Source organism: Musca autumnalis, unplaced genomic scaffold, assembly GCF_047663935.1.
Source record: "Musca autumnalis isolate F117 unplaced genomic scaffold, ASM4766393v1 scaffold_4, whole genome shotgun sequence".
NCBI lineage: Eukaryota > Metazoa > Arthropoda > Insecta > Diptera > Muscidae > Musca > Musca autumnalis.
The window spans coordinates 1,223,492-1,367,670 of NW_027411977.1; the positions used below are offsets into that span (position 1 = coordinate 1,223,492).

Consider the following 144,179-nt stretch of genomic DNA (forward strand, 5'->3'; position numbering starts at 1 on the left):
GACACTTGAATCCAAAGCTACTGCATTTCCACAAAAATCAGTTCTCAATTTAATTTTAAGATCAAAATCGAATTTACAAGTGTGACCAACATGCAGTCAGACATGCCTCAATCTTCAGCTTCTCTTTAACAAATAAATCTGTAAAATCCACAGACGACAGACATTCAACGACATTTGCGATGGCCAAGTGTAAATGACAGCAAACCTGTGCCTCACACGAAGCCACTGCTGCCACTTGCACCAACCGACTGCAGTTGACACTTGTCACATACACACATACCTGTGTGCGTTTATTAATTTAAAATGCAACAGTAATATTTCTGAATAAATTTATCAGATGGAGTACCCAATGATTAATTACAGATCGAAGGCATGACATTTTCTTGTCCTCCCCTAAAATAAACTGATTGACTTTGATTGTATTGTGGTTTATTTGTGATTGTTATTTTTTTTTTTTGTTCAGTACATTAAAAAGCATCGGTATTATATTCTGGATTGGTTTTAGATTTTTTAACTCTTTTCTGTAATCGTTACTTATATGACAATACCAACAAATGTTGTAATTGTGGATGTTGCATCTGTTTGAATACACTACAGAAAAATCTCAAGACATAGGCTGACTTCCGAAACGTCAGATGCTTTGCAAATGTCCGAAAATGTCTTAAGTATTGTGTTTCATAACACCATAATACTTAACAAATGTGAAGCGCTGTATTTCAAAACGTCACAATTGCGCATATTCAACGCAGTAAAAAAGTAAGCATGTATGCAAAACAACTGACGTTTCGAAAGTCAGCCGTATTGATTAAATACATAGCATACAAATATTATACAACAACTTTAAAGTCATTGCCTGGCGAAATTCAAAAAATTTTTCTCAGTGTATCAATAAATCTGTATTTATCCCTTAATGATTCTTCAATATTTCATCCATGGAGGCACTTTGTGTCTGCTTTGGCCCTTGTTTGATTGATTTCTTTGAGTATCAGTAATCATCTCTATTGGTTTCTTTTGTTACGAATGACATGCTCGCTGTCCATTGCTCCGACGTGCGAGCGAATGTGTGTAATGTCTTTGGACTTATTTATTGCTTGTGGGAAATTGTTGTGATGGAAATGACACAACAGTGTTGTGATTTGTCACCTTCGCCCATCTCTAAGTGGTGTCAACTCACACTTGGAGCAATACTCCTTTGGAAGATTACATGGCAATTTGTTTTGTTAAAATCATAATTTCTTGGGAATTAAAAATATGATAATTACAAACAAAAGAAATATTTCATGCTTAACCGAGATACTCCAAACCATTCATTATTTTAATCCCCTCGGAGTTACGTAGGCAATCTTTTAGATCTTCAGATTGATTTTCGATTTGTTTCAAGCGAATATTACCACACGCATAGTTCGGGCAAATCACAAAAAATATGTAAGTGATTTTGAAAAGACATTATAAAATGAATTCAATTTACAATATAATCCAATAATATTGGTAGAAACCCTGTAAATTCAATATGAAGCTTGTTGTTTTAAAATAAACAAAAAGAAAACAGCAAAACTGATTTAGTTTACAATAAAAACAAAACACATATAAAAATACTGTCAAAGTGAAACTAAAACAATGATGCAAATACCACACAAAACCGTTAAGTTGTATTTTTGGGTGTGAAGTTTTTTGGCCCATTTTTTGATCCCAAATGCCAAATTACAACTAATTCGGTCAGAAAATGAAGTTAAACTCTTCCAAATATTCTACAAGTAAAATATAACTGATAAAATTTGAACTTTCGTTGTAGATGGAAAGCCTATAGCTTTTTCCACTTCCAATTACTCCGAAATAATGAACTTCTCTATGAAAACGTTAACAAGGACCGGTTTTAAAAATTTCAAATTAATATGGATTTTTGTGGGCGTTGCAACTGAAGTAGAGCATCGGTACAGTTTTAGCTATTTCATAACATGAACATACGTAAACATTTTATAAGGAAACAAGCTGATCCGGTCGCGCGTAGCTTCTAATGGCAATATTAAAAAAATGTCTTCATTATTTCTATTATCAATATTACGATTACTATTAACACTTGAGAAAAATTGGACCAAGAAAATCATTAACACTTATGTTAAGAAGCTTGTCATTAATCTAGAAAGTAAAAAATGAATATGGCTGGTTAAAAAAACATTCATAATAGCATCCTCAATTTATACCAGTATTTCTGGTTTTTGTCTTAAAAAGTAATCATGGGGAATAAAATTCTTAGGCTTGCTCACCAATTGGGGAAAGCAGCTTCGGGGAAGCCCTTAGTAATGTATCTATCTATCTATCTATCTATCTATCTATCTATCTATCTATCTATCTATCTATCTATCTATCTATCTAGTATCTATCTATAGGTAGATCATATAAATACTATAGTATTTACATCTCCAGATTTTGGCCATAATTATGCTTTCCTGTAGAAACTTAATAATATAAATCGATGTTTTGGCATAACCATTATGTGATTTAAGATAGAAAGTCTCTTTAATTGATATTATCTTTAATTATACTTTACTTCCGAGGCGACCATTCAGGGCCATAGCATTGCAAACATTGCTTTGGAAGTCACGCTTACTTACATTAAGGATATTATCTGTAATTATACATTTTTCAAAAAAAAAAAGCTAATGGGGACCTCAATATTTTACTTCCGCGCAACCTTTTAATTTAATTTCAAGAAATTAGGTCCAGCCGTTTTGGAAGAGTTTAAAATCGAATACTGTGACAGGAGAATTTTATATATACTAGCTGACCCGGTCCGCGTTGCTGGCCCGTTGTTTTCGTTCTCCGTGTAAACCTTAATAATATATATATTTATGTATCTAATATTGATACCTCTAGAAACTTCATAATATAAATCACTGTTTTGGCATAAACCTCACGTAATGGTATCTCCAAATTTAAGACTGAACATCTCTTTAATTATATATAAGCTTTGTTCCAGAACTAAAAAGTTTTTAAAATTTTTACGATTTTTACACATTTTACCCGAAAAACCGTTCCCGTACACAAAAAAGTTGTAAAATGTTCACTTCTCTTTAAACAAAAATGGCGCTGAATGACGCTCTCTTTAAAAACTTGTTACTCCACAAATTTGAGCGTGTAAAAAATAGTAACATGGATGCCGGCTGGTACGCCGACTTTGACATTTGTTCCAGCTTTTTTGACGTTTTTTCCATTTTTCTCGAACTTTTTGAAAAAAACTTTTGTGTGACAACGATTTTTCTCTCATTCTCTCTTTTACGAGTTTTACTATTAAAAAGTACGGGAACAAAGCTATAATTAACTTTGTGACCCACATAGTATGGTCGGTACACGTCCAGTAACAAATTCTAACAAATTTTTTGAGTTACCGACAAAAATCTTTAAAATTAATAAGCAAAATTTTGAATGGAAATTTCAAGTAAAAGTTGACAACACTCTTGCTATCGCTAGATCTTTACGACAAATTTTTATTCGTCGCTAACTTACCGACAAATATCGTTTATTACCGAAATTATAAGCATTTTAATGTTACCAATTTTTGTCGGTAACTCAAAAAATGAGTTAGAGAATCCCAATACAGGTTTTGATATAGCCTCCATAGAACGGGGCTTCCGGATTGTTTGTATTTTGAAGGTTTTAGCCATATTATTCAATTCAAATGACCATAATTTAGTTTGTTGGTCTCGGTTGGGGGTCGTAAAGAATCCTGCAAAGATTTGTCGTTATACGTTCACGTTTTGATATAGCTTACATAAAACGGTACCTACCGATTTTCGATAGTTTGGGGGTTAGCCTAATTATCCCACCGAAATGGCTACGATTTAGTAGTTGGTGTCCCTCGGGGTCGTAAACATTTCAGCAGAGAATTGTCAGTATAGATCCACGTTTTGATATAGCTTTCATAGAACGGTTCCGGCTGATTTTCATTTTGGAGAATTTAACCTCATTATCCCATCGAAATGGCTAAAAATTGGTTTTAATATACAGTCGGACCTCGATTATCCGTGATGGTCCGGACCAGAGGCATTACGGATAATCGATTTTCCCGGATAATGGAGGCAATGCTTTTTTGCAGTTTTTGAACATATTTTTAGGTAAAAATGGCATAATATTGTACAATAATATGAAAATCTGCAAATTTTAATAAATTTGTTACGGTAATCGACCATATTTTACAAGGATACATAATATTATCGTCATCAGATTCATCTGAATTGAGTTTGTCCCATGGTTTTTGTGATATCGTAAATACACAAATTGTGTAATACGGGAGAATTTCCAGTTTTCGTTTGCTTACCTTTTGTTTGCTTAATGAAATAAATTTGTGAATGAGTTTTTACTCCCTGGTAACGAAGTTTATAACGAAGAAATGCAAAAAAGTCAAACATTTCTTTTCTATCACGGATAATGGAGGTTCCCGGATAATCGATTCACGGATAATCGAGGTTCAACTGTAATTTAAAGCGGAGAGAGCTCTGTATACAACAGTGGCAAAATACCCCCAGCGTAATGTAGGCGACATTTGATGATTGATCACTGATATGAGAGGTGTCTACCGTTTTCCTTCGGGGATATGTATTCTTCTTCTTCCGGATATTAGCGATCATACAACAACTTAAAAATGTATTGAGGTATTGTATGATTTTCATGGGTTATTACTTCAGTGGTTTCCCGTTCCTTATAAAGGGTTTAGAGTTTTCTATCTCCGTATTCACTCGCTCCACTGGAGTACAGATGCTGCTTGCAATCTCGCAATATGGGAACAGACACTGTCATTTCACTTCACTTCTATACTTCTCACTTATATAAATAATAGATGGAGTTATCGAGATTTTGCTGTATTCAAAATGTTATCTTTATTTAGCTATTTAAAGGATTGAAATCAATGTTTATGGCATTCATGAAGTCTCACTTTCTACTTTTTGAGACGTTATGCGTAATTATAATGTTTCCAAAAATCGGACACGATCGCGGTATTCTGATTTCAATGATGATGTAACCCAAAATTACCATTGTCAATATGTCTAGGCTGCTAGTTTAGACATTTTGAATAACCTTGTCTGATTTCGCAATCGATTTTTCTGAAATTTGGATCTAGTGACTTCTCAAGTTATCGAGATTTGACTGTAATCCAAATTGTGGAGTTGATCGCGTTATCCCACTTATTGAAACCAGTGTTTTGAGCGTTTTTGTAGTCACATTTACTAAAATTAGGTATATTATCTGAAGTAATACATACAATACGGTCAAAAATATCTTGGATTTCACGTTTTGTTAACAAATTTTGTGGGGGAGGACCACCTCTCGCTACACTTAGTCATATAAAACCTCCACATACAAAATTTAATTAAATTCGATACAGCCGTTTCGGAGTTTCATGTCAAACACCGTGATAGGAGAATTAATATATAGATTAGATTAATGTCAAGTTTTTTTTTTCAAGCAAACAGTGAAGAGCCTTATATTACGTGCAAGGAAGAGTGAAAATATCATAATGCGTGAAACGAAACCGAAAATATATAAGCAATACACTGTACAGTATTTTCATTGAAGTCAACAATAAAATGAACTGTGAAGATAAATCTAAAGTAATACATATGTCCCATTAATTGTGAGGATATATATGATGACACTACTAAATCCAAGTTAAGCACTTATCGGCACAGAAATGTGACACTGTCAAATTTCAGAGAACACCTACAACAACCCAGTAAAATAAATTGGAAGTACTGCAATGTAGACTAGTCCTTTCACGACATGTTTTGACGCAGTTCAAACGTAGTCGTGAAAAATGCACTCCGTTCTCCACATTTTAACATCATCCGGATGCAGTCCAAATGAACTTGTAAAAAGGCATTCCGTTCATTACAGTTTATAAGCAGTTGTTAGAGGTCCCTACAAGTACATAAGTCAATTTGTACATCCCTACAAGCAGCGGCATTAATTCTTCCAAACACAGAAAATGTTTTCTTCTTCGTATTTGGGTAAAACTTGTACGTCAGTACAATGGACCGCATATTGCTGTATTTTTGTACGCACGCAATTCAATTTAGGTAATGTCTCAAAAACCAAAATTTAATACTCAAAAAATTCATAACTCCTCTATTTCCTAAACGATTTTATTGGTTATTCTAAAGCTAACGTAATATCCGTTTTTTAGAAATAAATAACACTGTGCTACAAAAGTTGACAATTTTTTTTTTGCAGGGGTTCTAATGCATATATTCAGTTTTGTGGGAGTCCATGGAAGACGAAAATACCTTTGGTTTCTTTGGGTCACTTCGTTTTTTGTTTTTTTAACGGTAAATGTTGTGAAAAACTTGGTTTCTTCTATTTTCAATTTAAAACGGACACAACTTCTTTTTCCACTACGGATGTTTACATATTATTTATTGAAATGCTGAAAATCATGTCTTTCGAACAAGCCATAATTTTTAAAAATCGGGTAACAAATGGTTAAGTTATAGTGATTTAAGTGTTACAAAAACACTTTAAAAACAGGAAAATGATTTTCCTCGTGCTCTAGGCGGCGTAGAAAACACCAAACTGCATAACAATTTACTTTTATCAAGTTAGCTTTAGAAAATGGGGAAACCCAATGAAATCGGTTGAAAAATGAGTGGGTTATGCCATCTTTAGTGTTTTAACTTTTTGGTTTTTCCTTTATAAAAGATCCTTGTGCGTAATTATTAAGTAGACAAAATCAAATTACAATCATACGCCGAAAGGTACCAACTTTTATGAAGGAAAAACTAAAAAGTTAAAATACAAAAATTGACATAACTCATCTATTTTTCAACCGATTTCTTCTACGCAGCCTAGAGCACGAGGAAAGGCATTTTCCTGTTTTTAATGCGTTTTTGTCACACTTAAATCACTATAACTTAACCATTTATTACCCGATTTTTAAAATTATGGCTTGTTTGAAAGACACGATTTTAAATAAAAGATAAGTTTTAAAAGTCCGTTGTGGACAAAAAGAAGTTATGTCCGTTTTAAGTTGAAAATCCAAGAAACCCCGTTTTCACTACATTTACCGTTATAAAATCAAATAACGAAGTGACCCAAAGAAACCAAAGGTATTTTCGCCTTCCATGGACTCCCACAATACCGAATTTATGCATCAGAACCCCTGCAAATTTTCACTGTAGCACAATGTAACAAGTGAGCAAAGGCTATAGTCGGGACGGGGCCGACCATGCGATACCCTACACCACTACCCCTGTGCATAAGCTTTTCACTGGTAAATATTTCTTTTAGGGAATATAATCCGACTACCACCAAAAATAATATGCCTTTTTCTCTCTGGGACCCCCATAAGCAACTAAAATTTCGTGACCATCCGATCAAAGTGAGCTTGTAGCTTGATTGCAAAAAATGGAAGAATTGGATGCATTACCGACTATTGTGGTATCTCCCTTGTTTGACCACCTTCGCCAACCTGCTTTACACCAATGTAAAGGTAATATTTTCTTCTTCCATTGACAAGCTTTGTCGTTGGAATACCCCTACTAGAAGCCAATATATTCACAAAGAATAAAACTTTGAATTTGTCTCCAAATGAGTTTTTCCCCATTCCGACCCCTAAATATTACCCGGCTATCACCAAAATCAATAGGCTTCTTTCTATGTGGGACCCGCATCAACTCCCAAAAAATTTGTGACGATCCGATTAAAATTGTGACCTGTAGCGTAATTACAAACAAATCGGAAAATGGGATGCATTACCGACTATTGCGATATCTCTACTAATTGACCACCTATGACAACCTAATTTACATCGTTGTAAAGGTGATATTTTTTACTTTCCTTACCAGCTTTTGCTTTTGATATACCTCTTGAAGAAACAGAGATATTGGCTTTGAAATAAAACGTTGACCTTTCTCCAAATAAGTGTTTGCCCATTCCGACCCCTGAATATTATCCGACCGTCACCAAAATCAATATGCTTCTTCATCTGTGAGACCCCCATTAACCCTGAAGTGTTTGTGACGATCCGATCAATATTGCGACCTGTAGCGTAATTTCCAAAAAAAATAGAAAAATGGGATGTATTACCGACTATTGCGATATCTTTTTTTGTTACCTACGCCGACCTAGTTTGCATCATTGTAAAGACGGGATCTTCTACTTTCATAGTCAATCTTTGCTTTTGGAAAATTTTCAACCAAAGCTGTGATATTTGTCAATATAATTAAAATCGCAAACATGAAAATTGGGGTTTTATTTGCTACTATTGCGATATCTTCGTTGTTTGATCACGTACGAGCACCTACTTTACATCATTAGAAAGGTGATGTTTTCTGCTTTCATTGTCAGGTTTTGCTTTTGGTATACCCCATATAGAAGCTGAGATATTGGCTTTGGAAAAAAACGTTGTCATTTTATCCACCTAAGTTTTTTGCCCTTTCCGACCCCTAAATATTATCCGACCATCACCAAAATCAATAGGCTTCTTCCCCTCCGGGACCCCCATCAACATCCAAAATTTCGTGACGATCCGATCAAAATTGCGGCCTGTAGCGTGGTTACAAGGTTAAGATGGACAGACGGACAGACGGACGGACTGACGGATGGACACACATAGCCAGATCGACTCAGCTCGTCGAGACATTCATTTTGATATATATATAAGTATGGGTCTACGATCATTATTTCGATGCGTTACAAACTTTTTGGCCAAAACCAACTTATAATACCCTCCCCACATAGTGGTGTAGGATATAATTATATTGTTTCGTATCTTCTAAGTAGCTTAGAGTCCGATCAAAAACCAATATAATTTATTCATTGGTTAACCGATATAAAATAATATATATTCTCCCCGTTAAAAAAATAATAATAGAAATTCGAAACTATGCCCCTTTAAAGTTGAAAAATCCAAGTTTTTCACTATATTTACCGTTATAAAACCAAAACACGAAGTGACCCAAAGAAATCAGAGATATTTCGTCTTCCATGGACTTGAACAAAACCGAGTTAATTCATCAGAACCCCTGCAATTTTTTCAACGCATTGTATCACAGTGTTGCTATTTCCACAACATCTGGATATACCCAGAAAAATTTGAAGGAAGAGGATCTATGCGACGACGTGATTTCATGGCATCTTTTGCATTGGTTCAAAGGAAGTTGTGAAAGATCCGATGTTTTTATTAGCATTTTAACCCATGCAAAGGAAGTCGTGAAAGATCCGATTTTTTCATCATCATTTGATCCCATCCCATCCACCCAATAGAGATGAATTTTGTGTTTTTATTTATATACATTTTTCTAAATATGTAAGATTAGTTAATTACAACAGGCTTGATGTTGTCGGAGACTCGAAATCGCAACGAACGTTGTTAAAACTTTCGTCGTAATCATAATGTCATTGCAAAGGATTGGTGAAAATGACATGCCAATGCATTGGTGTAAATGACATGCTTTGGATCCAAAAATGAATAGCATCTTTTGGGGTCCACGCTCATAAAAAATTCATCGATGAAATCGGACGATTACTATTTTTTCTTAATTTTTTAAAATTTGTCAATTCAATTTTACCTTTATACCTTTGTGCAAAATGTATTATTTTATTAAAAGAAATAAAAGTTCCATTTATAAATATTTGTTTTGATTTTATATTTATGAATTTATCTCAAACATCTTAAAAACTGCGTCATTTTGCGATTGTGCATTTTTTTTTTCTTTTTTTTATGATAAATATATAATATACTAGCAAATGCCCGCTACTTCGTATGCGGAAAGGAAAAAATATATATAAACAATATTTAATACGGGAATGGTGAATATTGGAGATGGTGTTGTACTAAGACCCATTTTATTACCAATATTTTTTCGATTGTAGTCAGAATTTACAAAAAAAAAAAAAAAAAAAATGCCGTATCGCATCCCTACATAACTACCATATTTTTTATATCGAATTTCCAAAACTAAGTATCATATTGCAAATTTTAGATTTGACTCCTGGCTTTAACCCTTCACTAACACAGCATTCCCTTCCAGTACGAATTTCCAAACACTAAACTTTATTTCACCCCTTCACAACAACAATCCCGCACATTTACAATGCAAGGTTCTAGCTTTAGCGGTTTCGCCAAAATGGTCATGAAAGTCCACGTTTTTTTATATCCCCATATAACGGTACCTCTCGACTTAGTGTATTTTAAAAGAAGAAAAAATCTACATTGTCCAATTTTCTTTAAATTTGGACCTTGAATACTCAGAAGATATAAAAGTTTAATTTAAAAAATGTCCACTTCTATCCACGTTTATTAGAAGAGATATTTTGAAGATTTAGAGTATTTTTAAGATCTTCGGCACATTTTCCAACTGAAATTCGGAATTTGTGGCATGAAAGGTTTGAAAAACATTTCAATTTAGGTTTTTTTATTATCAGGGGGTAAATAACTTCTAGTTAACAAAATTGTCGCATTGGATCACGTTTTCAAGTTAACATACCAAAGCGGTCAGAACAAAAACATTTTTGAAAAGATACTTCACGTTTGACTACTTAATTTCAGTACACTATGTAGAAACGCCTTGGCGTTAACATCAAATCAATGGAACAATATTCAGTACAATTTTTCAAACTCAGAACTTTGTCTCTAATTTTAGAGTGATCTTCATAACAAATATTTTTCCATTTCGTATTTTTTGTACAAATAGCATATTTCCAAATTATATAATCCCAGCTTTGTTCCTACACCCAACACCAAATTTAGTACCTTAACTGTTTACACAATGTCAAAATGGTTTTGGTACCAACATGTTACCCAACTTTTCGTACACATTCAACTTATATCCTAACCCCAATTCACTTTTCCAGCTTTATCCGTTCCTCCGAAACCCATTATAGTACTATTTAGTACTTTTTGTATAAATAAGTACGAATTTTCAAAACCTCCTCTCTACCTCCACTCTAAACACCTATTGCTAATCTAATACCGAATTTCAAAATTCCAGTTCTACCCTTTACAAAATCACAAATTGTGCAAAATTCTATACCATATAGCAAATACCAAAAGATACCAAATTTTGTACCATTTAGCACTTTTCGTACACGAATTTCCAAAATGTATTTTCATATCTCAGCTCTATCCGTTCACCTAAACCCAATTTATAGCCAATGTAGTTCCATTTAGCACTTTTCTATAAGTACGAATTTCCAAAACTACCTCAATCCTGCACTCCAACAGTAAACTGTTTACGCAAATACAAATTAGTACGATTTTCTAAAGCTACCTCCATATCTCAATTTTATATTCCAACAACAATCTTAATTCCAAATTTCAGGATTCCAGCTCTTCAAATCCAAATCCAAATCATACTAAACTCACTACCATTTAGGACTTTTCGACCTTTGGTACTTCTTTCTTACTCTTCATCAGTGACCCCCATTCCAAATTTCAGGATTCCGGCCCTATTCGTTAACCCATATCCAAATTGTACTATATTTAGTACTATTTAGTACTTTTCGTATACTTTTAATTCGAATTTCCAAAAACCTTTCTTTTTACTCTCCATCAGTGACCTTAATTCCAAATTTCAGGATTCCAGCAGTGACCCTCATTCCAAATATCTGTATTCCAGCTCAATCCGTTCACCCAAATCAAAATTTAGTACCATTTAGTACTTTTGGTACCCTTATAATTCGAATTTCCAAAAACCTTTCATTGTTACTTTTCATCAGTGACCCTCATTCCAGATGTTTGTATTCCAGTTCTATCCGTTCACCCAAATCCAAATTGTACTAAATTTTGTACCATTTAGAACTATACGTGCACTTATAGTTCGAATTTCCAAAAACCTTTCCTTAATTCCAAATTTCAGGATTCCAGCTCTATTCGTTTACCCAAACCCAAATTGTACTAAATTTAGTACCATTTATTACTTTTCGTACACTTATAGTTCGAATTCCAAAAACTTTCATTTTTACTCTTCATTAGTGATCCTCATTCCAAATTTCAGGATTCCAGCTCTATCCGTTCACCCACATCCAAATTGTACTAAATTAAGTACCATTTAGTACTTTTCGTGCACTTTTAGTTCGAATTTCTAGAAACCTTTCTTTGTTACTCTATATCAGTGACCCTCATTACAAATTTCAGGATTCCAGCTAAATCCGTTCACCCAAATTTAAATTGTACTAAATTTAGTACCAGTTAGAACTTTTCGTGCACTTATAGTTCGAATTTCCAAAACCTTTCATTGTTACTCTTCATCAGTGACCCTCATTCCAAATGTCTGTATTCGAGCTCAATCCGTTCACCCAAATCAAAATTGTACTAAATTTAGTACCATTTAGTACTTTTCGTACCCTTATAGTTCGAATTTCCAAAAACCTTTCATTGTTACTCTTCATCAGTGACCCTCATTCCAAATGTTTGTACTCCAGCTCTATCCATTCACCCAAATCCAAATTGTACTACATTTAGTACAATTCGTGCACTTATAGTTCGGATTTCCAAAAACCTTTCTTTGTTACTCTCCACAATTGACCCTAGTTTCAAATTTCAGGATTCCAGCTCTATCCGTTCACACAAATCCAAATTGTACTAAATTTAGCACTTTTCGTACACATAAGTACGAATTTTCAAAATCACCCTCATGCCTCAATCCTACACTTCAACAGTAATCTTAATTCCAAATTTCAGGATTCCAGCTCTATCCGTTCACCCAAAATCCAAATTGTACTAAATTTAGTACCATTTAGTAATTGTCGTACACAAAAGTACGATTTTCCAAAACCACCCTCATTTCTCAATCCTACACTTTAAAAGTAATCTTAATTCCAAATTTCAGGATTCCGGCTCTATCCGTTCACCCAAATCCAAATTGTACTAAATTTAGTACCATTTAGTAATATTCGTACACATAAGTACGAATTTCCAAAATCACCCTCATGTCTAACTCCTACACTTCAACAGTAATCTTAATTCCAATTTTCAGAATTCCAGCTCTATCCGTTCACCCAAATATAATTTGTACTAAATTTAGTATCATTTAGTACTTTTCGTACACATTAGTACGATTTTCCAAAACCATTTAATTACATCAACTCCACTTCCCAACCTTTATTTCCATACCAAATTCCATGATTCTAGCTATATCCGTTCAAAATATACAATTGGTACTAAATTTTTTTAAGTTTTAGTACTTTTCGTACACTTAGAGGTCGAATTTCCAAAAACCCTTTGGTACATCTTTCTAGATCTCCATCAGTTACACTCGTTCAAAATTTCAGAATTCTAGCTCTCACCGTTTGCCTAATACAAAGGGTAACATATTTAGTACCTTTTAGTACTTTTCGTACACTTCTGGGTCCAATTTCCAAAAACCCAGCCTTATCTCACCCCTACACACTAACAGCAACCTACACCCAAAATTTCAACTTTCTAGCTTCAGCGGTTTCGTCTGGGCGCTGATGAATCAGTCAGTCAGTCAGTCAGTGAATACCTCACCTCACTGCTCTTTTATATATATAGATAATGATAAATATGTACTCTTAGCTTCAGAAATACAGAAAATACAAATTTTGTACAAAGGTATTAAGGAAAAATTGTATTGACAAATTTTTAAAAAATCAGAAAAAATAGTAATCATCCGAATCTCATTACCACATAGGACTTAAAATTTTTGTAATTGAACGTAGTTTAATACAAAAAAATTTAAAGAAAATCGAAGGGGTCGAACATCTTTAAAAATTTATTTTAAACATTAAATCGCGAAAAATCGCGCCAAGCCCACTGTGCAAATTTGTTTGCTATTTTTTATTTAATAGCTGATAAAACAACAAAACACACGAAAAACGATTTTTTATATTTGACCAATAGTAAAGAAGTTATGAGTATTTCTTTGCATGTAGTTTTTACAGAATTTGACGTTTTCAAGGCGCGATATCTCTGGAACCGTTAGTCAAAAAAAATCTGAAAATATACTAAAACGTTTTGCTAATGAGCAGCATCGCCCCAGCAAAAAATAAAGGAAATCAAAAACCTCATCTTGAAAAAGTGTCCGATTTCACTAAGAAATCCGCATATATAGAAAAATGTGTATAAATAAAAACACAAAATTCATCTGTATTGGATCGATGGAATGGGTTCAAATGCTGATGAAAAGATCCGATCTTTCACGACTTCGTTTGAACCAATGCAAAAAATGCCGTGAAATCACGCCACCGCATGGAACCCCTCCCTTTAAATTTTGCTGGGATTTTCTTTAGATCGCTAGGACTATACTTTTAGATAAGGATACATATTTCAGGATTTATACTCGTCGATACCTCTAAAATCAATAAAATGACCTATAGCCATTATCGACATAAATGTTGTCCAACACGTGATTCAAAACTGTTATTATTGGCTTGGTCAATTCATTGGGTTCTTAATATTTTACGTTTTTGAATAGAAATTCTTTCTACTTTTAACTACACAAGACTTAATAGTATACATAACGTCATAAATTATACGCTATGTACACTATACTGAGAAACTTTAGATGTATGTACGGCACGCAAACTTACCGTTTGTTCGTTATTCACAAATGGAGACAAATAATTTGGAACGAGTGTGAGTTAATAATTTGCTTGGTTACCTTTATTTTATGAAAAAAAAAACAACTTTAATTCTACTTTGTTCGTCTTCAGTTTTGCCAATGCTTCGTAATGGTCCCATAGACATTGTTTCATTACACATCTAATAGGTACATATGTATGTATGTATGTACATGCATTTTATACTATGTATGTACACTGTTGCCGTAGAAAGAAGTGCGGTGCGGTGTGATTAGTTAGTTCGACGCTATAACAGGTCTCTTTTTCACTTGTGCGTTCGTTGTTTTTGTGGTTTTTCTGCACCAGTGGCCAACGTAGTCGAGTTTAGTTGTATGTTCGTGGGATATGCTTGCGTGGTTGTATTTGGCATGTCTGCTCGCTTTGTAGATACTTTTTGTGTGTTTTTCACTTTGTCTCTCTTCGTTGGTTGTATTTGTTTGGTAACGGCAGTGAACTCAGTTGGCTGTGATTGGTTGTTTGTTGCTTGGCCACTCCTATATTGACTGAAGTGTAGATGTTATTTCTTTTAGTGTGTCGTATTTATAGCACACACACATATACATGTTTACATTTAGTTATGAATTACTTTGCTATATTTTTAAACTGAAAAAAACGAACTTAAATTTTATTACATTTGTTAGAAAACTTTGTTTTAAAATTGAATTGAATAAATTTCCCAAGACTTGTGATATAGATTTACGTATACATTAGCCTGGTTTTAATAAAACGATGTCGGATTTTTTTAGCCGGCACCACACCTAAAATAGGTATTTAGTTTTGTTAAATTTTAAGATTGCCAAAGTTTGAGCACAACACATGTCACTGGGGCCTAAAAGTTTCCATAGTAATTTGCATGGGGCCGTAGGTGAATTTTCACGAAATTGCTTAAAGCTCACATTTATTTTCGAATCGATCGAACTGGTAAAATTTTATCATCGTTTGGATAATAATTGTGTCCTGTAGAATGATTTTCTGAAAATTCGCCTTTGGGCCCATACAAAGTACTATGGAAATAAAAATCGGTCAGGGGCAATAAAAATTCACCGATCGTCATACATTTTTGTAGAATTCGATTTTTAGCCACAATAATGAACTGGTAAAGTTTTGTCATCGATTGGGCCATAGACGCTGCTTTTAGAAAATTTTCGTGAAATGCGCCTTTGGTCCCATACAAATTATGTACTATGGAAACTTAGAGTCCCCAGTGGCAAGTGTTAACATATTCCAATTGAGCTCAAACTTTGGCAATTTTAAAATCTTACAATACTAAACATTTTATGGGGTACCGCCTAAAAAAATCGGACATCGATTTTTTCCTTTTATTAAAACCAGAAAATTCGTTATAGGGAGATTATTTTGTGTGAAAATTTTCACTTGTTCTTTAAAAACAACTTCGTTATAGGGAAGTACACGTTACATTGAAGTTCGTAATAGAGAAGTTCGACTGCATTATTACAAATGCGATATAAAACTGGCAAATGCTTCGTATAGAACCATTATTGTTCATTACGATCAAAGATATTACAAACCCTTTCCGAATGTGGTATCCCCGCGAAGCCCCTTCGGCTTTGTAAGATGACTCTAAATGATACCTGGTCCTCAGTTAAAATAGGAAATAACGTCTCTGAACAATTCACTACCAATAGAGCTTTCAGACAAGGAGACAGTCTTTCGGTTGATCTCTTCAACATCCTGCTGGTAAAAGTTACACGAGATGAAAACGTCAAAAGAAATTGCACAATTGCCAATAGTCGCACGTTACTTGCGTATGCTGATGGTGCACAGAGAGAAACTTTCCGATTTTATTTATCAAAATTTGTATATTATAACTAACTAAAATGTAACTAATTTTTTTTATATACGATGAATTGAGAGTATTATATTGTCAATAAATAACTACGTGAACAAAAAAAAAACACGTAAAAAACTGAAAATGTTTGGGGAAATGTTTAATAAACACATTTGTAAATATAACAATTCGTTTATCGGCAAAAAATCAATCAAAATTTAATTGAATATTTTAATTTGTTTATCAAATCGTTATCAATTTGTTTCTGTGTATGTATAGACATCATGGGTCGATCAGTAAAGGAAGTAACTGAAACATTTAAGAAGGTCGGAGGATCATCTGCTAAAGTGGGAACATTGGGATTTATGTGCGGAACATCAATTAATATTCACGTTTATTTAAAATGCTCCAGAAATACAGAACACTGAATTATAATCCGAATACAACATCAAGAAATATATTATTTTTGACGATCGATCTTTGTTGGACTTTATAAGAAAATTTCGTATCAATGAAAAATTGGAAAGTTTTCCTTTGTTTGTTATATATCAATCCAGATTGTCCTCATTCATTACACCATGCAACACTGAAAATGCAAACAACTTCTAGTATGCATTTTTTGAAAGTAAATATTTAGACTACAAAAACCCTAGTTGGGGTTTGTCCTCTCAGATTCAGTTCGGGTTTTATGGCCTCATCTAAACCGGGCTAAATCTACACTTTTGTGCATTTATCAGGCCTTTATCTCAGAAACGAATAGGAATTTTGCCTTGCTGTCCTTAGCAATATTGTAACCCTAAACTAGTAGAACTTTTGAAAAACCACATAAGAAAAACTCCATCTGGGGCATTAAATAGAAAATATTGCTGAATTTCTGGTCAATATCGGCTAAACTATTGGGAGTTGAACCAAGTAACCTATTGCAAAAATCTTCCAAATAAAGTTCTCAACAATTCTTTACAACATTCTGAAACTCTAAAATGCTTTCTTCGTGTTGTTTCGGCGTTATTTTGCATCATATCTTTTACAACACGTATTTCAAACAAAGTTCACACTAACTGTTTATTCTCGCATTTCGGATTTCACTACATTATTGACATTTTTATTAAATCGTCGTTGAAAAATGTACTGAAAGAACTTGAAATTTGAGGCAATAATGTAGTGTTTCGAGTTCATTATTTCTCCAAGTATTTTATTCTTGTCCTTATCTACAAATTTGCTTCAGAGGTCAGAAGAAGATTCGCATTGGTTTCAGATATATAGCCCCGAATTTCTTTAAAAACTCAATATTTAACCATGTTTAGATAGGGCCATAAAATCCAAGCTGGATCTGACACAACAAAATCAACTAGGGTTTCTTGTCGTTTGGGTCTGTACTTTGAAAAAATCCTCAGTTGGAATTGTTTGCACAAGATCACCTTAAAAATGTTGTACAGTGTTATCAAACTTAGCTCTGGTTCCAAAATTAATTATTTTTCGACTTGTTCTAAAAATATTCTTGACCAGCATAACATTGTAGGTCGATGTGTTAAATGAAGATAGTGCTTTATAATTTGGTAGGTAAGTTTATATTATTGCTAGGATGTTTGGTATTGAAAATAGACTATATCGGTCCACTATTTAATACAGTATCCTAGAACGGTAACTCTCGGTAATTTGAAGTTTTTAGCCACATCATCTTACCGAAATGGCTGAAATTTGGTATTAAGTCTTCTTTGGGCCTAAACAAGTTTTTCCAATATTTTTTCAGTAAAGCTCCACGTTTACATATAGCCGGCAGACTTTCGGTAGTTTCAAAGTTTAAGCCGCATTATCCTACATAAATGGGGAAAATTCGGTATATGGTCTTGGTTGGAGATATACAACATTCCTGGAGAGATTTGTTGAAATTTGGTATTTTGTATTCGATATTGATGTAACACATTCTATAGGTGCAAGCGTTTATATATTCCCTATATATTAGGTACACCCGATATTCGGCATTTCGAAGTCAGTTTAACTATGCTATTTTTGTTTAAATGAAGCTGGAAGTCACAAGATAAGTAAATGGCATTGTCGTAGTCATTTGTTCTAGTCTTTAGATGATTGGTATTGGTCCTAAAAGATTAATATTTCCAGTGGTCAGAAAACTCCGCGAAAAATTGTTTACATAGGTCCACATTTTGGTATAGCTACCATCTATTTTGAGGATGTTTATAATGACGTATTTCGGATTCACTATGGGTAGAAAACCTCGACGAAGAATATGATAAATATAGGTACATATTGATATGTACATCACATTTTACATATTTTGAAGTTTGTAAACGCATCGTCCTAATGGAATGACCCTAACATGGTATTTCGGAATCTGAATGGGTAGAAAGAAAACATCGATGCCCCACTGGTATTATACCTTGTTTAAAATAAAGCGATATTCTTGAGTTAGCATATTCCACTTCTTCTAGGAATAAGCCTTAACGTAGCGGAAGAACTTAGTATTTGTATAAACGAATCATGTTACTTCAATACAACTCGTGGTGGAGGGTATAAGAAGTTCGAAACGTCGAACTTAACGACGTTCTTACTTATTTGTCTGTTCTATTCCAATTATCATTCCAACATATCAAAACTATATAAGAACTGTATTATTATAATCTTATGCTTGAAATAACTTTTGGAATATTTTGCACAATGATTGTACAGAAAATAGTCGAAACGGGACTTTTATTTTTGTTATGTCAACATTTTCACTACTATTTTTTCATTGTTTTGAGCTTCCTCAAACCTTATACAAAATTACACCTACATCTGAAAAGGAATACATTTAATATACATACATTTTTTAAAAATTCATAATTTATAATTATTATTCTCAATATTTTGTAAATGTTTTTTTTTTAATTGAATGGACTTTCGTCTTACTGATACTCTGCCAATTAAAATTCATGTTGGCACAAGTCCTCAGGCAGGGTTAATAATGATGAAATTGAATGTTCGAATTTGACATTCTTTTCAAAAATAACAAAACATTTAAAAATTAATCAGCGATATAACTCGATGGAGCAACATTTGTAGATCATAAATGAATCTTAAGTTCAATTAGTTTTTATTTTTATTTGGTATGTTCGGAATGCAATAATTTCTAAAAATAGAATTTGCAATATCGTTAACGCAACAAAATTGCGAGAAGAAGCATGATTACAAGGTCCTATGAATCATTGTTGACTTAGATTAAGATTTTTGTATGTGAAAAATTGGTAGTCAATATAAAATATCCTTGCAATTGCTACAATAATTTGTCTGAAATAAAATGAATAGACAAATTTATATATACAAACAAAATGTGTTTGTTGTAATGATTAGGCTCAGTTATTGCAGCATGTCGCGTGTCTAGTTTTCGTATCAAAGATGATTTTCCTACATACCAAACTTTTCATTCATAACTATGATTATTATATGGACGTTGTTGGTTGTTTACCAATTTCTTGGCGGTAATGTTAAACAACGATCGTCGTCTGACTGGCAATATGAAAACAAAACATCAACACACACACAACTGCAATCCATGCGACTCTTATACAATTTATAACGTGAATGAGAATAAGAGCTGGAGAGACGACGCAAACCGAAATCATATCAGTTGAAATCAAAAATAATAAAACATCGTTCAGTTCCTATAGTTACCACCTTTAACAATTGGTGATCATATGTATAAGAGAGTTAACAAAATATCGTTCGCTCTTTGCATGAATCTACATACATATGTATGTACTTACAGACATTCGGGGAGAACACAATAGTACGTATGATTAACATTATTGTGGTTCTCCCCATCACCTGTGTTCGTTTTGGTAACTCAAACATACACCTACACATACTCACACCAATGCCTGTTTGCTATGGATATCTTTCATTAAGGCAAGGAGTACGGCTGAGGGAGCAAAATACCAACTATGGAATAGTGGTAAACTAACAGAAGAGCCTCAAACAAAACAAACCATCCATTCAGCCATCGGGCCGACCAGACCATCCACACTGGAATCAACAACGTGCCCAGAGACTCTTTTAACACAAGACGACAACAAAGAGCAGCAACAAACATCGTTAGTGGTAGTGGTGGCGATGGTATGTTTGGTACAATATACCTCTAAGCTGAACCTTGCTTATCCAGCCATTCAGTCTGAACTCGGTTACCGTCAATGAAAGAAAGAAACACGGTGTTTGCGCGCACTCATACGAATACGAATCCAACAGAACACTCAGCTAGCACAAATGGTAAACATTGTCAAAGCAAAGTCAAAAGATATGTACGTAAATGCCAAATACAACAACACAAGCACAAACTGGGAGTAGTGCGTAAGTGTTTCAGCTCCGGCAAATGGTCTAACAAACAAAAATAACAGACGGTTCGCGGAATGTGCGGAATCTAGCAGATTGTGAATTTCTTAATCATTGTGTTTGATTTTGTAAAAATTCAGTGATAATGAGAATCCTAAATAAAATCAATACAGTGTGTGTTAATCTTGGTTTTTGAGATTGATTAATTACTTCAGCGAACGAAGAACTGTCACTTGGAGAAAATGTCAATAAAGAAAACTCGAAAACTTGATGTGAACGAAAAGTGGAATTAAAATACATTGCAAATTTAAAAGTGCCGTCGCTAAAACAAGCCAATGCGGAGCATATTGTTGCAGTAAGAGCGAAGAAAAAAATAGGCAAAATAACAGAAGCAATGTAATGTTACAATTTAAAAAATACAAGAAAGTGCCTTAATATTTTGATACCATAACATTTTGATAAGAGAAATATCCATTCACAAAGCTGTTAACAATTTCCATACGAAGTGCCCTTTTATCCTCATTCAATTGAAATAAAACAACTAAACGCATTGATTTTAATGTAAATTCAATTTTCCTCGCAAGTGCCATTATTGAATTATTTAGATTTTTTGTAACATAAAAAGAAAGAAAAAAAATATATATATATATTTTTTTGAAAATAAAGTGAAACAAGTGATTTGTCCAGCATAGAGTCGAGGAAGAGAGTTAATGCTTACAATAATAAACAAAACTTCTTATTTTTGAATAAGATTCACCAATTCCTCAAAATCGTCATCCGAGTGAGAAATATTCGCTTAAATGCATACGGATATCTTGATTGGCGATCAATTTGCAGCTTCAACAAATTACTGGGTAATGCAGGTGAGTTTCGTGATATCCATTTTTTGAAGGTCCTTTGATGATATTCCAGGAATGTGAAGAAACGTGGAAGTGTACAATGTGTTTATATGGAGTAATGGTTATTCACGGTCTACCTTTTAGTGTGATTCTGTAATGTTTGCTGTTGCTGGTGTAGATAATTGGCGATATTTATCTCGTTGGCTAATTACAGAATCGCCCTAAAGAACATTTGTTGTTATTTTTTTCATGTTTTATTTTGTATTTATGGAATGCTTTGTCATTAATTATTGATTATTTTTATTTAAAACATATTGTACCGACGGATTATGGGTATATGCGAAAAAATCGGAAAATATAACATAGTCGAAGGTCACACTTGAGTGGTTTCATTGAAACTTTTAGGGATTCTTAAATCGAGTTCCCCACTACAGCAACTTCATGATTTTACTCTGGTATGGAAATCGACCTAGGAACCCTGGATTTCATGAAATTGTTTCAATGAAACCATCTAGTGTGACCAAGGACATACAATATACCAAACAAATTTTGGAAATTTTGTGTATATCGTCCTGTACCTTTAATACCCGAAGACGTAACTCCAAAAAATCTAAATTCGTTTCTTGATTGAATCTGATACATAAAACTAAAATACATGCTTTTGCAAATGTTCAAGCTTCCAAGCTTAGAAATAATGATCCTAAAGTTAAATACTCGCCCATTATAATATTGATATTCTATAAAACAGTTTTTCATTTCTCCTGTAAACTTATGGTTTTGTTAGTTGTGTCTTTGGGCATTTATGGTGATTGAAAAAAGTTTGCCTTGGCTAGTTGATCAGACCTTCTTGTTTACCAGAGCTTGGAATGGAAGAGTAAATGATGAGAATCGATACTCCAGCAAACGACCAATGATTGTGTGTGGACTGTAATGATTTTTTATGCTAGTAATTATTTCTCATAGCAAATGAGAAATAATTCAAAATAAAGAGAGAAGGGAGGTAAACCAAAAGTTAGAATTTTTTCTAATAACGTTACAAAACGTAAAGGTTTATTTGCATATGATGACAAGAAATGAGGAGAGATCCTTACCGGCCAATATGTTTTAACCAAGTGAATTCATTTATAACATGTTGATCTTACAAATCTAAGAAAAATTACTTTCGTTGAGTGGCCGAATTTTAACGAGAGTAATCAATGACAAGTTATTTCATTTCAGGTACTTAATCTAGATACATTAGCATACAATTCACAATAGTTAAAGTTGGCAATTCAATTGTTAATTCATGAATTCTTTTAGTTATATTTAAAATTAGCGATTATACATTTAATAAATGGCAAATTCTTAGAGAATTTGGCCAGTGATGATAATTTTTTTGTCCAATCATTCCAATTAGAATTTATAATAATTCATTTAATTGTACCCTATACACTTTGGTATGATCGAAAATGTTTGAACCAAATACATCATAGGCAATTTGGAGCCTATTGAGCCATATATGTACGTCCGTCGCACAGAGGTGAAACATAGGTCAAAAGTTGCTCATAACTCATAATCCGAAAATTGCATTTTTTTGCAAAATGTATCGATAGTCTGCAACCTGACTCTTTTCTCCATTCGCTATTACCATCCGCAACTTTCTAAGGTTAAACAATCCAACGCAGTAGTCGATTGAACTCGGCCATAATGAAAGCAAAAAAGTACATATTCTAATACTAAGAAGTTAGGTGAACATTAAATTACAACATCTCCTTAATATATCAGTGTCGACATACCCAAAAAAAATATTTGTTTGTATCCGGAAATAACGAAATTCTGGGCAAAACTCGTAAAAGCCGATTTTGAGCTATATCTCAAGAACAAGAGCTGATGGAGAAAAACCGCGACCGGATTTGAAAATAACTCGCCGATTTCATTTGGAAACAACAACAACTTCGGTTGAAACATTCAACTTTTTCAATTTTGTTGAGCAATGTTATTATCAGCGTTATGATGAGTTAACTATGAAATGGGCTTAAACATATATGTACGCATATTGGAATATCTTCACAAAAAGGGTTTGAACAAACCTTGACTTAGGAAAAAACATTGGGATAAAATCAATATTTTTTGTGTTATTTAAAAAATACGTATATGTATATGTAAGCAATATCTACATCTGAACCGATTTGATCTAAATCCTATCGAAACAAACTTAGCAAAAACGTAGGATACATTTTATCAAATATATTCGTGATCTGAGGTATATTGTGGCTTTTGTGGAACTTTAACAAAATATGGAATTAAAATGTGTATATTGGGACTTAATAAAAATCTGAACTGATTTGGACCAAGTTAGGTATACTTTGACATCGGCTAAGTTTGGACGCATTATTTAACTTTCCGCTTCTTTCAAATGTATATAGCGCTTTTTGTGTATGATTTATCTTAACTCGGATGCCGGTATATATGGGCGCTGATTCTAAATCTGGACCACTATTTTCTGTAGAGTCAGTCTTTAGACCGAAAATATGATTTGTGCCAATTTTTACGTCAATCGGACTACAAATGAGTTCGTTAGGAGTTTTAATCAACTTTTAACATACATTTCCCCTCTGTGCGTCGGTCTGACTGTTTAGTTAAGTTTTTATATTGCTTAAGGGTTATGAGAATTAGAAATTAGCTGAGATATGGGGTTAGAAAGAAAAAATTTAGTATGATTTGTACATAACATCGGAGTTTTAAACATGGTTTTCTCGAAATGACATTTTTGATAGTGTTGCACACTGTAGCTTGAAAACTCATGACCCGATCTGTTTATGGGATTATTATATACATAAAAGGCTAGTCCTTAGGCGAGAGACTTTTTCAATAAAAAACATTTGTCGGGTTTATGGCGGAAAAACTACACATTTGCTGATCGGTTTATTCGTTTTCGAGATACAGAGAGCACCGTAAACTCCTTTTTTAAAAAAAGTGTTTCGTTGGCAGCCCATTTTCAGAACAATTTTCAATATTTTAAAAAAAAATCCGAAAGTAGCCCAAGGAGTGACCTTTTAAAAAATCTTTCAAATAAGTTTTGTAGAATTCTTGTAAGAAATTCATGAAAAATGCCTTTTTGTGTTCTATAAGTAGACATAACCCCTTAATATGTTTCTAAAGGTATGCCAATATCGAAGATAGCCCAGTCAAAATAGACATTGAAATAGCAAAAATTCCCACAAAGCTGAATTTTAGTGGAGAGCTAGGGTTTGCCATTAGAAGCAACGTCCTAAAAGTCCCCATCGATCCCATGTGTGCAAAAAAGTTATTCGGGGTCAAAGGTTTTCGGGGTTTTTTAGGTTTTCGAATTTACAGCCTGTTTCTGTATGTCGAAAGAAGAATGTGTGCGAATGAAACACGCCCAATCTTTAGTTTTCGAAATAATTTTACCTTTGCCTTGGCTTCAACACAAAAAAAAATTGAAAAACACACAAGAGTTTGGACGTGTTTCATTCGCACACATTCTTCTTTCGACATACAGAAACTGGCTGTTATTTTTTTGAAAAAGGTTAAAAATTTACTAAAGTAGATATTGTAGACAAATGTGGTCTTTATAATTTTTTACTAGAACGGACCATTCTGGAGATATAGCTATTCTAAAACACACATAATTTTTATGCACATATAAGGGAATATTCACATATTCAGACGAACCGGCTAAAATAACCGAAGCCTGTCCCCCAAAAAATATATGTTTCCTTGAAGAGCGAAATAATACCTACCGTAAAAAATCCATATTAGAGTCATTTTATGCAAAAATAACCCATTTACCCCACATGAGTAATCGAAAGCCCAACGGAAACGGCCCCAAACGAAAACACTCCGAGTTTTTTGAATTTTTGTTGCACAGATTAGGGACCCGGTTCTGCTGAACCGTTTGCTGCAGAGTGGATATCGTTTGAAAGCTTATGGAATTACCTAACACACAGTGTGGTTATTTTAACCGGTTCGCCTCATAATGTACTTACGCGGCTAATTTTTAATGGTGGCTAATGGTAAGTCTTCTTTAAAAAGTCCTCTTTTTGAGAAAAATAAAAACGCTGAATAAAGCTTCCAAAAATGACCTTTGACCCCGAATAACTTTTTTACACACATGGGATCGATTGGGACTTTTAGGACGTTGATTCTAATGGTAAACACTAGCTCTCCACCAAAATTCATCTTTGTGGGAATTTTAGCTGTTTCCCCCTTATATGCATGTCTTTTTTGGCTGGGCTACAAAAGGCCTTTCGGGGAACGTTTTCAAATTTGTACCCTAGGTAGTACAGTGTCGTGACAACGATAACAGTGATATCTTTCTTTTCGAGGGAAATAAGAATTTCTGTACAACTCAAAATAAATACAAAAATGTACATATTTATATGAAAAAAATTAGTCCCCAGTTGTTTTGTATTCAAAAAACACTGATATGCATTAATACTTCAAAATATATTATATAAATGAAGTACGCCAAGTTATTCTAGAAGAATTAACAAAGTCTATTTTAATTTCATAAATATAATCTGATTTTTTATTTTTTGTCATTCCCGTGCGCCAATGTGTTTATTAATTCTAAGTCATTTTGAAGTCTGTAGTAAATTATTTTATATTTTATAAAAAATTTTAAGATTTGCACATTTTAATCCAAGAATAGTCTAGATGGAAACTTGACTTGGATTTAAATGTGCAAGTCTTAACATTTTTTTATAAAATATAAAATAATTTAATACAGACTTAAAAAATTAACCTAACTATACCATCAATTTGGAAATTATAATATAAACAACTGAAAAAATACTCACCGCGGGAATGAAGAAATTTCAGGAACTTGCACAAAAAACGCTAAACACTGCAACAGTTCTCAAACAACTGACTACATTTTTCACTTCTGTCGATTATCTTTAAAACTAACGGAAATTGTAGTTATATTGACAGATTACATGTAAAAAAAACCGGTTAAAGAATTTTTTAATAAAAGAAAGAAAAAAAGAATTGGCAAAAAAAGGGTATTTTCTAACCACGGTATTGACAAAAGGAACACGGGAATGACATTTTCAATATAAACTTGTGATTATTAAAATTATTAAACATACCAGCAAATATAACATGGCACTCTCAAAAAATTGTTAGAAATACAGAGGAAAACATCATCATCAGATATCATGCCCGTGGTTTTTAAAAAAATCTTTAAAAACCGTAAATATACAGGGCCCACTGCTAATTAATGCATAAAATAGTCTTATACGACAGTATAAGCCGAAAAATGTTTTTTTAAAGCCATTTTCGCACTTTGCCGTTTTAGACCAAAACAAGTCATTTCACAATATTCACCCATATACGAGGGTTGAACGATAACTATCTGGCCTAACACCGCCAATATTTATTATCAAAAACGATTTTATTGTTTTCTGAAGTAGTCTCCAGCATGATTTATAAACTTTTTCGTGCGCTCAAACCTATTGGCGAAGCACTTTTTCCACTTCGATTGAGACACCTCCAAAACATGGTTTTTGAACGCTTTTACAGCATCTTCAGGCAACAAAAATCGTTGATCACGCCTTTTTGGATGTGCTGGAATCAAATGAAGTCGTTGGATCCCCAGTCAGGTTTGAATCGATGTGTGAGAGCCCACATTGTCATGATGTAGAAGTCAGGCAAACAAATTATAGTGCACCACTCAGAATTAATTGGCAAAAAAAGGGTATTTTCTAACCACGGTATTGACAAAAGGAACACGGGAATGACATTTTCAATATAAACTTGTGATTATTAAAATTATTAAACATACCAGCAAATATAACATGGCACTCTCAAAAAATTGTTAGAAATACAGAGGAAAACATCATCATCAGATATCATGCCCGTGGTTTTTAAAAAAATCTTTAAAAACCGTAAATATACAGGGCCCACTGCTAATTAATGCATAAAATAGTCTTATACGACAGTATAAGCCGAAAAATGTTTTTTTAAAGCCATTTTCGCACTTTGCCGTTTTAGACCAAAACAAGTCATTTCACAATATTCACCCATATACGAGGGTTGAACGATAACTATCTGGCCTAACACCGCCAATATTTATTATCAAAAACGATTTTATTGTTTTCTGAAGTAGTCTCCAGCATGATTTATAAACTTTTTCGTGCGCTCAAACCTATTGGCGAAGCACTTTTTCCACTTCGATTGAGACACCTCCAAAACATGGTTTTTGAACGCTTTTACAGCATCTTCAGGCAACAAAAATCGTTGATCACGCCTTTTTGGATGTGCTGGAATCAAATGAAGTCGTTGGATCCCCAGTCAGGTTTGAATCGATGTGTGAGAGCCCACATTGTCATGATGTAGAAGTCAGGCAAACAAATTATAGTGCACCACTCAGAATTAACCGTCCTATATGTCCCAATACGTATAGTCGCCACACGGTCACTTCTTCTGAAGAAACAGGCAACCTTTTGCTTCGAAATACGTCTTAGATGACCAACTTTCGTCTGATTTGGCTCGCTTTCGAAGACCCAAACGGCCGATTCCTACTTTGTTTCAGGCCCCTAAGCATAGATCCTAGTTTCGTTGTGTGTGACGATCTTATAAACGTCGTTTGAAGCACCGCGGTCGATTTTATGCTCAATTTCTGTGAATCATTTCACAGGAGCCTTTTTTTAAGCGATTGTCTAATTTTGCTGGATCTAACGAAAAAAATCCTTTTTCGCGCCAGGTGTTTATGCAATATCAGATGTTAGTTGGTGGAAGAAATCTCACGGTATTTAACATGGCGACCGATTTGGACGACCCTCACGACCTTCGTGTTTTGGCGAGTGCCGACCACGGTTGAATTCATTAAACCAGTTTTTCATAATGCTACAGTATGGTCCTATATCGACATACAACGATTTGTTTTGACCGATACACTCTTGCGATGATTATCAACGTCAAAAGTTGTGAAAAATTATTGGACGAAAATGTTCACAAGTAAATTCCATTTTTTTGCAAATTGACTTTTTCATGTCACTGTAAACAACACACAACATGGTCGTACGACAAACTGTCCTGAGTAAGGCTAGGCAAAAACCGTCAAACTATTCAAAAATGTTTCAAATGGCGCCTGGCAATACGCGGTGTAGCCTAGGCCAGGTAGTTTACGTGCCGCCCTCGTATGTTTTTGTTATTGGTCACAATTTAAAGCGCAATATACACACATTTAGGAGGTTTTGATATTTAATTATCACTATAAACCTCAATCGGAAGACTAGAAATATATATGAAAAATCAAACTTATAACAAAATATTACATGTAATAACAGGCGTATGAGTTTTAAGTATAAACGAGAATTATTTAAAGGTGGAACAAAATCTTCGTTTTACAACCGGGGGTACATGGCACATTTGCCAATATACTCGTCGATAATTTCAATACGAAGATAATGAAATCGCCAAACAATAAACAGAATATGAATATAACATTAATAAGGAGATTATAAACCATGTTTTTTATGACAGTGTGCAAACAAGCGAAACATAAAATCGATAAAAGCTAAAAAATTCCACAATTCTTGAGTGTGTGATTCACGGGCAAATTCTTTCTGATAACCATAACAAAGAATAGGTTTTTAATTTTAATTGTTATTGTATTTTAATAAAAACAAAACAAAACAAAAGAATACCGCCAATATCAGCCATGAAATGCGAAGAAAATAATCACTCGTTTTCGTGCTATTAAAAATACTTTAAGTCGAGCATACAAAATCGAAAGTTGAACATTTTCATCTGTAACAGCACTATTTTTCACTTTTGTGTTTTTTGAAAAAATCAAAAAAATGTGTTTTTTTAGGAAAAAGAAGTAAGTGTTTCTACCTAGAAAAAAGTCATTACAAATTGTCCTACTAACCCATTATTTTAACAACGGCTGATGAGGGTGTTTTTTGGTGCCCGATAAATGAAAAAACTGTAGTTTTAGCCCGGTTTAGATGAGGCCATAAAATCCGAACTGGACCTGACAGGACAAAACCCTACTAGGGTTTTTGTATATTAAGAGGGGAACTAAAAAATGGCCTAATAAAGAAAACGGGAATATTTACAATCAAAAAGTAGTTTTATTGTATTCCTAAGTAATCTCCAGCATGATTTATACACTTTTTCATGCGCTCAAACCAATTGTTGAAACACTTTTTCCACTCCGATTGAGACACATCAAAAACATTTTTCAACGCTTCTGGCGATTGCTACTATTTTCCGGGCTCGAACGCATAGTTCCATGATTTTTCACCTGGACCCATCTTATGAACGTCTTTCGAAGCACCGCGATCGTATTATGTATTTCGAAATTTCTTGCACCGATCAACACGGGATCCAATGAGAAAAACCCCTTTTTGCCGCCAGGTGTTCATGGGAATAAATAAATAAAATGGCGATCTTGCATTATCCGTTCACGTACGGCTTAATTTTGTCTGACACAACGGCTGTTTTTGGACGACCCTTACGTGTGTCGGCGAGCGAGTGTCGGCCACGATTGAATTCTCTAAACCAGCTATTGGATGATCCTTTATCGACATCCAAATATTTTATTTAATCGATGCACTCTTGCCGTGATTATACACGAAGAAAATTGTGAAAAATTATCGGACGACATTTTTCACAAGTAAATTCCGTTTTTAGCAAAGTTAATTTTTTAAGTCCCTGTAAACAACACAAGACATGGTCGTCAAACTGTCCTGAGCCCTGTGTGTTGCCTAGGCCAGAAACCTTTTTAGTTTCCCTCGTGTAGGACCTATAGTAAATTTTTGTGGCGAACAAATTTGCAAGAGTTTTTGATCTGATACGATCGCATTTTATAGAAAATTTTAATGATTTTTGGAAAAGGGACCAAAAAGACCCTGCCAGCACAAGTGTTACGTTACATAACATGAAATCAGCGACACAAAAAACATAAGCATTCAAAGTTTGGTCAAAATCCATTCATTTTTAGATTTTTGGTCAATGTAAACTTAATATTAGCTGGATTAAACATTTAACTGTAATGCTTGGTTTACAATCGACATAGCTTCGTGATTTCGCCCGAAATCAAGCATAATTTACCATGATTTTACATACAAAAATGAAATCATCTCATTTCGTGATTTCAGCGAAATCAACATCGAAATCACAGTACTCATGATGTACAACCCTGTTTTTGCCTAAAAAAGTGCTAAAAGTTGCAACTCTTTTCAAAAAAAAAAATATAATTTTTCATTGTGTTCCTGTACTTTTTCGTGGTAAAATTAGCAAATGAGCGAAATGTTAAAAAATACAAAATCAATGTACAAGGCAATCAGATCAAGGCAAATATGCTGCTAGTTTCTACTCGGCCAAATTTGTATAGCAGAAAATTGTATTCTGCTCCAGTACGGGAACGCGTTTCTGGCACAAAACGGGACAAAAATTGTCCAAGTAGTACTAGTTTGCAGGTTCTGGAACACAATTTTATGCCTGTTCCAGAACCTGAAAGAATCTACAAAATATCACTGTGACACAAAATGAAACTCAAAGTTTGGGGGGTGGAAAATTTCTTTTGGATATGAAAGTCCATGATGAGTATACTAAGAACCCAAAAGTAAATTTTCGCCATAGGTCAAGTTTCTGAGATATTGCGCGATGAAGTTTTTGATTTTTCCCTATAATACTTGTTAAAATAGATCCATATCTCTGTTTGGCGTTGTTGTAGCTTCGTATTGAGGTGACATGTCTTCAGTGAAATCGATTGGCGAATCTCTTTGTAGAACATTTCATTCATCTAACTCAATGCCTTTCATGTCCTTTTCGTCCTTTATTTCTTGAACCGTAGTGAAAGTACCACAAGATGAGATTCTTCAGTACCCAAATATTCTACAAAAAAGATTTTAGGTACGTTTCTCTTTGACAACTAAACGATTTTGTCCCGTTTTCATTGTCATTTTTGACATTTATTCGGACTTCGTTCAAAATTAAACCATGTTTGGTTTTTCTGTATATTCGATATTGATTATTTATTGGTATGTAGACATAACAATTGGTTATTGCTTATGTAAACATCTGGGGTGCTTCTGATATATTTACCACAAAAAGCTCTTGTAATGATGAACACGTTAATAACAAATTTTCTTGGAGGATAGATCCGGTTATCACAATTTTTGAATCGGATATTCCGACATTAAAACGGATTTTTGAACCGGTTTTAAGTAACCGATTAAACTTATATGTATACCGTTAAAAAGCTTATTGAGTTGTCATTAAAATTAAATTAATTCGTTTCTGAAAACTTTGTTAGTTTAAGTTCTAGAACAAAACTTGACTTATGGCGAAAATTTCCTTTTGGGTTTTTAGTATACTCATCAAGGGCTTTCATATCCAAAAGCAATTTTCCACCCTCCCAAAAATGCTGTTACACCGTGTATACTACGACAACATATGTACACAATTTTACGACGAATTTCGAAATAAAGCAGTAAAATTCTATATTGTATATATGGTAACATGGGGCGCCTTCGCCACGTTTTTGTTCAAAATGTTCTCATACCGACACCGTTAAAGTTTTTTCAAATATTATTTTTGGTACAAATATTAGCATATCTTGACTACAAGTTTTGATATATAAATGATTATAATATTGTTTTTAAAATATTATTTTTGAGAATTTACAAATTGTGTAAAAAGTGGCGAAGCCTCCCCACCCACGGGGCAGCTTCGCCATCGATATTGAACATTCTCCAACGGACTCTAAAACTGTAATTTACCATACTTCTTCCTTAAATATCAACATTATGCAAAAAAGGAACACGTTTTCTATTGAATAATCAAAAATGATTTTAAAATTCACAAAAATTAACCGATTCTAGTGGTTAATTGAAGTAGGTGCCTTGAATTTAGGTAACAAAATCATAATATAACTAAAACAAGATACGTTTAGGATAATATTTGATTTTAACTTCATATTATTGTGTGGTATATCTATGGTATAACGTATTTAAGTTAAACATGACAAATTTCTAACATTAACCCACCGCGCCACTATCATGGCGTAGGCGCCCCACCCCTTACATATTTCATAATATTAATATATTGACATTTGCAAATGCTTTTTGCATGCGAATTATTGGGATTTATATTCTTCAGTAGTTGTCTTCTAACGGTATAAAATGTGTTTTTGATATCACAAAAGGTAAAGAAGATATCACAAAAAATACCTACCATAATTATTTTTCCCAATACCCTGAAAACACAAAACCGCGTGGGTCCGCTATCATACCTATGACACAACTGCCAACTTTTGGGAGATGATAGATCTTCATTAAACTCACAATTTTGCTTTTAACGGATTTTTTCTAGCACTTGTATTTTGCGAGGAAATCGGCGATGGCGTAGCCGCCCCAGTGGCGAAGGCGCCCCATGTTACCATATTAATCGACAAATTAAATTCGCAAAAACTTGTTTTGAAAATTCATGTTCGATCAGCTGCAAATATACATCTACCTTGATTATTGTGATATGTTTGAGATCAACAAAAAAGTGTAAACAACGGGGTGTATTTCAGGATGCCGTGAAATCATGTGGGTTTCGGAGAATAAGTATAAATCAGCTATAAAATATTGAACCAATTTCGGTAGTTAAAATTAAAAAAATCAAAGCTGACAGAACTTCCATCGAGTACTCTTAGCTTTTAGAATTATATTTATTAGCAATGATATCTTCTCTTCCGGTATAATACATGTAACGTTTTCCAACGAGCGATTCATGTGAAAAAGGCACAAGGTAAACCTTTTTATGACCTACTAATTGAGTTATAATCATATCGTAGCTATTAACAGCATTTCCAAGAAGTTCTTCTAATAAAACACATGTACCGGAATTCTTTTTACATCAAACAGGGCAGAGAGATAGAAGGCGTGGGAACTACATGTTCTCTATCAATTATGAAGAAAGTATTTGCCATTCGAGTACACTGGAAAAAGCTTATCTATTTCACCAAAACAACGACAACAACAACATACTGCTTTCAAAAGTGTCCATTTGTTCGACATCATAATTTGGAAAACTTGGGTTTCGTTGAGAGACGTCAATAGTCATATTGCGGTTGTTGTTGTTGTGGTACATGTAATTGTTATTTGTCGAACATTGTTGACATATCATTAACTTCCTTTTTGTGGCAGAATTACGGCAATATGTCCGTTCGTCTGTCCATGCGGCGAACCGAATAAACATCTTCTCCAATGAATGAATGAATCGGTTGTCAAGGTGCAAATACGGTGCGAGCCGAAAAGACCGCAAGTAGTTCCTAGTATCATTGGCACATTTGTCTACCTAGAAGTGCCCCATCGTCATGTGTCATGACAAACGGACACATAGACTTGAAGTCTACCAATGTTATTTTGTGAACCAGTTGAGGCAGAAGAGTTCTTTCGTTAAATGACATCGACGACGAGTGTGAATGGTGATATTTTTGAAGTTAAGCGACACTTGTCAAATATTTACACAATTTAGGCTTAATTAGTCCATAAACAATATTGAAATAAGTTTATGTGGAATACAATGTTTGCTCTATCACGTAGTGGGCTAACTAAGGCACTTCATACAGAATTCTACGACTTATCATTCCGGGAAACCCCAGCCAAGAATTTGTTTAACAAAAAAAATTGATTTGTCAAGAGTATGGGCAAATTTCCAAATGTTTTAGTAATGTCCTAGGTGTCGATTTTTTGGCCAATATTTAGTTATTAATATTTTCTGTATGATAACCTCAATTACGGTTGGGCTCTCTTCATTTTAATACACTTATTTCTAAGGAAGAAGTTGTAAATGTTTTTATGACAACTTGTTTTCATTTTCAAAAGATAACAGTAACAGGAAGTGATTTATTGGTACTGGGTCGCACAAAAGCGTGTATGCATTTAAAATGTGTTAATAGGTTGAGTACCCAGATATGTGTGTAACTACATACATATGTACGTATGTAAACAAAATAACCGATTTAAATTTAAACAAATGTCGGCTGTATTTCAGTAAAGGATTACCGATGACGATGATTTCAATTATAAAGTGTATTATTAATAATAAATGCAAATAAACATCATTATCGTAGAATACGACAAGTGTGAATTGAAACAACACCAAACAATAACATTTGTTGTTGGCCCACACTGAGATTGTTGCTGGAAACTGATTAAAAAAAAACGAAAAATAAATGTGAATATCAACAGAATTTTAACATTTATTTAAAAACTTCACAAGCACACGTCAATCTCAAACAGAGAGTGAGATTCAATTGCACATCGATTCTGATACCAAAACATACAAACACGCACGCAGCAATTGTTGTTGTAAAAAAATCAGCCTCAATTGGAAGTGAGAGTTTTTTACTTAGACGGGCAAGGTGTTTTAGGGTAATGCCAGAACAGCGAAAGCGAAAATCCCCAAAGTCTCAACAAAGAAAAAAAAAACAACAACAAGATGTTGGCAAGAGAACCATGGCGTTGAAAACCCTTTTCATAAATACCGCATTTATCGAAGAAAATAAAAGAACAATAAAAAAGTAAAAAAGAAGCAAATAAAAATCTAAAAGAAGATTGGTATAATCAGTTGGGAAATTTATTAACAGAGTTAAATTATTCAACGGATTTACACATTTTCAGTTTTTAGAGTCTTCAGCATTAGAGGACTAATTGCAAGTTGTTCAATATGTAATTTCAGTTTCAATTAGAGTATAACGAATCGTGTTGTAAAATAAAAATCCATTTCTTTAAACAAAGTTTTCTCTTTCGTCCCCAGCAGCTACGTTTTAGCAGTTCGGTTGTATGCTTTATCCGAATAGTCCTTTCCAAACCTCACCAACCAACCCCCTATTTCACAATGAATATTTATTTGATCATGGTGAATATCACCGTTGTTGCCCATCAAAAAGTGCAAAGTGATAACAGCATTTACAAGTCGTTTGCAACAATTTGTTCCCTTGCCATCCTCCTTAGTCTTCTGAGGCTATTTCAGGTTTTAAGTTTTTTTTTTTGGATCGTTTGATATTGATTCACTTGATAATTTTTTTCTGCTGCCTTTATGAGAGTCCGTACCACACACACTCCATGATTTGTTTGTTAATGATGCCCTTGTTGTTGCTCGTGGTACTTTTGATTTAATACCTTGATTTATTATGATGTTGAATTTGTTGTTGTATGTGTAGATTCTCATTGCAATCACTTCAACATCATCGTCTTCAACTGACATCAATTAATTTATGATTTCTGTTTAAAATGTGTTAATTCTACAATTTAAGACATTAATAAGAGACAATGTCTGAACGACATAAAGACCCTTCAGCAGTACATATCAGTCTGAAATATAAATTCCCGTTGCCATATCGATAATAAGATCAAATCAAAATTTCATTACCATTTTATAAATATGAAAACGGTATTTCTTTTGTCGCAGTACTGTAGTGTTATTAAAGATAATTAGTCACTAATAGACGGTTGTTAATAACACTGAACCATAATAAATAGATTATTTATTGACTGATTGACTTATTGGAATGGCGCTTGTTTTGCTACAGACAACATTTCATATACATACATTATGTATGTATGTTTGTATGTACATATGTTTGTGTGACATTTCTTGTTTCAATTAATTTAAAATTATTTTTTAGAGTGTCCCTAAGCAAAAACTTCTCGGTAGCTGTATCCATTTGATTGTTCTTTGCTATAAAAGTGCGAGATATCATATGATATTGTTCTCGACTTAGTAATAATATATGGGTGTGTAAGATGTGATTTTCTGTTTTACGCCATTGTCAGTGACTGACAATAATCGCCTCAGTCAATTAATTGTAGGGCTTACATTATCTACGTCATTTGCATCTTATTTTACTAGACTTAAAATAAAATGGGCCGTTGGTGAGTCATTTTGTATCGGGGAGTATAAATAGCAAAGACATATTATAACGATTCTCGCTTCTGAATCGTCCTTAGAGCCCAAAGGAAGAGCGAATGGTAAATTTCTGTTACTTCCATTAGACTGGCTAAAACTCTTAAAAAAAGAAAAATCGGAAGTTATCGTACAATTGCGGATTGGCAAAATTTCCAGTTGAGCTATTATTACGTTGTGGAATTATTGAAAGATGAATGCTAGAACCGTTTCGTTATGGTGGTTATTCAGCTCACTGGGTTTATCAGTTACATTAAAACATACATTATAATGAAATTATATATAGCATATACTATAGGAAGTTGGAGAGAAAGCACATGTTTCAAAATGTTGTGCTTTGCAATTGATTAAATTAGTGAAAAAAAATTTATTAACTTGGACTACAAATTAGAATTTAGTAGATGAAATAGAGAATAAAGTTTGGGTGAAAATTATACTCGTTCTTACATTGATATCCTAGTTTTTGGAACACAAATTCCTGAAACTTTTTATGAAATAAGATCAATTTATCTTTCATTGATGGCAACATACAAGACTACAACAAAAAAACATTGTTCCACAACATCCCATACGGGACAAGGGAGACTTCTCTCATATTAATGAGTGCACCCCGATTCATATTAGCTCAATGATATGGGACCTACTGTTTATCGCCGAGTCCGAACGGCGTGCCTTAAAACACCACTTGTAGAGAAGTTTTTCAAGGCTGATATACTCAGGAAATGTCGCCAACATTACTGAGGGGTATTTTGCCACCGTTGAAAAATGTTTGATGTTCCCTGGCCGGGGAATCGAACCACTGACCTTCTGCGTGCAAGGCGGGTGTGCATACCATTGCACCACGGTGGCACCCAACATACAAGACTACCACAACTAAAATTGTTTGCAGTGTACCATAACCACACCAATTCCACGATATTTAGAAGATGGACATTATACAGCACATAAAATGAAACTATTTGTCTGTGTGAATGTCTACTTTTTACATTCAATGACTTGCTGAACTTTTTGGCAACAGATGAGAAGAAGAAGACTTATTTTTCGAATATTGAGAGACAAATTGGGATGAAAAAAATTTAACAAATTAATTATTCGACGTTGTTTACTCCAACAAATTAACACGACAAATGCGGAAACTTAATCGCCATATTTTGCTGTTTAGCTATAGGTATGTAAAGATACAGTTCAAGGTTTGTTCGACGTTCGGTACTGTTCATAACAAGCGTTTCTCCCAAAAACTTCCCATTTTGAAAGACCTTTGACCTCAGCTCCATATAGAATTATTTCCATTGAGAAACATATTTATAAATGATTTCCTAAGTACTCGTACAAAACTATTTTAATTGATGATGAATATAAATCGCAATTCTGTCAACATCCAGGTTATAGTTCTCTAAGTATAGAAATGGACTATTATATTAAAATGCGCACACTGTTAATTTCCATCCATGTAGACTTAATCTTTCTACTTTTTTTTGTTATGCTAAACATCGTTTTTATTTAGATTTTCTTTATGCTATTCTTGTTTTTATAAATGAATGGCGCGGACAACATTTAAACGTTTTTGTGTGTTTAATAGCCACTGTATTTAGACACAAAAGAGTATTCGGTTCGCATGATATGACATGGAGGCATTTGGAAACGATTCATTGACTTTTATACATGTTTCACTAATTTGCCTAATTAACATTAATGAAAATTACAAATAAAAAATCTTTACGTAAAAAATCACAAAGCGAAACCTAAAACACACACGTGCATATGTATGCATGTGTCCACTTTATCTATTCATTGAAAACTATTAACTTAAAATTTCTATTAAGATTAAATTGATGTTAATAGTTTGCAAGCTCAGTTTTTCATTATAGTTAAATTACAACTTTCCAATATGTTGGAGAAGAATGAAAATATTGGCATACATGTATGAGCATGATTGATGGCTGACCACCGAATGCCAACTCTTTCACTTACACATTAACCTGAAAGGATCATTTGTTGGGGTCAACGTCAATAATGGTGAACGGTACTCAGCGGTAGCTATTGCTTCCAGTGTCGTTTTTCCCCAGTCCTTTCGAAAGAGTATGACTCACAGTAGTGACCGGCTTTTTCTATTTTAAATCCACAATTTTGGGCTACTTTTTTGTCCATCATTAAAATGGAACAAACGAGTTTCCATTAAAGTTTCACTTGAACACATGCTGTAGAGTCCCAACAAATAAATGATTAATACTTTGGCGTGTCCAAGAATATGAAACAACATTTTTGTACAGTTTGGTCGTGTGTCGGTTGATATACTGGTTTTTTGCTAGTTTCATTTTTGGCACTGTGAGGTCAGAGTTCAAAAAGCGTATGCAATGAAAAATATTACTAAAAAAACAACGTTGTATGTACAAATATTTAATTGTAGCTTTCGTTTTTTCTAATATTGCAAATGTAATATTCTTTAGCTGTGAAAAAAACATATCACCCCAGTAAATATTATTGCCAGCTTTTGAAACTCTTATGGGAAAATCAAACAACAACAAAATACTTCTTTTTATCCATATCCTTTTGCCTGGGAAACTTATGACACCAAACGCACCCTCGCTATATCAAATAAATACCGTGTTTATTCAACCTCGTAAATATGTCCAACAACCCAAAGGGCTTCGTCTTCTTCTAATTCTTCGTTCACCACAAATATGATGTTTCCCCATCCATATATCGTTTCTGTCAATATCTATAAACGGAAGTAGGGTAAATTTATTGCTTGAGTGCTGTTTATTTCTTTTTCCCATTTCGCCAAACGATTTCCGATTAGAACATTAAATGCGGCTAAATGTTACACTCCATCTAGCTATCGGTGATCATTGTTCGTTTTAGTCGGGGGTATCTCTAGCCATGCATTGATGTCTAGCTGATCACTGAACCTTGAAATTATGCCATACGCACATGTTGAATTCGAATACATTCGAATACCCAACATTTACTCAATCGATAGTAGTGGAATCAGTTTATGTCGAAGGGTTTTAAGTTCAACACCCGTGTTACAGCAATTAACTTGGCCATTTCTCCCCCTCAGTGGAAGGCTATTACAGTTGTTTGTGTGCTCAACTTGAATTACACACCAATAACGTTGTCGTCTACCTTTCTGGTATTCGATAGAATGCAAATCAATTATAGTTGTTATTGTTGCAACTGAACAATTTATAGATTTTCCCGTTTTCCGTTTTGTATTTAGTGGACGACAGGATTTGCGGGCAATTAATTTGTTGCATTCATTGTTGTTCCAATGAAGTTGAATTCGAAGAGCAACAGTTTGTTTATAATGGGAAAGGGCGGGGGATTGCTTTACCAATAGATCGATTGTCATTATATTTATAAGAAATGAGGGAGAGTTAATATTGTAGGCAACTTGTCTGTTAATGATTTTTGTGTGCGGGTGTTTGTTTCAGTTTATGGACAACATCAATGTATTATTTATTGAAACAATTTTTAACACGAATGTTCGATAAACATTGAATATTGTACAATTAATGTCACTGACAAGTACAGTATGTATGGGAACTAAAGAAGAAAAATACAAACAAAACTATGTCTTATTTAATAAAATTTTTTTTTTTACAAAATTTAAATATTTCACTGAAACATTTCTCATTGGCTTATTAATCGCCTTAGGATGATCAAAAGAGCTCCATCGTAAAAGTAGGTCACTTCAGGAATACTAATCTTCAATTTGAAATCTTGTCAATAGGCATGATTTTTGGCGCCCCCAAACAAAACAACCTACTTTTCCTTCTTCAATTTGATATGGGTCGTTCCTAAAATGAAAACCATCAAGCTAATCAACTCAAGCCATATTTCCAAATTGTTTCACAGAAAAACATTGAGTAGCAGAATTAGGCATTCGTGATGAAGATTTCATCACCTACAAGAAGTCGTACCGACCATCAACTCCACCCGCCCTCCATCTGTGAACTAATGTACCAATTATAGCAACTCTGCTTTGATAACTACGTCATATCAAATTTAAAGAAAATGCCTCAATTATGAGGCAGCCTGACACACAATCACGTTTTGCTCTTTGACAAATTCTATGAAATCATATTCATATTGATTTTAATGATCGGAATTGAAGATAACCATCAACACACATCATCGTGTGTTTGTGTGAATGCAAGCGAGTTGGTCTAATTTCAATGGAAACCACTGAAACAACAAAAACAAAACGATGATCACGTGCTGTAGTTTTGATATTTTGATTTCAAAGAGCAAACGGATTTTGTTTAAAAAATTAAAAAAATTATTTTACCGCTACATACGACGTACCTAGCTGCGTACTTATCGGACGGACATGCCACCCAATGGATGGACATTGACTACATTGTTATTTCTGATGCCATAGAAGGCAAGCGGGCAGGCGGGCAGGCGAATACCTTGGTTGCTGTAGATGTGCATGATTTGGCCATTGTTTGTGTCATTGTTGCTTACCTGTCAATAATCCTAAGCTTTGGTAACCGCAACGAAAGTGTGAGTGATTGAATTTTATATAATTTGTGGCAGTTGCTCAAAAAAAGTCACTGTTCATTAATCTTTTTTTCTTCAGACTTTGATTCAGATTCTGTTGTTTCGCTCGTCTTTTGTTTGAAGTTTCCTCCACTTTTGATATTTGAATATTTTGACCTCCAACATTTCGTAGGGTACGTGCCAATATCGTATCGTTCAAGACGAAAGCAACAAAAACAACAAAACAAATTCAATCTTCATTTGGTATTGTGGCAGATCAAGTCAACGCCAATGCAAGCGTTTCATTTGCGCCAACATCGTAATTGAAGGATACCATATTCGATGATTTCTATTTTGAGGTTATTCAGGTTGATTAGTAGCTCAGCTGGCCCTGCCATCATTGTTATAATTCTATTCAACATTTTTGTGCAAATCATATGAAAAATTGGCATTTAATTGATTTGTATCCCACTGTGTTAAGGCACGCTAATTTCCTCATTCATATCGGTATCTGGTTTTTGTAGGGGGTAGTCTCCTATTTTTCTAAACTGTATTCAGTTCAAAGCGCCGTGTGTTCCAACAGTAACAACCAACTTTAAGCAAATTATGATCATTTTATTTCGATTATGCAATCAATTTCGCGGTTTGTGTCTTTTTGTCAAACATCAAAGATCGAATTCATCAGCATTCATGATGATTGGATCTCCCAGCTGACCTGATTTCTTTTTGTTTTACTAACGAATGAATCATTTTCCACACTTTGCTTAGCTTTGATAAAATTAAAAGTGTTTGAAGTGATTTTTACGCAAAACTAGCAAAAATGGAAGACAATAGTGGCAGAAATACATACATACATAACTTCTAAATTAAACAATATCGGTAAACGATTTTTTAGTAGTAATAAAGTTGCAAATTACAAATTTCATGGTTAATGTCAAAGATAACAAACGTTTGATTGGATTACAGAGTGTGTTGAATGTGATGCAATTTTATTTTCGGAGTTTTATAACCCCTGACATCTACAATAACAAAACTTGTATATACATCTTTGACATGGACATATAGTTGTTCCGTCCACACATTTCTTTTATTTAAGGGATCCGTTTTAAGATAAACTTTTGTTAAGGGGTCCGACTGAAAGTATTACGACCAATGAAACGTTTGTTCTAAGCCAACAAACATCTAAATATTTTGTTGAAGTGTATGTATGTATTTATGTACTAGGTATATGGTATGCGTTTGTGTGGGAATCAAAGATTTCCTTTGACAACAAAAAGCGGACTTACGTTGATACATTTCTGCAATGTTTCTGTACACAGCGGAATCGAAATATCCAATTCCTGCCATTTTGAGTGAATAAAAACTAAAACCAATAAAAACATTGGTTAGTATTGTGATATGGAAGCTTTAATTTGCTGTAATTGAATAGGTATTACTTTATACACAGTAACATACAGTTATGGATTTACTGGTGTTTTAAATTTATTGTCCCCCATTTGTCAGTGCTTAACGTTTTTTCGAACACTCATGCTGCAACGAAAGGACCAAATAGACGTACTTGTGGAACCCCAGTAGTAACGTACGGATGTTATTTTTATTGGGTCAAGGAGTCCCACCTCCCCCCAGAATTACAATTTTTCATATACTTTTTGAACAGTTTCCTTCAAAAAGTCATATTTGGTTTTATTGCACGAAATTAATTTCTGTGCACATTGTTTGTTTATGCAGTGATTGAAAATATTCGTAATATGATCCCAGGCGTAAACGTCGGTCCTCCCAAACACGATGCCAAGAATTGTATCAGGTCCTTTGAGCCTTTTCCCTGCCGTGTAGAACTTTCTGTTTCATATTAAGTTTTCAGTAGTTGAAGTTTAGGTCTACGTTTCGTTTGGCCGCCCCACCTTAGGCGCTCTGTAATCTGAATTGCAATCCACGTTTTCAATGTCCCCATTATCGTCTAAACTCACCAGTAATCAATTGAATCGTAGCAATTATATTTTTCGACACAACCGATTATTGGCACAATTGAGAACGAAGCGGAGTATTTGTTTATTTAATTTGTTAAAATGTTGTTTGCCCTTATTCCGCTATGTTTAAAATATTTATCACATTTCTGTATACTATTGCAGGAGGGGCTTCCCAAGAACTGTTGATAATATTTTGTTTTTGCAATTTTATCGCTGTTATTGCATTGGCCTGCTCGTCGTCTATTTCTAATACAACAGCTTGTTTGTTCGTATGTCGTTTTTGTTGTCATTATTCCATCTAGTCGCTGTTGGTGTTTCATGTATTCAAAAAGCTTTTTAGTTTTTATTTGTTGTTTTGTTTTACCACGGTTTGCTGTCTACTGTGTTTTGACGCTCTCATTACTTTAGCGTGTTGAATGTATGTGTGGGAAACTATACAATCACAACGTATGAACGCTTGAGTTCACATTGTCGTATGAATTGCTCCCCAATCAGACAACAGCGCCACTTCCACCCTCCGTGCGGCGCTATATCAACTCAAACGAAAAGTTTTGTTGTCGTTGTTCTGTGACGTGTTCTCTTATTAATGAAATTTTGATTTGCTGGTTTCATTTCAGTTAAGTTCTATTGTCTTTACTATCGGGTTTTAGTTGTACTCTCATCGAAAATAACACAAATGGCAATTGAGAGAGGGGGTGTACATGTACATATGTACTTACATACTTATGGAGTATATAGAAATTATAACGCGTGCGCATTTAAAGAAAGCTACGTATTTTGTACGATACAATTACGTACATACATACATATATATGTATGTATCAAGAAGTTTTAGAAAAAATACAATTAACATTGTTCAACTTAATTTGTTATTGGGTTGGTGGGGTGGAGTGGGATTAATGGCGGCACCGACTTGTGTAAAATGTTCTGAAGCTTGTGCGCATGTACTGTTTAATATGTAGTATACATGTGTATATTGTATTGGGAAATTCTGTTTAATGTTTCAATTGGTGTCCAATACAACTACATTCGCCATTTCACTTGTATGTATGTGTTGTTACAAATTGCATGCTGTTGTATTGACGCCATTTTTAATTAGAAATATTTGTAGTGTTTTCTTTGAATATCTATATTAAACTTTGATGTTTTTATTGTTGTTATGTCGTAGTATGAAGTGGAAAAAAAGCAAAAAACTAATAAAAAATGTTGTAGTATATTGATGTGTTTTAATATATTTTGTTGTTGTTGTTGGTATAATAAAATAATTTTTATTATTCACAAATACTAGTTATATTTTCTGAAGATCTGCCTATTATTATTATTAATATTATTATTATTATTATTATTATTATTATATTATTATTATATATTATTATATTATTATTATTTTTATTATTATTACTAGGTGACCCGGCGAACTTCGTCTCGCAGTCATTAAAGGTACATTGAACTTGATTATTTGCCTTGCAATTCATTTACTGTCATGGCTATTGCGACGAATATAGACGAATTTGAAACGAAATTACTTAAATTCGAATACATTTTATATTTGTTGTTATATATAAAGTATTTTTTATATCTTCAGGCACTATGGAGGGTATAATTAAAGTTGTATTCCGTTTGCAACACTTCGAAATATTCTTCAGAGACCGTATAAAGTATATATTATTGATCAGCATAAAATTCTTAGTCGATATAGCCTGTTGAAATCAAGACACAGCTCGCAAAGCTTTTATTTTGGTACAGAAGATTATATCCTAGGATGTTGATATAACCCATTTGCAAGGCTATATCGATCCATGTTTTGATATAGCCCTCATAGAACATCACCTCTCGATTTTAAATGTTTTTAAAGGTTTTAGTCACATTTTCTCAACGAACTGGCTCAAAAATTCCATATTAAGTCTTCTTGGAGCTACATAATGTTTCCCCATAAATTTTTTAGTATAGATCCACGTTTTGATATAGCCCCCATAGAAGATACCCCCGATTTTCAGTATTTTGAAGATTTTAGCCACATTATCCTGCCGAAATGACTGAAGTTTGGTATTTAGTATTCTATATGGGTAATAACTCATACCGAGAATTGTAGGTATAGGTAGTGTACTCTTTAATATAGGCCCCATAGAAGAGGTACATTCGATTTTGAAGCTTTTGGCAAACATTATTAATTTTTATACCCTCCACCATAAGATGTTTGCCATTCCGTTCATTCATTCATTACAAAACTACTTTTTGTCTGAGAATATAGTATATACATATGTATGTATATTATTGATCAGCATACACTTCTAATTAGCTTTAATCTCACATTTAAAGTTTCCAGTGGTCAGAAAACTCCACGAAAAATGTTTGGCATACATCGGTATACCCCAAAAATAACAGTACATCCTAATCCTAAATTTGTCGGCAAAAATTTTAGACATTGGTCCCTTTTTTGTTCTGACTTTTTGTGCAGTAATTTGGTATTGTGGGTTGTCAGATTGGAAGGTACAACCATGCCGGTCGATGTGAAATTTTTTAAAAGATTTTTCTCCTGTAGTGACTGTAACTTGGTATTTCGGATTCTCAATGGGTAGAAAACCTCGACACAGAAAACGATCAATATAGGTTCATATTTTTGTGTATATGCCAATTGAAGGAACCTCCAGTTTTTATGACCTTTGAAGGTTGTACGCGCATCGTCCAAATGGAATGAACGTAACATGGTATTTCGGATTCAGAATGCGTAGAAAATATCGATGTCTCATTCGTATTAAACCTGGTTTAATAGAAAGTTAGCAGTTAGCATATTCCACGGCTCTTGGGAATAAGCCGTAGAGTTTAGTATTTTCAGAATTGAACAGAAACTAATAGTTCCGTTTTACTAAGGTACAACTCGTGGTGGTGGGTATAAAATATTCGGCCCAGCCGAACATGCTTCTTTTGGTTTAAAGTTCACAATGAAGAGAATTTGAGGCAAGCATTGATCTAATCAAAAGATTTGGAAACTGATGTACATTGGACGGTTTTCTCAAAAACATACGATCACAGAATCGGTATACCTTCAGCCAACCTTTTGCATTTATTATCTGTCTTCATAACCCCTCGGTTTCGCATCTCGTTATTCATATTAAATATTTTTCGCCAAAAAACTGTAAAAAAGTGACACGATATACTCCGAACGCAAAAGCTTTAGAGAAATGTGTGGAAAAATTGACATTCTTCAAAAAATATTTTTGCAAATTTTTCGCAGATTTTCGCGATTTTTTTAGGTTTTATCCTTTTCTGCCATTAGACCATTCAGAATTGGTGCGAATTGTCAAAATCTGTTCAGCCGTTCTTAAGTTATAAGCGTAGTAACTAACATCATTTATTTTTTATATATATAAGATTATTATTATTATTATTATTATTATTATTAGTATTATTATTATTATTATTATTATTATTATTACTACTATTATTATTATTATTATTATTATTATTATTATTATTTATAAAAATGATTAACAAATAAAGGGATACAAATAAAATCGAAGTGAGTGCCTTTTTATTATTGTTTCCATTACCAAAACATTATTAACCGTTGTAGAAATTTTTAAATGCTTCATTTTTTTCTTCGAATGTTCCTATTGCAGTTTATTGAAATCATACGATATATTGGTCGAAAGTTTGGTGGCATTAAAGGAGAAACTTAGAAAAAATTGAAATTGTATGAACAATTCTACATTTTGTGGATATTAAAAATATAACAATATGAGGGCAGCATTTTAAACCATGATAACTGTCGAGGGCTAGTCTAATACGTGCCACCTTGTCCTGATTTCCATGGGACACCCAAATATATTTATACGTGTTTTGTAAATGTTTTTTTTCATTTAATTTGAATCTTAAAAAAACACTAAGTTAAGATCAAATCCAGTTGCGGCAAACAGAGAGTTGTTAAAATCAACCACATAACGTCATGACTCTCTTTTTATGATGGCTTTGATGGGGTATCTTCTGTTTATCTTAACGTTTAGCTTGTTTTAATTTTATTACCAATCTGTGCTTAAAAAGCATTCATAAGCACACGCTTGAGACTATAGAGTTGGAAGAGAAATAAATAAACATACCGACGCACAGTGGATGTGCCCAACGACAAAAATCAAAAAAATCATGTCATCATTATAAGAATTTAAAGATGCTAATCGCTTCTAACCATTCCAAATTTTTAAAAACTCAACATTGTTTTTCCATTTTTCGCGGTTCTTAAGGAGAAAAAGCCTTACAAATCTGACCAATTTTGGAGAAAAAACTGTATTTAAAAATCACAAAAGATAGTTATTTTAAAAGCGAGTCGTCCCTGGTACCAAATTGAAGCTAAGGGTGGGTAGATTTCAAAACTGTTTAGATATTTTGCGGAAATTTGCAGATATGGCCAAAAGTTTAACTCGCTTTTTAGATGATGAATTCATATTTGTTGGAATATTTTAAACTATTTTTTAACCTTTGATAATATATAAATTTGATGCCGCAGCATCCAACAGACAGCCGCAGCTCGTCTGTAAAAAAATAAGGGTAGACCCGCGAGTCTTAACACAAAGAGTGGTTGTAAGTCACTTTTTAACTTCTTCTCGAGGACACTATGGTTGTGGGAAAATTCCTCCCAGTATTCGGCCAAGTTTTTCTTCCAGGACTCCTTTTGGTCGCTGCTAACTGACGCGTTTTCACTGCTCCTAAACAGCTCCCCAATTTGAGTTCCCAAGATTTCTTGCCGTCCCAACAGTATTTCGGCCATTTCTTCTTTTTAATAAGCTGAATTTTCACTTTTCTAGTTTCTTATATTTTTTCACTATGTCGTTGTTTCAGCCACGACATACGCTTTCCACAGGTTTTTTCACTGATTCTACTAAGTTGTTTCTTTCCACGACCGGACAACTTAGTTTTTCGAAGGACCAATGAATAAATATAAATTTGATGCCGCAGCATCCAACAGACAGCCGCAGCTCGTCTTGGGTTTCTTTTGGTCATCTTATTATATTTGGATTTCTCCACTGCCTTTTTCTTGGATTTTTCGTACTGTATTTTGTGCTGTACCTCTTTGTTGCATATATATTCTCTCTCTTTCAGTGGACTGTATTGCTTGTTTAAGTTAAAGTCATCTTGCTTTACCCTCAGACAGTTGTAAGTCAGCCAAGCTCTGACGTTCTACCTCAGTTTCTTCTTCAACTTCACTATTTCTGGAGTAACCACAATTCTCTTCTATATTGACAGTGGCGTAGCTTCATCTTTGTTTTGCTCAGCTAAACCATCGTCTTCTCCAGAAAGCTGTTTTTCCCTTTCGATGATATAGTTTGCTTTGCCTATGTCACCATTTTCCAGCGAACTGTCCATCGAGGAATTCTCTCCGCAGTGAGAGCTTGCCGGGGCCAACAAAATATAGAGGACGATGTAAGCATATCGAATACGCTCATCAGTGTTTTCTTATACACCGCCTCAACACGGTTCATTTTGAAAGCCAAATCTTCCGCCTCGTGGATATCAGCTTTTTCTGGGAGCCACTGTGTAAGCTTTTCATACATCTCCCTCACTGTTTTCATCCACGTATGTTCAAATTTTTTAATGTTTTTTAGTGGTTATATTTTGTAATGTGACTATTTTTGATGTTATTAGCGATTTCGTTTGTCATGGTAACTAGGCCAATCTGCAAATTATAAATATTCACTTTAATAAATAGTAGTTTTTAGGGCACCCTAATGTTAGACCTCGCTGAAACGTTGATCTGTATTGAACAATTCAACATATTACAGACGATTCTGCTGAAAGGTTGATTAAATCCTTTAAAGTACAGAAAGTGGATGGGAATCCTATATGAAGGCTGTAGCAAAAGTGGACCGATATCACATTTCTTATAAGGTGAGCTTTAAACTCTGAGTTCACTATTAAAAACTTCTCCGTTTGAAAATTTGGTTAATATCTGCAAAATAGCTCTACTTTGTGTCCAGGTCCTAATACAAAAATGCCGAGATGTTCACAAGGACATTTTCTTGTGCTTCATAGATTATGAGAAAGCGTTTGACACAGTGCAACACGATAAGTTAATGGAAATACTTGTGTCTATCGGAATTGATGATAAAGAAATCCGGTGCATTAGAAACTTATACTGGCAGCAAACTGCACAGATAAATGTCAATGGAAGTCTGACAGATGAGATATCAATATCGAGAGGAGTCAGACAAGGATGTATTTTATCTCCACTCCTATTTAATATATACTCAGAGAGAATTTTCCAAGAATCCACTACAAATATCCGGGAAGGAATACACATAAACGGCACCTTTATAAACAACATTAGATATGCAGATGATACTACTATAATCGCTGATAGTATATCAGGACTCCAAAAATTAGTACCCAATTCACCTTATGTAGCGAATCATATGGACTAAAAATTAATACTAACAAAACAAAGCTAATGATTGTTAGTAAGAAAAAATCAACATAATGAAGCTAAATTAAAAATAAATAATGCATATGTCGAGAGAGTACATACCTTCAAATACCTGGGTGTACTTATTAATGACCAATGGGATTGCTCGAAGGAAATACGATGTCGGATAGAGATGGCAAGAGATGCATTTTTTAAATATAAGAAAATCCTTGTCAATCATGATATAAACATCGAAACAAAAGCAAGCTTTATAAAATGCTACATCTGGTCAGTTCTACTGTATGCCGTGGAGACGTGGACTATTAAAGCTGCTGATATACGACGATTGGAAGCCTTCGAAATGTGGGTCTACCGCAGAGTTTTAAATACCATGGACTGCGCACGTGACAAATGCCGAAGTATTGACAAGAATGAATCAAAGAAGAGAACTCATAGCTACAATCAAAAAACGAAAAACCTCATATCTGGGACACATCATGAGAAATGTAAAATATAGATTATTACAAAAAATCCTGAAAGCAACAGTTGAAGGTCGGCGTACCAGAGGCCGAAAAGAGATGACCTGGCTAAAGAACATAGAAGAATGGACAAAATATAATAATTCGGCAAACCTTCTAAATGCGGCAAGAAATAGAAACACTTTTGAGATAATTGTTAATAATTTATAAATATATAGTACTAAATAATATCAAATTTAATATGTATATAAATAAGTAAATGAAATGTACCTCGATATGTATTGTATTGTATGGTCGCTTACATTCGAAAATCGAATTAGCAAATAAAGAAGAAGATCTGCAAAATAATTTAAATGGAGATAGAAATCATGTATGGAGTATACCAAATCATGGACCAATATTGAAAATTGTTCGCGTGGAGGTTAACTATTCAATAAAAACTCCTAGTACCGGATTAAAGCAAATTCGGTTGAACAATATGTATGTTGGTAACAGTAAAATATCACAATTCAGGATGATTCGTTATATAGGATCCAAGCGAAAACTTGGACCTATAAACGCAATATTTTTGTTAGAGTATTTTCAGGTCACTAGGAGCCATTGGTAAAAATTTCAATTCGATATAATATCTAGAAGTATTTTTGTCATACCTTCCCTTGTAAGTGCCACCACTGTGCGACAGTTAGTGAATTAGCTGTTGATATTATACTTTTCACCAACCAGTAGACAATACGCTAAGATGGTAAAAGAATATTTGAAGATACTGAAAATAGCTTAATTTGAGAGTGGGATTTCTTATGTACATTAGGTATTGGTATGTAATAAAACAGTTGTGATATTTAATATAACCCTAATCACGTATACACGTGACATCAGGGACGTAGTCAGAAATTCATCCCGAGACCATTTCGGGGGAGTTGACCAATGGACAAACTTTGAACGTTTGCAAGTAAAATATATAAAAAAATACCACTTCGGGGAAGGGCTGTGCCCCCGGGTTGCATTCCTGTCTACGTCGGTGCGCGGCTTAAGTGCTTATGGCGGTAATATATTTTTATCTCATAAAATATTTAAATTATTTAAAATACAAATTGTCTATCATTCGCGATTGCTTATAAACAATTATTGGAAATAAGTTTTTATATAGGACAGTTCAAAATTTGTTATTACTTTTGAAATGTGTTTTTAAAATCTTTTATGACCGATACTGGAATACAAGCAATGTACGCAACAGTTCTTAAATTACTAAAATTAAGCGTAACCAAGGTTCAAGATTCTAACGACCGACGATATAACTAATATTGAACAGGATCATGATGGTAGTGGATATTGAACCAAATAACCTGCTCTAAGAAAGTGGTTTCGAATTTCTTTATTACGGAAAAATATTATTTGTTTCTATAAAACCAAACTTAATGTGAGGGATGTAAAACATTTTAAAGAAATGGCGTGTTATCAATTGTAAAACAACAAAGCTGGGATTTAGCTGGTTTATTTTATGATTAACGTTAAATTAAAATATTAAGAAAAAGCAAATAAGTAAAGCAGAATTCCATCGTTGTGTGATTTTCAACTTGTCTCTCTGTAAAGTTCTTACAACAACCTTGAATGTTGGAAAAATATATTGCCGACATAACGTCAAACATTTCGCAAATGAATTTTTGCTAAAATGTTACATTTGTATTGTGAGTGCTGTTGCTGCCAATGACTTCCGCAAGCGTTAATATCATTTCAGTTCATTAATTAACAATTTGTGTTTTGTTTTTGCTGTGTTTAACATCCGTTGAAACTAACGAAAATAGGAAAACAACAACAATCTGCGTAGAATACGCATGCAGGTATTGAAATCAAAACGTTTTGCAAATCGAATTTTTTTTTTTGCAATGTCAGTGTCTTAACACGCAGAGAATAGCAATGCGACAGTCTCGACAACAGCAATGGCAGACATACTGAGATACCGACCGAAGCCAACAAACGTTTGGCAATTAATCAATGTTTTAATTTAATTTGAATGTACATTTTTTGTTGTCTGGAGGTAAAACATGTAACTGGCCAAGGGTGTTTTCAAAATATAATCTCTGATGTTTGGAAGCTGTATATTTTATTATGAGGCTGCCATAGGATACCTTACCATAAAATTTAGTTTTTCTCCGTTTTATGTTTGTTTTTTTTTTCTTGCTGTTGTATGTATGTATGTATGTACATGCAGCTTCATCAGTGGGGGAACACTCATTCATTTCCCTCCAATAATAAGCCATGGAGGGAAGTAATATCGTTTTTTTTTTGTGTTGTAATTTGAATGTCTAATGTCTTTAGGAAATTACCAAACATCCTCTGCCACAAACCTGGATATAGAGGCGACACACTATTTGGCAACAGCATGTGTTTTCTTTCTCGGCCAAAAAAGTATTTACCATCGCCATGTTGAGAAGTGCCAATTATTTAAAAAAATATTGGACAAATGTTTTAGTCATTTAGCATGGTTTTACAAGCCGTTTAAAAAGCCATTAATGCAACGCCCACACACATTGAGTCGGACACTCACGTTCGAGCTTCATACATTGTAAGTGTGACTTACAAGAGACAATTTCGCATAAAAACCAGAATATCAAAAACGACGCAAAGTGTGCCGGTGGTCGTCGAATGGCTTATCGATGTAGGGGAACACAAATATGAATGCCACATGGGGAGACCAAACAGCTTCTGAGGCATTTAAAATGTATGCGAAGGAAAAGTGACAGATGATGACATTTAATGGTCTGTTTCTCTTAAAATAAAAAATTGGATGCATCCAAAGGATAAATGACACACAATGTCAAAAACATATTATTAAATAATTAAATTAGAAACATTTATGCATAGTGAGTTATGAATCCAAATAAAAATGGAGATCTAAATGTCAGTTATTGTTAGGTAATTTTGCATGTAGGGATAGGAAAAAATGTGTACCAAATACTGGGCTCACTGTGTGCTTGTGATTAGGTTAACTAGCTCCAAAAATCAAAAAGGCCAAACTTTTTCTTACAAAGTAATTTTCGCTGCCATTAGCTTTTCAGTCAACAAACTACAAACCAAATATGTACTCATATATGAATATAAATGTTTAACTATGCCAACATACCGGAAATATTTAATATATTCAATCAAATGTATAATAATTTCTCTCTAGAGTGTGATTTAAAGTGATGTGCATTTCAATATCTCTCACCTCTGTTAGCCTTTTCATTATAGTGGTTTATCTACGCTGAATAAATTTCTTATCAATATAAAATGGAATTCAATTTTATTAGTAACTGAGAACAAAAGACAAACTAATAGCTCGGCAGTGGCACAAGTCTGCTGGTGGTATTGTGGGGAGAAATGCTAGCATCAATGAAAACGAAAATTTATGGGCTTCCACACTCGACTTCAATCCACATAACTTGGACGTTAATTTATGCGAATAGACATTTGTATCTATCGACTGACCAACATCAATGCGTAATGGTCTTCTTCACTGTTGCCGTCTACTCTAGAGAATCTCCAATTTCTCAAGGTGGCATTGCGAAAACAAAGCAAGGTGCACCGAAGAGATGAAAGAACTTTGAGTGCTGGTTAATACCTCCATGCTACTATTTGGTCGGATGATAAAGCCAAACCAAAGCCTAGTGTGGTACTAAGCATTCGCCACGCACAACAACACAAATCACCACATGAAACATGGCTAAACACACAGCGTGTCGTCCGTCTGTCGAAGCCACTTTTAAGCAACAACATGGATCGGTATATTAGCCTCACTCTGAATTGTATGTCCGCCTGTTTGTCTGTTTGAATATCTTTAGTCCATTGATCATTTAAATATTGTTTTTTTTTTATTTTTTGAAAAGAGGCACACGTAACTTAAACATCCACACACACACGCAGGCCTTTAAATTGATGTGTACGCTTTACACCCCTTTCTCATTGAAATCCCCCTGCTAAACAGATTCTCGGGAGAAATCCAAAGATTTTTGTGAATGAATATTGTGATGAGTGCTGACTAACTGACCCGTTCGACCATCCGACTAGCTATTCAAGTGATTTGTTTTGTTTTATTTAAGTCTTACGGTACAACTTGTATTGCGTATGCCGAAGAGACGTGATGTGATCTCCAAACTTTTGAATGAAAACCATTTAATTTACATAATTTTATTAATTTTCAATAAATAAAGTAGAGAAGTAGAAACCTCTCAGGAAAAGCAATAAAGCAACAACTTAAGAGCAAACAAAATTATAAACAGAAAATGATAAGGCCATGTTAACAGTAATAGGTAAGCTCAACGGTTGTTTTTGTTGTCAGCATGGACTCGAATATTCATTGATCAAAATTCGAAATTCAAATTTCATCTTATAAATAAATTATGTTAAGAAGTGTCAAAAGAGACACATTAACGACTGTCAGTCGGCGAGTGAGGATTTTAATTCCGTCTTGACATGCTGTTGTTTTTTTTAAGTCGATCTTAAACTAGTTATTCAATATTTTTATGAAAACAAAAACATGTATACGAATTATTCGTACATACATATAATATTTTATTTTCACAAATTTTGAATTTGAAATAGGATAGCAGTCTTTATGTCTGTATGAAGAAAAAAAACAAATAGTTAAAAATTCACATAAATATACATACATACAAATTCTCATAAACGTATTATTAGAATTGTAAAAATGTCTATCAAATCGTATTTAGAAGTGTATATCGGCCCATACATCGCAATAGTCATCCGAAATAAAAATAATTTATTTCTTTCCCAAAGAACGTGTCTGAGTGTGTGTGCTTGGAATGCTGTTTCGAGTGGTTCTCAATAAGATTCAAGAGTTGCTAGAGTTCAGAGTTCATAATTTGTTAAAAACAAATGTTGATAGTATTGGTGTTGTAGTGACTTGGCAACAATGTCACCCACAATATAATAACTGGTTTTTGCATGAAATACCCTACTTTTGGTGGAGTCTGCATTTGAGAAGGGAATACAAATGTGCATGGCAAATTGTCGTTTACCTTAAACAATTTACTACAATTGAAGTGCAATTGAAAGGCGTCGTCTATGCATTCGGTTGCTGGTTTTCTCAATGTGAAGTCTTTCGTTTGGAATTTAGTTTCTTACTTTGTTTTTGGTTTACGGGTAGTTTTGTTAATCAAATTGCTAAATTTTAGCTTAAGGCTGTCATGAACATAAACAAATCAGTTGGGTTGTGTTGATTGCAAATGTATCTATGCACATGCTTGAGAAAATACTTACATGCAAATACTTATGTATGTATGTGTATATATTACCAATACATGTGAATTTCATGCTGACATGTGGATGTGAAAACGTTAGCTGTAGAAGAACATACATATAAAAGCTTCAAATATAGATATTCTGTTGATTAGGCAAAGGTAACAAAAAAATTATTCTGTTTTAAAAAAATATTGTTAAAGCGACTCGACCCCATTCACTTTCTTAGCCTCCTGCTAAAGTTTTTGATTAGAGGCATTACAGGATGATATGACCAATATAGTCAATGAAATAACCAAAATTCCCACAAAGCTAAATTTTGGTGGATATATAGGGGTTTCCATTATAAATAATGTCGTAAAAATCCCGATCGATCGCATGTGCGCAATATAGTTCAAATTTTTAGAAATTTTTAGGTTTTTGGAATTTTTATAGAAAGTGGTTTAGTATGGTTATTTGTATATCTAAAACTTTTTCTGTAAGCGGTTCATCATAAGTCTTAATGTATTTGAAAGAAATGAACAAAAAACTGAATAAGCCCACCAAAAAATTGCGTTTGTTCCCGAGTAAATTCTTTTACACACACGGGATCGATGGGGACTTTTAGAACATTACTTCTTATGCCAAACCCTAGCCCTCCATCAAAATTCAGCTTTGTAGAATTTTTGCTGTTTGAAGAGATGGGTCGATGTATTGGTTAACATGAAAGCGGTTGTATTTGGTATATCGGGTCTATTCGAAAAATTAGTGGTAGTATTTTTTTAACGACAATAACTAATGAAATTTCTGATCATTTATAGACCATACACAGCCAATTTCTAAATTAAAAAGTTTTAACCGAAATATGTGATGTCATGTCCATCGTAGTAGTAGTTAAACTTCTAAAAATATCAAATCTGAATGAATATTAGTGTATTAGTATTAACGCAACCCCAGATTATCAAAATTTAAAACTTTTGCGAGTGGAAGAAAACAAGTGTGACACATACAGTGGTGGCCAATACATTTGCAACAAAATTACACGTTTTATAAAATTTTCTTTAAAATATTTTTTGAAAGACAATTTATGTATTTCTTTGCAATTATTTATAGTTCAATGCTTCAACTATAAGAAAATAAAAAGTTTTGACATGAAATCTCACAACGATTACGAAACAATTTTAAAATACATAAAACACCTTAAAATGTAATGGCCAAAACATATGTAACTGAGAAAATCGCATGCAAAAATCTTCAATATTTTGTAAAATATAATTTTTGATATGATTCAAATTATTTATTTTTTTGTTTTGGGAAGTGTAAAAGTGAGTAAAATTTTAAAACTGGTATCAGTCATACGTACTTCATTGGGTGAGTGGCGGGGGCATGAGCATGTGTGCAAGAGTCAGAAACTTAGGAAATAATGGAAATTTCTTGACATTTCAGTTTTGGATTTAATAAAATTCAGAGTCTACACTGCAGTTATATCGTTTATTAGCAAAAGTCAGAAGTCTGGGTCTCGAAAAACATATGAGCGTAAGTATCGGACCCGTATCAGAGTGAGTACTACTGATCTATTGACGTTATAACGGGCGATATCATTGGAAATTCGGGATTCTATAAAGGCAAAAAGTTTTAGAAAGCCCGTCATATAATAATTTACCGCACACATTTTGTGTATAGACATTTCCGGGAAGAGCACAGGCTTCCCAAAAAAGAAAAGGTTTCAACATATTTATTGTGGGATTTCGTCAAAAATTTGTATTTTCTTATATTGAAGCATTGAATTAAAAATAATTGCAAAAAACCTAAATTATCTTTAAAAATATTTTACAGAAAATTTTATAAAACGTGAAATTTTGTTGGAAATGTATTGGCCACCACTGTACATATTTCGCCTACCATTGGTATTATTCCTTAGCCCATTTGTGCAAGCGATTTGATGAAAGGTCACGGTTCTGAACAGCATACATATTCTTTCCGGTTTTACGCATGTTTATGGGCTTAATTTCCAACTGATCTGTCAAATGGGAATTTCATACCACCGTGCACCGTCTTGCATACTGAATCGCCGGGTTCGATTCCCAGGCCAGGCAACATCTAATTTTTAACGGTGGCAAAATACTGCTCCGTGTAATGTTGGTGAGATTTCCTGAGTATTTCAGCCATGTAAAACTTCTCTACAGTATGATTGAGCTAATATGAATCGGGGTGAACCCATTGGTGTGGGAGAAGTCTCCCTTGTCCCTTGTGGGATGTATGTGGATCAATTACTATAAATCATTTTATTTTTTTTGCTGTTGCAACCCATTTTGTATATTAATTTTTAAACCTTTACGACCGCTTGTATCTAAAAATTATGTAATCTTATATAATAATAATAATTGATCCACAAACATCCCAGATGGGACAATGTAATCTTATATCCCTGAAAATAAGAGGAAAATAAGTTCAGTAAGTTAGGAGTTTATATTGAATATATGTATATATTGAATATGCATAAAAATTGATTTATTGATATATACATATAAATTAACTTTAAGTGAATTCATGCGAATCTTTGCAAATTGACATTTATCATTTTTGTCTCTACCTTAGAACCGGGTCAATATTGTTTCCGCTCGCATGCCTTAAATTACTATTTGTTCAACTTTCAAATATTTTGCTTTTTGGCGTTAATTTCGAGTTAATGAGCAGACTGACTGATAAAAATGCTTAAGTTATGTCCCAGCTTAAAACTTGTTTATATGCATTTCGGTTTTTCAATACTAACCCGCTTCTCCTGCCACCTTATTTAATTGGCAACAATTGCTGCAGTAGTAGCAAGACAATTTAAAATCTCTTTAAATTATTTTGTAATTCATTTTATGCATATCGACAACTGCAATGCGGGCTGTAAAATATAGCGACACCTGTTTCTTTGAATTTTTTGTTATTGTTTTTAACGTTGTACAATTTGGAGTGAAAATTTTGTTGCGTATGACAATATTCGCTTTAATAACGAATTCAAAGCGTTTGAAACACGGAAGCTTTTGTTTCAAGAAATTCTTTGTGTGGGAAGAATAAATTGTAAATATTCTTATGCAAAAAAAAAAAAAAAATAATTACATAGATATGTATATTTTACAACGACTAATAAACCCGATTTTGACTGCATGATTTCAATTTATAAGAGAAATTATGCACGTTTAAGTGTTACGAATGAGCCGTTTCTGAATACTCTTATAACATGCATACTTTGCAATTGTATTTGCTTATGATCAAGATTTGTTAAATGAATCAAAACCATTGGCTGAAATGGCTTCCAATCGTCAATCGAATCTGTTCACAGAAAACGGTGACATTATCGAGATCAGACATTCAACGAACACATGTAACACCTATTATATTTCACTTTGTGTGGACTGGTTCCTCTTTTAGTTCGTTTGGCCGGGTATCATTACAAAATGCCTGCGTATTCAACGGCAACAACAGTTTACAAATACATCTACAGTTGTGGATACAAAAATAGTTGAGCAGCTCTATTGACATTTTCGATACGGCTGACAGAATGCAAATCACATTTTTCAGTCATCCATCTCACAAGATATGGAACAAAATAATAAACAGAAATGCTATTATATCGAACGATATATAATGTACAGTGGAACAATTTAAAATAATAAATAATTATACAGTGTTTTTATCTCCTTATATAAATATAACGGTAAAGTAATTTTGTTTCTTCAAAATAGTCTGGCTTAATCCCATTGTTGTTGTTTTATTATTTTAAAATTGTATTAGCTATCCCAATAAAAACGACGCCACCAATGTTCTATAACGGTAAAGTATTGTGTATGTTCCCGTACCGAAAAACTTGTAAAACTTTTCAAATATATAAAGGAAATAGTTTTTTAAAAATTTCAATTATAGTAGACTCTTGCAAGCTCTTGACCAAAATAATTATTGTGCGTGTGTATATATTATGACTAGACAGCGGAATCCTATGCAAGGGCATAAATTGTTAGGATGGTCGTAGAGAAATCTGATTAGACAGGAACTCGTTTTATCACAAAATAAAACGAATTAGGCCCAGAAAATTGTTTCCATATTTTGCATATCGTGCATATTTTGACATCTTTTTACATATTTGCATAAAATGAGTATATGCAAAAACATATGTAAGGATTTGTGGCCTCAATGTCCCACCGCAATGACTGAAATTTGGTATTTTGTCTTCGTTGGGGTATAAAACTTTCCACCTGAAATTTGTCGGTATAGGTCCACGTCTTCATATAGCCCCCATAGAACAGTACCTCCCGATTTTCGTTATTTTGAAGGTTGTGGTCTCAATATCCCTCCGAAATGGCTGGAATTTGGTACTAAGTCTTCCTTGGGCGTAAAAAACTTTCCGCCTAAAATTTGTCGGTTTATTTTATTGACTTTTATTTGCATATGTCATATGTTTCGATTACAATTAAATCACACGCAGAGAAGAGGTATTGTAGGAGCAATCATATTCTAAGAACAAAATAGTGTATTTTAAAAATTTGAAAATAAATATTGTTGTTTCGAGAATATATTTTATGTCAGGAAACATAATTGGACAAAATATATTGTTGCGCCAACAATATTCATTTTCAGATTTTTAAAATACACTCTTTTGTTCTTAGAATATGATTGCTCCTACAATATCTCTACTCTGCGTGCGGAAGCAAAAAATATGCCCAGATCCAAAATTTGAAATAAATCGGACCAAAAATGGGGGTTGAATATAATTCCGCTGTCTACTTACGACTGATACTCTGTTCCAAAACCTGCAAAATCGAATTTTCTTGATAAATTTATAAAGGAAAATATTCAACAAGCTGGAACAGAGCTATGTTAAAATGGAATTGATGGTGCTATTTTAGGCAAAAAAAAAAAAAAAAAAAAAAAAAAAATTAAATTGCACTAATAAATTGTCAATATTTTTCAAACCCTATCCACCCACTTGCGGGAACCTATTGAAGCCGTTAATTGCGAAAATTTTCGCCTGCACTCTAAAAGAATTTGTCTTAAGATTGCGAGTTTGTTTATATTTTGGTATCCTATAGGGGTTCAGGTAATATGTTTCTTATAATTCAACTTGCCTATCACATGTATGTACATTGTGCCTATATATTTTTACCACAAATGTAATTGTCTCTTTTTGTCCCTCAAAATAGTTTGACTGCTTGTCTTGCCCATCGGGTTGGTTATGAGCTCGGTTAAGTTTTGCAGATATCATGTACTGAAATACATATACCAACACATTCAAATCCACACATTTGTGTTTATTCAAAAGATTTACTTAGCATGTTTAGAGATTTATGATCGCAAAGGCCAATAAAATGATTGCGAATGATTTTTTAATGCAAATTGTTATGTTTCTGTTTGGACGATGACGACAGTATGTGATGGTGTTGTGGTGCCATGTATGTTTGTATGTACGTTGGATGTTGTTGTTTTTTTTTTTTTGCAATACTTCGTCCGTCTTTTGTGTTATTTATGAGTCATGATCGACAAGACTGAGCCAGAAATCTATAATCATAATTTTTGGAAGTTATTTGGGTATTTAGGCAAAGGAGAGAATAAAAAATACTTGTATGAATGACAAGATTTGTACGACTTTAAGTAACAAATTTAACATACACACACAGCAAACCAACGTTGTTTGGATGGGGTCTACCTGTAAGACGATAAATCTCAAAGTACACACATTTCATTCGTAATACATTAAAAAAACTGATATTTAAAGCGTAGAAGTTTTATATTTATAATTTAATTGTTATTTAAAGAGATTTCTGAAATTGTTTGCATATTTCAATAGTAGAAGTGATAATCAAGAGTTTTTCGTTTTTATAGTTTTGTTATAAACAATAAACATTATTTTGACAAGGGTCATACATAAAAAAGTAATAAACACAAAAAATATATATACCCACATTCGTATATTGATGATATCTTTTTGAGTTAAGGCCACAAATCTCAAAAAGATTCATATTTTTGAGTCATGTTTATTTTTGCTGTATATTGAAACTCATCCCAGATTCAAACTTTCTCTGGTGAGTTTCTGTTTTGTTTTTTTGCAAGTTGGTAGTACAAGTATTGAAGAAAAAATACCATTAGCAGCCGGTATTGTCCGTTAAAATAGTTATTACCACATAAATACGATTTAGCTTTTGGCTATTAGCAAGCATAGAAACCAAACATATTCTCTATATTCAAATAATTTCGATTCGTAGACGGAACATGATCGTACAATAATGGGTGGCTGGTTGGTAACAAACCAATAATTATTCAAATTTTGATTTTTTGTGAACATCAATTGAGCGGATAAACAATGCGATTGTAACATTTTTTCAATTCGCTTTGGTTAGAAGATACCGATAACCAAGCTATTGTTTGAAATGAAAGCACGTGCCTTGGAGCACCTCAATCAAGGAAGTTTTTTTTCGTATTTCAAAGAGTTTGAATTGGATGGAATCTAAAACAGAAGCATTGTTTCAGTTTGTTATTTTTTCATTTTTTTTTTTTGTTGATAACAAACAGACCTTGGGGAGATAGTATAAAAATGGCATCAGCGTGTTGTCACAAATAAGGAATTAACAAACTTTTCACAAGGATACTTGAAAACAACCTCAAATCTTAAATCTGAGATGTGAGCAAGCAGATAATTGAATTGCTGAGTAAGATGGGTTTATTACTCTAGTGGAAAAGTAATTTGAAATATCCAGTTAAGGGCATGGCATGTAAGTCTTACCCCCTGTTTATGTATTTCGAAACGAAAATGTGTGCGCATGAAACACACCCAAACTTTAGTTTTGGAAATATTTTTGCCTTTGCTTTTGCTTCAAAACAAAAAACAAATTTGAAAAACACACTGAAATTTGGTAGTTTTTCTTGCGCATTCATTTTCTTATCGACATACATGAACAGGCCCTTAAAGTTTAAATTCGAAATAACTGCACAGGATATGAACCTCATATATATGTATAATCATATGCCAAAACCATATGAATAAGTATTATTACGGTATACATACAACAATAAATATAATCGCGACAATACTGTTAATATTCATATTATGAAATAGGTAATATCCTAAATTACTTGAAAAATAAGAAATTAACTGGAGACAGCTGGCCCTAACATTATTTTAAGATAACTTGAACACAGAATTTGGTTATTACTATCTGTTATCTATACCGTTAGCTTAGATTTAATTAAAACATTTGACATGGTGTTCAGAAAAAGCTTAGCCAACAAAATGTAACATGTTTATAGATTTAAACAATTTATTAGAAATCGACGCCTCCAAACAATAGTATGCTAAGTCGACTTAGCATGTTTTCATGTTCTTTACAGTTTTACATTTTACGTCCTTTAACTTAAATGCAGTCAAATTTTGGTAATGATCGGTCAATCCGAACAGAAGTTATAAACAAATGTTTACTCAGAATAGTAGTGAAGGTCAAAGAAAACTGTAAACTTTGAGAGCTTCTCCTGCAAAACTCACTTTTCAGACTTAGCATACTATTATTTGTAAAAGAATTCATATTAGTTGTTCGTTTATGGCAACAAATTATGTAACAAGTAAAAAAGTATCAGTCGGCTTTGCCGACAGAGATATACCCTCAGCATAAGTGAATTGGAACTTATTTTATATTTAGGGCCTTTTCAGAATTTTGAGGCACTTTTTGGACATTTGAACTTGTCGACAAAAATGTGGATTAGGATTAAAGTTCCAAAATTTTGCGAAGGAGGGAATTTACCGACATAGTGCATTACGGAAGTGGATCTTATTTTGAGTGTCATATCTTTTCGATAGATATCGCGCCCACTAGTCATTTCAGTGGGTTATCGTACTCCTGTTGGACCAGTATGCCAGGAAGCATGGACTTGTCCACGAAAAACATATACGGCTGTAAACAGGACCACGAAAAACATCATCGGTATAAATTTGCAAAGCATCTCCGAACATACCCTAAACTGCACTTTGACACAACTGTTGGACTTTTGTGGGGGAAGTATCCTAAATAGAGGACCGATATAGGCTATTTTATAAGTTAAACTAAGTTTTGACGAAATTTGGAGAGAGTTATCGTGCAATCCAGCTACTACATATGTTGCCATAGGGGTTTTTTACAACTTTCGGACTGTTTTCCCAAGAAGTATGGACTTGCCACTGACAAAATTTTTACCGTTGTAATTGAGACAGCAATTGCAATTCGCTTTAACACAAATCAAAATTAGTCAAGAGCAGGTCTTAAAGTGAGCTTATCCGAAATTTTGTGTGGGTCCATATTCAAACCTGATCTATACCTGGTAGATATATTAGCATACGTAAAGTATGGACAAAGTCGGTATTTCCCTTCAAAGATTATCGTGCCCACAATTTTTCCGAACATTTTTGAACTTTCTTGGGGGAGGTACCTGAAGGAGTGAACCGATATGGCTTATCTTCGAACATAAACTAAGTTTGAACAAAATATTATCAAGGCCAAATTTTGGTTCGAATCGGCAGATCCGTTCGAGAGTTATATTGCGCTCCAACCACTACATACGGTGTCATAGGGGGTTTTGAAACTTTCAAGCTATTTTCTCAGGAAGTATGGTTTTGCCCCTGATGAAACTTTTACCGCCGTATGTGGGGCCGTGAATACAAGTTGTTACAACAAAAATCAAAACTATTCGAGAACTGGTCCTAAACTGAACTTTCCCGAAATTTTGTGTGGGAAGTACCCGAAGGCGTGAACCGATTGAGACCATATTGGAAAATCATCTAAGTTTGGTAGAAATTTCACGATGTGCAAAGTATGGACCAAATCGGTTACTCCCTTTAAGAGTTATCGTGTGCACAAACTTTCCGAACATTTTCGAACTTTTGTGGGGGAGGTACCGGAAGGAGTGTACCGATATAGCCCATCTTCGAACTTAAACTAAGTTTGGGCAAAATATTACGAAAGCCAAATTTTGGACCGAATCGGTTGATCCATTCGAGAGTTATCGTGCGCTCCAGCCAGACAGACGGACATTGCTAAATCGACTCCAAATTGTCTGAAACACATTTCGTTCAAACATACTTGGGGTCTAAAACCATTATTTCGATGAGGCACATTTTGCCCGAAAGAAAGTGTATATACCCTCATTAGCACAAATTCTAAAGGTATAAAAACAGTCTAATTTTGACTCATTTCGGAGTACTGCTAAAACTGCCGATCTTAACATGCATTATAAGTCTTACCCACAATTTCATATTTGCATGATTCATTTCAAAAGTCATTAAATTTATGCGTTCACACACTTATTCAGCGTTGCATTGGAAAAAGTCAACAAAAATATTGCGGTCACTGCACACAGTGGGTATTGATATGTGACACTAGATGAAAATGAAATTGTTTGTTTATGTTTACATTGGTAGGCATAAGTGTTGACACTTTGGCATGATAGAAATCTATAAAACAGTTGATTGAAGTAGGAAAATGACCATTTCGAAAATCATTCTAGAATATGCATATCAACAGCACAAACGATTTGATTACATTAGTTGGTGCACTTACTTTTTCACGGTTTTGCAATTTAGTCTTTTCAAAAAACTATATAGGATGGTGAACAAAAATACAAAATTTCGTACTCCACATTTCTCATATTTATTTTACATTTTCTCCTTATGCATAAATAATACATATTTACATTTTCAAGAAATAATTGTTGTTGTTATTATAATAGAGCTCTTCTAAGCGGTACAAATAGATGGCAATTTTTGTCATTTGAATTTTGTGTCGACGATGCGAATAAACTTATGTCAACATCTACCGCGATTCTCTTTAAGAATTTCTACCATTGGACCATCACTAATGTGTTTTACGGTCGTTGCGTATCGGTGATGTGAAGAAATCTTCAGCTATTAATAAGTGGGTAAAATGTTCGCTATTGAGAAATTAAAAAAAATACTATTCAGAGAAAACAATGTGATGTTACACTGGACACTGTCAAAACAAGTCAGACCATATCACACGCATTTCGAGTCATAAATTTTCCGAGACGGAATAACGGCCACGCGTGACACCGAGAGATATATGTGTGATATGATAATGACTTTAACCTAATTGACCTTTGGCCTGACTAACGGCATATGGCGCTAGTTAAAGCCTATGCAGCACTGAACTGCGGATAATAGAAGTCACTGCACAAATTATAAAAGTGGCGTTAGTTGTTGTAATTTTTCTTTTGATGGCTTTACCCATCACACAAGTCGCGTGCTCATCAACAATTTATGCGACGCTTACGGCAGTGTCTTGCTAAAACAACATATTAGCAAGCGACAAACTACATACATATGAAGGTGGGAGGGTAAGCTGTTGTCGCGATGACCACCACATAGTCGTTTTCTTGCAACCATAATTCAATTCCTCTCTGTAATACGAGCTCTAAAAACTCTATAACCTGGCCACGCACACGGCTATTAACAGTGTTTAAACAGCGCATAAAAACTCATTAAGTTGAAGGTGTAGTAAATGGAGTCAACGCTGACAGATAGACAGGCGAACGCTAGTACAGGGGTCATGTTTTGAGGGTAAACACTAAGGGTCCTTTTTGACAGGCAAAGCAAAGGTGCTAAAGACACAAAGTATTTGGCCAGAACAAAAGCGAGCGAGTTTTAATGCAATCACCTCTTTACTCTCCAGAAGTGTGATGTCATTCAAACTGTTCGGCCACACGACAGCATGTTTGTTTTCCTTTACTCCACTTTGGGTTATGTTTCGTCATAAGGACATGTTGGTGTTGTTGTGGCAGTTTGTCTAAAGATGAGTTTTTTGTTATGATTATCCCATCCCCCGGTTTCGTTTTGTGTAGGTGATGAGTTGTCTTGTGTATCTGGGTGGAAAGTGAGGAAAATGAGTGGCGCGTGCGGTTAGAAATTACTTTGTAATCTTTCTTTGTTTTCGTTAACGTTTTTTGTGAGTTTTTAATGTGTGTTAACTTTTGACAGACATGCAATTTCATATATTAACGTTCAAATACCTTTTTAGTGTGTTTGTTGTTTTAGTTTGGATGGTCTGGCATATGGTCGTAGTGGTCATGATTAACATTGATAACTCCCTTCAACGAATTTGGTGGATGAGTTTATGATTTTTTTAATGAAATGTTTCACTTTTTAACGCCCTATTTGCCTTTGTTTTGGCTGCTCCGATAATGAAGTCGACTTCAATGAAAACCCCAGCGAACAGATGTTTTATTTGAGGGATCCCTTTCGTAGACAGGCGAAAGAAGCAACATCTGTTTAATAAATCAATTAATGACTTGAAAATAAATCAAAAGTGTTAAACATGTTTTATCAGCTTGATCTTTTTAATACTAGTTACTAATTATGGTTAACAATTTCGCAGCGTGTTTTCAGAGCTGTGGATAAATTATATGGAACCATTCGACAGTGGCTAATTAATTTAAACAAAATTTTAGAATGTTACATAGCCTGATGGAGGAATTGTGTTCTTGAACGCTAGAGTTACGTTATTTGGATATTATTTTGTCTTCAATGCTAGGAAAATAAAATTACTGGATTTAGTAATGATTTATTTTACATTTAAATTTTCTAAGTCTTTCTTTAGCTGCAACTTTCTACAAAAAAAGTTTTCGAGATATGGGCGTTAGAAAAACGTTTCATATTGACCCAATTATTTTCAATTGATATATAATTCGCACATACAAATGTACATTCAATTCCACGGTAATCATCTGTGCCAATAATACTCCTACAATCTTCAATAAATCTTTTTTTTTCGATAGTCTAAGACATTCGAATATCCTGTTGTCAAACAAACGGAATCGAAAAATAAGAATTATTTTGCATAATCATTTTAAATTGCCATCCAGGAATTGGATTAAAGATGTTGAACATCTGTTCAAATTCATGAAAAATTGACAATTTCTACAAAAGTAAAGGAACAACAAATGCGTAGCGTAGGTTTGCATGCAATGTTTGTGTGATGCTGTGAGAAAATATAGAAGAAGCTTACAACACAGAGGAAAGCGTTATAGTTTTCATCGCCCATGTTCATTTAATAAGTGTTTTTTTTTTTTTTTGTTACCAACAGGAAGACCTCACTGAGTCATGGATAAAATAGTGTAGCTTATTGGTTGCGTTTTGTGTTTTTGTTTCTTTTGTTACAGTGGGGAAATTCACTTTCATTCAATCATTTGATTTGCTGTTCATTACAAAAGAACTTTTCCATATTGCTCTTTGTCCCATTTCCTGTTTGGACACAAGTCACTTTTAGTTTCTAAGGTTCGATTTTTGTGTGGCAAATTCATGTTTGGATGAAAAGTCGTGCCTTAAGCAATTTATGTAACATTTTTGTGTTTTTCCTTTGGGTTTGCACTCAACATTTCTTAATGACATTATCATCAGTCGCACATCATTTACCATCACTACTAACGTCAGCTTCATCGTTAGCAACAGCTGTAACCGTGGCTCTAACAGCTCCAGCCTGAGCATCGACACCAGCCACAGCAACACCACTTGAAGGTGCAATTGCTAGAGTAGCAATAAGAATGTCCGTCGGTCCGTTCCTTTGGCTGATTGGATGCGACGAGTCCCATTGTAAGGCAATTCAAAGAAAATAAGTTGGTTGTTTGCCTTAAATGGTAAACTTAAATGACCCTAAACTAATACCCAACTAACTCCGAACCATCATGGGGTACACATTAAAACAGACAGCATGAAAATGCCGCAAACAGGGTAACAAATTCAATTTCGTTTTCATAAAAGTTCCAGACATGCAATTTATACACCAAAAATGTTCAATGAAATATCATTTCTTGGCCATAGACCCAAATAGAAAACATGAATTGATGTCTGGTGATGGTTGGCTACAACGGCAGTGTCGCTGTTACCTCTGTGCCTGCGATATGTACATAGTACTGCATCCGCCAACAAAACGTGACAATTGTGACCCAATGGACCTCTTCCTTTTTGCAAACATGAACCACCGAAAAGGTACCATGGAACACCACCAAATTATAATGACTGTAAATGCGTTAAAATGAAAGTAATCGACGGCACATCTTGATGGAGAGACAAGAGAGCGGAAAACGTAGCGGAGCGGGGTTTATTCTCACACACATGTACACACTGTAGCGATTTGATTTTTTCTCCAGTAGTCTGAATGACGACTACCACAAACTGATGTTGTCTATAAACGAATGTGAAATTGAATTCTTTTGACTTTAAATGGCTAGAAAAATGTTGGCAATCGAATGCCTGTGTAGTGGCATAAAAATGTGGTCAATAATAAATTGGTGCACTGGGATTACCTTTTACTCAATTGGAATTCGACTATATGTGTAAGAGAGAGGGTGAGAATCACTAGACTGTAAGAATAAATTCAATCACTTTTTTAAGTAGATGTTTATTACAGAAGACTTAAGCAACAAGCGCGATTTAGTTGCAGATAGTTATTTTTTTGAAAGGGTAAACGAAAAAGGTTCAAGTATTGTACCATTGAACATTGATTTTATTGATTCTAACGTCGTGGACATCATGAAAACGTCAGAACATTGCGTTAACATAATTTGTATGCTTAAACATTCCAGGAGGGACAAGATAAACAACTTTCGTTCTTAGAAGTGCAGCTCGATTCTATCCTTATCTCGTCGATTCGAATGAAATGTGAAACATATGACGTTAACCTACCGCTCAAAAAATTGTGATCTTTTATTTCCGAAACTGGCATGGTAACCAGAAACCTTAAAAAATCTTATAATTAAGTTCATTAAAAAATAGTCTCCCAATTTCTTTATTATCCTGTGCATATCTCCACTGTATAAAGTTACTGTAGGGTGTATCCCTCTTGGTTTTCAGTTTTAAATAGTAATCTACTTAATCCAAAAAGTGACTCGAGATCAGAAGCCTGGAGTTTAAAACAGTAGACCCAATGGGTGGCCAGTAGTCACAGACCAATGCTTTCTCAACAATATGCCACAAGAGTTTAAGATTTATGTCTTAAGTATAAGATTTATTTCCTGAACGCATTTTACACTTGCACTTAAAACAGGTGTTTTGGGAATTTACGCCATTTATTTGACAGATATTGTATGGAATTAACAACTTAAATGATACATGTTTTATAAAACATGTTAAATGTAAAATGCCTTTTATGGTTAAACTAAAAAAGCGCATGCCTTACGATTTGTTATATTGATCATTTTGATTTTGAAAACACTTTTGTTTTTTAATTTCATAACTTAAAAAACGAATAGGGAACATTTATTTCAATTTAAGTGAGCACCACATTTATTTCGGTAAACATTAAAAGTTTCACTTTGGGTGTTTTTTGTACCATGGCCGGTTTTGTTTGGTAGCACGCATAGGAAACAAAATTAAAATTTGTGAGGTGTGCTAGTATGGTGCGCAACACTGTAGGGATTATAACAGCATAACAGTTTAATAACACAAGTTTCAAAGGTTGGATTTTAGCAAATATTCCTGTAATATTTTCAATTATATTCCGCTATAACCTTTACGGGTTAAACAGCTTGCAGAAACACTTACGCCTAAAGAAACAAAACTAAATTACACTTTATATCAAATAAATGAGTCTGTAATTAATGTACAAATCATGTTTGTTGTTTAAATCTTTTGTTTGCTATCATGATTGAATACATAATTGCCATAATCGTTCAATGTCTGTTTCTTGAATTACGTTAATTATTTACGCGTTACATGTAATATACATGCATATGTATGTATGCATATACATATGTGCGAATATATATCAGACTTCAGTTTATATGTATTGAGCAGCATTCAGAGTTTTTTTTTTGCATGTCCAATTTGCTAAAATTTGCTGCTTGTTTTACATGCTATTTAATGAATTTAATATATTCTTGAGTCTGTTATTCCCTTTATGGGATTTGTAATAATTATTTCGATGAGAAAAAAGATTTCAACTTTAATATTCACAACCGAAATAGTTGCCAGTGATCGTTTTGTCCACAATACGACACATTTCTTCGTAGGTACCAAAGCGTTTATTGCTATTTAAAATTAATTGTTTGGGCAATTTTCTATTGACACTGTTTCTCATTTGCATAAAAAAATTTCTAATAATCATAAATCTTAACAAGAAAGTGTGTTGTTGTCTTGTAGTTTGACTTTTGGTTAATTTGTTCGTACATTCATATGTACATACATACGTATGAACGTATCTATGAAGTTATATTCAATTGGAGGTTGAATCATAAATTTTGGCTTCAAACACAAAACAACTATATTTTCTATTCATAGATATCTGTGTTCACCGACTGATAGACATACCGATAGACAGACAGGTCGACGGGCAAGAATTGTTAATAAACTGGCATGGCACAATACAACTCTTCTTTGCCTCCACCAAGAACTTCGATTAGGTTTGGGGAACATAGAATAAAAAAAAAACTGCCTATCAAAACATAACTTGCACTTGTTTTGCAAAATCACGCAAATGACCTCATAAGCATGCGTAACACGTGAGATTGTCGTCGAACCGCTAGGGAATTTTAAGTACTTCCATTAAATTTAACTAAACGCATGCTGATGTGCTGCTCATCACGACGTCTGTGATGATGATGATAATAATAATGATGATGATCAATACTACATAATTGTCACCACTAGCACCGGTGTACACATGTATCGCCATATCGGTTGACTGCCTGGCCAACTGACTGTCTTCTTACACATTAACGTTAATGGACGCCTCGGTATAAGCGGACAAGTGTATGAATTGTCGTCAAAGTCACATACAATTTTCTGCTAAAAGGTGTTGGCATAACAATTGTTAGAAAATTATATTTAATTCTAAAATATATTTATATATAGATGTATATAAAAGGAGAATAATGTGTATATCAATCTATGATTGTTGTCATTGTGATTTTAAGGGAAGCAAGATGTGTTTTATATTTTCAGTACAGCATTTCTCAATCCCACAATAGAAAACGGTATAAAATCAATCAAGTAAACATGCCGGTTAACTTTTGAAATGAAAAAGTAAAATTGAACTGAAACCTTTGAAACTTTCGAATAAATAAACGTTTTTAATAACATATTAGGGCAACGACTCTCGTATTAAAACTGGCAATTTTGTTGAAGGGAAAAAGAAGTCGTCATACCAAATAGAAAACGGAAGCCCCCCTAATTGTGAGTAGGGATGTCGAACGGAACCGGTTTTCAAAAATCCCGGGATTCGGGATTTCCAAATTCCTAAACCCGGATTTCGGGACTGCGGGATTTGGCGGGACATGTCATCATAAAAGAATTTTAACTTAAACAAATTACAATTTTGATAGAAAATCTACATAATTAAAACAAGTAACATAAAATAATAGCGTAGAAAATTAAAATATCAAAAATATTCATCCTAAACAATTCACATATTTATGTAGCGAATTGCATGAAACGAATGGCCGCCAAAATGCTTACTTCAAATAATGTTTTAAGTAAAGCCACAAGGGTTTCCGATTTCGAGTGGTATTTTCAATGTACAGAATTAATTGATGCATCGGATCACTATTACGTAACGCTTAATCACACTTGTGTTCTCTTTAATTGATTTTATTTTTTTTTTTTTTTTTGGAAAACAATATTTTTTAATACTCTTCTTGAGTTTCCTGTAAGGAACTTTCTTTGAAACACATAATTTTGTAGAAAAATTTACGAATTCTTAGAATTTGTTTATTAAAATTTATTTAAAATGAAACTCTTTATGGCGTAATTGATAAATTATGTTTCTTCCAATCCAATTTCTTGAGGTTTATTGTACCATATTTGAATGGAAACCCATTTAAAGTAACTTGAAAAAGTCTCGGGACTCCAAAAAAGTCAAACCCGGGATTCGGGATTTGAGAAATCCCGAATTTCGGTATCGCCGTCCCTAATTGTGAGATCAAGCTCCTTGGTAAATAAAGTCAATATTTTCCCAACTAATAAATAAAATCTGTCTAAACAACGACGATAACGCCTGACTATTTTCAAGAATAAAATAATTTCCTCCACATTTAAATTGCCTAATATTCAATTAGCTGTTTGCCTCACTTTTTAAACCACCCCACATGTATGAGCAATACAAACAATACCAACTGTATGTAAGCAATTTTCTATGTTCTTTGTATTTATTAAGCATGCATTGTATCTGTTTTCAAAGGCTTCGTATTATTGTGACCATAAATGAACGGTATTTCGCGTTAAAAATAAATGACGTTTTACAATTTGAATATACAAAGTATGAATTTTAATATTTTTGTGTGGTAAAATGCGCACGCACAAATATTTCTTCTGCCTCCACCACGGAGGTATCAAACCATGGATTTCTTCACTGTGCCACCAGAACCAACAAAACGACCAACATTAACAGGGGGGCGAAAATATTTACTTCGCAGTTATTAGGGTTATTTGTTCTTTTATTCAATTTTTGAATTTTTTATTAAATTTGCCCGCACTAATGTCCGATAGCGCAACATGATTTGTATTCCAAGCATATGTCGGACAAACGATATTAATAAAATTTATTAAAAAGTTGTTTTCTTTCTTATTGTTATTAAAAGCTCTTTAAATTTGATGGGCATGTGACCTGTGTAAAAGAACGAATGGGTTTTTCTTTCGGTTGTACTCGCTCTTCTGCTGTTTCTGAGGAAATAGTGTGTTTGATTGAAGGAGCCAATCTGGATTTTGTAGAATATTTGTATAAAAATAATCAATGAGTAGAATAATTTTTGAATTTTTTACCAATTATAACTTCTACTAATATTATGCATTAATTTGTGAAGGAAAGTGTTGCAAAATCAGTGACGCTTTTGATTTTAGTATGCCAATCAATGCTAAAGCATAAATTCTCCAAACATAAGTGTCTCTTTGCGGTATCATTTGAATTTCCGAATATACTAAAGAGTCTTAGTGCTTTCATCCAAGACAGACAGCTGGTCACACAGCCAGTCGATCTGTCAGTCCATCAGGCAGGCAGGCTAGCAAAACGAGCCATTCAAATGCCTACAAATGAACACAATGTAATTATAATAAAAATCACATAAACATACGATTTGATATGTAAAATGAGTCAAAGGGGGGAAACAAACAAGAAAAAACATTTGAGGGGAGGCTGCGATTATAAACAGCATCGTTTTGAAGCGTAAGTGTTAAAAGTAACACTTAATTTTTTAAGACATGGCTGTTTGTTCATGTTTTGCTGGAGCTTATTAGACAAATGATACCGGTTTGAGTAACTGCCAATTTTGTCTCTAGATACCTGCGGTCTTTTTGGTTAGGTATTTGTGGCCGCACAAAATTTATGGTGATGGAAAGATAATTTAAAAATCAATTAAAAACGTATAGCATTTTAGTGGAAAATCTAGGAAATTATGATAAGTGTCATGTTTGGTCGTCGTGATTTAAACTAACCAGTTTCTGTTTTTTATATGCGATTGTCTTTACAGTCTCCCGAATTGGATTATCGGCATGAGCTGATGGGACGTTTGCACAAAATTGAACCAGATGTGGAATTGGAAGTATTGACAACAACAGCCACACCAACACACCATCATCATCATCACTTGCATCATCACCATCATCATCATAATCAGAATTTGAATCACCTGCCACAACAACAAGAAGAACAACAGCAGCAGCAGCAACAGCCATATCACACGCTGCACACTTACAACAATAGCAACCATCACTTTCAACAACAACAACAACAACAAATATCTAATAGCAATTCCAACGCCAACAATACTAGTAGTAACAGTAGCAGTAATAGTAACGGTGGTGTCAGTAACAATGGCAACAGCGCGACAACAGCGGACAGCAATCAGCTGAACGATCAGTGGAACTCCAGTGGCAACGGCAATCATGATCAGACATCTCCATATTCAGGGACTCCACATTCAACGGTGGGTTCCACAGCCACCACAACAATTTCAGTGCACACACCCACCGGTGTCTTGGAACAGCATCCCAGCAGTTCTCCTCAACATTCAGCCACAGTGACAGCAGCAACTGCTGTCTCGGCAACACCCGCCACAGCATTTAACTATGAAGCCAATAATCCTTACTACAGTACGGCTTCGACAAGCGATAAAGAATATTTATTTGGTAAGTTTTGCTTCTTCATATCTGTCAACGTTTATACCGTGAACTACCATGTGGTTACTTTATTACCCACCAAAATTACAAATACAAAATACAGAAGAATGACTGATTAACCTTAAATTTTAAAGGACAGTGTTGGATTGAGCAAATATGGTGTTAGATTTACAGTCTATGCTTAGAAGGTGACATATTGATCTGCTACTTTCTTGCAAAGGAAACGAATTAAAGGGCACATTATAGAGTAGCAGATAGACGAGTATAATTTTCCATGGCTTGTGTTTGTTCTTTCAAAGTTGAGTTTCTGTTGTAGTCATTTCGAAAGAAATACTCTGCGTAATTTAACGCTAATTTTCAAATTTTATGTTATTGACGTAAAGATGCTGTCAATTGCTTTCATACGAGTATAAATGCGTACATCTGAATATTTATGTGTTGTAAGGCTTAACAAATGTTATTTGTTTCGTTTAATAATGAGCGGTTGAATGTATTTGGCAGATTCAATAAGTGAATTTTGACACAGCAGTGAAATAAAGACATACGATATCCCAAGAACTCGTGAAATGAAATATTGAAATGAATAAATATTGAACTATATAAAAGGCTTACGAAATAAATGATTTGAAAGGGTATAAAGATTTGTAAAATACAATGGTATATTATCGATAATTTGAGTTCCTTGATAGGCAGTCTTCTACATGCTACAAAATAAAGGCCAAAGCAGCAACAGCAGTTAGAAAATCTGGCTATTAGAAATATCTTAAATATGGTAATAACCGGAATCGACATGATACATGTTGGTAATTAAATATGTTGTCCATCCATCTAAACCCGTTTGAATTCAAGATAGATTTAGAACCATTTAGACCAAAAATAATAAATTTCCCAAAAAATAATAATTTTGATGTTTTACAAACGGAATGTCATACGCGATATGTTCTTCACACCAAGAATCAATAAATGGTACATACGAGGATAGTGTTTGACAATTACAGGCGGTTATTTTCTACATATTTCTTTCAGTCAGCATCTAAAGAGTAAGCAACTCTTAAGTAAATTGTCTTTTCTTTCGAATTATTTTTAGATACCAAAACTAAGGAGGCTCCGTGCAATATCTATCCCAACATCGATGATCCATATGGTCGTCCTGCCTTGTGGGAAGAAATAGCTAGCTCAATACAAAATATCGATCCTGATAATGCTCCGATTCTAGGCTCAACTGCGGCAAATGCCCAACAAGCACCAAACCAGCTGACTAGTGTTTCACATGAACGCCACCATAACCATCATCAACATTCCAGTACTCCCACTACACCATCTACCACTATCGGGGGCAATATCCTGTTACCACAAGTTAAAATAGAAGCAATTGATGACACTTTACTCGAAACGTTGTCCACACCAGTGCTCAGTCCTTTGGATATTAAAAAAGAGAATGTTTCACATAGTCTGACAGTTCAACAACAGCATGCGACAACACCCACTCAACACTACTACCAGCAGCACGGGTATGGCAGCACAATGTCATCGGAACATCAACAACCTCTGCAGCATCAACAACAGTTGCACCATTTACAGCAATCACAACATTTATACCAGCATCATCCCAGTCTGGCGGATGATGCACAGCATCACTTAGTCAGCATCTTTCCCAGTACACATCACCAGCCTCAGCAACAACATCAACAACCGCCAACCCAACAGCAAAGTGCTCTGCTCCACAGCAATAGCAATAGTCCAAATCAATCGAATCGATGCAGCAGTACGGCGAGTAGTCACAATGCCGAAATAGGTGTTGGTGGTAACAGTAACAGTGAGCTAAACCCCAATCTCCTCTCGTTGAATGGAAACCCCGATCACATAGCTCCATATCAACCGCAATACGGTCACAGTTACCTAAATGATGGTCTAAGTATATCGGCTCAACATCATCCTCACAGCCATCTGCATCAGCAACAATCCAGTCTCCACCACCAGCACCAACATCCTCATCAAACCCACCATAATTATCCGCCGACTCAGCACCATCATAACCATCAGCAGCAGGGTTCGCACAACGCCCCGACAGCATTGCAAAATATTAAAGGTCTCCATAGCAATAACCACCACAGTAGCAACAACAACAACGGCATTAGTAATAATTATTCCGGCACAAACACGGCATACCCATGGCACAGCAGCCAGGTGAGTTGTAATTGCAATTTACCAATGCGATAAAATTACATTCTACTTGTCATATTTACATGCATAAATATGTATTGGCCCTGATTAAGTGGCTACTTCTCTCTGTAACGGATCTGAATTTCTTTTAATGATTTATTTTACAGCCTTTTCATGGCAAATACCAAATACCAGCTCCTCCACCGCCAACACCTCACAGCGCCATGCAAAATCTTCAGTTATGTCCACCTGCTTCTGTACCTGTAACACAATCACAAACCGGCAACAGCAGTAGCTCCAATAGCAATACTCGGCATATGTTCGTACCACCTCTAACACCTCCTAGTTCTGATCCCGGAAGTCCGGGTAGCTCAATGGCGGCCGCGGCACATGCTGCTGCCAACCAACAACAAGCGCGACGTAGTACACCTCCTCCGCCTTATCAGCAGCTACAGCAGCAGCAACAGCAGGGTCACCCACTTTCCTCCATTTGTCCCCAGATTGTAAATCTACATTCTGGTTCTACGTCGACACCAAATGCAGGTCATCTTTTGAGTCCAGGTCGCACACTAACTGCACTTGGTCAAAGTAATGGCACGACACCATCGTCGGCCAGTGCTAATACGACCAATCACTCAGGTACGACAAATGCGTCTCAGAGTAATACAGCGCCAAGAGGCGGTAATTCATCGTCAACAACACCTGCTCATTTGGCCAATCTGATAGTGCCAACGGTGCGAACGGTGCGCTATAATCGCCGTAACAATCCAGAATTGGAAAAACGGCGAATACATCACTGTGATTATGTGGGTAAGTGTAAAAAAATAAAACAGAAAATATATTTTTTATTTTATGGAACTAGCATGGCAAATGTCTTTAAATAAATAAGTCCTTAGAGGACGAATTTGTTGTCATTGATAATGAAAATATTTAATGTCAGGGAAACATCTTGAAATAAATTATATGAAATCTTGTTTTTGTGGAAGAATTCTCCACAAAAACAAGATTTCATATAATTTCATATGCATAACTATTTAACGTTGCAATTTTTGTTCCATAATTATCAATAATTGACAGGAGCATTCATTTTGCTCCAGTCATGTCAGTCATGACTCCTCTTTTGATGTTCGCTGCTTCACTCAAAAATGTTTATAGAGTGCTCTATATTCAGCTCTTGTCGGCTTAGCGTGGGAAATTACATGTTGTTGTTTATGCCTTAATAGAACCCAGATTGGATTCACTCTTTCGTATTATTGTCAGGTTGAAACTTGGCTTTTATTGCTTGTTTGGTGTGTGTGTGTTTTTTTTTTTCAATTTTCACAGCAAATATTATTTATGTTGAAGCCGTACATAACTCTGACCATAATGCGATACTAATTAATACATTTTTGCCATATTTGTTCGGCATTAAATAATTAATTATTATGTTGTGCAAAGCACGCACTTGGTGGCGTTGGCCATAAAAGGTTGCAGAAACGACAACACTACAAAAGCCGCAAACCAACTACAGCAACAACAACAAAACAAATGTGCCGCTCCGTTAGCCGTTCTGTGTTAAGTAATTACCACTTAAATGATAATTGATTAAATGTTTAGGCGAAAAAATGTCACACGCTAAAGACACAGCCTCCAAAAGTAGAATCGCCGAAATGAATTGGAAAACCCCATTTCAGGCGACAAAACAAAAGAACAACAACAACAAAAACTAAATGCATAAGTTTACAATAAATCTTGAGGTGATCATGCTGGCAAGAGTTATAGTTTTACACCCACCCAGTGCTGCTCTCGTTTAAGTGTTAAGTTTTTCTCCGTTTTGCAACACTTTGAAATGTAGATTGGTGGTGGTGGCTGGTCCCACCGCTCTGCTCCGCCGCCTTGTAACTACTTATTTGCTGGTTTGTTTCATTTGTCACATGTTATGTTTCCAAAATCTGCCTGTCCTGCTGTCTGTTCGTTCTTCATTGTTTTGTGTGTTCGGTGTGGTGTTGTCATTTTTGCTCGTGTTGCATGTTTATGTGTGTCCAATCAGTGCCTTAGATCACCTAGTTTTGGCCGTTTGTTTGTCTCGTTGTTTTGATGTGGCAACAAGTTGAGAGGCAAAAAAGAATACGTACATACATGCATGCTTATGTGCAGCTTACACCTCTGATGTCGACTGTTCACAGGAGAGACAATCGAATGGGGTGACCAGAAAAAGTGGATTTTCTGCATTAATGTCATGTTATACAACTTACGGTCTTACGGTGGGACATCGACTACGTCTAGGAAACGGCGACTACTCGATGAGACTCAACTTAAGAGACATCCATAGTTTTTCAATGGTTTCTTGACAAAATTGTGCATGTTACACATGACAGCAACACAGCATACAATGTCAAAATTGTTTTTGCTCTACGCCAGGATTTTAAAGCCAATGATTGTTGTAATATTGTGTATGTGTGTGTTTGTATATCGTTTTCATTTTTTTAATTCAATTAGATAAGCTAAGCAGGTTCAATGGAAAATTTATTTGAAAGATGCAAATTTAGAAAATTAGTTGTCTCACTTTAAACAAATTTTGTTATTTTAGTTTCGTTTTATTATACCCTCCACCATATGGAGGGTATAATTAAATTTGTCATTCCGTTTGTAACACATCGAAATATTCGTCGGAGACCCTATAAAGTATATATATTATTGATCAGCATAAAATTCTATGTCGATTTGACCATGTCCGTCTGTCCGTCCGTCCGTCAGTCCGTCCGTCTGTCTGTCTGTTGAAATCAAGATACAGCTCGCAATTTTAAAGATAGAGAGTCCATATTTGGTACAAAAGCTTTTATTACTTGCAGGATGGTTGGTATTGAAAATGGGATATATCGGTCCACGTTTTGATATAGCCCCCATAGAACGGTACCTCCGATTTTCGGTATTTTTAGGGTTTTACCTTCATTATCCTATCAAAATGGCTGAAATTTGGTACGTAGTTTTCTTTTGGGGTATAAAACTTTCCCCCAGAATTTTGTCTGTATCGGTCCACACCTTCATATAGCCCCCATAGAACGGTACCTCCCGATTTTCGTTATTTTTAAGGTTTTAGCTTCATTATCCTACCAAAATGGCTGAAATTTGGTTAGTAGTCTTCTTTTGGGGTATAAAACTTTCCCCCAGAATTTTGTCGGTATCGGTCCACACCTTCATATAGCCCCCATAGAACGGTACCTCCCGATTTTCGGTATTTTGAAGGTTTTAGCTTCATTATCCTACCAAAATGGCTGAAATTTTGTACGTAGTCTTCTTTAGGGGTATCAAACTTTGCCCCAGAATTTTGTCGGTATCGGTTCACACCTTCATATAGACCCCATAGAACGGTACCTCCCGATTTTAGGTATTTTTAAGGTTTTAGCTTCATTATCCTACCAAAATGGCTGAAATTTGGTACTTAGTCTACGTTGGTGGTATAAAACTTTCCCCCAGAACTTTGTCGGTATCGGTCCATGCCTTCATATAGCCCCCATAGAACGGTACCTCCCGATTTTCGGTATTTTGAACGTTGTGGCCTCAATATTGCACCGAAATGGCTGAAATTTGGTATTTAGACTTCGTTGGGGGTACTCAAACTTCCCCTTTAAATTTGTCGGTATAGGTCCAGGCCTTCATATAGCCCCCATCGGGAGGTACCTGATTTTTTTGAAGGTTGTGTCTTCAATATTCCACCAAAATGGCTGAAATTTAGTATTTAGTCTTCAATGTGATATAAAACTGTTCGCCAGAAATATGTCTGTACAGGTCCACGCTTTCATATTGCCCCATTTCTGACTAAAATTCATCGGTATAGGTCCACGTTTCGATATAGCCCCCATAGAAAGGTACTTCCCGATTTTCGTGATACTGAAAATTGTGACGTCAATATCCAACCGAAATGGCTGAAATTCGTTATTTCGTCTTCCAAGAGTTATAAAATATTCCGGAAGAGTATTATCTGTATAGGTCCACGTCTTTCTAAATCCCCATAGAAGCGTACTTCTTGATTTTCGGTATTTTTTAAGTTTTAGCCACGTTCTCTTACCGAAATATAGGAAATTTTGTATTTAGTCTTCTTTGAGTCTAAAAACTTTCCGTCAGAAATTTGTCGGTATAGATCGACGTTTTGAAATAGCCCCCATAGAATGGTGCCTCACATTGTTTTACCGAAATTGCTGAAATTTAGTATTAACTCTTCTTCATACACGAAAGGAAACTAATTATTCCATTTCACTTCAATACAACTTGTGGTGGAGGGTATAACAAGTTCGGCCCGGCCGAACTTAACGCCGTTCTTACTTGTTTTTTAATTTTTTTATTGCATTCATTTCTATATTGAATGTTCTTAGTCCGATTTCCATAAAACGTAACATGCAATAGACAACGGATTGACAAGAGAATGTGTATAAAAATGTAATGAATATACTCGTAACGCTTTTCAGTTTCTTTTATATTCGACATTTGTTTTCATTCATTGTGGAGAATATTCTACATGTGTGGGTAGAAATTATTTTTGGCAGCGAAAGTGCCAATGGAATCTTATCCAGAAAAATTCCATTACACGAGTATCCGCGTAATCATTACACTTGCTTTATTCAGTAATGACAACTCTGTATCCTTTTCATTACTAAAAAAATCATATATAATAGTCTATTTATAATGACCTAATATATGTATAGGGACACATATGACCACTTACTATGCTCTTATCTTGTATACACTGTAAAATAATTAGTATTTCTTTTGTGAATTTTTATTATTTGTTTATTATATACTTGCATAAATATTTGACTATGTACATTAGGGTTATAACTTTTCTGCATTTTTTTGCAAATATCAAAAATACTCCCACATATTCGTATAGAGAATGTAAAAATCTTATGAAATGCATTATCACTCTTCCCCTACCGTTAGAAAGGTTTCCGCACCGATTGCATACAAGTTTTTCATTGCAGTTTTTTCTTATATGTTTTCCATTATAATAGTGTAATGTTATTAAATAAGTTATTTATTATTGAAATTGCATTGAATTGAACCATCTAAGATTTCTAAATGCCTTTGGAACACTTTTATAAAGAATAATGTTTGATTTTAGTTTTTTTAACAAACATTTTTTATATACATATGCTTTATTTATGTTAAATAAACGCTTCAAATATCACGATTTGCCCAAATTTATGTATTGGACGTATGTAGAATTTTCCGACATTGAAGATTATCAATGAACCTTTCTTCCATGTTGCCTCTTTTATTTCATTCAAGCTGGGAAGTTTACAGGGTATATTCAACGATTTTACCTTGGACTGCTGTTGTACATTTCGTTGTTTTCGATGGTGTTTCCAGCGTTGCTAATTTCTTCGAAATGTTCTCTCCATCTTTGAATTTGTTCATCATTGTTCGTTAGTAGTCTACCATTGCGATCTTTTACTGCTTGGGTCCTGGTACACCTTCGATTTGTGACACTATCTATCGTCCGGTGTAGCTTTCTCATGTTATTCTGGCTTGCTGCTTCCTCTGCTGTTTTTGCCAGATCTTCTAGGAACTTTCGTTTGTCTGTTCTTGCAGCTTTCTTCACTTGTTTAGCTAGTTGTTTATACTGCTCTCTTGTGATATTGTTGTTATTCAACTGCGTCTTAAGTTCACCTCTTTGAGAAATTAGGTTCCAAGTGTGATTTTGATTTCGCCTATGATAATCTCGTGGTCACTATCAGTGTCTGCGCCTCTTTTATTTCTGACATCTGACAGTGAGCTCCTCCATTTTCTACTCACGCATATGTGATCTATCTGTTTGCGAGTATTGCCACGCGGTGATGTCCATGTGTATTTATAAATCTCCTTGTGCGGGAAAATCGGACCATAATGACAAGTTGAAATGTTTGACACAGTTGTATTAAGCGCTCTCCGTTATTGTTTTTAACTCCACATCCATGCTTTCCCATTGTTGATGGGGCATTGGTGTTGTCGTTTCCTATTTTTGCGTTAAAGTCACCCATAAGAATTATGATGTCTCCTCGGTACTATGGTGACGTGTCTTACATTGCTCTTAAATCGAGCCATTATCGCACGGACAGATATTGGTTTCCACACTGAAAGAAATTTACGTTGTATCAATGAAATTTGTCATTGATTTTGAACCAGCGTAAGACTTTCGTTGTATTAATGAAGAAGTTCATTGAGTTTCATAAAATAACTTTCATTATTGTTTCATGGTATTAATGTGAAATTTTCATAGCAATAATAGAATTGTAACTTCTAACTACTTTATTGAATATAATATTGAAGTATCATTGCATAATTGAAGAAATTTCATTGGAATAACGAATAGTGGAATAGTGAAACTTTTCATTTATTCACTGAAACTCTACGTTGGTTCAAGATCAATGAAACATTTTTCTTTCAGTGCATGTCTGAAGCGACCTCTTAGCGTCCTTCGACAAAATGGGCTGCCATCTTTCGTTTCCTAGGAACAACGCCTCCTTTCATTTGCGCAGTGGTTGGGATCCTTGCTAATTTAGTGTTGCCATTTTTCCTTCTTTATTAAATATTATTAGCACATAAAAAATTCTAGTTAAATTTTTTTCCAAAGGACATTTTTTACTTATTGTAGACATAATCGTTCTCTATGAATTGAAAATAAATATATTATTTGTTATGGAGTACTTTAATTGTGTTGCGAACGATTCTGATCCGAATGATTGAACCAGAATGAACTATGCACTGAATTACTGAACTAGTTTAACTAAAAGAGCTGAACTAGTGCTTTGTTCCCGTACTTTTTAATGGCAGTGCTAGCAAAAGAGCAAACTGTCAAATTTTCTTTACCATAGAAATTTATTTTAAAATGTACGGGAGCGGAAATATTCTGAACTTGCATTGAAAAAAAATTCAGCCAATCTGACGTCATTCAGCGTCATCGTTGTTTTGTTTGTACTAAATAGTACTATATTGCAGGTTCTTGACCAAAACTTATATGGACTAGATCTTTCAAATGAACTAGATTGTACCACTCTATTTATAATTCCAATATATATAATTCAATAACTACTTTAGGCATACTGGAGTCTCATCTTTTATTAGCGTCCCATTGAAGAAAATGTTGCCATAGAAAATATCACATTATAACAACAATTTCCCTCCGCCTTCGTTTTCGTTTGCACAACAAGTTCAACAATAATAAATACATATAAAAACAAACAATAAACGAGGACACAGTCAAAGACCAGTAAAGAAATTGGCTAAATGATTGTCTTAAAAGCATATGTGACACGTTTATATACCAATTTTGGCACATAATGCCGGTAAACTAGAGACAACATATCCAGTCTGTGCCAGTGTCTCTTGTCTGTCTGTCTGGTCGTTTGTTTGTTTATTCGTCTGTAAGCAAGTGTGTCTGTCACTTACTGTGCTTAATGCATACCTCGTCTACTGTGTTACCTGAAGCACAACTTATTCACTCAGCTACCAAATGAAGTTATTATGACATAAATGCACGCATCAGATTGTTAAGATTATAGATTGACATCTGAAATGCATTGTATAAACAAAAACAACAACAATGACTGTATTAAATAAGCTACAGCAACAATTCAAAACAAATACGTTTTGTTTGAAATGTAGAAGTCATAGCAGTCGCGACAACAACATCATACCTCACACAGCAAACCGTAAAGAAAAAATATCAACTTTCATGCGTACCAAAGTGTCCGCATATGTCTGTCCAAGTATACAAAAGTCTGTCCTATGTTTGTCCATTCGCCACTTCGATCGGATAGTTCGCTGATCTAACTTAAAATAGCTTTGTGTGTTTGCTCAGATTCTTACGGTATTATTAACCGGGCATTGTAATGTTAAATATAGAAAGAAAAAAAATGACAACAACGACAACCTAAAGTAGTAGTCAGTCAGAAGAAAAGGAGAACTAATGAAAAAGCAACAACAACATCAGCAGTCAACTGAAGTCGACATTTCAAATATTTTGTACGTGCAATTGCCGTTGTCAGTCTAGCTAAAAAAATGTCCCATCAATAGTGGGTTGCTCGTGGTGGTAGTGAAGAATGCATTTTTCTTGGTTTCGACAAGTCAGGTGACAGACCATATTGACAATAGAGACTACTGACTAAAATCATATATGGTTAAATCTATAAAGCAAACAAGGTATGGCATTGCCGTCGATATTCAGCGATATTCAGTCATAATTGAGTTAATAAATGTTAAGTTTATCAGAAAGGTTTATTTATGTCTGATCAAAATAAACAGACAGATTTTATTCAGAATTTTCAACAGGTTTCGATTGGTCGTTTCAAAGAATTTTATCTCTGAATGCAGTCAATCCTATATGCACAAATAGGAAACATCTTCAGGAAATTTAATTGGGATCTCTATTCAGACTGTTATTAAGTTATACAACTATCTCGACTTCTTTAGCTAATACTTATTATAGTCGGTGGTAAATTGTTTTGTCTGTTCCCTTGCACACAGAACGGCCACATATAAGTCTCTAAAAGTTCGCATTTCGTTTAACTTGGTGATAAGAAAGTGGCCCAATATCATTGACCCATGAATACAGTTAGACTGATCAGATCCTCTCTTGGCCGTTCTGATATGTTGGTCTGTGTAAATAGTTTATACTTTTACTTATTACAAACATGCATATGTATGTATATAATTTTATATTGCGCGTAGCGGTCACATTACTTCGACCAACCACAATCCATTCTCACTGCATCAAATGCCAATTCTGTAAATGTAACGTGCCTATAAAGTATGAACCAAACAAGTGTATTAACAATGGATGTCTTCAAAGAAGTCAAATTAAGAAAAAACGTTTTGTAGACATTAAATAGGGAAGCAGATCATGCATGCGTAGCACGTTCAATGTATTTTAAACATACTGAGAAACACAAATCTTGGTATTTACGGTTGGCTGGTTGGTTCCTTAACGTGTGGTGAGTTGTGTGTCAGTTAGTTGGTGGTTTTTGTTTTCTACTTTGTCGGAGATTAAAACAATGAGGTGCCAAAGTAGGCACAAAGGAATCCAGCATCGTCGACACCACATATGGAAATGATACCAAATCCAATGGATATTGGCGAAAGTCCATTTAAATTGGTTAAAGTATGCATTTACATGTCACTTGGATTTAACATATTTCAATTCAAATATAAAATATAGACATACTTAGGAAAAATACGTCGGATAAAAACTTAAAAAGTTTTAAGTCACCTGTTTGTTATACACAACACGACACAACCGACTAACTAACCACACAATTTGCCTTATTTTGCTGCTGCTGTTGTTGTTGTTGTTGTACATATTTGTCTTAGATTTTCTCAATATCCAATTGACCCAATAAACAACCTTAATTTGTGTTATTTAAACCAAAAAATGTAATGCTTGCATTCAAATAATATTTGTTGTTTCTTTAGTTGAGTGGCTCTGGCTTCGTTGTGCTACCAACCACCACTAACTAATATTTCCAATATTAACCATATCAAGATGCAAACCAGGCAGAAATGTTAAAGGCAAATCAGTACAAGAAAACAAACCAAAATACCTGAACATGTGATCACTGAAAAACAAGCAACAACAACAAATACCCCATTATAATAAGACATACCGCAAATACTATAAATCCATATAGCGATCGAAGGAAACAGACAGTAGAGGTTTATAGTACGACGAATACAATTTGGTGTGTATGACTCTCGATTAGTGTTGGTTTCCCCTTGGTGAACACATAAAACACGACAAGCAACAGGTTGCCAACATTCAAATAACATGCAACACACACACACACACAGTCAGCCACATCACCTACTAAGGCTGAAACTAAATTGTACTTTGCCACAAATAAGGTGGGCAATCCTGAGAGTATTCCGTTTGCCAGTGTAGACTGATTAAAGTTAAAGAAAATTTTCTTTTTTTGCACCTCCGAAAAAATAGAAGAAATACTTAAATTTCCAATTACAATTACGGTTACACTTTTAATGAAATATCCAAGTAGCGGAGAGTATAGATACAGTTTTTAGTGAGTAGCAGTGATGCCACAAGAGTCGTGTTGTTGTGGTTACATACTTGTTGCCATTCATAGGAAATATATGTGTATAATATCAAAAGCAATAACTGCAACAATGGAAAATGTGATTTTTTAATTTATAATTTGGGTTTCCAATTCCATTTGCCATGCCATGTTCATTTTTATGCTCGTTTCAAATTGTTTTGCTTGTTAACCTTTCTAATATTGTTTTCTTGTATTGTTCTCTATCTTTCTTTGTTTCCATGTCTATTTCTGACAGGTTGTACAAAAGTTTATACCAAAAGTTCACATTTAAAAGCACACCAAAGGATACATACAGGTGAGTACAATGTTGGGGTTTTTTGTTTAAAGCTAATTTTAAATTAGGTTTAATACAAGTTTGTGTCTTAAGTCTTTTGTTTTAGAATTGAAAATTTACCGTGGAAAAGTATTATTAAATTCACTTTAGAGAAATTCCGGTATTGTGAAAGTTCTACATTCAAATTGTCCTTTAATGGAATCCTTTCGTTCTAAACAAAGCATCTGATATCTTAACTTAAGAGGTATGACAAGTCCTGCGAATATAATTTTTCATAAGTCAGAATGTTTGACATATGCAACATTCAAAAACGTAAGATGCCTGTCGAATCTATCTATTATTCTAAAAATTCTAACCCAAACTGCATTCACTTCGTAATGCTGTTTTCAATTATCTTCTCATCGAAAATTGCATTTAACATTTTCCAAAATTTTGTCTCTATCAAACAATTTTGACGGCATTTTCGTGCACTTTGTGTCAATATCCATTATTTTATTATACGGGTGACACTGCTTGACACGAGATGATTAAGAAAAATATTCTGACATTTTCACTTATTTGCATAAGCTGCAAGAAGTTTTCGTTGTTTCTTAGATTTTGATAGTTTACACCCAAATATTTTTCACAACATAATTTTTGGAGATACCAAGACATCGTTGCCTTTGCAGTTCAAGTCAACCGCGTAGATATTTTGGCGTGTAAATATACCCAACACATTTTTTATAATCTGTTAAAATATCAAATCGCTGTAGTTGCGCTAAGCTATGTCACACACACATACACATAAAAAAATATGCCACACTAACTCAAATAAACATTTATTTTGAGAAGCTACAAATCTACATATCATTGATGGAAGTAATTGTGATTGCATTTATGCATAAACTATTTAAATGTCAATGGATGGCTAAACTATGTGGCGAATAAAGCAAACCCTCAATACTGTCAGTAAATGCTGTGGCTACTGCAATGACAAATGAAAATGAAATATTTACTGAAAGGAATGGACGAACATAACACATACATATCCAAAAAAAAAATATCGAATTCATTTTTATACCTTGATTAGGGGTGCAGGTATGTTTTTTATTATTTCTCTAGGATTTCTCTGTGGTTGTGGTTTTCTTCTCCCAATGAGTTTTCTCATTCGCATACTGTTTTATTTCCTTTTTACATGTTTCATGTAGTTTATTCGTCAACATGAACGTTAATAAATCAAAACGTATCTAACTATTAATTACAAGCGAAGTTCTACAGGACTCAAACACAAAACGACAACATTTACATGAGCAATAATAGCAATGACAAGGCACGAAACAGCGATTTTATTTAAACAGAAGAGAAAATAAATGCTGCAATTTAATTTTATTAATTTGTGCGCTTGTTTCTGCAATCAAGCATATATGAATAAAATGAAACGATTTCAAATGCACTACGACAATTACAGCCGTCAGATACACAAAATGTGCCTCAAATCCACAGGAGAGCTGTAAGCCACAGCTATACAGAAAATTGCAAAACAAAGTTTTGGAGCATGTAATCTGAGCCACAGTCAAATCATGGAACACCACAAAAAAGAAGGGGCAGCATCGCTACCGTCAATGCCACTGCAGTGTCTCATTTCATCTGTGTCTAATTCTGCAATACCTTCCATTCCTCTCGGGAAGCTGGCTTGAACCTTGCCATCAAGGAATACTTTGGTCTGCAAAATATCTGTTCGTTCGTGTAGCGCCAAAAACAGAATATACACCACCTTACATCCACATTTAACCAGATTTGTTGGTAATGTTGAATTTTCTCTGAGACTCTGGGACCCAGCCTTTGTGAAGATGCAGGTGATGCAATGACGCATAGATAAGCCATGAACGACGTCCAGAAAATCTAAACAATCAACAACGGTTTTTTTTTTTGTTTATATAACTTGACCACAAAATCGAATATCACGTTTGCGCATACTCGCGTAAAACCGAAGGCGGCATAATAGCCCAGAGAATTGAAATTGATAAATTATTTAGTCAAACGGCAGCAAATATAACAGATCACTACTTCATCAAATAGCCTTGGTGAAAAGAGGCTAACAGCAATAAACGAGGTCGGAATGATCGGCTGAAGAGTGGAATTTTTTAAAAAGTTGCCAACATTCATGTGTTTTTACACATAACTTTCAGGTGCTTTTTTAAGTCGTTTGTTTTGGATATTTAATAATAATAATTGTTCCACAAACATCCCAGCAGGGACAAGGGAGACTTGTCTCATATCAATGAGTGCACCCCGATTCATATTAGCTCAATGATATGGGACCTACTGTTTATCGCCGAGTCCGAACGGCGTGTCAAAGACACCACTTGTAAAGAAGTTTTACAAGGCTGAAATACTCAGGAAATGTCGCCAACATTACTGAGAGGTACTTTGCCACCGTTGAAAAGTATTTGATGTTGACTTGCCGGGGAATCGAACCCACGACCTTCAGCGTGCAAGGCGAGTGTGCATTCCATTGCACCACGGTGGCAGTTTTGGATATTTATATTATTAAAACATATTGGGGACTTCCTATTTGCTCGTCTACTCTACGACGATGTCCTGTTTATACCACCCACATCATCATCACCGTCCATAAGTAAGCCACATATGAAGAAATACTGAAGTCGTTGCCATTGCATCGCCCAACAATTTAAATGCAATGATTTCAGCATCTGTTGTCCACTTTCGTGTATCCACACACACACACACACACATACAGTCGTACCTACTAAACAAGCCATCGTCTGTACAAATTCCTCTACGCCCGTCATTACGGTTTTTGCTCCTAGTAAGCTTTTCTTTACTGCTTGTTTGTGTTTTCTTATTGTGGCATCATGCTTGTTTTTTTCTTCTTCTTCTTTTCTGCACAGTTTATAATGAGCCTCTGACCATGTTCTACAAACAAATATTGTATATTGTACACCTTGTATTGCCACGAAGATGAATGGTAACAACGTCTGCGCTTTCAAAGCATCCTTAACCAGTGTTTTGTTTGGCGTGTTTAGTTAACAATTGTTTAGCTTTTCTTTGCTTCTTGATTTGCTTTTGTTTGTGTGCATAAGTAATGCATTTTAGCTGCTGTTTTGGTGGTGCACGCTGGTTCGGTGCTGCTGGTTCCTGACGACGAGTTCTTTTGTGGGTCACTGTGTTAAGTTACATTACGACGTTATTCTTTTGTTGTGCAGCTGGTGGAGGCAGTGGCGAATTTCTTTTGCACAATAACAGAACCTCTTATAAATTAGGTTAAGTGATGAATGCATGAATGAATGAGTGTCCGAACGACTCCTCCAAATTACAAGACGACGACGAGTATGAATGGTCATCAAATTGATGGCAAAAAAAAACTTTTTTTTATTACAGCAAACAGAAAGCTGCAATTTAGCCTTTTATTGTGATTGAAGCAGCAGAAGGCAAAATGTAGGTTGTACCGTTCATGTTTATTTGTTGTTAAAACTTTATGGTGCTGGTAAAATATGAAAATAATTCAAATCAATATCTCTTTGAAGACAGTAGCATGTGTTAAGTGATAATAACCGTAAATGTTTATTTAAAAAAAGCTATCTTATAATGATCCTCCTTAGTTTGTGATTGGATATTAAGTAAAAGTGTCGTTAAAATACAGCCAGTTTGTGGTAAAACAAATAAACATTTATATTAATTTAGAAATCATAATTTAATTATTATGTCTTCACAAACTCTTTGTAGTACATATATAGTAAACTAAGTCTTAAAATAGGCGAGCGTAGTTTTAAGACATGGGAATAAGTAGCCTATTCTTAATACTAAGGCCTGTCAATATTTATTTTAAGCTTTCCATACTGGTTGTTAATTGTTTAATTTTAAATCCCCCCTTTCGCTCCAATTTAACAATCAGACAGACTTTCACTAACCCCGATGACCATACAATGCTGAATATGTTCATAAATAATACGAAATATAATTCACATAGTCTTATTCTTATATAGTGTAATAAAGTTTTGATGGTCCTAAAATTTAAAATATTTCTTACTTTTTATGTTATTTATACTACAAATAAAATGTAAACTCAATGTTGTTGAATAAAGTATTGAAAATAATAGGTTTATAATAACATCAAAATTCCAGCACGATTTTTAAGACAACAAAAAGGTGATCTCGCAAGCTCGCCACATTGCCGCTTTGTTGAAACAATGCTAATGGAAACGCCAAGCGTTTGTTTTGTTTTTTTTGGGAAGTAACCCTCGAAATATCTGCCTATGTTTATGTTTTTATTTGCAACTCCTCGTATGGTTGGACATAAAGTTTTTATGACGCTTTTTATGGCCTGTCATAACAAACTGATCTACGTTGTGTTGATTGTTTGCTGCTGATGATGTTGATTGTTATGAATATGAAGTGCATGCTGCAATCAAAAGCCATTCGTAGAATTTTTTTATTGACAATTGTTATGTTGCGATGATTAAATTCGCTGTCCCAGTGTTTTTTTTTTTCTTTCTCGAATAATGGTGACGTATATTTTCGTGGCGAATGTGACAATATTTACGGGAGAAATCGTCCCCATTTTTTGCAGATTTGCAGATATATTCAACCCCTAAAAATAAAATGTGTTTGTTAAGATACGAGTTTAATTTGAATTTTTGTTTCCTACACGACCATGAGTTACATTCATGTATTTGACAGAGCGAAACATTTTAAGTTCCTACGATCTTTAAAAACTGAAAAACTCTTTCTTACTAATAACAGACCACAAGAAGCCACTTTTCTGCGTAAGGTTTAGTAAAATTCACTGTTTTTTTGATTTGCTAATGCCTTTCCTTTCATTATGTTAACAATTTGAAAAAAATCACTATTCTCAAAAAAGTAGCTAATTAATCTAAAATGCAAATCTATTGTTTTCCTATGGCAGAATATCAAGGCTATTTAGTGTTTACTTCTAATGCCATAGCCAGAGACCAATAATAATTACTTGTAATTCCACATGAAATGTAGCAAATTATGGAAATAAGCATATCGATGTTTAAATTAAATTACAGAATAATATTGAACGACTTTAAGTGGTAAAACAAGGAAGTAATATTTTAAAGCCTACTGTTATTATCCCAATCATATAATCATCGTTACACTAATCAGAATATGTCTAAGAGAAGCATACTTTTTGGCGTTGTAATTAGTGTTACTATATTCGAGTATACGAAAAAATCTCTAATAAAAATTGTATACATATTTTGTTTTCCCACGTTTACCTGCCGGCGGCATTTTAACGATTCTTAATTAAAATAAACACAACATCAGCAACAATTTGTCAGCTGTCTCTGCAATATATATGTATATTTTTTTTTTCAAATCAAATACTAAAACCTTAACCATACTCGTGAATAAAATATTCACATTTAATAACTGGCAAATGCAACACGACTGATCTCTTTGATGGAGAAAACCAGAAAGTCTGAAGTAAATTCTTGTTAATGCGAAATGAAAATGAAATACAAATACAAGCTATTTGCGACAGGTATCAGGTGGAAACGAAAAGAGAACACTGCTGTTACAATAGTCAGAGTTTTATTTTTATTTTTGTGAAATCGAATCTGTATTGAAACAACTGACAAGAACATCGAACTGCAACATGTATTGGATTTTGTATAACCACCGGTTACAGTATGCTTAACAATGAATGCTAATACGTGTCTAACTAATCGCACCAGCAATGGCGCTGAAGATGGAGTGTTCATTGTACATATGTACATATGTATGTTGATACGTTTCTCAAGTACTTCACTAGAGGATAAAAATATAAGAAAAATCGTTTAACTACACAATTTGGCAGTTAACCGAAACCAATGCAGACAGTTATGCCAGGAAAATTTAAGAAAACAATGTCTTAAAATTTGTGCAATTCAGAGGAAAAACGTGGCTTGTTTTAATTGTAATTCTAATAATAATTCTAAACTTCTATGTGTGTATGTGAATATTAAACGAAACAATTTTTCATAAATTGTTATTTATTGTTACATTGACACCTGTCCACTGACAAGAAAGCGAGAAAGTAATACCCAATTTTCATAAATTTTTGGAGGATTTGTTTTTTAGCCACAACATTAAACTGCTAACATTTTCTCATAGATTTTTCAATAAATGTGGCTGCAGAGCAACTTCGGGGAAAATTCGCCTTTGGCCCTTATACAAAGTACTATGGAAATAAAGATCGTTCAGGGGACTCGGGTTAACGTTAACCGATCATTATACAATTTCAAATTTAAGGTTTTTGGATCAAATTGAAAAAAATTAAAAATAAAAAAATGTCATTGGGTTATTTCGCAAAAATTTCAATTCGATCTAAGCACAATTGAGATATAACCTTTCAAAGTGAAGAATCCGTTGTGTTTGTGAGTAGATTGACAGTTTTTTGGTTTATTATGCCACATTCTATTACATTATTTTATTACACCTTACAATGGTTGCCTAATGTGAATTCCCTAACAAATTGTAATATATAAGGTCATCTACAAAATAATATTCACGCAAATTTCTTTATCGTTTGTAAGTTTACCAAAATTATATGGTTTTTCATGTAAACTAAAATAAAACTTAAAACGCGTTTTTTTATATATTTTGGTGAGCTTGTTAAATTCAATAAAATCTTTTCTTGAAGCGAGACAAAATTTTTTTGAGCTGCTTTTGGACAAGAACTGGCCATTTTTTAATTAATTTAATTATTAATCGAGCTGTATGACCTAAGGAGATTATATTGAAATATTGATATCTCGCGAAGACATACACACATCAACTCATATGCGACGATCGTTTCGTAAACTGGATAGGTTAACATCATCAGGCATATTAGATGTTGTTGTTGATAGACAATTTTCGTAATTTGGATCCCCCTATTTATATAAAAATCTTTAATTTAAAATTCACAAATACCAACTTACGCTATTGCAATTTGTTCCCCTTCCTTTTTAGAAGTCAATTTTTCAATCTTACGTCATATTACAATCTATAGCTTTTTTCCATCGTAGATTTTAGTATGTCTTTTATATCGAAAGCTTTTATTTTAAGTGGATTATGGTTCAGAACGCTAAGACGTTAGTGGCATTTCGTTAAAATCGAAATTTTGTCTTTGACAGTTCACTATTTTGTAAGTATATATTTTAAAGTTCTGTTTCGTTTAAAGATAAGATTATTAGGTTATTTTAATACCTACCAACACATATGAAAATAGGTCAATCCTTGAGCTATGTTGGCACCGCACAACACTTGTTTCGCAGACAGCCATTTACCAAAAACTATGCAATATTTTCCAACAACAAAAAACTCCTTGGGTCAAGATCGCTCAATTAATTCAATCAATTAAAAACTTTGATAAATAAAGGTCTTCGTCCTAATAAGACAACAATAAATAAAAATTCCAAAATTAGTTTAAGATGTGCTCTTTCAGATAAAAAATAACGCTTAAAAATATTGGTAGTCTCTTTGAAAAAATCATGAAAATGAGTTTTTTTGGAGGGCACAGCTTTTTTGAGTCACCCTAGTGTTAATGTTCAGATAAAAAATACCGCTTAAAAATATTGGTAGCCTCTTTGAAAAAATCATGAAAATTAGTTTTTTTGGATGGCACAGCTTTTTTGAGTCACCCTAGTGTTAATGTTCAGATAAAAAATACCGCTTAAAAATATTGATAGTCTCTTTGAAAAAATCTTGAAAATCAGTTTTTTGGCCTGCACAGCTTTTTTGAGTCACCCTGGTGTTAATGTTATAATTCTATGTACATATATGTTACAAAAAATCAATATTTCGCAAACAATATCCCTAAATACCCTTTCAACCCCCGTTTTTTCTTTTCTCCAATTCCCGAGACCAGTTTATTTTGTAGTTAGTTTTGCAGCAAAGTGTCTCACACTTACAAACCAAGCCATAACAAAACATTCATGCCATTCATCTAAACGATGTTATGATTCATGCCTTGCACCAATTAAGGGTACATTTTCAACACCTACGCATATTTTATGAATTGACAGCGTAAAAGACATGCGACCAAATCAAGCTAAACACGCCACATCTAGACTGTGTCTCTTGGCTGAGTTTTCAACCAAATAAAATTGGCTTGAGCTGATACAGACGCAATTGCAGCCCACTTAGCCATAATTGTATCCTATCAATAGTCATTTTGTTTAATAACCCAAGCTTGAGCTTTTTTCCTTCTGTTGCTCTACTAAAGCAGACTCAAAATTAGCCCTATTATTTCTAATGGTTTGCAAGAATGGCAGAAATAAGCCCACCATAACAACAATAACATGGGAGTAGTTAACAGTTATCTGCGTTCCGAGTGACTGTGGTAATAATTTTGCAGTCTTACGAAAAACTGCTACCGCGCTTATTGCCCCAACACAGAGAGACTCCATTATATTTTGAAAAAAATAAAATTATGCTTAAGAGTATAGCACTGCAACGGTGTTTGTTGATGCTGTGGATTTTATATTGTGTTGACAATGTTGTTATTATTATTATTTGTTATTCGAATTGCAATTATGTGCCTATTAAAGGACTAAATAAGGCAAACATGCTTATAAATGCTACAATACTGACACCATCAATCGGTTCCATGAACATGATTGTTGAATTTTTTTGCCGCAGTGAGTTGGATTTTTGCTTCGACTATTGCTGCCGAGTTTCCGCACTAACGAGCTGTATTTGTGTTTGGTATCAAAATCTGCCACTGCGACTAATGAATGCTCCACTTGTGCAGACGGAAAAATAATATGAGACATGGGCGTAGGCACCGACGTAGCCAGGGGGGGGGCCCGGGGGGCCCGGGCCCCCCCCGAAATGATTTTCGATCCCATAGGATATTAGCTTATGCTACACATTTTTTTTTTTAATTTTTGAATTAAATTTTAAAATGTTTTTAATTTTTTAAGAAATGTGTAAAGTATTTGGAGGAATTATTACAGAGAATTATTTAACTAGATTGGTATATTTATTGTCCAACATATTTGAAAGTATGAAGACTAATGAACACGTTAGGCTTTTTGGGCAATTTTGCGCATAGTTGTTGTTAAGTTTTAAGGTGTTGTTTAAGCGTTTATTCGTGATTTTAGGCTGACTCCAAGTGTTACTTAGTTCAGAATAAGATGTTTATTTGTATTTATTGAACGTTTGTTGCATATTACGTCCAATAATTTGGCTTATAATCAACATCTAGAAAAAACATTCTTGCGATCTTTTGTTTTTGAAATTTTTGATAAGAGCAATTCAACAATAAAAAATAAAAATTAATGTTGACACGTTTTTGTATTGAACTATTTTGAACATCATAACAATTACAAATTCTTTATTATGTTTGAAAATTGCCAAAAAAAACTATATCAACCATTTTTATACCCTACACCACTATGTGGAAAGGGTATTATAAGTTTGTTTTGGTAAAAATTCATGTAACACCGCGAAATATTCGTCGGAGACCCCCAATGTTATATTCCATTTTTCATATCTCGACGAGATAAAGCGATATAGTGATGTGTGTCCGTCCGTGTGTCCGTCTGTCCATTATAAATTGTAATCAAACTCCAGGCCGCAATTATGGACCGATCGTCACGAAATTTGGTATGGAAGTCGGTTTCACACCAGAATAGATCGCTATTTTAATTGGTGATGATCGTAAAATATTTAGCGGGTGAAATGGACCAAAAACATAATTTTTATCCGATTTTGTAGCTGCTCTGTAGGTCGCAATAATAGTCCGATCGCTTCGAAATTTTAAATAAGGTAATAGTATTTGACAAAGAAAAGACCTGCAATTTGAGATCGCGATCAGATAATGTTTTGATGGTTAAATGGACCACAACTTTGGTGTGAAAAATGTGAAAATTTTTAATATACAGCTTATATCTTTTTTCCTGGAAGAGACATTCCGGGCAAGTAAGCTATACTTGGAAGAGGAACGCTTGACCTCTCTATTGATTTTAATTGTGTTGGTGTACATGATTAAATAACAGAGTTACAGCCTAATATACCCAGTTATTTGTTTGTGGTGTTATCATAATCACGCTAGAGTTCGCAATTATAGCTCAATAATCACGAAATTTTGCACCAGGTAAAAGTTTAGGTAGAAGAAGATGCATACAATTTTCGATGATGATCTGATATTATTTAGCGGGTGAAATGGACCATTACTTTTGTATGAAAAACACAAAAAAATATATTTGGTCTTTTTTATTTCCTGGAGGGCATATGCCGGCAAAGTAGACTACGTATGGAAATAGGACTACTGATCTTCCCCCTGATGCAAATTGCAATCACGAGTCTGCTAGATAACGGGCCTACTGCTTAATATATAATGTGTTTTGCGTAGAGAACCACATTTTCATATTCCCAGTTTTTGCATTATTGCAAATTACATGGATCTTTTTACATACATTGCATCATGGGTCGCTTTGCCACCTTTTTGCCAGGCAAAATCAAATTTTCAACGGTGGCAAAATATCCATCGGTAAGGTTTGCGACATTTTCTGAGTATTTCAGCCATATAAAACTTCTCTACAAGCGGTGTCTTAGGGCACGCCTATCGGACTAGGAGATAAGCTGTGGGTCCCATGTAATTGAGCGAATATGAATCGGGGTACACTCACCCATTGATATGAGAGAAGTCTCCCTTGTCGATACGGTGCCAGAATCCACAAAGTTATTTTTACAATAAGTTTATTTGTTCCATAAAGAAATTTTGATTTGTGAAAAGCTATTTCCCAGTGGTAAAGGTGTAGGGTATCGCATGGTCGGCCCCGTCCGACTATAGCCTTGGCCTACTTGTTTTGATATAATTTTGTTCCACCGCAGTGTCGCCCGTTGAGATTATTTGAAACTGGTCTCTTGCTACAAATTAGTAAATGCCGAATTTTTATGTTTTGTTCGACCTTTCGAATGATAGTAAAATCAAGATTATTGAAGTTAAAGTTTATATTTTATTTATTGCATATTATTTCCAATATTTTGAAATTACATTGAATTTCATCTTCTGGAATTTTTCGATTACACATTGAATTGTATTTTGGGAAGTTCTTTCAATGGATACACATTTCTAGAAATGTTCCTTTTTCCTTCTTCGACAAAGGAATTTGTGACGACAATCGAAATTAAAAAAACTGGTTGGAAACAGATTCTTCTTAGTCAAAATCTCAATAAGAATCAGCCGGCGGACAGGTATATACCCTGAGCCTGTGTGAACTGAAACTTTTATCTATGTAGCCGAACAACGGCTACACAACCAAAATCCCTTAACCCAAAGCTATATATTAGATTTTCAGAATTGTGTAGCCATTTACGGACATATGAACTTGCCAACAAAATATGGATTTTATCATTGATCACAAGTGTTGCGGAGAAGGTACCTGAAGAAATGGACCTGACCAACATAGTTTATTTTGGAAGTAGATATTATTTTGGGGGTCATTCCTTTTAAAAGATATTGCGCCCACCAGTCATTTCAGTTCTTCAACAATGTGGTTCATTTTCGAGCTTAAACTAAGTTTAGACAAAATATTACTAAATCCAAAGTTTGGTCCTAATTTGTTGCTCCATTCAAGAAAAATCGCAAATACTGCAGGTCTTCTTTACAGGTTTCGGGCCATGTTCGCTAGAAGTATGGACTTGCCCCAAAAGAAATTTGACAGTAGTAATAGGGGGCCTAGAACGCTTGTTGCAAAAAAACAAAGCGTTTTCCGAGAGGTCTTTTTGTTTAATTATTTATTAATTTCATATTTTTACTTATAACTAAATTATTAGCATAAAGGAAGGGAAGCCATATTTACTAATTATCCAGAGAGGTCTTAAACTCCACTTTTCTGAAAATTTTAGAAATACTCTGTGGAACGATATCGAAAGAGTGGATCGATATTATTGATATTCGAAGTTGATCAAAATTTGGACAAAATATCACGAAGGCCAAATTTTGGACCGAATCGGATCTGTTTGAGAATTATCGAGTTCTCCAGGCCGCCACCCAGATGGACGAACATAGCTAAGTGGACTCCAAATTTTCTGAAACACATTTCTTCCAAACACTCTTTGCCCTTAAAACCATTATTTCGATGAGGAAAATTTTGATTGGGAAAAATTGTGTTGCTAAAAGAATGTATACATGTATAGACCTTGGACTGGCGCTAGAATTTCATTTTGAAAGAATTCAAGACTGGTTGCCAGAGTTTTCCTAGTTTCTGATCAACTTATAAGAAGATCCAAGATAGGAAACCAGAATTTCTATAAGAGAAGTCCGACAATTGTTCCCCGATTGGGTGCTAGAATTTCATCATGGATAGACTCACTATTGCTCAGCATTAGTTCTGTATCAAGAAAACCACTATCAGCCTTCAGAAATTCTTTGCGATAAGATCTACGATTGCACACCAAAATATACTTAGGGAAAATAACTACAATTGGTTTTTTAAGACAATAACAACGATTGGATTTCCGAAAGTGACCATATTCTGACACGGCAGCGTGATAAAAGACAAAAAAGAAGACACGTGTCTCGGCGTTTTTTCCTTTATTTATATAACTTCTAAATATACCTGTAAATATAAAAAATACTACTGGATACGCCATGATATCCGAATATCCCTCTGCATAAATCAATTCTCTACTAATCCCATTTTCCTTCCATAAATTGCTCAATATAATTGGAGTGGAAAATTGAAGCCGTGATTTTGAACTTTTGTGAAGTAGGAAACAAAGGAAAGGTCCTCAACATTCCATGTAAACAACAAAATTAAATGTTAAGATATTCCTAAGGTTTTCCGATTGCATACTCTTTCTTTTGGTCTTACCGAAGTGATATTACTGAATTACATAACATTCACTGTAGTTGTGAGTTATTTGATAAATGATACACCCTAAAATATATGCGATTATTAATATATCCATTGTTTTAAACATATATTAAATCGATATATTGTCAAAAAAAAAAAAAAAACAAAGGACATTGGCCTAGAAGTCTTACGTCATTTTAATTAAAATATAGAAATGAACATTATTTCATCAGTAATATAAGTCTAAAATAAGGTTTACGTATTTGCTAAATAAGAAATTTTCGCTAACATGAAATTTCAAAATTTTGGTCAGGTGGGCCCCCCCCGAAATGAAATCCTGGCTACGTCCCTGGGCGTAGGGCTAAGAAAAAGTTAGTGCAGTAAAACGTTGATTGGTAGGAAAAGCGAATCCGTCATTATGAAGACAATTGGTAGTATAGATTTCAAAACCCATAAAAATATACATTTTGCACATAAAACGATTGACAAAGTGGAAGATCGATGGCAGACCCGATTATTTGCCAGCCATAATAAAGATGCCTTCTATGTTCGTTTCTTTGTTCTTGTAACTTCCTTTCGGACACTACGTATTTATTATCCCTAATATTAAAACGCCTGCTTACCTTAGACATTTCATTGTTCACCCAATCGACGTTCTGCTTGGCAAAAGAACGACAATGTTCGCCTGTAATATTTAGCTCAAAAGTTGCTTTTCCAACCTAAAAGCCTGTCACACATTAAAAGGTACATTTTAAACTAAACACACAAAGTTTTCAAATTCAACGGTGTGTAGGCGGCATATTAGCTTCAATCAAAAAATATGTTGCCAAATTTAGTTGCTTGCCAATGTTGGTTTCTCCGTTGTTTGGTAGGTTGGTGGGTCGAAGAACTTCTTGTTGGGATTTAATCAGTGCTTCTCATTGTCTTGTTAGGGAAAAATATGGTACGGTTTTCATCTCACCGGAGAGTTGTTACTGCAGCAACAAGTAATACCAAATTCTCTTCAAGACGTCATTTATTTATTTATTTTTGGGAAAATCTACGATTCATAGAAGAGGTATGCAGGGGATACATAACAGGGTCTCACTTATATTTAGTTGTGTTTGTTATATTCTGGTCTCAGATAAGGTTCATTGATTTGATGACTGGCTGTCTGCAATAGTTCGTCTGGTGGCTGTTGATTTGTTGCTCTATGGGTTTATTTCACTTGGTATTTCTCTTGGATATTTTGCTGATGATTGGTTTGGTTATTGTATTATGTTGGCGGCTGAATGGCAGTTGATTTTTGACATTTTCTTGGAAGTTGCGATGATTGGTTTGATTTGTTTTGATTTGCATCGTTAAGTATTATGACAATAGTAATCAAATTCAATTGGTAACAGGGGAAGGCGAAGAACATGAAGCGAGACAAAGTTTTCTTGCAGATCCGTGCATTTTGTTCGATGTTATAGGAAGTTGATCTGTATATTTGATAAAATACAAACCAATTCATAGTAAATTGTGCAATCACAATGAGAAACAAAGCGACGAATTTACACGAAATATTTTAATACATACAATTGTGCATGAATGTTTGATAAAGATAATTTAGGGACCAAAAATAACATTGACCTAATTAAGTATATGTACGTACATACATATATGGTAATCACAAAATAGGCGAAAATATTATTGTAATTCGCAATGCGTGGATTTGAGACACATATTCCAGAAAATATTGAAAGTTTCAATCTGAAATACATATTAATGTTTAATTTATATGTTTTTTCGTTACAGGAGAGAAACCCTATACCTGCCAATGGCCAGAATGTGAATGGCGATTTGCACGTTCCGATGAGTTAACGCGTCACTATCGGAAACATACCGGTGCTAAGCCTTTCAAGTGCATTGTCTGTGAGCGAAGTTTTGCGCGAAGCGATCATTTGGCGCTGCACATGAAACGACATTTGCCAAAAAATAAATAAAAAATTAAGGATCGCAAAGAAGCAGCTTAATGTCATATACATACATATTTATACACTAATGATGTTCACAAATCCTCAAACAATATAATTTACTCTACGTAGGAATCAACAACAGCAACAAACCAACAATCCAAAGGACTTTAGTTAATGTTAAATTATAATTAGATTTAAGAGTTTATTGATTAATAACATAACAAAGAACTATGTTAAGATAGTCCACTTAAATTAAATCAAAACAAAACTAAAGAAATTGTACCGAGGTACTCTTTCATCTGTGAAATACACGTTTGCCATAATACCTTTACATTACATCCTTCTTCTTTGTTTCTAATCAGCCTTTGATTCCTTGACAACAATTGTTTCCTAATTTTTGTATCGTAATCATGATCAGCAATTTATTTTCACATATTGTTACAAAAAAATAAGTTAAATTTTTGATTTGGTTATATTTACAATAATTTGTAACATAAATCTATTTATTTTTTAATTTTAAATTTGTTTTTTTTTTAATTGAAAATAAAACTCAAATCTTTCGATAGTCTAAATTAAGAGACGTATTCTAGGCCTTTTAGTATTTAGTATCGCCGTCTACGCTACTTTAATCACAAAATAAGTGTCTTATTGCAAATCCCAGTGTCTTATTGAAGAATTTAGCTATAGGAATCTTGTAATTTATACATATATATGTACGTGTTTAAATGATACTTAGCGAAGTAATAGAATATTGTAATGCAAATTATACCTATTTAAAAACAAATCATATCATTATAGTACATACTTGTCAAAATCACAAAATGAAAAAAATTAAAATGAATTGTGCTGAAAAGTTAATTGAAAGTAATTATGCAAAATTAAAAAAAAAACGCAACAATCCACCAAAGTGCTGGCACAAAACAAAATAAAAGTATACTTAAAATATATTTGAAAACAAATGTCTTTTACTTAAAACCGTTTTCATTCAGTTTTTGAAGAAAAGTTTTCTCCCAACCAGAACACAATTAGCGAAAATACGCAGCTAGGACTTTTAATAATTCATTAATATGAAGGAACCGCACAGTGGAAAAAAGTACCGATTTAGCTCATCAAAAATAAAAGTCGATGTTTTATTGTATGTTTGTCCACAATTTGGATAAGAACAGCTGTAGATTGACAATTGAACTTCATTCATTATTATATTTAGTAAATTTGTATTTTTACCCATCGGTACCTGCCGATTTTGGTATTTTAAAAATTTCTACCACAGTATACAAACGAAATGCCTTAGATTTGGTATTTAGTCTCCGTTGGGGTTATACATACATTCCTATAATAATTTCCGGTATAAGACCTCGTGTTTATATAGCCCGTGGTGCAGTGGTATGCACGCCCGCCTTGCACGCAGAAGGTCGGGGGTTCGATTCCCCGGCCAAGCAACATCAAACATTTTTCAACGGTGGCAAAATACCCCTCAGTAATGTTGGCGACATTTCCTGAGTATTTCAGCTATGTAAAACTTCTCTACAAGTGGTGTCTTAAGACACGCCGTTCGGACTCGGCGATAAACAGTAGGTCCCATATCATTGAGCTAAATATGAATCGGGGTGCACTCCTTGATATGAGAGAAGTCTCCCTTGTCCCGTATGGGATGTTGTGGAACAATGTTTGTTTTGTTTTGTTTATATAGCCCCCATAGAACGGTATCCCGATTTCGGTTATTTTGAAGGTTATAGCCACGTTGGGAGTATAAAATATTCCGACGGAGAATTGTCGGCACAGGTTCACGTTTTTTTATATATTATGTTGGAGGTTGTTGCAGCTAAAACTTTACAAATTTGTTAAAAACTATATGTACTAAAAGTAACAAAAATTTACGCGCCATCCTGCTACACAAATAGCTTTAACAGAGTACACAAGTTGAAAGAAAATCGGATGCCACATTTTTTAAGTGTAAAAACCGAGTTACAATAAATACAATTTACAATTTTTTTCACTGTGCACCGTCGTTATGTGGGGGCAACACTAAAAAGTGGACCTTAATCGACATATGTTAATATCGTCATTACTCTGACTAAAGAGGATATATATGATCAAAGTGTGTCTCAGCTAAATAATGGCTGTAGGCCCCACACTGAAAGAAAAAGCTACGTAATATGAATGAAATCCTACGTTGTATCAATGAAATTTGTCATTGATTTTGAGCCAACGTATCGCTTCATTGAATAAATGAAAAATGTTTCATTGAGTTTCATTGAAAATTAACGAAATTGTTCATTAATGCAATGAAACTCCTTCATTTATGCAATGAAACTTTTTCGTTAAAGCAATGAAACTTTTTCATTAATGCAATGAAATACTTTCAAACTTTTTTTAAAAGATGTTTGCGTACTAGTGTTTTTAGCCCATTCTATTCAGTTTAGTTTGAATTCAAAACATACATATGTATTTTTCTTAAATTTATAGAAATTAAAAGTTTCATTGCATCAATGAAATCCGTTTCGTTTATACAATGAAACCAAATATCATTGAATTTTAAATAACGTAAAGTTTCATTGCATGAATGAAACATTTCATTATATTAATGGAACGTTTCATAGCATCAATGAAAATAATCAATGAAACCCGTTCGTTGATACAACGAAGCATTTTTCTTTCAGTGCATATATGTTAAGACCACATCTGTTAATTTCTGAGATTTCGAAGAGGGACAAAAGATTCCAATCCAAACTTACACATCGTTATATTTTTTCCGAACTTCAAAGATGTTCGAAACTCGAAGATGGACTATATCGGTTCACTCCTTCCATTACAAAAATTTAAAAAAAAAATAATAATTAAATGCAGTATATGGCCACTTTTGGGATTTATAGAGCGATTTCATTTTTTCTCGAATAATTCTCCTCCATTGCGAAAACTAAACTTCCTGATCAAATGGTTAGTGAGATAATAATTCTAATATTTTTTTCAAACATAGATCATCTTCGACATTTTTGTTCTTTTACTTCCACTTTAAAGCCATATGAATGCATTTAAAGGCTACTTAAATGTAATTTAAATCCAATTCTCTGTTTTTGTTGATTTTTATACCCTCCACCATAGGATGGGGGTATATTAAGTTTGTCACTACGTTTGTAACTACTCGAAATAATCGTTGTAGACCCCACAAAGTATATATATTCTTGATCAGCGTGCAATTCTACATCGATATAGCCATGTCCGTCCGTCTGTCCGTCTGTCCGTCTGTGGAAATCACTCTAGCGTCCGAACGGATTGACGTAGGTTGATGAAATTTTGGGAAAATATGTTATATTTACGTAGGACTTTTGGTATTGAAAGCGGGCTATGTAGGTCCACGCTTTCGTATAGCCCCCATACAAAATGACGCGTGACGCGTCGTCGTTTTAAGGAATTTTTAAGATATTTGGCCCATTTTACCACCGAATTGGTTGTAATTTGGTACTTTGTGTCTCCAGAGACCAAAAAATATGCCTACCAAAGTTGGGTTATATAGGTCCACGTTTTGGTATAGCCCCCATATAAGGCCCCATATAAAGTACGCGTCATTTTAATATATTTTGAATGTATTAGACCCATTTGACAACAGAATTGGTTGTAATTTGGTATTTTGTGTCTTCAGAGGCCAGAAAACATTCCTACCAAAGTTGGGATATATAGGTCCACGTTTTGGTATAGTCCCCACATAAGACCCCTTATAAAGTACGCGTCATTTTAATAGATTTTGAATGTATTAGACCCATTTGACCAAAGAATCGGTTGTAACTTTGTATTTTGTGTTTCCAGAGGCTAAGAAACATTTCTACCATAAAATGTTTATATAGGTCCAAGTGTTGATATAGCCCCCATAATACAATATCTCCCGATTTTCGATATTTTGAACGTTTTACCCTCATTATCACGCCGATATGGCTGAAATTTGGTATTTAGTCTTCTTTAGGCGTATAAAACTTTCCCCCAGAAATTTGTAGGTATAGGTCCACGCCATCATATAGCCCCCATTGAACGGTACCTTCCGAATTTCGGTATTTTGAAGGTTGTGTCCACATCAATCCACCGAAATGGCTGAAATTTGTGGTGGATTGTATAAAAAGTTCGGCCCGACCGAACTTAACGCTTTTCTTACTTGTTTTTCATCAGCTAGTCTTTGTGAAATTTACTATAACGGTGAAATTTCTGTCTTAAGGAACATATATGTGTCCGAAAAGCCCTACAACCCCCAAAAGCAAAATAGTTTATTTTTAAAAAAAGTAAAAACCGAAGATAATTTTGTTATGGGTTTTATGGCGGAATGACATATGTAGTATATCCTCCATCTTATAGTGGTGTATAATTTTTAGGACCACTCCTTCTGACACAGAAAAGTTTAATTTTTTTGTTGGAATGTGTGCAGTTTAAATCCCTGTTAAGTGTTAGTACTTACTATTACAACTGTATGCTTTTATTCTCAGGAAAGTCCCTACATAATAAGCGGATAGCTCCAGTCCAAATATTGTTTTCTAATATGTAAATGGATGATGGAGGAATAAAAATTGAATAAAATGTTCATACTTCCCTTGATAAGAGCCGTGAAAGACTCAATCGTTACCATAGTTATTACTGCGTGGCGATATAACTCAGGTTCAAAATCTTCAATGCTCACGAACGAAAACTTGTGTGGGATGTTACTCTAAGACGATTCGACAACAAAGTTAGAAATTGCTGCTAAAGTCTTAAAATCACATTAAAATCTGTCAATTCGTTTAGAGGATATAGCGATTACAATACAATGACCGATGAACATCCTGAAAAAAAGTTACTAGCTCATTCTTAAGTATGAAATTTTCATAAGCAAATTTTAGTTTACGATTAAAACAAGAAAGGTGATTTCTGTAGAAATTATTGATATTAATAGAAATTTGCGGTTAGATAGTACATTATATAGTGCGGTTACCTGCTTCTACGGGCATAGCGAACAACAATCCAAACTGCACTGCTGCTTGCAACTTGATGCTTACTACAAGAACTCCAACATCAAAAAGGCTTTTAAATTGAACAACAGTCGCTTTGAAGTTTTACACGAATATTCTGTAGTTGGTCTCCTTCACACATAATTAATCATAACTTATTGCCATGTTCACTTTTTTATGTGATATTCACAGCCGCGCATTAGCAAAGGAAACATTATTAAATAAAATAAGCGCCACTGCTCTTTGTTGTTTTTTTCTTTATTTTTCCGAATATGCTACAACTCCTAGACCACCGAGGAGATATATTGGCTAACCTTTTCGAAAAAAAGAACAAAAACATGATTTAGTGGTTGTTTCATGTTTTTCTTCTCCTCGCCACCATAACTAAGTTTTGCTGAAAAAGTCAATAATAAATCTGTAATTGTCCATGAATCCAAGGAAAATAATAAATCATTTATTATGCACCGAAAACACAAATAGAAAACAGCAACAACATTGAAACATGCTGCAAAAATAAGGCCAATATCGTTAAATGGACAACAGAATAAAAGCAAAGAACACGAGACATCGTATCTGACATGAAACATAAAGCACCCGCATTTTAAAATAAAAAACCGAAACAGAGTAAACAAAATAAAACACATACTTCGTACTTAGCAGAATATCATGAAATGAAATCACAAAAATACATACATACATACGTACTTAAAAAATTGCAAAAAGCCACAATGAAATAACAAGACGTTAAAAATGTCAACAGAATTCAAATCCGAATTAGATTAATCACTTGTTCATTTTCAATTTAATATGGCCATGAGGTACACTTCACTCCCCCTCTGGCACAGTCGCAGATCGTATTACAGACATTAATGACTCTTTCAGATTGGTTGTTTGTTATTACTGAAAGCGCCAAAGGATTGAAATCGTATGATAATTAAGAAGCAATTATAAATGATTTCAATTTTATTGAAATGGGCTCGTTAGCCCTCTGACAAATTCAAATATACTATTATGAGATTCTAATTGTTACTTAGTATTACGTGTGATACTCATAAACCGCAAAACAAAAGCTGCTAATCAATGTTTGACTCATTGGTAACTTGTGTTTCGTTTATGCGGACCAAAACAGATTCTCTCCTCATTGACGAGCTTTCGATATACCTATGGATCTTGCTGTATTCTAAAGTTGCTATATTTGACAAAAATAAATTTTTATCATCATAGTTTTGGCCGTCCCCTTCTGCATGAACCAGTTGGTATTTAAATGCATTCCTAACTGAGGCTGCCTCATACATACCCTCAACACGACACAGTCAGGGATGTACGCAGGGGGTGCCATGGGACCCGAAATGAAAAATGTTCATACACTTTTTGAACATTTTGCTTCCAAAAAGTCATATTTGGTCTTGAGGCCTCCCCCACACAGCCCATTTAAATTCAATGTACGGTGGTGGACACAGTATGTAACATTTATAATATGATTGAATTTCAGTTGTTGTTCTCATTTGGGATGAACTGAAAGATCACAAGATTTATGGAAATGAAATATCGAATATCTTTGATTTTTGTTGCATTCGCTGCCTCAATTACGACGGCAAAGTTTTTTTCAGTGGCAAGTTCATACTTCTCGTGAAAACAGCCCGAAAGGTGTAAAAACCCCCTAAGGTACCATATGTAGTGGCTGGAGAGCACGATAACCATCGAACTAATCAACCGATTTGGTTCATAATTTTGCCTTCGGGCAATACCGGTCAACAACTTCCGGTACTTCCCCAATATTTGAAAAATGTACTAAAATGATATTCACGATATAACTTGAATTTGGCAACCAATTTGGTCCAAACTTTTGTCCAAATTTAGTTTAACTTCTAAAATGGCCCATATAGGTCCTTTCCCCCACCCAAAAATTTAACACTTGTGTCTAAGTGCCGTTTAGGGTCTGTTCGAAGATACTTTGGAAATGTATACTGATGTTGTTCGTTGTGGTCCTGTTTACAGCGATATTAACTTATCCGTGGACAAGTCCATGCTTCCTGGCATACTGGTCCAAAAGTTACACGATGACCCACTAAAATGACTCGTGGGCGCGATAGCTATCGGAGAGATATAACTCCCAAAATAAGATCCACTGCCATAATGGACTATGTCGATCCATTCCTTTAAGTACCTCTTCCGCAACATTTTTGAACTTTAATCCTAATCCACATTTTTGTCGGCAAGTTCAAATGTCCAAAAAAGGCCAAAAATTGCGAAAAGACCCTAAAAACATTCGATCTGTCCGTAGATGAAGGTTTAAATTCACATAGGCTGAGGGTATAGCTCTGTCGGCAAAGTCGACTGATACTATTTTACTATTTTAATGTGGTGAACTGCTAAGAAGTATATATGTACGTGTGAACAGTGTTAGAAGTACGTGTTGTAAAAGATATGATATGTTTCAGAATATTCTGAAGAATTGTTGAGAACATTATTTGGGAGAGTTTTGCAACATGTTATTTGGTTCAAGCGGATACTGACCAGAATTCCAAAAAATTGTGTAAAATTTTTATATTTGTTTGATTTTGTTGCGGTAATTGCAGTATTTCCTAGTTGGTCTATTTGATACACCAGTTCCAATACTTGTTGGCTTCAATATTGTTAAAGACTACAAAGCTAAATTCCTACTCGTTTTTAAAACACAGTACCGATAAGTGCAAAAAAGAGTAATTTTAACCCGCTTTAGATGATGCCATAGAATCCGCGCTGGATCTGTCGACGCAAAACCCAACTAGGGTTTTTATAGTCTAAATAAATACTTTCAAAAATTGCCTACTAGATGTTGTTTTGCATTTTCTGTGTTGCACAGTGGTATTCAGCATAACGTGATCAATTAGTGCTAAATATTTCAGATGCACAGATATGCTGAAAGAGTCATAATTTCGACAGTGAAAATGTGATATTATAGTTTTCTTGTGTTTGAATCTTCTTGATTTCGAAATTCATCCTCAAATGGAATTTTCCAACCCCAAAATATTATTCTATATTTTAATTAGTGCTATGCTAAAAATAACATTCGTGCATATTGAAAATCGACCAATTATTCTTATACCCACTATATGGGTAATCGACGTGGGCTCTCTGTTATATACATATATAACAAAAAAGGTACAAAAGTATCAGTCCGTTATGGATTTCGTCCAAACATACTTGGGGACTAAGAACATTTTTTAGAGAAAGTGGATTTTGGTATTTAGCCTATTGGCTGAGGTTATAATGAATGTTTCGAGCTATGTCGATCTGGCTCGTCTAAACCCTGTAATTACGCTGCAGGTCCCAATTTCGTTCGGATTGCAGATGTCGCAATGTTGATGATAAATAGAGGGTATTTCAACAGAAGTAACCAATAATAGAGAATACCATCTGAGTTTTAAATTGGTTACAATTGCATCAATCCCAACAGAAAAGATTTCCGTCTAGAGAAAAACTCCCCAATCTTTAAAATTATAAAATTAATTTTTGGATTTTCTACTCGATAATTCGAACATCACTATTTTTCGGGTTTAACAACTACAATTGAAAAAAATAATATTATACGCCTAGAAAATAATAATAGAAAATAATTCTGTTTTCATTCGATAATTCGGAGACTGCCGAAACATGTGGTGTCCGGATATTGGATATTATACTCTACTATGTATATAAAATGTATATTTCCTTCACAAGGTGTACCTGAGTCGGCAAATACCTACTGTAAGTTGTATTCATTAGCTGGGTCAGTACGAAAAAAAAACAAATTCAATAACTTAAATGTCTGCTAATGTAAAATAATTAATTTATGGCGACAATTAACATGACGTACGCTGATCTAAAGCTAATCACGGACATTACACAAATGTCAATTTATCTATGACTGAAACCCCCATAGCCGCAGTTCCAGCCCCTTGAACCGCATTTCCAGTAACAATGACAAAAGAAAATATTAACTGGTGCAGTGGTATGTTGTGATGGACGTCTATGATTTCAATGTGGAGCTTAAGTTATGGTGTCGATTATGTGTATTTTGTTAGTGTTGCCAATGTGATAGCGCTCTACATACATACATATATATGTACGTGTGTACGTACATACGTATGCATGAGTATATCCAAACAATTTGAGTTGAAAATAATAAATTGCATTTAATTTTATATATTTATAATGAAAACCGTACAAAACAACAACAACAACAAAAGTGCAACACAACATTTGCGCTCTTGTGTGCAAAACAAAAGATTATGGTCAGTGTTTATTAGAGTAAATGGAAATTACTCACTGGGTCTGGGTGATAAATGTCAGACCATTCGATTTTGTCATTCACGTTGAGAGGCAAATATATTTGCGTTTGTTTGATTGCCACAATGTCTTCTAAGAATTCGATAAAAACATGAAGTTTGATGCTAAAAGCTTTTATTTTTAGCGCTCATAGAGGACACTGTTAAATTGACTGGGTATTCATATCATTTCAGAATATGGCGTTTTAATCAATAAATGTTGAAAACGTTCATATGAAAGGGTTGTTTCGTTTGTCGATAAGTTTATTTATAAATAGCTCTGTTTTGGAACTTAAACCACGGGAAAAATAATAATAATAGGTGGTGTCAAAAATGTACTATAATGTTTACAAAATGTACATTACTAACAATCGAATAATGTATAAACGTAAAGAAATTGCTTTGATTGATATATTTATGGCTGAACACAGCAATTTCATTTGTCAGCAATCTTTTTGAAAATAACATTTGCATTGAATTAAGCAATGAGCAAACGATTCATTTTAGCAATTATGCAAACAATTAAGCAATGCCTTAGTTCTTTCTCATCGATTGACAAGCAGATAACATTCAAATGAAAAACACTAAAGTACAAAGCAAACAAATAGCTCAACCAACACACGAAGTGACCGCTACTTATCGGACGGCATGGATGAATGATGAATAATGTATATTTACATTTAATAAAAATTTGGGGGTATAAAACGTGGGAAATTTTTCATTTTGATGAGGGAACTCTATTTGCATCTCTCACTTGAATGGTACAGTGGTACATAGTGATAGAAAACGATTAGAGATATTTCGCCCATGTGAAAAACAGTTTGTAGTATGAATGCAACTAAAAAATAACAAAAAGGAACTTGTAAAATTTGTTCGTTACAAAAGTCGATTAGAATTTGAATAAATTATTATTTTGGTCCCCTAAGTTATTCGATAGTTTTGTCATCAATGTTTACAGATGTAATCATTCCTACTGCTCGCTATTTACACTACTAAATTGTTAGCTTTGAATGTTTGAAATGTCTAGAATTGGTTAGAAGTTATTAAAGTTTACATGTCCTACTTCAGATTGTATCATATTAAGTACCCGACTTTGATATTTCCCCTAAATATCAAAAGACCAGAACAAGACTACTTTTACTTTCTTATATTATTAGTTATTTATTAGTTGGTAGATTGGCTTTTATGCATTACTATGATAAATTGACAATTTATCGTTAAAACCAATTTTGATTGGTAGCTTTACTAAAGTTCACATACAAAAATGTAAATAACCTTAGCAAAGAACAGCTTTTACAACAACTATACATTATTTATTTAATTCTTTTAAAAATATGACTCTTGTGTTACTCTTCTCCCGCGATACACAAGTTTATTTCTATTGGCCCACTGTACTTTGTCACATTTATCGTCATGTAGTAAATGCAGAGAGCATTAGGCATACCGTGATGTTGTTGTTAGCTTTGCTTTTATCAAATGATAAACAATCGAACAATTTATTAACATTTATTTTTCTCCAGTTCCCATTGACTCGCTTCGATTCTGCTAAGCTTTGTTTGAGTTCATATGAAAAATAGCTAAGGTACTGCGTAATATTTAAAGCGATTATCGAGCCACTGTTTGTTTCGTTTTCCATTACTTATTATTCAAATTATTAAAAGTAATCGTCGTAGCTCTTGACTGGCAGACTTTGCGTTGCAATTTGTTGTTTGCAGGCGTCGGCAATCGAATTGACTCAGACATATTGGTCATTGTAAAACAAAATAAAAAACAACAAACAAACAATGGCAGAAGATTGCATGTGTGTCCATATTCATAAATTTGACGATTAATGTGCTCGATATGATATCCCCTTAGAGTAGTGCATTTGTGTGTTCTTTTTTCTATTTTAGAATTGAGTCGATAACATAATGACGATAGCAAATGTTTATTTTATATCACCATTTCAGTGTGTAGTTTGGCTAAACTTTTGCTTTCCTTCCTTATGCTAGTATTTGACTAAAAACATATACATATGCAGGTATGTACATTTAAACAGTTCTTAAAATTTAGTTATATTTGGACAAAATAAAAAAATGAAACCCTTAATACTGACACATATGCAGTTAGACAACTAAATGGTTGCAAACGTATTCAAAAAAGGTTTTTATATGACTTGTCGCCATAAACTAACATTTAATATGATATTTACAATTTTGGTTTTTGCAAACATTTAGGTAACTACATGTACATACATACAGTGGCTGTCACTGAAAATGATGCAACCTAAAATAAAATATATAAACGTTGATAACTTGGAAACGAGTTGAGATTTTTTTAAAATTCCAAAAACAATTTTGTAGGCTGAAAAGATGTCTTTAAGATGGCATACAAAAATATTCCGTTTAAAGTACCGTAATACTAAAATTTTACGGGAAAACAAAAAATTGGCATTTTTAAAGTGAGCATTTTATGCCATTTTAGTAACCAGAATGGTGGAATAATAGATTCCCAATCGTTTTCAGTAGTTTTGCCATTGATTCCGATAGAAAAAATGATGTTCCTGACGTAATTTTGGCATGATTGTAATTAACGTCCCTTTGTAGGCAATTTGGCTAGAAATTCCTAGTTTTTGAAGTTATACACTCAAAATATGCATTACATTTGGACACGATCTTGCTTAGAATTAACAATAATTAAGTGAGGATTTCATATACAGTAGAATAGCGATTCGTACCTCGTATAAATCGAAAATCTCGATAATTCGTACAAGCTGTCGGTCCCTTGAAACCATTTCCTTGCATTTCTATGTAAATATAAAAATAACAAATATGGACGGTGATAAGTTCGGCAGTGTCGAACTTTATATACCCTCCATCACGAACTGAATTGAAGTAAATAGGAACAATTATGTTCCTTTCGTTTATGAATGTACTAAGCGCTTCATTACGTTACGGCTTATTCCTAGGAGGAGTAGAATATCTTACTTGATGAAAATTACTTTTTTCTGTGTGAGGGTTTTCTACCCATTGTTCATTGTCATCATTGTTATTCTTTCCAAAACATGGGCCAATATTTACAATTAACCTAATTGAGTTTTTATATCTTCTGACAACACGCAATACAAAAATACAGCAATCTCGGTTCGAAAATTATAAAAAAAACTCTAGAATTACATAAAATTGGGCAATATCGGTTCATGGGGGCTAGACTTAAACCTTGATATGTATAGATAGTTTTCTGTGAGTAATTTTTTTAACAACAAATCCTGTACAAAAATTGTTGCTCAAATCTTCCAAAAAGCTTAAATCTGGTCCATGTTTTGGTATAGCCCTAATATAAAGGTACCATATGGAGGCTATACCAAACTCTGGACGTATGTTGTCTGCTTTCTTGTTGTCTTGTACCTTTTAGCCCCAGCGAAGACTAAATGCCAAATTTTAGTCATATCGGATGGATAATGTGGCTTAATCTTTCAAAATACCCTAAATCGGAAATACTGTTATATGGGGACTGCATCAAAACGTGGACCCATACCATAAACTTTCTGTAGGAAAGTTTTGTAACTCCAACGAGGGCTAAATACCAAATTTCAGTAATTTCGGGAGAATAATGACGTGAAAACCTACCCAAAATCGGGGGTGCCGATCTATGGGGCTATATGAAGACATAAACTTATACCAAAAAATTTCTGGTGGAAAGTTTTATACACCCAACTATGACTAAATACCAAATTTCAGCCATTTTGGTGGGATATTGAGCCGCAACCTTTAAAATACCGAAAATCGGTTGGTACCCTATGAGGGACATATGCAAATGTAGACCTATACCATCGATACTCTTCTTGAATGTTTTATATCACAATCGATTGATTCGGATTGATAATGATGCTAAAACCTTCAAAATACCGAAAATGGGGGGTACCGTTCTATGGGGGCTATATTAAGATGTGGACCTACACCGACAAGTTACTGGTGGAAAGTTTCATAACCCCCACGAAGACTAAATACCAAAGTTCAGCCATATCGGTTGATAATGTGGCTAAAACCTTTAAAATACCGAAAATCGAGAGATTATCTTCTATGGGGATACTTCAAGGGACCTATACTGACAAATACCGAAAATCGAGAGATTATCTTTTATGGGGATACTTCAAGGGACCTATACTGACAAATTTCTCGGTGAAAGTTTTGTTGCTGAAATTTGTTTGTAGCCTCAAAGAAGGCTAAATATTTCAGCCAATTCGGTAAGATAATGTGGCTAAAACGTTCAAAATACTGAAAATCACAGGCACCATTCTATATCAAACCCTTTAACGATATAGCCCATTTTTAATACCAAACATCCAAGAAGTAATAGAAACTTTTGTGCCAAATTAAAAACCTCTATCTTAAATATTGGGAGCTGTATCTTGATTTCAACAGACGGACATGGTTACATCAACATAGAATTTGATGCGGAGCAATAATATATATACCAAGTGTCGGATGTCCGAGACATATGAACAATTTCGGAGGCAAAATCGTTCAGATTTCGTTCCGATTTCTATACGATTTTTAGTAGGGGAATTCGTTCAGATTTCGTTCCGATTTCGGAGAGAATGTCGGAAATAAATGTCCCTTCGAATTTACCAATGTTTTTCTTCCGATTTCGGTACGACTTCGGATCAATATGTCGGAAACAAATTTCCCTTCGCACAACAACCACCTTTTGTATATATCTAACTCCTTGTTGTTAGATATATACAAAAGGTGGTTGGTTTCATTTTAGTTTGTTGTCGAACAACAAAATGGTTGGTTATAAAATTCGCATATACAATTTTTAAATAAATGAAACGTAAAATAATTCAAGCTTGTGCTGATAGCCTCAAGATATTCGTACACAAAGTTTTCATTGTTCTACTACGAGTATAACTACAAAATGATAACAACAGTGATGAAAATCATTAGAGAAACGTTTTAAAATTACCATCTTCCAATGAAAACAAAACAAGGATTAATTAATAAACAAGTAAGCCAAGGCTATAGTCGGACGGGGCCGACCATGTGATACCCTACACCACTACCCCAGGGAATTAGCTTTCCAGAAATCAAAGTTTCTTTATGGAACAAATAAACTTATTGTAAGAAATAACTTTGTGGATTCTGATACCTTACCACACCAAGCTTAAATAATAATATAATAATTGTTTCACAAACATCTCAGAAGGTACAAGGGAGACTTCTCTCATATCAATGAGTGAGTGTACGCCGATTCATATTCGCTCATTTATATGAGACCCACAGCTTATCTCCGAGTCCGAACGGCGTGCCATAAGACACCACTTGTAGAGAAGTTTTATATGGCTGAAATATTCAGAAAATGTCGCAAACCTTACTGAAGGATATTTTGCCACCGTTGAAAATTTGATTTTGCCTGGCTGGGGAATCGTTTTGCAAAAGGTGGCAAAATCTAATTGGACAATTAAAACGTTAAGTCACCATGTAATATGCAATAATGCAAACACTGGGAATAGGAAAATGTGGTTCTGTACACAAAACACATTATATATTAAGCAGTAGGCCCGTTATCTAGCAGACACGTGATTGCAATTTGCATCAGGGGGAAGATCTTCTTCTTCTTTATTTGCACATCCGGTATTCGGATATAAAGCGATCATACAATATAATAGATATGTTCTTTTTACATTTTATTTTATATACTTCAGTAGTAGAAGATCAGTAGTTCTATTTCTACTTTGCCGGCATATGCCCTCCAGGAAATAAAATATAGACCAAAAATATTTGTTTTCATACAAAAGCAATGGTCCATTTCACCCGCTAAATAATATCAGATCACGATCCAAAATTGTAAGGATCTTCTTCTACCTACCCTTTTACCTCGTGCAAAATTTCGTGATTATTGAGCTATAATTGCGAACTCTCGCGTGTTTATGATAACACTACAAACAAATAACTGGGTATATTAGGCTGTAACTCTGTTATCTTATCATGTACACCAACACAATTAAAATCACTGGAAAGGTCAAGCGTTCATCTTCCAAATATAACTTACTTTCCCGGAATGGCTCTTCCAGGAAAAATAATATAAGCTGTATACTAAAAATTTTTACAATTTTCACACAAAAATTGTGGCCCATTTAACTCTCTTAAAATTATCTGATCGTCATCTCAAATTTCAAGCTTCTTCTTTGTCATATACTCTTCCCTTATTTAAAATTTCGAGGCGATCGGACTATTATTGCGACCTGCAGAGCAGCTACAAAATCGGAAAAAATTATGTTTTTGGTCTATTTCAACCGCTAAATATTTCACGATCATTACCAATTAAAATAGCGATCTATTCTGATGTGAAACCGACCTCCATACCAAATTTCGTGACTATTGGTTCATAATTGCGGCCTGGAGTTTGATTACAATTTATAATGGACAGACGGACACACGGACGGACACACATCTCAAAATCGCTTTATCTCGCCGAAACATGAACATTTGTATACCACATTGGGGGTCTCCGACGAATATTTCGCGGTGTTACATGAATTTTTACAAAAACAAACTTATAATACCCTTTCCACATAGTGGTGTAGGGTATAAAAAGAAGGGTCAGAGAAAAAAAAGTCTTCGATATTTATACGACATTAATCGTTCAGAAATCTGTACAAAAATTCGGAAGAAAAAATGCGCATTCCGAATTTCTCAAGGATTTTCTTCCGATTTCGTTCCAAATTCTGGCCGAAATCTATCCGATTTCGCTCCGACATTTCGTTCCGAAATGATTTCAACCACTTCATACAACTTACGTTAAGATATCCTTACGATTTCGGATCCGACATCGGACGTAGCTTCTGAATTTTGTTCCGATTTCGTTATGATGTCGGTACTATTGGTTTGCGAAAGTTAAACGAAAATGCATGTTAGCACAAGCGTTGCAATTTAGTGAACATATATTTGTTCTATAGTCTCCCATTCTTACCAACAACACCTTTATAAATGTGTAAAGATGTATGTACATATATTCATAATTTGCCATCGATCACTATTCTTGGAATTCCTTTGAAAAGATCGATTGCTTGATGTGTACACAAATTTAAAAAATTGTTTGATTGCTTTTGCTGCCAAAGCTTTGTCAAAGAACCAGAATACATTTCATGGATCTACACTCCTCCTTGGTGTACGCACCTACGCATTTTTCTTCTCCGAGACAATGATCGTTCGCATTTATGTTGAGATTTAAGATTTGATGCTTGTTTTAAAAGTCGGTAGTTTGTTAAAATTCATGTAAATCTTGTCGATAGTCTGTGCGTCTGAATGGTGTCGTGCACTCTCCCAACATGTCATTTTCGATTGCCGTCAGTTTGTATGTTTGCTCTCTAAATGTCCAATTTGTGTTTTATGCTGTTCGGCTGTTGTTGGCAATCAATCTCAATTGACTTGTGATCTTGAAATATCAACAACGAATAAAAAAGAACGGGTGACAAAAATTTTGGCATACATGCATGCAAATGCATTCCTAGCATGTGTGAGTTATGGGGCATTAGTTGTTTGTAGGTATGAGGGGATGCCCGAAAGAGGCCATCAGTGTGTTGCGAAGTACATACCAAACATTTTTGATAATTGCCAACAGCAGGTCTAAATTACAGCAGCCGAAAAAAGAACAATTTAGAACAGTGTGGAATTGACTCGTTGATAGTAGTAAATCAATTAGAAATAATTCGTGTATCCTTAAGACTAATGCATACTTCTTCATAAAAAATAAATAAATAATTTCATTTAAAACAACTATTTTCTCTGAGGTGAGTTGATTAAGATCTTTCCTTCAATCGGAATTTCTCTCAACAGCTAGATATACACTCCGTTTCATGTCAATAGCACATTTCAAATTGCTTTATGTTACTTCATTTTAGTCCAACCTATTTTCTTTCTGTGTATAGGAAGGATCTGATTTTTTCTTTATAGTATATTAGCTCAGACCTAGAGCAATAAAAATCGCCCAATATTTTAACCGTTAAGTTATCTTAAGGCCAACTTTGAACCCTATTATGCAATAGGATTCATAGGAATTTGAAGTTTTAGGGAGAAATGTACCCAAATTTCAGTAGAAGCTGAAGTTTATTTTGCACCATTTGTCTTCTATCATTAATTTTTCATTAAATCTTTATAAATCTGACAAGAAACTGCCAACTTACGCCAAATTTTTAACGTATTATAGACAATTAAGGTCCACAGCTTTCATAAGGTCTTATTTTCGCGGTATTAAAGTCATAGTTCGACCAATTTTAGCGTTTCAAACTTAAAATAGCTTTTATTTGTTCCAATTTTATCGAATCGTAACAGATGCATTCGAAATTTGCATTTTTACCCAAGTTATTAAAGAATGTGCTATTCCGATGAAACGCTTTAAACCGTACAAATCTTGGACTTTTTGAAAGAAAATTAAAAAAATTATAACGGTACGTTATCGAAGCCAAACTTTTTGTTGAAAGATACTTCATAAAGTTACAAACCAAGATATATAAACATTCCCGAGGTTATTTCACGGATATCGAATAAAATGAAGTAACAATAAGCAATTTGAATTGTGCTATTGACATGAAACGGAGTGTATCAACTGATCGAACTGTGGCCGAAGTTCAGTCGATGCAAAAATGATTTTATACATATTCGACAGTCGTTGTCGCGACAAAAGCAAAAATACTTTTACAAGACATTGGCTTTTAACAACGCTGATGGTTAGTCACTTGCTTCAACTTAACTATTTGTTGTTTTGTACGAAAATCATAGTAATTTTTGGAAAACGAGAAATGAAACTAAAAAAATTAGTTGGCGACATGCAATGGAATAAAACAAACAACAACTAATCAATATATAATGTGTTAACTGCGAAATCAATTTCAGCTTTGAGATTTACGTAAAATTCAAATTGATAGAAAAATTGGAAAAGCGACACAAATTCGAAATAAAAATAAAATTAAAGTCACGCTTTTGTGGTGTAGAAGTTGTAAGCTATGCTGGGGACGATCTCGTTGGCTGCTGGTGCAACATTTAACATCAACAACATCTCCTGTGATCACTGGCAACATTAGCAATGATTGTGCACTTGTTATCTGGCCGAAGTCGTGGTGTTGCTGTGGAAAACAATTTAAGTTGGAAAGTTGTAGCAGTACAATGTAAATGTCTAAATGATTTTCATTTGTGCAGGACGTTTCAAGCTGTAACTGCTTAAAAACCGTTGAGGCAACTGGAAACGATACAACTACAATACACTGACTTCATTGAAATCGAACAAATTCATGGATACAAATAAAGGTGGACCGACTATTGAGCAAAAAAAAACTGTTACTGGTTCAGTACATTACCAAGCCGTATTATCATGTAGAACTTTATGTTTACCTCAAAAGTAGTCAATTAGGAGGGAAACATGGAATCAATGACCGCATATAACAACAGCTTGCTTCAATTGTTGCTACTTTGAAGGCGTCTTAATATCTTCTTTCAATTGATTGTACTTGCAAGTAATTGCACGTATATTATTTGTGTCAGAGACATACAAACATATGTATGCACAAATATACATACTATATAAACCATATTTATGCACAGATTTCAAATTAAATGTATAGTTAAAATTCCGGTATTACAAAAACCCGGACAATACATATCACAATATGACACTTTATGTCAATAGCGTGTGTAATATTACAACACTAAACTTCAAAATACTATGGCTCGAAAATCCTCATATATTTACCCATTTACATGTTAAGAAAAAATATTCCAACGAAGGTAGTTAGTTACTTCTCCGAGACATTTCTTTTAAAAAAGCGACAAGCGATACGAAATTTGTAAAGAACAGATCCCAGTTTTAAAAATAAATATAATTTTTGTAGGTGAGAAAAGAAGTTTTAGCCGCAAATTTTAAGTGTTTGTGGGGAAGGTACCTAAATTGGGCGCCTAGTTTTTCTACTGAGACACTTAATCAACAGAGTCTACTCAAAAACAAGTTGTAACTAAAGCTTCTTAAAACTTTTGTATAAGAAATGTATGAAGCAACGTCCCTAAATATGGTATCAATTCTTGGGTCCCATCCAGCGTTGCCGACCGTTTTTGATCGGATATCGTCAAAAAATTAATCAATCCTCAAAACGTCAATAAAATTTGGAAAAATCCTCAACATAGTCCAAAACTAGGTTTTGTTGCTGTTGTAGACAGCGGAATTCTATGCAAATGCATATATGGTTAGGATGGTCGTAGAGAAAATCTGATTAGACAGAAACTCGTTTTATCACAAAATAAAACGAATTTGGCCCAGAAATTTTTGCATATTTTTAAATATTTGCATAAAATGAGCATATGCAAAACCATATGCAAAAGTATATTCAAGGATTTTTGGTCTAAAAATCCCACAGAAATGGCTGAAATGTGGTATTAAGTCTTCGTTAGGGGTATGAAACTTTACACCTGAAATTTGTCCGCATGGGTCCACGTCTTCATATAGCCCCCATAGAACGGTACCTCCCGAGTTACGATATTTTGAAGGTTGTGGCTTCAACATGACACTTAAATGGCTGACATTTTGTATAAAGCCTTGGTTGGGAGTATAAAACTTTAAATTTGTCACTATAGGTCCAAGTCTTCATATAGGCCCCACAGAACGGTACCTACCGATTTTCGATATTTTGAAAGTTGTAGCCTCAATATCCTACCGAAATGACTGAAATTTGGTATTTAGTCTTCGTTGGGCGTATAAAACTTTCCACCTGAAATTTGTCGGTATAGGTTCACGTTTTCATATAGACCCATAGAATGGTACCTTCGGATTTATGGATTTGGACTCCTACATTTGTCACAACGAGATAGACGATTTTCGTCCATTAGCAATTCTAAACGAAAATTTTCAACTGATATAATTCGAATGTGAAGCAAAAACGCTCAAACTAACGGTATTCCAGATATGTACCTAAATATACCCAATCTGGCTGGAAATAGCTAAGGACTCATTAAAACGAGTTTGTAACATTGTTTTCTTTAAATTCTTTCGTTAAATTTTTGTTAAAATATAGTTATCCTGTTTCATTTCCTGCAAATTTGGCTAAAGTGAAAAATCGTCATTTCAGTGCAAAAAATCGTCAAATCGTCATTTTCCAATTTCGGGCCAAAAATCGTCAAAATGACAATAAATCGTCAAATTCGCCAACACATGACATGTAGTTATGATGAGATGACAATGACTACATAACTCAAATAGTGGCATATCTCAAAAAATGCGTTTTTTGAGTTAGGAATTTCTATTTTTTCCACGACTTCTACTTTATCTTCTGTCAAATTTTCATGTTGCGCAGAGGCTATTGATATATAGAAAGAATAAATAAATAAATTCGAATTAAAAAAAAAGAATATCTACAAAACTCAGGAAGTTACAGCTTATTTGCTAGGAGTTTGGCATAAATAAACAAAAAAGTTTTGTGGGTTTATTAGGCACTAAAACACTTTAAATCATTCTTGATATTGCACAGGAATTTAGAACAGATAGCTGGCTAGCTCTTTACAAAAGATGGTCCAGGTAGTTACTTTGTTTTTTTGTGTAGTGATATTTTGATATTCGAAACTTGATTTTTTGAGATGTGACTCTTTGTCCCCGAAGGGACAAGAGAAACTTCTCTCATATCAATGAGTGCACGCCGATTCACATTGACTCAATGTCATGGGACCTATATTTTATCGCTGAGTCCGAACATGCTTTAAGACACCACTTGTAGAGAAGTTTTTTTCATTGCTGAAATACTCAGCATTACCGTCATTACCATACACCAATGATGAACACGAAGAGAGCATTTGTATGGTGAATCGTACGAAAACGTAAAGGCAAGTGCTCATTTTGTTCATCTATGCCATATACACAGAAAAAATATTTCAAGAATTTTTACACATTTTCGTTCGTGATGTAGTTTTTTCATACTGTACAGGTACCTCACATAATATACATGTGCAGTTTCTTTTTTCCATCCGAAAGCCACTATTTTTTCAAAAATATGTAAGATTTTCATGATATGCAAAATCACTTTCCTATTTTCCCCGATATTCCACTATTTGCTCTCATATTTCCTCTCTTGTTTGGTAATTGCTCTCAACTTTGTTCTCGTTTTCTTTTTGTTTTGTCGTCTCACCACAAGAACATACCTAAACTACCAGTGTTGTTAGTTAACTGACAAACCAAAGAACTAGAGTGCGTTTGGTGTCGAAAAAACAAAGTTCGTATAGTCAAATACTTCGCAACTACAAATTTGTAATTTCTTTAATATAAAAGCAACATCTAATATCTCAACCTAGTGCTGATAGACTCAACATGTATGTACACGTATTGTTCTGCTATGTTCACAAGACGATAACAACTACAGTGAAAATCATTAGAAGAAACGTTGTTACAATAATACAAAATAATAAAGTAACAAAATTTGTCTCTGGTTGGGTTGCTGGTGTGTGGTGGTTAGTCAATAATTGTTTTTTCAATCTCTCAGAAAAACCCGGAGTTTTTTTTTTTTGTTGTATGAATGACGTTCATGAAATGCAGAAATTTGAACCTTGGCAAGACTTTATGAACACTATTCCTGAAATGCAGAATTTTTTTTCTGTGTACCACTGTGCATATCTTATTATATAAAAGAGCTTAGTGATAAGTGAGTGAGTGACAGATCATCGCCCAGACGAAACGGCTGAAGCTAGAAGCTTGAAATTTTGAGTGTGGGTTGCTGTTGGTGTGTAGGGGTAAGATAAGGCTGGGTTTTTGGAAATTCGAACTGGAAGGGTGTGAAAAGTACTAAAAGGTACTAAATATGGTACCCTTTGTATTAGGGAATAGCCAGAATTCTGAAATTTGGAATGAATGTCACTGATGGCGAGTTAGGAAGATTTACCAAAGGGTTTTTGGAAATTCGACCTATAAGTGTATATTTTGAACGGATATTGCTAGAATCTTGGAATTTGGTATGGAAATCAGGGTTGGGAAGTGGAGTTTTTAAAAGGATATGGTTTAGGAAATTCGTGCTCATGTGTACGAAAAGACTAAATGGTACTAAATTTAGTTCAATTTGTGTTTGGGTGAACGAATAGAGCTAGAAACCTGAAATTTGAAATTAAGATTACTGTTGAAGTGTAGGATTGAGATATGAGGGTGAATTTGGAAATTCGTACTCAGGTGTACGAAAAGTTCTAAATTTTTCTAAATTTAGTACAATTTGGATTTGGGTGAACGGATAGAGGTGGAAACGAGAAATTTGGAATTAAGGTTACTGTTGAAGTGTAAGATTGAGATATGGGAGTAGTTTTGTAAATTCGTACTTATGTCTACGAAAAGTACTAAATGGTACTCAATTTTGTACAATTTGGAGTTGGGTAAACGGATAGAGTTCCAAACCTCAAATTTGGAATTAGAATTACTGGTTAAGTGTAGGATTGAGATATTGAGATTCCAAAGCTTACTTATGTGTACTAAAAGTACTACAGTGTACTACATTTGGTACAATTTTGCTTTGGATGAATTGATACAGGCGAAATCCTGAAATTGGAATAATGATTATTGTTGGAGTATATGATTGGGGTAGTTTTGGAAATTCGTACTTTTGTGTACGAAAAGTACTAAATTTGGTACAATTTGGATATGGGTGAACTGGTAAAGCTGGAAACCTGAAATTTGGAATAAGGATTACTGTTGAAGTGTATGATTGAGATATCTAGGTAACATCGGTAATTCGTAATTGTGTGTACGAAAGGTACAAAATTCTACGAAATTTGGTACATTTTGGAGTTGGGTAAACGGATAGAGCTACAAACCTGAAATTTGGAATTAGGATGATTGTGTGAAATGTAGGATTGGGATATTGAGGTAGCTGTGAAAATTCGTACTTATGTGTACTAAAAGTACTACAGTGTTCTAAATTTGGTACATTTTGGATTTGGGTAAACGGATTGAGCTGGAAACTTGAATTTTGGAATAATGACTACTGTTAAAGTGTAGGATCGAGATATGGAGGTATGTTTGAAAATTCGTACTTAAAAGGTACTAAAATTGATACAATTTGGTTCTGGGTGAACGGATAGAGCTGGGGTGCTGAGATTTAGAATTAATATTACTGTTAAAGTTTATGATTGAGCGATGGAGACAACTTTCGAAAATCGGACTTATGTGTACGGAAAGTACTAAATGGTACTAAATTTAGTACAATTTGGATTTAGGTGAACGAATAGAGCAGGAAACCTGCAATTTGGAATTAAGATTACTTTTAAAGTGTAGGATTGAGATTTGGATATACCTCTACATTTTGATATCACAAATGCCGAAATTACAGATACATCTGTTGGAAAATGTGGATAAAATCTTCGAAATACCCGTAACGTTCCAATATAACGTGGACTGAAATTTAAAATGTGGGTCGCTATTGATGTTTACGGCCTTTTTTTGGAAGTTCGAATTAAAGGCATACGAACAGTACTTAAATGAAATTAAATATCAATTAAAATAGGTATTAGCATATCAAAATTTTCAGTGTCCACCATTTTCATATTAAATATTGTTTATTTATTTTTATTTATTTATGTCAAAATCATATATGATACAAGGGCCAAAAAGCCAATTATATGTATGTATCTTAATACAAAATAACCTGAGTTAAAGGTATAAAATAATAAAACCAATCGATTTATTTACAAAATTAAAGCTTAAAACCTATGTTATGTTGGCTCCCCAGCCATAAACCAATATACAACATTTCATTAAACAACTACAAATGCCCCCAGTATGTAACAGAAAAGTTAATTAATACCTTCTACAGAAGTACACCATTTATTCGAAGGAATGTAGGAAATGACTCAACATTTTCAATAGAAAAGCAATATTGCTATCATAGAAAATCCGTAGTTCAAGAGGCAGTGCATTCTAGAGTTGTGCCAAAGGAACTATATGGAACTATCTATTTCACTTCGCAGTTCCAATGGCCTACATATTTTCTTTGAACTAACTGCGTATACTTAACAGCACACGTTATATTTCATTATGTTACTCATACGCTTTGGAACTAGTACAAGGAACTAGGAACTAGATTACCAAAGTCAAGTGCATTCCAACCTCGCGCTACGCCGACCAAAACAGAAGTAGCGTAACAATTTTTACAAATTCTAGGAATAACAATTTTGGGGCTCCTAGAGGATTGTGAAAAAGAGACTATACTTCTTAATGAACGAGGAGAACACGTTTTAATTACATTATAAAACAGGGGTGCTCAAATTAGTTGGTGTATTAGTAGTGGTAACACACTCTCCCCATTGCAAAGCAATGGCAAATCAGAAATAAAGAGAGAATACATGTGGTTTGTTTTTACGCTACCGTAAGGAAGCGAGCACCAATGTTATACAATAAGAGTAAGCAAGGATATTGGACAAACCTGTTAAAAGAACATCCGAGAAATTGAGTGACATTGAGTTTATTTATATATTATTCCTTTCCGCATACGAAGTAGCGGGCATTTTGCTAGTGTAAAATATATGGGAGCTGTATCCAAATCTCGACCATTTTCATTTGTAATTTGAATTGTTCGACTTAAATTTAAATTTTTATTCAGTTTTACACATTTCAATTAAAACGAATTTCAATTTCTAATTGAAATGTTTTTGTGCATGAATGAACCCTCCTGAATGAATGACTGGAAGATCGATTCGCAAAAGCACTATTGATTGTTACTAATATTATTGGGTAGAATGAGCAAATTTGAGTAGCAATGTTGATTTTATTTTTAAAACAGAATTAAGATATATGTCTATTTCACAACGGCACGCACAAAGCGTTGTGTCAGTAGCAAGTTATACATTTTGTAGGGAAAAAAAACATATTTTATACACATTTATGTAAATATATACACACATACATACATATGTATGCATGTATATGGTATTGTTAGCATACATGCCAAAATACAAGCCTCCTGTGCAATAACAGTTAACACTTGAACCATCTCCCATTCAGAACTTGTTTAACATTCTATGGTAATGGCTATTGACCGATTTAAAATCTGAAAGCCAACATGTAAAAGAAACAGAGATTTGATGTTATAGCAGCCAAACTATAAAAAACGCCAACACCAATGGTGGTCTACGAGATCATTTTCGATTAGGCAAAACCAAATAAACAGCAACAACATTTCCAAACAAGAAAACAACGAAAGAGCCCCCAACTTAAAAAAAAAAAACAAAAAAAAAACATTACAACATTTGTTCACATGATGTTTTTGTGTGTTTATGTTTGTTTGCTTTTGTCGAAAAGGATTTGATAGTTTCTTTTGTGGGCAAACAATTGTTTTATGTTCATGGAAAAAAACGCCTTAAACAGACTACAAGAAATGTGAAATCAAATGCAAATCGTATTATTCGGTCGTTTGCATCATTGTTACATAATCTCGGCTGTTAGTCGCAGCGCCAAAGGAAACAAATGGCCCCTGTGGTCGGTGTATGGTTGGCGGAAAGATTACAACCCGTTGAGTGTAGGAAATGGACACATGTGCTTGTGGGAAAATCAATAATACAACAACAATACAATTTAGCTCTGGGATATAATAAAAGTAGAATTGGACAAATGTTTAGAACAAGTGAAGATAGCAACATTACAAAACTGTACCCACATCAAATATCTGCCAATATTTGCAACTGAATGTCTATACAATTTAGCAGTTTGTAAATTTGTTTCTCACCAATTGTTTCATTGTAGGCGGGACGAAGTTAAAAGAAAACAAAATTCACATTTTAATAAGTACCTTCAATGAAACCCAAAATTATCACAATAGGGCATCAACGGCATCAGAACTCCAGTGAATGATGAAGACCTAAACAAATCTTCACCATACACCTCTCAACTTAAATGGAAACGCTATCATCGCTCAGTCATCGTTGCCATCTTCATTCTTGCCGTGATCAAATCACTCTAACAACTGCCGCCATAACTGCGGAGTAAAATAAAAGCTAAAGTCGCCTTAAATAAGAAGAAATATCTGAAATCAAAACCAAAGATCCTAAAACAACTGCTTACCGGGACTGCGTCCGAATCAAGGGAAATTTACAAATACTCATCATAAGGAATATTGATTGCAATCATTGAATTGCATTTAAATGATTTTTTGTTATTTTTTGCCACACATATTTTTTTGTACTTTTGATCTTAATGGTGCACAGTGGAATAGTAATGCTAATAAAGAATTTTATCTGTTAAGTGGCAATTGTGTACCTTTAATTGAATGAAATATATTTTAAATATTACAAATTAAAAAAACGAATTTTTTTTATTTTATGTTGCAAGAAATTTCCAGTCGATAAGACAAAAATTGGCTAAGATATGCGTGTTCAAAGTGTTGTTTGTGCGTATAGGCGCAGGTTATTTCAATTATACCCTGTTCTGTTTTATTGTACATGAAGGCAGAATTTTGAGAAGGCAACACCAAATTTCCATTTTACAAACGACATCGTCGGAGCAGGACGAGGAATAGATGACTTATTGAAAGTTTATAACAAATATATGTTTTCTTTATGTTAACTGAAAAAATGAAAACGCGATTTCTCGAAATTACCGCCTACTAGGGAGGCTCAAAAAAATTTTATTTGAAATGCCTACCCCCCTAATTTTTTCTCATTTGATCCAAAAACCTTATACATGAATTTTAATGACGATCGGTTAAAGTTAACCCGTGCCCACAGAGGGATCTTTGTTTCCATCGTAATTTGTATGGGACCAAAGGTAAATTTTCACGAAAATTTTCTAAAGGCCACATTGATGGTCCAATTAAAAAACTTTACCAGTTCATTATTGTGACTAAAAACCGATGTCTACAAAAATTTATTATGATCGATCTTTATTTCCATAATACCTTGTATAGGGGCCAAAGGCGAATTTTCAGAAAATCGCTCTGCAGGTCAATTATTTTCCAATCGATTAAAAAACTTTACCAGTTCATTGTTGTGTCTAAAAAACGAATCCAACAAAAATTTGTGAAAATCTTTCAGATGAAAAAAATCTTCTAAAAAATTTTGGTAGATGTAAAAAATTACGAAAAATGGCTTTTTGGTGCTCAATAAAGGGCTGTAAATGACCCCTTGAGTGAAAATGTACTTGCGAACTTTACGTATATACATACATATGTATGTGTCTATATATTTTACTTTAATGTAGATTGGTCGGATGATTGGTAGCAATGAAGAACCTGTTAGATTATTATATGGATTATTTATAGACAGATTGAATGCAACCTATTTGTGTGGCTCGTATTATCAAATCCAATAATTATAAAACCATCACGATTCATTTGTGTAATATTCAAATTTTTATATTCGATTTAGTTTATTTTAAAATAATCCTTTATTTTATATTATTTTTATTTTAAAATATATTCATAAGGTCTTGAAATTGTTCCCCACTGTCAATTTCGTGCATTGTTTACATCATCCAGGTCGAAGAATTGAATACAATGTTTTAAAAGAAAAAAAAAGCAAAAAACAATCAATGGACTAAAAAAAGAAAGAATGTTTTAGATCCTGGTTAGGGCAGTTGTTGTTGCTTTTGAGGTTTCTGTATTTTTGAGAAAGATTAGCGGCATGGATTACAATAATTTAACATCATCATAATAAAACAATCACTGCATGTAAGCCAACATCCTAAATCCAGACATACAGTTAGACAACAAAGGCAATGCAAAGACCAACATTGTAAAAAAATGCATATTAATTGTTCGTTTATGGCAACAAATTATGTAAAAACTATACGGTTTTTTGTGTAAATATCTTGCTATTGGCCCTCAAAACAATATTCAGTCAAAATATACAAAGTTTTTTTGCGATTTATAACAAATGCGGACTAAAATAAGAATTCCCTACTTCTTGTGGTGACAATGAAAGAATTGCAAAAAATTACCAAATCTATGGTTTCTTGGATAATTACCAAAGTAGTTTTCCTCAATAAGTTGTTTATCCACATTGGACATTCATGGGAGCTTTAATGAGCTTAGTAACCCAAAATTGGGGCTCGGTATGTTCCACTCTAAGGGTACTGGTTCCCCAATTTTAGTAAATCTTGATCTTTCGTTGGAGGATCTTTTTTGATTTTTTTTTAAATGGACCCAAACATTTTATAAGGGTTTATATCATGATGTTGGCCCGAGGTATTTAGTATTTGAGTGTTGTCATATTACACAGAAATTTACACAAATAAGATTAATATCCTATGATCTGGCCTTTACTGATTTTCAGAATAATGACTATTAAATATTTTCTGATAATGGGGATGTCTTTCCAATCTTTATTATGTCCGTGGTAAAGAATATATTACCCGAAAATTCGGTATTCCAGCTTTTCAAGACAGCATTTAATTTTCAACTTTTGATGGGTTTCAACAGAGTTATATTTCCTTTTTCAATAGTATTGGAATGGCTTTATTTTTACTAAATGGATATATATTACCCTCTTCTATCATAATAAATTTCAAAAAAGTAGGTTTTTAATGGAAATTTATTACAAAAATAACTTAGAAAAATGCCGCGGTTACACAAAGAAAACGTGGAAATTTTTGAACAAGCATTTAGGGAAACAGCGTACAACTGTACCTGAAATTGTTACAGAAAATGGAGTTGTTTTATCATTAAACCAAGATAAAGTTGAGTACTTAAATAAATTCTTCTCAGATTCAATAGATAAATTACGTTCGGGAGTAGTAAGTTATGCCGATGATAACATTAATGTTTTTGGAACTTTGGTTCCAACTAACAAAAGCTTTAATCTTGAACCAGTTTCCTCTGATGTCATGGAAAGTATAATGGAAAAGTTACAGAGTCATAAAGCCCCTGGTTTTGATAAAATTACTTCGAAATTACTGCTAACAAGGAAATATGCAGTAGCACAGATACTTTCTAATATTTTTAACTCAATGACAAACGAGTAAATTTTTCCAGACATATTGAAAATGCTGAAGATAGTGCCAATTCCTAAATGCTCCAATACACAATCGATTCAAAATTATCGACCGATTAATACGCTTTCTACTATAAGCAAAGTCATTGAAAAGGTTATGTTCAATCAACTGAGTGAATATCTTGAAAGTAATAAATTCATATATGAGCGTCAATATGGTTTTAAAAAGGGTTCAGGTACAAATGAATGTGTCGTAAATCTGATTGATTGTGTATGTAGTGGTTTAGATAGTGGACATAAGGGAGTGGCGGGAGTGTTTTTTGATCTTTCGAAGGCATTCGAATTAGTTGATCATGATATTCTGATTCAAAAACTTAAAATTATTGGTTTTTCTCCCAACACACTTATGTTATTTAAGAGCTACTTGACCATGAGAAAACAATACGTACAAATTGAAGATGATACCAGCAGTATACTTCCAGTCTTATATGGGGTTCCGCAAGGAAGTGTACTTGGACCTCTACTGTTCAAAATATATATAGATGATATTAAAAATATTAACTTTTACGGCAAATTATTTATGTTTGCTGATGATATCAGCTTAATTTACAACTACAATTATACGAGAGTATTACAAACACAAATCGAATATGATGCCTCCATACTTTGCGAATATTTGCGGATAAATAAACTCGTATTGAATTCAAATAAAACTAAATTTATACGTTTTCGACCGTATGCTTCGAAAAATGATGAGGTTGTGAGCATTCATGTGGATGGTAATGAGATTATTGAGTCGGGCAGTGTAAAATATCTTGGAATGCACCTAAGAGAAATTTGTTATGGGATGAGCACATCGGCAATCTTAAATCCAAGATGGCATCGGGAATAGGAATATTGTATATGTTTAAAAACAAATTTGGTGTTGATCTGAAAATGATGCTATACCAGTCTTTAATTCATTCACATTTAACGTATCTACCAATGATATATGCATCAAGGAATACGACAGCCTTAAGATCTGTGCAGGCAGCTCAAAGCTCAGCATTGAAAATTGTTTTTAACCTTCCCCGAAGATTTGGTACAATTGAACTTTTTAAAAATTATGCTAAAAACGTACTTCCAATAAAAGGTTTATACAAACAGCAAGTAAATATGTATGAGAGGGGTAGGATCACTAACTAACAACTTTATTACAAATTTAACTGTTACACAACGAATAACAAGACAGTCAAGGAATTTAAACATCGCTCGTTGTCGCTTAGAACTTACTAAGCAACGCATCGCATATATTGGTCCCATGCTATATAACTTATTACCAGAAGAGCTAAAAGAAATCGTGGAATTTTCAAATTTTAAACGGAAGTTAAAGGATTACTTAATAGAGAATGTTGAAATACTTCTTCCATTGTAAATATCAAATAACATAAAACTCCATTATTATATAACATTTAATAAATTATTATTAATATATATATATATATATATATATATATATATATATATATATATATATCACGAATATTGTCAATTATTTCATATTCCATTTCAGAAAAAAAGGATAAATTTTTTTCGCGATACATCAACGATTTTTGATATGTAGGTTAAGAAAAAAATTTCCAGTACGAATCTGGTCGTGAGTAAATTTTTGGTTGTTGCGGACAAAAGTTATGGAGCTTTTGTTTCGCTTTTTAAGAAAGAAAATATTATAACAACGCTAATTATTTTAATGAGCACAATTGTTACAAAAAAGTTCTCTCGAAGTGACTTCAGCGAGTAGATTACATAATACCTGCAAAATATTACACAGAATTCGCGGAATGTACATAAAATTGATAAATTATTTATTTATAAATTATTGATGATGAAATGACAATTGTAAAAATTAGGCCCGAAAAATATGTTTTTTACAAAAATGTTCGCACAAAATTTCCGCATTTGGATGTAGATTTCTATGAAGCTGTGCAGACTACATTCACATTAGTCGTATCAAATAACTCAGAATCGCAAGTACTACAATCCTATATATAATTTTTTGAACAACCTGTTTGCGGAATGAAATTAGAAGAAAATTTCAAAAACCACTGTAAATCTGGCTTCAAAATGTCAGCATCATTTAACGTTAGAAGCAGTTCAAATTTTGAAAAGTAATACATTAGTGAGATGATCCTTATTTAGTTTGCTTCTACTTTTACTTTGACAGGAAAATCGAGAGAAGTGTGGTTTACTCACAAATCGAGAGAAAACAAAAAAATACATGGTGGCTTCAACCCATTTTTACCCATTTTTTAACATAAATATAGCCACAGCTTCCACCCAAAATATCTTTTAAGGCCAATATTTTTTGCCACGTCCAAAAACATTTCATTTTATCCAAAAATATTTAATATGTATAATATAGAATCACAAGTCGCGTATTCTAAAAGGGTAAACCTTGGCTTCAGCTATGTTAAATTTTCAAAAATATTGGTGATATATATATACATCAGGGACGTAGCCAGGATTTCATTTCGGGGGGGGCCCACCCGACCAAAATTTTAAAAGTTCATCTTAGCGAAAACTTTTTATTTACCTACTATGTAAACCTTGTTTTAGACTTATATTATTGATAACATAATTTTCATTGAAATGTCATAAGACTTCTTGACCAATTTTCCCGTTATTCAACAATAAATAGAAGTTAATATACATATGTTCAAAACAATTGGTCTATTAATAATTGCATTTATTTTTGGTGTCATGTATCAACTTGGAGATCCTCGTCAATATACTTCACAACTAGAGTAAATGGTAAATTTCAAATATCCTTTTCAATACCATTGAAAAAGAAATAAATTTTTTTGGCGAGCACATCCGCCGTTTTTGGTACTTAGGTTAAGAAAAAAAATGTGGTTTCAAATATTTTCGCGTTCACAAAATTGGATGCTGCACCCAAAAGTTATGGGGGGTTATGTTCACTTATAAAGAAAAAATATTTAAAAATTCCCTTTGGGTATTAATAAGAAAATATATGTACAAATCATTAACAGAATGTTATATCTATCCGCTGATGTGAAAATATTTCTAAATTTGTTTTTATTTTCGCGGAAAATCAACAAATAATGAAAAAATCTTAGAGTAAATTTAATTCATTCTAACTCAGAGTCCATATAAATCTCAAAAAAAATAAATTTAAAATCTCTACAGAATCTAGACAATGCCCAGAAAAATGTGAGACCAACATTTTAAAGATTGGTTTTTTAACTTGCATATTGCAGCAACAACAAAAGACGAAAACTTATTGTTGGAATATTATTTCAAAAATATATTTTTTGGTTTAATACGAAAAATTCGAGAAACAGTTTTAGGAGTTATTCTACTATTTCGCTAAATTTCCATACAAAGCCTGAAGTATTTTTCTAAATCTTCTTCAAGGAAAATAGTTTGTCATCGTGAATGTATATTTGCTTAGTGTGATTAGCAATAGAATTAAGAAGTACAGAGTAATATTGAAATTAAAATCAAAGAAAAAACATAGAAGTTAAAACCCGTATAATTCGCGAATCCGTTTAAATCAGTTGAGGTGCATGTGCTTTTCGGATACAGGGAGTCCATGTCTATCAATATGCATGGATTTTCCACATGTTTCATTCAGTGGCCAAAAAACCTTCAAGTGGGCATATGATTATAAGGGGCAATGACCGCCTATTAAAAATACGTCAATATAAATTGTTTTAGACAGATTCGTCAAGAACTGCGGATGTGCCACCACATTCTATTTTGGGATAAATAGGGATAATACTCACGAATCTTTGTAATTTGTGACACACCTTTTTGGCAAATATTATAATCGCGTATAAAGGATTACATTTATGTAAAAATAATCAAAGAAAATCGCGGTTCAATTCGCGGAATTGTCAAAATATATTTTTGCAGATTTTCCTACTTTCAAGGTATCTATATCCGGCGTTTTAGTGGATGGATTCGAACGCGGAAGGACTTATTAGATCTGGCAAATAAACAAACTAAAATCACGCCTGTACCTGTACGACAGTTGTAAATTTTAAAGTAAAAAAATAGGGGTTTTTCAGAAAATTTACGCACCAAATTTTCGCCTTTGGACTTCTATTACTCGGAAGCTGTACGGAGCACACTCATGAGATATACATCGAACGTGGAATCGCGAGTTCTACAATCCTATAACTAGTTTGGATTATTATCTAGTTGCACCCTCTAATTATAAGAAAAATTCGAAAAACACTGAAATCAAAACTTCAAAATGTCAGCATCGATTTTAGGGGGATGCAGTGCATATATCGAAAAGTCATGCACTAGAACCATGTTACCCAAGGGGTATTCTTTAGTTCTTTCTTTGAGCACAGATTTGAATTTTGTGTGGTTTGGCCAGAAATCAAGAAAGAACACAAATAAACTTGTTTACTTCAACACATTTTCCCATTTTTTTATATTACCGGCAACGCAGCTTCCACGAAAATTATTTGTTATGGTTCATATTATGAGATCGTGGCTAAAACACTACAATTAATATATGTAAATATATTCATATTTTATAAAATATATTAGCAGTTCGCGACTTATTAAATGGTGAACCTCAACTTCAACGATTGTAAAACTTTTTTGAATATTACCATATACATACATACTATAAGTATCATTCAATTCATTGACATCACTTCGGTAAGACCAACGTAGTTAAATGACAAAAGAAAGCGAATACAATCGGAAAACCTTAGAAAATCATGGCGTCATCCTATTGTATTTTTTTGTATAGACAGATGGAATTCAGGAGTTGTGAAAGTGATGGGAAAAACGCCGAGACGCATGTCCTCGTTGTTGGTCTTTAATCACGCTGCGGTGTCAATATGGTAAATTTTCCATGATAATATTCCAATCGTTGTTGCTTTAATAAGAAACCAAGATATTTCTAGAACGGAGCAACAGATTTGGTCCAAGCTTTGGATTTAGTAATATTTTGTGAAAGATAATTTTTAGCTCGCCATATCGGGGCGCTCCTTAGGGTAACTCCCCCACTAAAGTTCATCATCTTTGTTTAAGTGCAGTCTGTTCGAGGATCCTTTGGAAATGTTTACAGAAGGTACTCCCTGTTTAGAGCGATCCAGCCTTACCCGGCTCGGCAAACCCGACTGATACTTTTTTACTTGTTAAGATTTTGAGGAACAAGAATCGGCATCCGATCAGTTTTTTCTTTTGTCTTCCCAAAGTCGAAGAAGAAATAGGAAAATTCTTAGAATTATTATGCTTCCATTGAAAGTACTTATTTATTCCATAGCGTCCTATTTTACCCAAAATACAATTATTTTGGTTTTGTATACTAGATGCAGTCGGTTTAAATCAACTCTTCTGCCTTTATTAACAAAATAATCAGCAGAAAATTCCTATTTTGTTAAATAGACATTTAAGAAGAGTGCAAAATAGGGCTTATTTTCTAACATATGCTGTATCTCTGAAACTTATTTGAAGTAAAACAAATAGACCAGTTTAACATAGTCTTAACGGACATCACTGCGGTGGAACATAAATTGTATCATGATAAATGGTTGATATATATATTTTTTTGCATATTTTAAGCACAATAAAGAGTTTGTAATTTTTATAATAACCAGAATAGCTCATTACAAAAACCAGTTCATTTATTGTTGAATTAATGTTGTCAAAAATTTGAAAATCAAAAAATCACAAGCAATGTTTTCCTAGATGTTGTTCATAAGCTAAAGTATTGGACGTTTTATGCCACAAGCGTTCAATAAATATTACATTGTTCTGAAGTCAGTAACACTATAGCCGGTCCAAATTACGATTAGACCCTTCAAAACGAGTATAAACTGGACATCAACTGTGCAGAAAATTAATCATATGTTTTGGACAATAAGTATACAGATGTAGTTAAATTATACTCTGTAATACTTCCTCCAATACTTTTCATATTTCTCGACAAATTTAAAACAGTATAAAATTTTAGGAAGAAATGAAAAAGTGTGTAGCATAAGCTAATATCATATGCGAACCAAAATCATTTCGGGGGGGGCCCGGGCCCCCCGGGCCCCCCCCCTGGCTACGTCGGTGATATACATATATATATATATATATATAAATTATTATGTAATTATGAATTGATAATATTGTTAATATTGCCAGCTAGCCTCTACAAAGTCATTTTGGCGCTGAGGCATTTGAAACTATTGTAAATATTTTTTGAGAAATAAAGGATAATATATTATATAAAAAAAAATCCATTCCAATACTATTGAAAAAGGAAATATAACTCTGTTGAAGGACGTTTCAAAATACTGCAGTGAGTTTTCCCTGTACTTTCCAGAGGCATTTTGATGTTTTCAAAGCCAAAATCAGACTGTTTTGCATAGATCCATTATCCGACAAAACGTATTGAGTCAAATATTCATTCTTTGCATACTTGTCTGTGGCCGATTAATCATAGTTTATTGCTAATATGGTCTCAAGAGTTTTTTTTACCTGTATTTAGACCTCGATGATAGTTTTATTTATCACTGTTAGTCCATTATTAGAGTCAAACGTCATAAAAACGCATAATGACGACAAACATTTTTTATACTACTGCTTTTCTCTTTGCAATACATTTATTGTCACATAAAATTAGTAGGTAATTCTAATTTAAGTCCGTATTTGTTATAAATTGCAAATACATTTTGTACATGTTGACGGAATATTGTTTTTAGGACCAATAGGAAGAGTTTTACACAAAAAACCGTATTGTTTTTACATAATTTCCCAGTAAAATGTGTTTCATGCGATGTCATCATTTCATGGCATCTTTTGCATTGGTTCAAACGAAGTCGTGAAAGAACCGATTTTTTCATCAGCATTTGAACCCATGCAAAGAAAGTCGTGAACGATCCGATCTTTTCATCAACATTTGAACCCATTTCATCGATCCAATAGAGATGAATTTTGTGTTTTTATTTGTACACATTTTTCTAAATGTATAAGATTAAATATTTGCAATAGGCTTGATGATGTCGGAGACTCGAAATCAAAACCAACGTTGTTAAAACTCTCGTCGTAATGGTAATGTCATTGCAAAGGGTTGGTGAAAATGACATGCCAAAGCATTAGTGGAAATGACATGCCAAAGCATTGGAGAAAATAACATTTCAAAGCATTGGTGTACATGACATGCTTTGGATACCAAAAATGAATAGCATATTTTGGGGTCCACCCACGCTCATATAAAATTCATCAATGAAGATGCTAAAAAGATGACATTTATTTATTTTTATTTATTTATTTCAAAATTCATACATGATACAAAGCCTCAATGGCCAAATAAACGTATCTCAAGACAAAAAAATACCTGAGTTATAAAATAATAAATTCAATTCAATTTACTTAAATACATTAATATATAACAATAAATTATTATTTAAATGCATATATATTTCTTTCTTCGGCTCCCCAGCCATAAAAACAGTTAAAGAAGAATAACAATAACAAAAAAAAAAGTCCAAAGAGTAGTAACTCAACATGTGCTGATTATTCAAAGAGTAACATATTATACATGACTTTAAATATATATGGATTGTTGTTCACGTAGCCTTTGCATGTATCTAAGGATTTTCAAACGAAAAGAGTTATTGGTGTGAGAAAAAATACGTAGTTCTAATGGTAAATAATTCCAAAACCGAGCGACTCTGACTAAGAAAGACCTAGAATATACATCTTTCCAAATCCTAGGAATAAAAATCTGAGGATTTCTGGTGAAGTTTAAAAAAGTAAATATCCTTCTAAGGGCAAACGGCATATTCGTTTTAATAAGATTGTAAAAAAGCAACACACAACGATATTTGACAAACATATCGAATGAGCACCCTAGAAAACGAATGACATGGCCAGACACATGACTTCTTCGCCGAAGATTAAATAAAAAGCGTGTAATAGTATTCACAATACGGTTCACTTTGTCAATATTTTCGCCAATAGTGCCAGAATATACTTCTAACCCATACAAAACTTGAGATAACAAAAGAGAATTCGCCAGCATTAACTTAATTCTGTAAGGAAGATATAAATTTGATCCATAAACTCTACGCAACATGCCCCAGACTCTCCCAGACAAAGCATCAATATGGCTTCCAAATGAAAGATCACAATCAATAATTACACCCAGACACTTATGTTGCTGTACAAAGTCGATTTTAGTGCGATCCAAGAAGATGTCAATATTAGGCAAAAAATGGTTATTGCTGCAAAAAAATAACGCCTTGGTCTTGGAAGGATTGACTTTTAATGACATGCCAGATCACTTGCACCCATGATTGAATGGCATCTTTGGCATCGAACATTTTGCTGGGTTGTTGCTACAAACGAACGATTATTATGCATTTTTCTACAATTTTGATCTTTGCAATACATTTGTTGTCTAACTGTATATACATTTAAACAAGAGAAAATTCCCTCAGTTTAGTAGAAGGTTGACTACAATAGTAGGACGTTCATTGTGAAGAAGGTAGGTGAAGAAACGTAGTAAACATTTTGCAACCTACATATGCACGGTGGTCGGACTTGTATGGGAAGAGCAACCAAAAATACTTCCTTTGTAGATATCTATACGAAAATTTCAGTAAGCGTTATTGAAGCAACACAAATAATTAAAAAAAGGTCCAACGTTATGTATAGCTCCCATAGAACGGTACCCACTGATTTCTGGTATTCTGAGGGTCTTGGCCAAATCATTCAATGATATTGGCTAACATTTGGTAGTCAGTCTTCCCTAGTGTTAGAAATCCTTCTTGCAAAAAAGAAGGACATGGTACGATATCCGAAGTGTCATTTTATTTTTCCTGGAGGTAGGCATCTTGTCCACATATATCGGTACCGCCCAATATTCGGTATTTTGAAGGTTATAGTCATAAATACAATGAAAATGACTGAATTTTTGAAATTTTTCATGGAGAACCACATTTAGACATATCCTCCATATAAGAGCACCGCACTATTTCTCTACTGTATATTTAAAAAGCTGAAATTTTATAACTGCACATTTGAAAAATTACATAAATATCCTGAAAGGTATCTTTAGTATTTTGGGAATAAATAAATAGCATATGTATATAAAAAATGTTTGTTCAAAAAACTAAAATCAAAAATTTTCTTTGTATAAATGTTAAAAAGGCATTTAGAAATCTTAGTCCGAACTAAAACACACGTTTTCGTTATCAGGACAATATTCCGCACATGGTAATAGCGTGGTATTTTTTTTTATAGCCTTAATGAACATATTTGGTACCAAAAATATTTTTTTTTTAAATTTGGCCTATAGCAGCGACCACTGTGCTATATTTAGGATATGAACGATTTTTGGATAGCATATGACACCATCTTAATGTTGGACCCAGGACGGATTTTCATGATGTGTATGTGGCAGAAATAAATAAATAAAGTTTTTTTTTTGTTTTTTTACATATGTAAAATTTGTTAAAAATTGTATTTAGCGAACAATATACATGGAACATTGGTTTCACCTTTGGGACTAAAAAAATGAGTTATGACATATTTAGCCTATACGTTGATTAGAAGAAGACATGTACAGTGATTCGACTTTCCTTTTTTAATGGCCCTCGTCATTTTGCCTCAGCATCATATATGTTTCTATTTATAAAGGAAGAAGACGAAGTGATATTCGGCGCCATGGTCCTTTATACATAACATTTAAATTGTGTTTGTTTAGTGTCTGTTCGTACGTTGTCAAGCTCTTCCTCAGCTAGGTGATCGGCTCATATCCAAAACGTCTACATCACTTCATTGGTGACGATGTTTGCAGTAATACTGTTCTCTTTTATCTGTGGTATTCCTTCAAGATTAAGCGACGTATGACGATGGTGCAACAGTGAATTAAGAGGTCACTGGTGTTTCCGTTTCATGTATAATCGTATACAAATTTCATTGAAACGTATTATTTTCCAGCCATAAAGAAGGGGTGATTTTATTATTTCATTGTCGCTTTGGTTCGTTGGTACATACACAATGTCAAGTACTTGAGCATCGGAAGATATGTCTGCTTATGACGGTATTGTTATTCCAGTTGACGATGCTTGTGGTTTTTTGTGTAGCGAGTGCCAAAGTTATTGATGCGGTTGTCTGACCTGTGGGAGTTTCAAAATCTCCGATTTTCTTCATCAGACAATTGCTGGCTGTTTGGCATTCTACAGTTACGCCTCTAGTAATTTAAGAACTCAGAAAATCAACAGTCAACGTTTTTAATTTTCATTGAAAAAAGGCTTAGGATTGCATCTTAATGTGGAAGAAATGATATATACAAAGGGATAGACTAACACATAAGCCAATATCCTGAAGATATCCAATAAATAATTTATTAATTATTTCATTGTCTCTGTTTTCTTCATTAGTTGTATAAATATCTGAAATAAAAGGACATTCTTTCAGCAAATTAGCGGCGAGGAAAACATAAGCACCCTGGTGTAGGCTCACTTTCATTTACATATGATTTCAAATGTTACATTTAAATGCATTAAAAAACTATGAAATATATTAACAATTACAGGAATTATAAGCTAACACATAAAGCTATAGTTTGGAGAAACATCAACATGTTCTGTTAAATAGTGTAACTAACATAAATCGATTAATTAGAAATTTAGAAACATTTTATAACAAATATACATGCCACTGCTATTATTTGTGTCGGTACTGTTCACAACACACTTTAGCGCCGTTGAACACAATTATTGGAATATTCATAATGCTCTTGTTTTTCTTATGCAAACGCCATACAGATTAATATTGTTATAACAAATTAAAATGTATTAACAAGCTGTTCGATTTGCCTTGCTTTTAGGAAAATTAATTGAAACCCCATAATAAAGTATTTTTGATTCACTCCACGTATTTATGGCATTCATTAATAAATATATTTATTCAACTGTCTGCGATAGTAGCAAAGAATTCAACGTGGAAATAAAAATGTTACAGAGAAATCGAGAAGCGTAGAAAAATCCTATTGTGTAATGCTAAATTCTTCAATGCTATACTATTAAATGTCCATGATTTTCTAATAACATTGCAGAATATAAGAAAATCGAAATCAAAGGAACCACGTATTTGACACGCTTTTTTGTCTTCCACGAAAACGGTTTCCCGTGAAGACAAGTGCAATACAATTGCACGTACTCAAAGATTCCAATCGAATTCATATCAAGGAAACAACAGTGACAGTAAGCATGTGATTCTAATACAAAACAATGCACGATGGGGGCAATGACAGGTTTTCGAGGCAACAAATCACTGGGGTAAGCTAGACCTTCCAAATTTTGTACAGATGCTTATAATGGGCTTAGAAACTAATATGCCAAATTTGGTTCATATCGGTTCATATATACATATAGCTCCCGTATATATGTTCGCCCGATTTCAAGCAATTGATGGACCAAATTCGCAAATTCTGCCCAATTTTTATGCGATTTGGAAAATACCACGGAATTAGGACTACAAATAAGTTTGCCAAGTTATATTGAAATCGGTTCAGATTTTGATATTGCTCCCATATATATATTCGCCCGATTTTAGGTATTTGGTGCACCAATCCCGCTCTGTATGTCCAATCTTGATGAAATTTGAAATGTGCGACGGATTTTGGTCTAGAAACATTTTTGACAAATCATATTGAAATCGGTTCAGAATTGGATATAGCTCCCATATATATGTTCGCCCAATTTAAATGACCAAGCATGCAAATTCCATCAAATTACAATAAAATTTGGAAAATGTTACGGAATTCGGATACAAATAAGTTTGTCAAGTTATATTGAAATCGCTTCAGATATAGATATAGCTCCCCTATATACATTGTTAAAATTTCATGGTTTTGTCTGTGGTTTGTTATAAGTTAATAAAATGAGGTTCCATGAGGTAAAAATCGGCTAAGATTCCGCCACAAAAGCCAAAGTTTGTCTGCGATATTTTTGAAATTATATATTACTATATATACATTATTATATACGTCCATTAAATTTTTCCGAAATCCAATTGATAACATTAATGAGTTTCCGATTATTCTCCAACCAAAACATAAAAATCTCCATATTTTTAAGTATTACGACATCTGAAATCAGATTTTTGTGAAAAGGCGCAAATAGGCGCAGCTAATTTTTTCACAAAATGATAGTACACATTAATACCTTTCACCACATATATATAATATCCTAGATCTACTTAGATCTCAAAAGTTATACTCCAGAGAACATATTGATAACAAAGCAAAATACTCCAAAAAAGACATCACATCTTACCTCAAAAATACATTTACCACACATAACATTTTTATTATTTGTTAACACCATCTTATTTTACATACCAATTAAAAAGCTCTCCATGTTTAAAAAATACAAAAACATTGAAATGTTCCTTTTGGCGCATAAAATGCTTTCACTACTTATTTATAATGAATGTCGGAAAACGATGCATATGAAAATATGTCACCATTGCCAGACAGTATGTCGCTATGTGATGTTACCAGATTGATTTATTTTTTTATTTTTAGTGATTCAGAGTGTTGGCAATCGAAATCCGTTATTATTTTTTTCAAATTGTTAACTTCAAAAATTGACTTTTTGCCTCGAAAACCTGCTATTGGCCCCATCGTGCAATGTATGTATGTAGTTTTCGCGGCAAATTGAACGAGTGTAGGAAAATTTATACTTTCCAAAACTAATAACTTCGTATATATGTATATGGGCAAAAATTTGTAAAATTGAGTTTTCTTTTGTAAAAAAATCAAGAAAATATATATTTGTTAATAAACTTGACGTTGCGCTCAAAAGATATGACCGTTTTAATTTTAATATTTAGAAGAAATCCCAAATGATCGTGGCTTGACATAATAAGCTGTTATATCTTATTACTGTTAACTGAGTTTGTACCCTTTACGATGACTCCTAAAATGTTTCAATACAATTTATTACAAAATTTTACTTAGTTGCAAATATATTTTTGAAATAAAAGCGCTTATGCTTACAAAAAAATATGTAAAAAAATACAACAGCATAAAGACATTGACATTGAAAAGTTGAAGAAAAAAATGTTATATGTAGTTCTTTCTCTTTTTCGTCAAAATTTCGTGCAATAATGAATATATTCCGTGGCAACCAGTTTTTGCTTTATAGTTTTTCTATTGGCGAAAGTGTTTAGTTCATTATATTAAATCAAAAGGACTTCGAATTGTGGCATAAAATTAAAATAAAGTTAAAGTAAATATTACAACTTTTGTAGTAGTGGAAATTACATGATGCGCATCCGATTTTCGAAAACAGCGTATCAATCCCTTTTATTTGATAAAAACTTTGTAAAATTCTGACTTCTACGAATGATCACCATTAAAATATACATCATCCTATGCCGTTTCAATGCAATCCATCGAGAACCGTGAATGTAGCATCGCACTCAATTTTTAGGAAAAATCTATTATATCTCTGGATTCGCGATAGTTTTTCAATATCTGTTTTCGCAAATTTTAAACACGCGTATCGATCTATTTGTTTAAGTAGAACTGACACAACTTAAATTCGTTTTAATATGCGATATTTTCAAAAACATTTTTTGCAAATTTTCGAAACTTGAGGGGTATCATATCCGCCGATCTAGTGGATGGATTTAGACGCGCCTTGGC

General features: G+C 33.8%; 1 protein-coding gene across 1 annotated transcript; it reads left to right on the top strand.

The window, feature by feature from the left end:
- Positions 1-20,450: 20,450 nt before the first annotated feature.
- Positions 20,451-102,291, top strand: dar1 (dendritic arbor reduction 1). Its single transcript, XM_073987313.1, has 6 exons — positions 20,451-21,543; positions 73,452-74,109; positions 75,188-76,287; positions 76,431-77,073; positions 86,560-86,619; positions 101,172-102,291. The coding sequence occupies exons 1-6, from the start codon at positions 21,481-21,483 to the stop codon at positions 101,357-101,359; spliced, it is 2,712 nt and encodes a 903-aa protein (XP_073843414.1). The 5' UTR covers positions 20,451-21,480; the 3' UTR covers positions 101,360-102,291.
- The last annotated feature ends 41,888 nt before the right edge of the window (positions 102,292-144,179 follow it).

What these genes read in the sequence shown, in the direction of transcription:
- dar1 (XM_073987313.1), top strand. Translation starts at nt 21,481, where the DNA reads ATGCATACGGATATCTTGATTGGCGATCAATTTGCAGCTTCAACAAAT. An exon ending in CAAATTACTGGGTAATGCAG is followed by an intron (nt 21,544 to 73,451) that starts GTGAGTTTCGTG and finishes TTGTCTTTACAG; the next exon opens with TCTCCCGAATTGGATTATCG. An exon ending in ACACCAAAGGATACATACAG is followed by an intron (nt 86,620 to 101,171) that starts GTGAGTACAATG and finishes TTTTCGTTACAG; the next exon opens with GAGAGAAACCCTATACCTGC.